This window comes from Marmota flaviventris, chromosome 2 (genome assembly GCF_047511675.1).
Source record: "Marmota flaviventris isolate mMarFla1 chromosome 2, mMarFla1.hap1, whole genome shotgun sequence".
NCBI lineage: Eukaryota > Metazoa > Chordata > Mammalia > Rodentia > Sciuridae > Marmota > Marmota flaviventris.
In genome coordinates, this window is record NC_092499.1 from 114,552,038 (window position 1) to 114,696,216 (window position 144,179).

At 43.1% G+C, this 144,179-nt stretch overlaps 2 protein-coding genes and 1 pseudogene across 2 annotated transcripts; all 3 read left to right on the forward strand.

Moving 5' to 3' along the window:
* The first annotated feature begins 621 nt into the window (after positions 1–621).
* On the forward strand, positions 622–17,013 carry Spesp1 (sperm equatorial segment protein 1). Its single transcript, XM_071608426.1, has 2 exons — positions 622–814; positions 13,997–17,013. The coding sequence occupies exons 1-2, from the start codon at positions 751–753 to the stop codon at positions 15,058–15,060; spliced, it is 1,128 nt and encodes a 375-aa protein (XP_071464527.1). The 5' UTR covers positions 622–750; the 3' UTR covers positions 15,061–17,013.
* Positions 17,014–61,174: 44,161 nt separating this feature from the next.
* Nox5 (NADPH oxidase 5) lies at positions 61,175–112,439 on the forward strand. Its single transcript, XM_027926147.3, has 16 exons — positions 61,175–61,224; positions 64,338–64,458; positions 65,701–65,851; positions 70,424–70,634; positions 71,543–71,777; positions 72,994–73,147; positions 73,384–73,562; positions 74,729–74,911; positions 76,502–76,634; positions 87,575–87,717; positions 91,863–91,907; positions 92,452–92,576; positions 92,860–92,944; positions 93,574–93,673; positions 110,940–111,106; positions 112,308–112,439. Exons 1-16 carry the CDS (start codon positions 61,175–61,177, stop codon positions 112,437–112,439), a joined length of 2,214 nt encoding a protein of 737 aa, XP_027781948.2.
* Positions 107,328–107,959, forward strand: LOC114081678 (histone H1.0-like; annotated as a pseudogene).
* Positions 112,440–144,179: the final 31,740 nt, after the last annotated feature.

Here is a 144,179-nt window from a genome sequence, read left to right on the forward strand (position 1 = left end):
ACAGTAAGATGTATTTTTTGGTGTACAGTTCTAAAAATTTTAACACAAGTATAGATTCTTATGGCCACCGCCATTGCCTGTAACTCTCCAAAGCTATCTCATGACCCCTTTTGTAGTCACACCCTCCCCATCATCAAAGAAACAATCTTAGAAACCAACAAAACTACCTAAGCCCCTTAAGGTGTCTTTAATGCACTTGCCTACCTCCCCCCATGCAATTAGCCTGAACTGTTTTCATTTTTTAAAGATGCTTTATGGTTACTGTCTTCAGTTCTTGGGGTGCTCCTCCATTTGGAGCCCTAGGGACAGCAGGACATCTGCCTCTGCGCTGAGGAGCGCGGGGTGCTTCCCTCTATTATAGCCAGTTCACGCTATTTTTTTTTTTTTTTAATTGCCAGGTTGTCTCAGACACCACACAGCTCCTCCTGCGCAGGGCCGGGGTTTTGGCCAGGGCTGTGACCCCACGTGAGAACTCGCAGCAGCGCGGCCAGCGTCACGACCCCTCGATCCGCGCCCGCTCCAGAGGCCGCGCGCACATGCGCACTGGCGGGCGCGCAGGGCCGACCTCGGCGCCACCCCTCCCCCACGCCGCCGCTACGTAGCGGTGGCGACGACCCGACCGTTGCGGGGCGCCCCGGGCCCTGAGGTGGGACGGTCGGTCTCTGACACCCTTCCCTTTCGGCCCCGAGCTACCCGGCCTGGTAGCCCAGGACGTTCCCGTCGCATGGCGGAGTGCTGCGGACGACGCCCATGAAGCCCATGGTCCTTCTAGTCGCGCTTTTGCTATGGCCTTCGTCAACGCCGGCGTTTCCGAGTGAGTGACCGGCCTAGGCGGCGGCGACCCGAGGGTCCTCAGGCAGCCTCCAGGTCTCGGCCATCGGAAGTGCGGCTTTTGCTTTTCCCGGGTCCGGCACTCCTCCTGCCCCAATGTCCAGGGTGCTGGCCCGGCGCCGAGATGTGTCGCTCTGCTCGCGTCCGCGTCGCCACCGGGCGGACCCGGGACCGCAAGCGTGCGGGAGGCGCTGTCGGGCAGGCGGAGCCCTTGGAGTGTGGCCTCCTCCGCGGGGAGACTCGCCCTGTGCCACCCTGGGCCTCTTCCAGACGCCTGGGTGAGACAGCAGGGGAGGAGGACGCGTTCCCTGCGATGCCAGCCTGTTTTTGTCTGTCTGATCTGCCCAGAATGGCCTTGACATTTCAAAACATAAATGTGACATGTGAAAAAGTAAAAAGTTCAGATTTCACTGCTCATAAATATTAAGTTTCAATGAGACACCGCAGCAGTTATTCTGCTTTCCTGCATTGGAAGGGCGGTGAAGGGATTGTAGCACACACACACAGTGTGGCTTGCAGAGACGGAAATCATTACAACCCCGCCTTTTAACAAGAAAAGGTTGTCTGACCCCAATGGTCAAAGGATGACCAAAGTTAGCATGCAGATTGGGGGCTACCGTCTAGAATACTCACTAACTCATTCCCACAAAGTGCGTCATGGCGTGCAAGGGGTGAGAAGCCTTAGCTAAGCAGAATTCTAACTTAGATCTTCCAGAGGAGCTCTTTTGTTCCTCCCCAAGAGCTGAATACCAGTAAGGTCAAATTCAGCAGTGCTGAGACTTCTCTACATTACCAACATCTTGGGGACATCTGGAGGTGTTTAAGTGTGGTCTCTGATAATGATATTCCAGATAATAACTGTGAGGCCTGCTCATCTAGTCGAACTGTAATTCATTGCAGTATTTAATAACGTTAGTTTGGTTTAACCAAATTAATAAATAAAATTCACTCAACGGGGTATGTGTGAAAAAGTCTTATAGTGCATGTTAAGTATGCAGACCTATATTTCAGACTTGTTAAAAGATTGTAGTTGAAAATTAGATTTAAAAATTAAAATGTAACACAACCTAAATTATCATGAATAGTAGTGGGAAAAGTTCTTGAGGAAGTGTCTTAGTAGTTAAAATTAGCCCTTTAAAACTAGCACTTATGCCTGGTGGCATGGGCCTGTAATCCAGCTCTGGAGGCTGTGGCAGGAGGATCCCAAGTTCAAAGCCAGCCTCAGCAAAAGGGAGGTGCTAAGCAAATAAGTGAGACCCTGCCCCTAAATAAAATACAAAATAGGTGTGGGGATGTGGCTCAGTGGTCAAGTCCCCCTAAATTCAATCTCCAGTATCGCCATCCCCCCCAAAATCAAGTAACACTTATGATTTTTAGCTGTTTTTAATAAAAATCTTTGTAAAATTTTTCTTCTTTGCCATAAATGAGCAAAACACAAGATAATTATCTTTTCTGGATAATTGGTGATTGTTATTACTAATACTATTATTGCATTTTGGTAGTAGTAGAGCAGTAGGTCATAGCTGACTAAAATATATGGAAATTTTTAACTAAAGTGACATTAACTGTCACACAGTACAGCCTGGCACTGCTATTCAGCAGTCCTGGATACTCACTTTATGCAGTGCAATCTCCTGCCTAACTACACAATTTTGTGGCCTGTTCTTTTTCTTTGCACCCCTCTAGCTAAGATTTTTTAAGGCTGTTAAGGAAATGAAGACATTTCTCAGAAAAAGGAATGATTTTGTGTTGAATATGTAAGTAGTATAGGACAAATAAATAACTAACCAGATTGTAGATCATAGAAGATATCTTGGAAAATGTGATTTACCTCTTTTCTACAGAAATAGATTAAGAGTTATGTAGGGTAGGGGCTGGGGTTATGGCTCAGCTGTAGAACACTCGCCTCGAATGTGCAAGGCCCTGGGTTTGATCCTCAGCACCAAATATCAATAAATAAAATAAAGTTATAAAAAAAAAAGTTATGTAGGGTAATATTACATGACTACTTTCTCCTTTCTTATTCTTTCTCTCTCCCTCTTTTTAATTAAAAAAATAAGTATACCAGTGAAACTAGGCTTATGTTATTAGGTTTGATTTAAATCAATTAAGCCTTCTTTTATATGGCCACTATTGGAACAACTATTGATGAAAAAGTCAAATAAAATAATGCTCTTTCATGCCAATGATAAGATAGGTTTTTATAATGAAAATTGCAGTTCAAAGATCATAGGCATATTAAATATATATGTTGAAAAAAACTTCAGTTCTGGTTTAATCTAAATTCATCCTGACATGAATGAGGCTTGGGTATATGCTTTCCTACATATACACACATCCTGATGGTGCTGGGTAAATATCCTGTATACTTAATTTTTATACATTAAATTAATTTCTTATATCTGATTTTTCAGTTTTAGTTTGAAATATTTTCTAATTTAAAAATCATTCCTCTTTAATGTGTTTTCACTGTGATTTGCTTTACTACCTAATATTAACTATTACTAAAATTATATAATTTGCTTTTTAAAATTTCAAGTCACTAAATTAAGGGCCTGAAGCTACACATACAAGACTGTGAAATAGTAGTTTGGGGGAGATATTTTTTTAATTTTCATGAGTAAATTGTTTTTTCTAGGCATCTCTTCATATAGATCAGCAAAAATAGAGTTAATGGTAGGTGTCAGTTTAGAGTGGCAAAACCTCTTAACTTGCTTCTTTAGATTGATATTAAAAGGAAGTGCAGTATGTGAGTCTTTGACCTTCATCCTTGTCCTTTGCCCTAATGAGCCAAACAAGGCAAGGGAAATATTAAGGAGGCAACTAGCAATAATTGTTAAAATCTATCACTAAATACACTGAGAGAAAACATTTATTTTAAGTACACTCTAAAGGTAAAATTCACTTGGTTTTTAATGCTGGAGGTTCACTTTACATCTTTTCAGTGCTCAAGGCTAAGACACTCAGGAAGGTCTCCCAAACCTATGAATGGAATGTACTGACACACTTCCTAATGTTTGAGATAATGAGCTTGTCCTCTAATTGGTGAATGTCCAGAAAGGCCTTAGGGGAGAAGGAGGAAGTTTCATTAGCCTATCCATTAATGTTTTAATGGGGGAAAATGTTCTGTCTTTTTGTTCTTTTGATCATTTTAGCCCTTAAATGGAGATACTTTAATCTCCTTATAATGTATGTAAAATTTAAAATTAAGCAACAATTTCACTATATGAATAAAAGAGGTATAATACAAGTTGTTTGAAAAGAAAATATTTTCTTTTTTAGGATCATTATGTATTTGTGACTTTTTAAAACAAGTTATTTTATTTAATTTTTTTTTCTGAGGCTAAATATTCATGCCTTGATATGGTGGAGCTGCTGCAATCTGCTTTCTCTATTCCTTTGGTAGGATCCCATATATTTTATTTTATTTATTTTTATTTGTTCCTTTTTTAGTTATGCATGATAGTAGAATCTATTTTGATATATTTATATAAGCATGGAAATATATCTTATTAGCTGCCCAGTATTGTGGATGTACACAAGGTCCCATATATTTTTAAAGATTTCTTATTTTGTGACATTAACTGATTGTCCCACTTTGTATCTCCCCTGCTCTGAATGGAATTAGTCATGCTTCCAAGGAAATATAGTACAATGTGATATTAAAGACCAAAGCACCTAGGACACAACAGGCTTGTGTGGTGAAATGATATTGTTATTTGGGTCATTGTAGTTAAATAGAACTAAAAGAGATAAAATTTAAGGTCAGGAATTTATGTTGTTTCCCATTATATTTTAACATTACACATAGGATAAAGTTTTTCATTTTTAACTCTTCACCCAAACCAAACTTTAATTCCTTTTTAAAAAACAAATTTAATAAAACTATTTTGGTTACCTATGGTAACATGAAAGACTTCCCCCACATTTATCATTTTTCATGATTGTATGAGTTGACTAGGCTCAGATGGGCAATTCTGCTTCATTTGGTATAGCTGCGGTCACTCATATGGCTCCATTCAGTTGAACACTCAGTTGGGTTGAGAGACCCAAGATGGCTTTTTGTCTTTCAAGGTCTTTCTCTCCATGACTTCTTGTCTTTCACTATCTAGCCTAGGTTTCACATTAGCTGGCTTCCAAGAGGAATCTTTGTAAGCCACAATATGAAAACATTTTATCAAGCCCATTGGTGTTGGACTTGGTAGTGTCCTATAGGCCAAGACAAGTCACATAGGGCAAGCCCATATTTAGTGTGAACCCAATAACATAAATACCAGGAAGTGCAAAACCGTGAAGTTACATTTCTTTAAATGGAACACTTGAGTAATCTGAACATAATTCCTTGTTCAGCTGTCTCCTTGTTTTTTGTCTATCAGCACAAAACTAAATAATTTACAGGGAAAATGCTGGATGAATAACATATATAATGTATATTATGTTTCCTTTTGTGACCATTCTCTGTGTGGTGCTTGTGTGTGTGAGCTTACAGGCTAGAAATTGAACTGTAGTCTCACACACGCTAGGTAAACACTTTACCACTGAGCTACAACCCAGCTCTTTTGACCATTCTTTTTGAGTACATCCTCCTAATGAATTGAGTACATCCTCCTAATGAAGCAGTTATTCCTACTTTGATTAGTATTGGAAATATTTAAGTTATTTAAGTTTATTTTAATTTGATGGATGTTCATGTTTTAACTGGAATTCTTACATGGTGACAGTTTTCAGGTATTAGTTTTTACTTGCAGCATTTAATTGCTGTAAAATAAAGGAATTCTATTCTTTGTGAGTCCATTTATATGACCTGGATGGAAAATATAAGCAATTTTTTCTCCAGAGTTAAGGACATAACTCTGCATAGCCAGAATCTGTACCATCTATGCTTGGGTTTATATTTTAAGTTTTATATACTTAAGTTCTTTATGGATAAAGACATTGTTTTTCCTTTCTTGTGGAAATAGAAATCTTGTTTATATTTGAATCTTTAACAAATGAGCATCAAGAATTCCTGGTTAAATTTTGGGTGTAATCACCAGTTGCCATGTTAAAGTTATAGCCCAAGGACAAAATGAAAAATAAAGAGTTCTTAAAGCACAAAGACCAGACGTATTCCATGGAACTTTAACGTTTTTGTCTTTATTTGAATGTTTTAAAATTCATCTTTTCCTCTTTACTGAACTACCAAGTTTCCTCCTATTATATGCTACATTTTGCTCCTACCTTTAACTTACCAGATATTTATTCCTATATCAATCCATTTTTAAATTAACAATATTATTTGGCTTTAAACCTTAGTTTTTAAAACATAAATTGTATTAAAGCACATTATCAGTATCCATTTTATATTAAGGGATATCTTTTTTTTTTTTTTTTAATTCCATTTGACAGAACCACATCGGAGTGGTACATACTACTTGCTTCAGCTGTCAGACATCATTTGGAAAATTCAAGAGGCAAAGGGAGTATTTACCCATATTTTTCCTCTTTCTGTTACTCTTTCTTCCTTTCTAGTCTTCCAGGATTTCTTCTTTTACCATTTGCTTGGCAAACTTCATTTAGCTAGTCTTTTAAGGTATGTCTTCTGGTAACGACTTCTCTTAATTTCTCCTTGTCTGACAGTGAATGATCCTTTCATTCTTGAAGGATGTTTTTCCTTAATATGGAATTCTGCATTGCTGGGCCTTTTTTGGTCAGCACTTGAAAAATACATTATTTCCTTCCTATCCTCAGGATTTCTGATAAGAATTGTCAAATCATTTTTCCCCATCTCTCTTGCTGCTTTTAAGATTTTTTTTTCTTTGTGTTTGGTTTTCAGCTTCTTGAATCTATAAGTTCCTATATTGGCCAAATTTGGGAAATGTTTAGCCATTGTTTCTTTGAATGTATTTTGAGGCCCACCCTTTTTTCCTCCTTTCCTCTAAGACTCCAATCACACCAATGTTAGTTTTTTTTTGGTTATACTTTCACAAGTTCTTGAGGCTGTGTTCATCACCCCCACCCCTCTTTTTCTCTGTTCTTTCTATCCCGTAATTGCCATCATTCTGTCTTCCACTCCACTCTTTCATCTGAGGAGCCTACCCACTGAGATTTTTTCCATTTCAGTTACTGTGTTTTTCTATTCTAAATTATCAGTGTGGTTCTTCTTTATTTCTTCTTTTTCTTCTGCTGAGATTTTTTATTTTTCATTTGTTTCAAGCATGTATGTATTGCTTGTTGATGCTTTTTTTTTCCTTTTTGTTTAGAGGATTGAACTCAGGGGCAATTAACCACTGCCACATCCCCAGCCCTTTTTTGTATTTTATTTAGAGACAGGGTCTTACTGAGTTGCTTAGGGCCTCACTAAGTTGCTGAGGCTGGCTTTGAACTATTGATTCTCCTGCCTCAGCTTCCAAAGCTGCTGTGATTACAGGCTATGACACTGCGCCCAGCCTTTGTTGAGGCATTTTTATGATGGTTGCTTTAAAATCCAAGATGGATAATTCTAACTTCTGTGTTGCTTCAGTATTGGCATCTGTTTTTTTTTTTTTTTTTTTTTTTAATTCAAAATTAGATTTTCTTGGTTTTTGGTGTGAAAACTGATTTTTTAAAAATTTAAGCCTGTATGTTTAGTTATTATATTGTGTTGACTCTAGATTGTATTTAAATCTTTGGGTTTGATTTAAATAGGCCTCTTGCCCGCTTTGGCAGGGGAAGAATGGTTTTGCCTTGTTTTCATAGGGTGAAGATGAAAGTCTGAGCTCCTCATTTGGCCTTCTCTATTGGGAGAGAAGGTATTAACTTCTACTTGGCAGCAGTACTTATGGGATAAGGGAAGTGGGTTGGAGCATCTTGTAACAGCCCCATGAGGGTGGAACCCCACCATTTACTAGCCTTTGCTGATGGGAGTAATGCTGCAGTTTTCTCTGTTACTTGACTGGAGCATTGCAGTTATGATCTAAAAGATGTTCTGTCTTGCTAGTCTGCCCCTTCCTGGACATTTAGTTACAGAGATAGCAGGATTATCTTGAACCACCTTCTTTCTCTTTTATGTCTTTAACATCTGTGCACATTGCTATTTCTTGGTTGCTAAACTCTCTAGGCCCCAGTGTGGGACATATGTGGCAAACAGAAAACCCAGAGAAAAATGTGTCATTTTGGTTGTCCTGAAGACCCCAGTGATTTGTTTTTCTCTTAGCAACTTTCATATGGTTGCTTTATGTTTAATAACCAGCATTTTTAACTATGTCAGCAGAAGCAGAGGGGAACAACTACATGTTCTCTATCCTCATGGACGCAGAAACCCAAATATGTTCTTTTTAAACCGTTTCATTAGGGGCTTTTGGAAGAGGCAATGTGTTTTGAAAATGAACAAAATAATTAATTAGAGCATATAAGAGAATTATATGATGACCTGTTTTAATTTTGGTCAAGATATATTGGAATTTGATTTTTAATGCTTTGGTCTATATTATTTTGCAGTTTTGATATAAAGTATATAAAGCCAGCCCTATTTTGTATTTTATTTAGAGATAGGAGTCTCACTGAGTTACTTAGCACCTTGCCTTTGCTGAGGCTGGCTTTGAACTTGCAATTCTCCTGTGTCAGCCTTCTGAGTTGCGGGCAAAACTAAGTTTTTGTAAACTTTAGTTCGTTAAAAAACAGGTGTCTTTGTTTTTAACTACAATGATGTAACTATAATGGAAAACAGAGTTACTGTAATGCAAACAAAATTATAGCATAACATATTAAGTATGCAAGACACACAAAACTCAAGGTATAGCTTAATGAAACAATAGTTCACCCCTGTGTAACCAGTGTAACCAAAGAAAATATTACTAGCCTCAATTAGTTTACAAGCATGATATTTTAATGTGTACAAATGTTTGAAATCTAGCACAGAAATATGAAGGACAACAATTTTCTAAATTTATGATACTTACAAAACTGAGTTTATCTAAAAAAGAACTTATGTTCTTAGTTTCCTCAGAATAAATTCAAAAGTAATTAACTTGCCTTTTACCTTTGTATGAAGTGGATTTATTCTTTTTAAGTCATTGACTGTCCATTCTCACTCATATTTTGTAGTAAGAAAACATTATATTTGGATTATCTTCAATATTTCTAGATATATCTTGATGTATATAAAGAATGCATTTTTGACAATAGGGCAAAATTTTGAATTATTGATCTTAATATTCACATGTATTTTAAAATAGAGATGTATTCCTGAAGGATGGTTTTTATTACCATAATCTTACTGCTTTCTAGCATTCTTGTGGCATTTCTTTATGACAACATTGTCCAGATATTATGTGTACCTGCTTTGGAGTGAGACAGCTTATATTGAAATCCCATCCTTACTGCTTACTTGTTGAATATAATCTTAGGCACATTATTTATCCTAAGTATCTTCCTTTTCCTCTTTATCAAAACACTCCTCACACTCAAAGTCCTTAATGTAGTGCCTGCACATACTAATTACTCAGTGAGAGCTATTATGATCTTTTTAATCACTGTCTTCCAATTTCCCCTTCAGATTTCCTGCTACATTTGTTTCTACAATTGTTAGTACAGTTTTGTTTACTGTCCTGTTATTTCGGTTATGTGGCTAATTCTCCTTGTACTATTTGAAGAAGAGAAGTGCAGGCAACTTAAGCTCAGGTTAGCCCCACAAATGAAATTCTGGCAAAACCTTGAGTCTGCTTAGCAGTTAGCCATCTTGCTACAGAAGGCATTGGAGAGAGACATCCTGATGTCTGAAGCTGGAAGAGATTCTTACTTTAGCCACATTATGGGACATTGCTATTTGCTTAGCTCCCTAACTGGTAAAAATAGAGAAGGTATTATACCATTGTAGACTACAAATATTTGAGGTAAAATAATCCAACTTTTATCAGGGTAGTCTGTTTTTTGTAAGAATTTGAATTTTGTTTAGCTTCCTAGCACTTCCTGACATATGGAGAAAAGCAGGTTTTCACTGTGACCAGGTCTGTCTGTAAGGATATTTGAGGCTATCTTTTACACCCTTATCTGCAGAAATTTTTATAAATATCAGATTGATTTCCAAGAACAGTTATGATTAGTATAACTGAGAAAGTCAATGTGACATATGTAGATGTTTTAGGGGGGACAAAAACAGGAGGTGGGAAGTGTGTGGAGATAAGTATGAGAATAGATCAATGCGGAGACAAAGGCATTACAAAGGGAAGAAAACCAAGGTAGGAGGAAGGGTTCTCTGTTGCTAGGTAGCCATGAACAGGCTTTTGGGTGTTGCCTGAGTAACAGTAGAAGGAGCTAATGAGTATGTCAAGTTGTTTTTTTTTTTTTTTTTTTTTAGGAATGAGCTAGTATTTCCTGTCTTTTGACACCCTAACTTGTCTAATGACTACCTGGGTATATTATTTACACTAAGAAATGAAAAGTTAAAATTATTTGGAAATCTAGCTTTTAGTAGACTTATAATGGCAGTGTCTCCTTAATGGCAACTAAACCTCTGCTGGTTGTACATTTTAAATTTGCTTATGATTTGCTATTTGCTTTGGTTTTTCATAATTGAAATATTTCCCAAAAAGATTTTAAAAACCACTGTAGTATAAAAAATTTAAATATACCCACAAATAGATGGAACAGTACAAAATCTCTATACATCTATAAACAGCTTCAACTATTGTTAAGTCATGATTAATCTTATATCAATAGTATCTCCATCCACATTGTTTTCCTCTTTCCTTCCTTATTCTCTTTCCTAATTCCCCTTATAACACTTAACAAAACATAGAAACAATGCAATTTTGTATCTAAAAAGATACTGATTCCTTAATATCAAATATCTGGTCAGAACTTTTCTCATTATCTTTCTCTTTATTTCCAGTTGATTTGACTGGAATGGTATTGGTATAAGAATCATGCATTTAATTTATTGATATCCTTGTTAATAATCCTCCACCTCCTTTCCTTTTGCAATTTAGTTGTTGAAAAAACTGGATCAAATGCTTTATAGTTTCCCACAATCTAGATTTTGCAGATTATATCCCCATGGAGAGTTTCATATCTTATTTTGTTGTCGTGTATATTTTTCATATATTGGTTAGATCTAGCGAGGTCCATTGGAATCAGGTTTGACTTTGCCTTTTTCTTTTGAAAAAATACCTCATAGATGATATTGTGTTCTTTCAGGAAGCACATAGTGTTTTGATTGTGTATCTTTGTAATAATAGCAGTCATAGAAAATAACTACAAAGTGATCATGTTATAAATGATTTCTTCATTTACTAACTGGAATAATTTATAAACTGAAACCTTCCCTGACCTTGAGTTATTTTTACATATGCATTTGGGTCTACTTCTGTATTTTCTTTTTTGTTCCATTTATTAATCTGTTCATGTGCCAATGCTAATACTGTTTTTATAATAAAAGCTTTGTAATATTTTAATATCAGATTTTAATATCTGGCAAGGCCTGTTTTCCTGGTTATTATTTATTCTTCAAAATGAACTTTAAAATTAATTTGTGTAACTCTAGAAAAAAATTCCCGTGATTTTTAAAATTAGAAGCATATAAAATATATAAATTATCAGATTATGTCATGTCTAAGCATCTTTATGATGTTGAGCCTTCTTACTAAAGGCATGATATATCTTTCATTTGTTGATGTTTATATTATGTATTTCATAAGTTTAATATTTTCCTATATTATATATATTGCTATGGCTAATGTAATAAATTACCACAAACTTGTTGCTTCCAAACAACAGAAATTTATTCTCTCATTCTGGAGGCCAGTAATCTGAAATGAGTCACTAAACCCAAAGCAAAGTATGTAGGTAGGGTCATCCTCCCTGGGGAAGCTCTAGGGAATATAATTCTTTTTTTTTTTTTTAATATTTTTGTAGTTGTTGATAGACCTTTATTTTATTTATTCATACATGATGCTGAGAATCGAACCCAGTGCCTCACACATGCTAGGCAAGTGTGCTACCGCTGAGCCCCAGCCCCAGCCCAGGAATATAATTCTTGTCTCTTCCAATTTCTGGTGGCTGCCAGCATTCTTTGACTTGTGGCCACATCACTTTTATTTCTACCTATTCCTCCACGTTCCCATATATTTTTCTCTCTCAAATCTGTGTGTCTCTCAGAAAGACATTTCTGATTGGATTTAAAGTCTATCCAGATAATCCAGGATAATCACTTCTGGAAAGACTCTTCTTTCAGATTCTAGGTATCAGTTCCTATTATCTTTAGATGTTCATGAATTTAGCTTCTTGCAATGCCACACTAGGTTTTGGGCATGTCTTTTACAATTTAATGATTAGATGTTTTGTTTCTTTTTTTGTTATGTAAATGGAAACTTCTCTCTCATTTTATCTTCTAACTGGTTAACATTTGTATATTGGTTTTTATAACTTGCTACTTTACTGAATTATCTTTATTATAGTAATTTTTAATTGATTTTTATACTGTTAGATTTATGTCATCTGTGTATAAAGATAGTTTTACCTCTTTCTTCTGAATTCTTATGCCTCCAGACATTTTCCTTTGTCGAATTGCATTGACTAGTACCTCCAAATGATGTTAAATAGTAATGGGATATTAGGTATCCTTACTGTGTACCTGTCTTTAACAGGAAAACTTCATGTTTCCTATTAAATAAGATCCAAAGTATACTTTAGAATATCTTACTAGGGAACATTATATTTTCTAGGAACTTTGAAATTTTTTAAAATAAGGAATATAAGCAGTTACCTTTGTAAAAATAATATCTTCTATAGTACTCTATAGCTTTTGAAGTGTTTTCAAAAATCCAACTCATTTTTATCTGTGAGATAAAAACACATGTATCTTTATTTTATATTTAAATAAATATTCAGAGAAATTAAGTAATTGCCTAAAGTCATGCTGCTATAACATGGTAGAACCAAGATAACAATCAAGGATTTTAATTTCACTGCACTAATCTACATATTCGGGGGGTGGGGGGAGTTGGGGTTATGGCTCAGTGGTAGAACACTCACCTCACATATGCAAGGCCCTGGGTTCGATCCTTAGCACCACATAAAAATTAAATTTTTTTTTTAAAAACTACATATTCATTTTACTCAGTATTTTCCTTTATGAACACTCTACACTCAGGACATTATATTTTATAAACATGAGCATATATAAATAAGTTGTTTTCCTTTGTAAAATATGACTTTTATATATTTTTGTCAATTAAAAATAAAGGAGGTAAAAGAAACTACTTGACCTGTAATCCCAGCAACTTAGGAGGCTGAGGAAGGAGGCTTGCAAGTTCAAGACCAACCTCAGAAACTTAGTAAGGCCTTAAGCAACTTAGACCAGTCTCAAAATTAAAAAAATAAAATAAAATGGGGCTGATGATGTGGCTCAGTAGTTAAGTGCCCCTGGGTTCAATCCTGGGCACCAATAACTACTTGAAACTTAAAACATAAAAAAAAAATGTGACTTTTAATGGTTTATTATATTAAGTGATAGGTGCTTACTGAATTCATTATATTGCATGTACATCTTACTGATACCCTAGATGTAAATAATCCTAAGAGCATATATAATAGTAAAATGAAATAAAGAAATTAAGAAGTGATGAGTTTTTAATATTATTACCTTTGTTTTTAATATAATTTAATTTTTAATTATGCCTATGTTTTACATATGGTTCACAAAAATTCCTAAAAATCTAATATTTGGCTGTAGTAAGTCAATATTGAGCCCATTGGAACATACTACTTGGTTGAAGGATATAACCAAAATTTTTATTTAGTAAGTTGCCTATTGAATCATAAGTTACATGAAAGAATAAATGTAAAAAGATATAAAGAATTTGGGCTGGGTTATGGCCCAGGGTACAGCACTTGCCTAGCATATGTGAGGTACTGGGTTCGATTCTCAGCACCTCATATAGATAAATGAATAAAACAAAGGTTAATCGACATTGAAAAAATATGCAAAAAAATATAAAGAATACTGTTAATGTGATTTTTGCACTAATCTTGCCCATTCATTTTAATAAGAACCTGATAAAAATAATTTTAAGTTAGAGTAAGATGCTTTGTTTATTGGTTCTTTATTTCAAATTTAAGTGACAGCATAGGAGATAAACTGAGTTCAGTAGATTCTGTCATTGTATCATTTATAATAAATTTTATTATTAATTTTTTTTTCTTCAAGGCATTACTGTGTCTCGTGATGAAGAACAAAACTTGAATCATTACGTACAAGTTTTAGAGAACCTAATACTAAGTGTTCCCACTAGGGAACCAGGCCCTGAGGAAAAATCAAAGTCTCCAAAAAATCTTTATTCTATAGGATCAAAGAGGTCAAAATCTGAGGAGACAGTTACACCGTCAACTGAGAATAATGTTTTAATCAAGGATGTTAGTGCAGGAAGTACTCCTTTCTCTACTAGAGACTTCACATCACCGGGAGTAGGGAAGAAACTAATGACTGAAAATACACCATTCTGGTCAATCAGACCAAACAATGTTTCTGTTGTTTTACGTGCGGAAGAACCTTATATTGAAAAAGAAGAACCAGAGCCAGAGCCAGAGCCAGAGCCAGAGACAGTGACAGTTACAAAACACAGCCGGGCCTCAACGTTGTCACCAAGTATTACACAATTATCTACTGCCACATCATCTACTGCCAAACTATCTCCATTTACAACTCTCAGTTCTACCAGCAGATCTCAAATGTACCTGTGGACAGATTCAGAAGATGTTCCTCAGCTCTCAGATGACTCTGCATCAAGCAGATTTAAATTCCCAATATATGAACAACACTCAGACAATATGCGTAATGATATCATTTTGAGAAAAATTTCAGAAATATATGCACAAATGCAACAGGCACCTCCTGGTGACAGCAATAATCCAGAATATAAAGAGTATATTAAAGCCTCTAAAGAGCTCCTGAAACGAAGCCTTGCTCTAGCAGAAGCAGCAGAATATAGATTAGAAAAAATGTATACATCCGAGGCATTGGCACAAGGACGAACCAGTAATCAAATTGTTGACATTGAAACTGTTATTAATACGCTGTATAATTCTAGATCTAAATTACCGGAATATTTAGATATTAAATATGTTCCAGCTGAGATGAGAGAAAGGGCTAATACAGTATTCAGTACATTGAAAAATATATTATGTGCAGGTCAAGTAGAAACTCAAAATCTTATTAAGAAGTTATTAAGCAATAATATAAAAATGTTAAACCTACTTGATATTCCACGATAAAGTTGGTTTAAGCAAACTGTATTCTTTCACAGGAAAATAAGCATATTAGTGATTTCAAAAGTTGTTTTAAAATATTTTTATTATAATTTAATGCACTAACATCTTTATATGACATGTTCTAAAATTTTTCATATGCATAGAAATCTAATAATTTAAAATAAAAATTTGGTTCAGGAGTTTGTAGTTTTTTTCTCATTAATTAAAAAAGCTAAGAAGATCTAATTTTTAAAACATTGAAGTTGGGGATGTAGCTCAGTGGTGCAGCACTGCCTATCATATGTCTGAGGCCCTGGGTTTAATCCCCCAGCACTGCTGTAAAAAAAAAGAATCATTGATTTTACTTGAATAGATTAGCTAAATTCACCCATTTTATGAGTTGTGACTACACTCCATATGTAGCTAGTTTGAAATAATTTTATGTATATGGTTTTTATTGCTCTTTCAGGGAGTAATTCAGAGAATCTCAGTTTTCTTTCTGGATAGCACAGTTGGGACACATATCAGAATTACTTTTATTTGGACATATATGTGCCTCCTTTGAAAAATGGTATAAGACCCATCCCTGTTTTTTTGTCATCAAGTGCTTTTGGAGTATCAATGAGGGACCTGAAATTTGTAATGAAGTAATTTTGACTTATTTTCTGTATTGGCTTATTTGTGTACAAACACATCAAAGCTTTGCAAATGTTTTGTCAGGAAGTATGATTGACATCGTTGAGGTCAACTGTTGAGGTCATAGTATTATTATGGTGCAGGTAATTGTTTCATTATTTGACCAGTATTAATTCAAATTCATATACTTATTCCTTCATCTAGCTAGTCATTTGTGGTTTAATCAAAATTTATTGATTTTCTAATAGGGTAAATTGCTAGACTTTGGAGATATAATAATGAAGACCTATTTCCTTCTCTCTTTGAGATTACATTATAGCAGGAAATATAAATATTAAGCAAATAATTTCAACAACTTGAAAATTTCAGTTGTGGCAAGTTATTATGAAGGTAAGATATTTGACCTCATCTAAACCAAGAATAATTGTAAAGTTACTCTGGGAAAAGAGGTATTTAAGGTAAAGTCGAAAGTAGAGGGTGTGTTTACCCGTTAGGTTAAGGGAGCATTCCAAGGCGTGGGATGAGTGCAGGTGAAAGCTCCGGCCTGAGAATGAGTGTGGCAGGTTCAAAAAGTACTTGGAGTATGGGGATGCATCTTGGGAGAGCATCCTGAAATGGAGTGGGATATACACAGGGTCAGAGTAGACCCTGCAGGGCCTTGTATGCATGTTAGATATTTTAGCCTTTCTCCTATGATCAATGAGAATCTATTAGTGGATTTTAAGTGAAGAACTAGTATGATCAAATACTTTTGTTTATTTTTTAAAAACTGGCTAATTTTAGAAGTAGTCAAAAATAGTCATGCTTTGTGCACAGGCCAAATTTAGCTGGAGTAGATGGAAAGAAGCAGCAATTAAAAGAAGAATCAAGGGGCTGGGGATATAGCTCAGTTGGTAGAGTGCTTGTGTCACATGCACAAGGCACTGAGTTCTATCCCCAGAACCACAAAAAAAAAAAAAAAAAATCAGTAGAATTTGGTGATTAAATGGACATGTGTGACTGAGGGAGTAGTGGGGTTCAAAAATAATTGCCACTAGCTGTATTATAAAAAGGAATATGTAGGTTTTATTTCATAAAACACTATTTACTGTTGTTTATTTTAAACATGATTTTACTATTAAAAATTTCAAACATTTGCAAAAGTAAATAATGATATAATGGACCCATATACCCATCATTCTGTTTCAATAATATGTACTATTGGCCAGTTTTCTGTCATCTATACCTCTGCTGCTTTGCTCTCTTCCTGTATGCTGAATTAAATCCCAAATACTTTAATCATTTCATCTCTAAATATAATGATATGAATCTCTATAAGCTTTTTAGAATACATATAACAGTATAATCACATATAAAAATTATTTTTATTATCAACTATCTAGTCAGTGTTTAAATTTTAAAAGTTAAATTGGAAATTTGGAGTTTCTTTGTATGACTCAAGAACAAATAAATTTCACACATTGAGATTTGTTGATTTGACTTGTAAATCTCTTTTAATCTACAAATATCCTTTCCCACTTCTTCCCCCGCCTTTGAAGTTTATTGGGGGGGGGGGGGGCTACATTTGTCCTGTTTCCTGGAGGATGGATTGTGCTGATTGCATAGTACTGTAGCAGATTCTCTAGTCCTCTCTATTTTCTGTAAATGGGTAGTTTGATCTAGAGAGCCTTCATCAGACTGAGAGAGGGTAGAATAATAGGGAAGGAGGAAGAAAAGATTCAGATAAGAATGGGCTTATAGGTTTGGTAAAAACAAGTGAGAAAATTCCAGATTGTAGCTACTATCATTTTTCCAATGATGTAGAAAAGGAGGATATCAGTTGAGAATGAGCTAAAAGGTTTGAAAGGGATAACATATGAAGGGTCTAATACACAATTAAACACTTAAGTAGTAGCTTTATGTTACTTGCAGTTTTAGAGACTTTGTCTGATTACATAATACTAGTGCAATATGAAGTAATTAGAGAACATTCAAAGTATCTTTGGTCTGCTAGAGTGTTTAAAACTCTTTGAGAAAATGTTTACAATGTATTAAAGCATTGTAAAATACTCTTTTATATGTTCATGTTTTGGTGGGTTACAGTGTTTTGAGTTAAAGCCAACTTTTAATTGATTTCATGCAATAAGAAAAACTACTAGTTATTTTAAATCTCATAATATTTAAAAATTGCTCATAATGAAACCTCTAATCCTTTACTTAGAGAAAGTTATTTTTGAATAAAAATCTTGCCTTCATCTGTATTAAAATATCTGACTCATGAAATCTAAGTTCTTTTTAAGTAACCTTCTAATATCTACTAAATAAAGACATATATTTTTTAAAAAGTATCTTTCTATGTTACTCAGGCTGGCCCTAAACTCTTGAGTTCAAGTGATCCTTCCATCTCAGCCTCCTATCTATCTATCTGGGATTACATGTACCAGCCACTGTGCCCAGCCTAAATGAAGATCTTTGAAAAACTGAACATGTTGATTAATTTTTTAATAGACTACGTATATGCCAATTTTCAACTTTATTTTTAAAGAAGAACTGGAAGAATTAAAACATGTAGTTTTTGTCTAGTAGTCCTCTGACTACATATTATAGCATTCCTAGTTCTACATTGAGGTGAACAAGATTGAACATATAGGAAGGAACAAATACTAGATTCAACTCACAAAAATATAATGATGTAATCACAGATACAGTAATTCACATTGAAAATGCCAACATTTTCTATTTCTTCCTGGTCAGTTTTGATAGCTTTTCTCTTTCTAGAAATTTGTCCTAGATTTCATGATATCCAATTTGTTGACATACGATGGTTCATATAATATTCTCATAATACTTTGTATTGCTGTAATGTATCCCATTTTTTAAATCTGATTTTAATTTCTTGAATCCTCTCTCAATTTTTGGTTTAATTCTACTTTTTTCTATTTTTTTTTACCTTTAATCTTTATTATTTTCTTCTATTAAGTTTGGGTTTCATTTGCTCATCTTTTTCTAGTTTCCTAAGGTATAAAGTTAGGTTATTTAAAGTCTTTCTTTTTTATTGTTTGCATTTTCTGCTTATATATTTCCCTCTGAGAACTGCCTTTGCTACATCCCATGTAGTTGGTATATTGTCATTTTATTTTTATTTATGTTTAAGTATTTCTAATTTCTGCTATGATTGCTTTTTTGACCTATTGGTAGTTTAAAAATTTGTTGCTTAATTTCCACGTATTTGTGAATTTTCCAGTTTTGTTATTGATTTCTGTTTTATTTCTATTGTATTCAAAGAGAATATTTTAATTTCAGTCTTCTTAAATTTGTGAGATTTTTTTTGTGACCTACATATGATCTATTTTTTGGAGAATGTTCGTATGCACTTCAAAATAATATGTATTTTGCTGTTGTTGAGTAAAATTTCCTGTGAGTCTTTTAGGTCTAGATTGTTTATCGTGTTGTCTGCTTTCTTCTATTTCCTTATTGATCTTTTATTTAGTTTCTCAATCCATTATTTAAACTGGGGTATTGAAGTCTCCAACTAATTTGTAGTATTGTCTTTCTCTCCCTAATATTTGTCAATATTTGCTTCATATATGATGTGTATATGTTTATAATTATTATATCTTCTTGATGAATTGACCCTTTATAAATACAGTGTTTGTATCTTTGATAACAGTTTTTGACTTGAAGTCTATTGTCTGATGTTAGCATAGCTACCAGCTTTCTTTTGGTTACTCTTTGCACAGAATATCTTTATATAGTCTTTATCCTTCAACATATTTGTGTCTTTGAATCTAAGTGAATCTCTTATAGATAGCATATCATTGGATCATTTTTGTCATTCTACAAATCTCTGCCTTTGGTTGGAAAATTTAATCCATTTACATATATAGTATTTACTGATAAGAAAGAATTTAACTTCTGTCGTGTTTGTCTTATACCCACCCCACACCCCCACTTTCTCTATTATTCTTTCCTTTGTGTTTACTTGACTTTTTGGTAGTGTACCATAGTAATTTCTATCTCATTTTCTTTTTTCTCCTTCATCCTGCCTTCCTTCTTTCTTCTCCCCCTTCTCCCTCCCTCCCTCCCTCCCTCCCTTCCTTCCTTCCTTCCTTTCCTTCTTTATTTTTTTCTTCATAGTACTGGGGATTGAACCCATGGGTACTCTATCACTGAGCTACATCGTGAGCCCTTTTTAAAATTTTTTGTTTTGAGATAGGGTCTTGCTAAGTTGCCCAGGCTGGTGTCAAATTTTCAATCCTCCTGCCTCAGTCTCCTGAGTATTTGGAACTACAGGTGTTGGTAAAGATGGCGCCCGAGAGCGCTTCTCTTCCAGGAGCTCAAGTCCATGAGGCACTGAATGGCTCGAAAACCATCTTCCAATCCCTGTGAATGGCGCGAACTTTGAATGGCGCATCTCCAATCCCTGAAGTGGCGTGAACTCTCCGCCAGTGAAGAAGTAACAGCCCACTCGCCCTACTCCTCCTCATCCCGCCTTGAGCCCATAAATATCAACACCCTGTTCGTGCTCTCTCTCTTACTCTTACTCTCCCTCTCTCTCTTACTCTTCCCTTCTTACTCTCCCTCTCCTTTCTCTCTCTCCCCCCTCTCCTCTCTCTCTCTCCCCCCTCTCCTCTCTCTCTCTCCCCCCTCTCCTCTCTCTCTCTTCCCCCTCTTCCTCTCTCTTTTCCCTCTCTTCCTCTCCCTCCCCTTCCCTTCCCTCCCCTCCCCTCCCCTCCCCTTCCCTTCCCTCCCCTCCCCTCCCCTTCCCTTCCCTTCCTTTCCCTCTCTCCACCCCCTTCTCTTCTAATAAAATCTCAGACAGGTAAATGGTTGTTTTGGCTTGTTGAGTTTACGCAGCTTTCCCACCGTTCCTTACAACAGGCATGTGCCACATTGCCTGGCTTATATTCTTTTATGTAACTTTTAAGATATTTTCTTAATGGTTACAAGAAAAATTACATTTAATATCTTAAATTTATAGCAGCCTAGTTTGAACTGATATTAATTTCAAAAGCATACAAAATTTCTGCTCTTATACATCTGTGTCACTGCTGCCCCTTTATGTTGTTGTTGCCATCACAAATGACGTCTTTATATCACATGGGCAGTAACGGATTTATATTTTTTAAATGTATTTGTTTTTTATCATGTAAAAAGTAGAGTTAGAAACTAAAACTACAATAATGCTGGTGATCTGTATTTCTCCTATATTTCTTTATACAGCCTTGAGTTATTGATTAGTGTCCTTCCATTTCAAGTTGCAGAAACATCCTTTAGCATTTCTTGTAGGTCAAGTCTACTAGAAACAAACTCCTTCAAGTTTTGTGTTTTTCTGGGAATGTTTTACTTTCTCCCTTATTTTTAAACTACAGTTTGCTGCATTGGAATTCTTGTTTGGGGAAGGAAGGAAAGAAGGAAGGAGATAAATAGGCTGATAGATAGGTGGTAGGCAGATAGGTCACAGATCTTTGTTAAAATGTCAGCTACAGATGGGCCATGGTTCTCTTTTCAGAAAACAAAACTTGAATAAGATATAACTAGCTAACTAAAGCTAATAGGCTTCAACAGTAGGGGAGTTGCCTAAAGGAAAAGGATAAAAACTAAAATATGTTTTAACTTAATGAAGAGCAAGAATTTTGACAAATGTAAGACATGTTTCTTTACCTCTGGGTAATATTTTAGATGGAATAACTAATTAATTAACCTACAATATGATTATGAAATAATAGCAGAACTTATCCAGAATAGAGTTAAAAGAATGTTGTTAAATTGCTTCTTATATTCTTATATTTTAAATATAAAAATTTTGGTTAGAGTAGTAATTCCAAAATTGGAATAGTAAGAGAATTCAAAACAATATAAATAGTAGAATATGTTAATTCATCTAAGCATATCTTGCTAAATTTATTTGGACATTCATGGTAAAACTAAAAAGTTATGCCTTATATGATAGGATGTTTTTAATTGTTTCCATAAAAATTTAATTTTCCAGATAACCATTTTATAATTTAAGTACATTTAATGTGTTTTTCTTTTATTTTGGTATTTTAAAGACATTCAGCCCAAAGTATATTGAACACTCCTATACTTTAGTAAAAGTATTCTGAACAGAAGTTGATTTTTCCTTGACTTGGGCTCATTGAACAAGGGATTATGTGGGCTTATAGAACTAAGAGTATCTGGAGCTCGTCAGGTGTGACAGCTGTTCACTGGGTGGTTCCAGTATGCTTTCCTTTTGAGGGTGAATATTAGTGAATATTTTCATGTTTTCACCCTCCATGTCATGTAATCCAACCACCACTCTGTTGGCTGCTTCAAAAATGGGTTGGGCAGGGTAAACCAGGTAACAAAATAGGAATTGCATGTGAAATTAGAGCAGTGGGTTTGGTTGTGTTCTATTAAAACACTTAAAAAAATCCCTATCCACGAGTCACTGCCCATGGTCAGGTATTAATCCACACCTCAGGCCATCTCTCTTCCTGCACAAAGTGCTCTCTGAGAGGACTTCTCAACACTGATTTTCAGGATCATCCTGGATATTTGTATAAGTCTGCTGGGGCTGCCATATAAAATACCACAAAATAGGTGGCTTACACAACAGAAATTCCTAATCTCACAGTTCTAGAGGATCCAAGTCCAAAACTAAGGTTTGGAAGGTTTGGTTCTTTGTTAGGGCTGAGAGTAAATAAAGCATATGCTCCAGGCCTTTCTCCTAGCTTCTTGTGTTGGCTGGCAATCCTTTGGAGCTCCTTGGCCTATAGAAACCTCACCCTGATCACTGCCTTCATCTTCACATGGGCTTCCCCTTGAGCATAGATCTGTGTCCAAATTTCCCTTCTGATAAGGACACCCACCTTTAGATCTAATTTTAATTGGATTAGCATCCACCTTAATGACCTCATTACCTTTGAAGATCCTACCTCCAAATAAGGTCTCATCCTATGGTACTGGGGTTTAGAAATCTACAGTATCTATTTTGTGGGGCACAATTCAACCACAACAGGTTTGTGGCTGCCTACTTCTGACTGATGCCAGCACCTGTGGAACAGACCTGTTTTTATTCTTGCATTAGTGATGTTAGGGAACTCCCCACCATAGGCAGTTTGTTCATGTCAGGAGGTAGTCTGATATGGTCACACTTAACCTGTAATTTCAGCTCTATGGGAGGCTGAAGCAGGAGGATCACAAGTTCAAGGCTAGTTTTGACAATTTAGCAAGATCCTGTTTAAAAGTATTTTTTTGTAACAGGCAGGTGGGGTCTGAGGATGTAGCTCAATAGTAGAACACTTGCCTGGTATATGTGACGACCTGGGTTTCATTCCCAGCACTTGGGGGGAAAAAAAGCAGGTACATAGGGGATTCTGGTGGAGTTTACTTGGGCATTTCAGACCTTGGACTGGGTCTAATGTAAACCATTATTATGTTATTGTGCTAACTATTATGCTTGTCTGATTTTATGACTTTAGGTCATGAACAGTTCATGATAGGGGTTCAGGTCTCACGTTCATTTGTTGTCCCATAGTTAGGCTTCTAGTTACCCCCAGGGCCTAGTGACAAGTCAGGTTCTGCTCTTCTCTATTGGCAGTGAAGGGTGTGGCTTCACTCCAAAACTTTTAAGATTTGCTCTGTGCTTAATGGTTTTGCCAAAGTCTGTATATAGCATCTCTGCCACCATAGACATGTCCAGTATCATTGGGTCTGCTGGGTTATAGATCCAAGAGCTAGGGGAACTTGTACTGCACCCTGGTCCTGTTACAGAATCCTTGTTTTGTTTAGACCCCATTTGAAATGGGCAAGTTGAAAGGAAATGTACAAAGAAGGTCTGTGCACCTTTAATCCAGACTCACCCAATATCAACATCTTGCATAACAGTAGAAAAAGAATGTAAGAAATTGACATTGGTACAATTTATAGAGCTCATTCACATTTAAGTGCGCGCACGTGTGTGTGTGTGTGTGTGTGTGTGTGTGTGTGTGTGAAAAGCTCTGTAGTTCTATTACATGTAGCTTTGTGTAACACACAACCACAATCAACATGCTTAACTTCATCATTACCACAAGATTCCCTTATAATACCCCTTCATAACCATATCTGCCTCCTTACCCTGCCCCTTCCTTTTCCCCTGGCAACCACATACTGTTCTCCATCTCTATAATTCTATTATTTCATAGATGCTATATGAAAGGAAGCATTCAGCATGTATTCTTTTGAGGTTGATTGTTATGGTTTGGATGTGAAGTGTCCCCCAAAAGCATTGTCTCCAATGCAAGGAAATTCAGAGGAGAAATGATTGGTTTGTGAGAGTCTTAAACTCAGTGAATTGATTCCCTGGGTGGTAACTGAAGTGGTAGGGTATGGCTGGAGGAGATGCGAATTGGGGGTGTGGCTATGGGGTATTATATCTTCAGAATGGAGTCTTTCTGCTTTCTGATCATCATGTGAGCTGCTTCTCTCTGCCACACTCTTCCACCATGATATCCTCCCTCACCTCGAGATCCAAGGAATGGAGACTTCTGTCTATGGACTGAGGCCTCTGAAACTGTGAGCCCCAAATAAACTTTTCCTCCCCTAAGATTTTTCTGGTTGGGTCCTTTTAGTCACAGCAGCAATAAAGCTGACTAAAACAATTTGCTGATAATTCTTTTGAGATTTATTCAAAGGAGTTTTCTCCTTTTTATTGTTGAGTAATATTCCATGGGATGAATTTACTAGTTTGTTTAAACATTGACTATTGAAGAGAACTTTAGTTTACAGTTTTGAGCTGCTATTTAAGTAAAGCTGCTCTGAACATCTTTATTTTTACGTGGTGCTGAGAATTGAACCCAGTGCCTCCGTATGCCAGGCAAGTGCACTACCACTTGAGCCACATCTCCAGCCCATGTACAGGATTTTGTGTGAACATAAATGTGTTTTTATTTCTCAGAGATAAACACCTTATGCCGCAGTCTGGCTGGGCACAAAATCACGAGCCACTCACAGCCTTGTAGATTCAAACAGCAATTCTTTATTCCCGAACTCTCACCAGCACTCTACACGCACGTTCTGGGGAAAATACACTGCCTCCACCGGGCTCTGCGTACCAAAATACCTTCTGAATCCCGCGAGAACTCAATGGGAACTCAAGGAGCGGGCGCCTGAGGCAGCAGGATACGCCCTATTCCCAGCAGGATCCACCTTAAACCCTGATCCACCCTAAACCCGGATCGCCCTAAACCCGGATCCGCCCTAATCCCTGAGCAAGGTCACCTTTCATGCAATGTCACTGCAAATGACCTGGGTCCAAGGCAATCCCATTTCCACAATGGAGAGTCCTCCCTCTAAGCAACATTGGGTAGACTGACAAGGAAATTGCCATGCGTCATTCCTACTTGGCTATGGCTCTCAGCATCTCCCCCCTTCTGATTAATTAAACAACAAGCAATGTGGCTTAGGGACCGTGCCTGTTAGGTTGTCCAATTCAACATATGTTTCTTACCTGTCATCGGATGAACTGACCTCTAGGCGTTAGCCTCCTGTCTTAGGTTGATACCACTGCAATTGGATCATACCCGTCACAGACTACCGGTCCAGCATACAGCCATACTTGTGGATAGGCCTATGCACCAGTGGGGGGGTGAGGTTCTTTGCCTCACCTCTGTTGGCCCCCAAATTTGGCCTTTGCACCAGTGCGGGGGTGAGGTTCTTTGCCTCACCTCTGTTGGCCCCCAAATTTGGCCTTGGTGCCAGTGGGGGGGTGAGGTTCTTTGCCTCACCTCTGTTGGCCCCCAAATTTTATCACTAGCAGAAGGGAGGAGGATATAGAAATGCCACGACACCAAGCCAATTGACGGCTCTTTTGGAAAAATTGCATCACTGGTGACACCATCAGCAAAGATATGCCAGCACTACCACAATTTGCTGCACCAAACGATAGTTCACAATGCATACAAGTGATACATAGTCCAGGCAAGTTCTGCAAGCAGTTCAAAGCGGAGGAATCCATCAATATGTCCATTTCCTCCCAAAGTAAATCGACTCCTTGATTGAGCATTACTTGTTGAGTTATTATTCATTGATGCATCAGTTTATACAGTTTACTGTGATAGCTATCATAGAGTTTGGTTTTATCTTTGTCTTCACTGGCACTGGGATGAAGATGGGAATTCTGGCAATGATGCTAAAAAGAAATTATGTAACATTCCAACAGGTACTAAGAAAACAATTTTTTGAACAATTTACATTATCCTGAACAGAATTATTAAATATAATGAAAAGGAAAGGTGAAAGTAAACAAACAGATCTGTTAACCTCCTTTAAAAACAATCCTCAACAGCTGTTTACCTAATTTAAATTAAACCATTTAAATCACGTGAATGAAAAAAAAAATTCGGATCCATTTTTTCATGAGCGCTCCTCATATATGATATATGGACATACGCACATACAGACATACAACACAAAACAGAAGTGTGCACACATAACATACAACACATAAGACAATAGTAAAGGCCTTGTAGCTTTACCTCGGTGAAATCTCCATTGCAATGTTTAAAAACTCCACAGTCAAAAAATAAAACTGATCAGAAAAACATTAACCTAGGTTTGTATGAGCTCAAAAAATAAAACAGAGCTTTATGATGTGGGAAAAGGCAATAATAAAATAGATATTGAAAAAAGCACCCTGGTTAATCACTGTCACAGATGTAAGAATAGCCAAGCTGGAGCTCTGGATATCAGCTGTTATGGATTTGAGTCAAATCATCTTCTTTTTGGTCTGTAGAAATTGCTTTGGTTAGTCTCTCTGGAATCCAAATCGGCTGCTGTTCTCCCTGTGGAAACACACAAACAGAACCCCGACTCCAGACAATCACTGGGTCAGGACCTTTCCATTGTCCTGTTAGAATATCTTTCCAAAGTACCTTAGGCTTATGTACATTTTTTGGATACATATGTCTTTCCGCAGCACTAAGTCCTGATGAATCCAAATTTTAAAAGTTTAGAGTAAAAAGGGTTATTTTAAGTTTATCTTTGGGGGATATATACCCCTTTCCAATTCCCTCTTTTTGCTTTAATAAGTACATTTTAATAGTTTGATGAGCTCTTTCAACTATGCCTTGTCCCTGTGGATTGTATGGGATTCCTGTTATATGAGTAATACCAAATGATGAGTAAAATTGTTTAAAAGAGGTAGAGGTATAGCCAGGACCATTATCTGTTTTTAACTGTTTTGGAACGCCCACAGTGGCAAAATTTTGTAAGCAGTGAGCTATAACATCTTTAGTTTTTTCTCCGGCATGAAGGGAGCCCATCAAAAATCCGGAAGAAGTATCAACTATAACATGCAAATATTTTAATTTTCCAAATTCTGGCAAGTGTGTGACGTCCATCTGCCAAATATGGCTAGGTATCAGCCCTCTAGGATTGACTCCAAGATTAACTTGTGGTAAAAAGGTCACACAATTTTGACATTGTTTTATTATATGTCTGGCTTGTTCCTTAGTTATTTTAAAATGCTTTTGTAAAGTATTAGCATTGACATGAAACCTTTTATGAAAATTTGTAGCTTCTTCTAGTGTAGAGAAAATATGTATGTCATGTGTAGTTTTATCTGCTAAATCATTGCCCAAACTAAGGGCTCCAGGCAATCCCGTATGTGCCCTGATATGTCCTATAAAGAATGGATCTTTTCTGTCCCAGATTAGGCTTTGTATAGTGGAAAACAAAGAGAAAACAGTAGAGGAAGGAGAAATCCTACCAGCATCTTCAAGGGATACTATAGCATTAACTATATACTGACTATCAGAAAATAAATTAAATACAGAATCTATAAACATTACAAAAGCTTATAATACTGCATTAAGCTCTACCTTTTGAGCTGATTGTTTGGGTACTAAAAATGTAAAAGTTTGATCAGGGGTAACTACTGCTGCTGTACCATTATTTGACCCATCAGTGAATATATTTGGAGCATTCATGATAGGGGTTTTTCTTGTCATTTTTGGAAAAACTACAGGATGCTTAGACCAAAAAGACAACAAAGGATTAGATGGTAAGTGATTATCAAATGAAACATTAGATTTACACATGATTATTGCCCAAGTATTTAACTCATTAGCTAACTCATCAATTTGATCCATAGTATATGGAGTAATAATTTTATTGGGAGAAATTCCAAACACTCCCTTTGCTGCTTTTATTCCTTTGAGTATTAATTGTCCTACAGCCTCAGGATACCTAGTAAGAATAGTGTTAGGAGAATAAGATAAATGTATCCACAATAATGGACCTTCTTGCCAAAATACTCCTGTAGGAATATTTTTTGTTGGTAGTACAATAAATAATAAAGGCAAACTTATATCAATTCTATCCAAATGCATATTTTCCATATATGTTTCAATAATTTTTAATGCCTTTCTTGCTTTAGGAGTTAACATGCGGGGTGAATTTGGATCTGATGGACCTTTTAGGATATCAAATAAAGGTCCCAGCTCTCCTGTTGGTATGCCTAGATAAGGCCTTATCCAATTTATGTCTCCCAATAACTTTTGAAAGTCGTTAAGTGATTTGAGTTGATCTACTCGTATTTGAATTTTTGGTGGATGGACCATGGTTGAGGATAATAAAACTCCTAAATAATTAATTGGAAGATTTAATTGTACTTTATCTATTGCTATCTCTAGATTATAATTTTTTAATAAATTTGTAAGTGTGGCATAACATTCTAGCAATGTGTTTTTATCTTTATGTGCCAATAATACATCATCCATATAGTGAAATATTTGTAGTTCAGGATTTTGATTTCTAAGTGGCTGGATTGCTTTGTTAACATAAATTTGACACATAGTTGGACTGTTAGCTATCCCTTGAGGGAGTACTTTCCATTCATATCTCTGATCAGGACCTTCATGATTTAGTGCAGGGATAGTAAATGCAAAACGTGGTCTATCCTCGGGATGAATTGGAATTGAAAAAAAAACAATCTTTAATATCTATAGCTAAAACATACCAGGTTTTTGGCAAAGCAGACAATTGGGGAATCCCTGATTGAGCAGGTCCCATAATAACCATCTCATTATTAATGGCTCTTAAATCTTGCAATAATCTCCATTTACCAGATTTCTTTTTTTTTTTTTTCAATATTTATTTTTATTTATTGGCGGACACAACATCTTTGTTTGTATGTGGTATTGGGGATCGAACCCGGGCCACATGCATGCCAGGTGAGCGCGCTACTGCTTGAGCCACATCCCCAGCCCTTTTTTATTTTTTTTCAATATTTATTTTACCAGATTTCTTTTTAATGACAAAAATGGGAGTATTATGGGGAGATACGGAAGGTTGTATATGTCCCTCCGCTAATTGTTGTTTGACCAGGTCATGGGCTACTTGTATGTTTTCTTTATTCAGGGGCCACTGAGGAACCCATACTGGTCTTTCTGATTTCCAAGTAATTTTGATTGTCTTAGTGGCCCCTTCTGAAAACCCAATCCATGTCTATTTATTCCTTGATCTATTTGAATTGGTGCTGCTATACCTTGTTCTTGTTCTCCTAATCTCTTTTCTTTCCTAAAACCTTGTCTAGCCCTAGTAGTGGGCGCATTAGGATTGATGTTATTTGTTAACATCAAACCTAATTGATCTAGGACATGTCGTCCCCATAAATTTATAGGAAGATGATCCAATACATACGGCTGTATAGTTCCTTCACATCCTTCAGGATCCTTCTAATCTAATACCATTGCACTTCTATGGGGATTAGTCGCCACTCCTAGGCCTCGAAGCATTTGAGTGGCTTGTTGCAATGGCCAATGTTTTGGCCATTCTTGACGAGATATGATGCTAAGGTCAGCACCTGTGTCCAGTAGTCCATTAAATTCATGTCCTTGAATATTTAGTTTTAGCATTGGGCGAGAATCTAAATTTAAAGACAGCATAGCCCAATCTACACCTGTGGAGCCTAATCCCCTGGAACCTCTTTCTACACTATGACTAGAAAATTTATCATGTAGGCTGGGTATTACAGAACAAGCAATGCCATTAATAAAACAACTGGCTTATGACCAAGCAAATCGTTGCTGCAGAGAGGTTATTAGACCATGGAGACATAAAGATTTAAACACATATATTAAATTATGTAGAGATATTAATGAACAAGGGCAAGTCTTAGCAGCTGCAGTACAACAGGCTTTAGATGCCAGGCCAAAAACATGCTATGATTGTGAACAAACAGGACATTTTAAAAGGAATTGCCCCATAGGAGGAGGGTTTAACAAAAGTAGGTATCAAAGGAATAGAATACCGGGTATTTGCCCACGATGCCGTAGAGGGAGACATTGGGCTAATGAATGCCGTTCTCAAACCACCATAGAGGGTACTCCCTTATCAAAAAATGGACAAAGACCAGGTATTTATCCACGATATCGTGGAGAAAGGCATCAGGCTCCATTGCCAAAAAACGGACAGGGGGGCCCAATGCTCCGGGGCCCACAACCACAAATCTACGGGGCAGTGGAGGAACCCAGCAACACCATCAGGGTAGTGCCCAGGACACATTGTCCATTAAATCCCTCATCAGACAAACCCGAGGGAGCGCAGGGTTGGACATCTGCGCCTCTGCCAGAGCAGTATTAACTCCAGAGATGGAAGTTCAAATCATTCCCACAGGAGTAAAAGGACCTCTTCCCCAAGGAACAGTAGGCTTATTATTGGGACGTAGTTCATCTACATTAAAAGGACTTATGATAAGTCCAATGCCGCAGTCTGGCTGGGCACAATCAGGAGCCACTTGTCAAAAGAAACTAACTTTATTTTTAGAACCAAACACGCCAAACAAACAGCATCTCAGGAAAAACACCTCAGAGCCTCAACTGCCACCACCGGCTTTCCACACGCCTGTCTCTCCCCCCCACAAGCTTCTCTCCACCTCCCACAATCCTCCTGCTCTTGAGGCCGATTGGCTGGGTCACGTGGGCAGAGCCAAAAAGTCCCCCAATGAGCAGCTCCGTGGTCTGAAAGGGCAGGGAAACAGTCCAATGAGCATCACCGCAGAGGAGCCAATCAGCTAGATATTGCTGGGGCCGAGGAGCCAATCAGCTAGATGTTGCTGGGGCCGCTGTGAGCCAATCATCAGCCGGCAGCTGGATTGCTGGCAGCTGGAAGTTTGCTGGGGCCCCTTCGGCTGTGGCTCTCAACATCTCCCCCTCTCTGTTTAAACAACAAGCATGTGGCTTAGGGACCGTGCCTGTTAGGCAGTCCAATTCAACATATGGTCCTTACCCGTCATCGGATGAACTGACCTCTAGGCGTCAGCCTCCTGTCTTAGGTTGGTACCACTGCAATTGGATCATACCCGTCACTGACTACCGGTCCAGCATACAGCCATACTTGTGGATAGGCCTTTGCACCAGTGGGGGGGTGAGGTTCTTTGCCTCACCTCTGTTGGCCCCCAAATTTTAGACCATCACTAGTAGAGGAGGATGCAAAATGTCATGACATTAAGCCAATTGAGGGCTCCTTTGAAAAATTGTACCACCGGTGACATCATCAGCAAAAATACCCCAACACTACCACAAGTCGCTGCACCAACAGATAGTTCAAAATGCATACAGGTGAGCTCACAATGTGTCCAGGCAAGTTCTGCAAGCAGTTCAGTGATGGCTATTGTAGAAGGTGTAGATTGGTTTTATCTTTGACTTCACCAGCACTGGGATGAAGATAGGAATTCTGGCAATAATGGCTAAAGAAAAAATTATGTAACATTACAGAAGGCACTAAAAGAAAACAATTTTCTTAACAATTTACATTGTCTTCACCGGCACTGGGATGAAGATAGGAATTCTGGCAATAATGGCTAAAGAAAAAATTATGTAACATTACAGAAGGCACTAAAAGAAAACAATTTTCTTAACAATTTACATTATCTTTAAGAGAATTATTAAATATAATGAAAAGGAAAGGTGAAAGTAAACAAACAGATCTGTTAACCTTCTTTTTTGTTTACATATTAAAACAATCCTCAACAGTTGTTTACCCAATATAAATTAAACCATATAAATCACGTGAAAAAAAAATATTTGGATCCATATTATCATGAGCGCTCATCATATATGATATATGGACATTCAAACATATAACACAAAACACAAGTGTGCACACATAACATAATACATACAACACATAACATTATAGTAAAGGCCTTATAACTTTTTACAGGTGAAATCTCCATTGCAATGTTTAAAAACTCTATAGTCAAAAAATAGAACTGATCAGCAAAACATTAACCTAGGTCTGTATGAGCTCAAAAAACAAAATAGAACTTCATGATATGGCAAAGGGCAATAATAAAATAGATATTGAAAAAAGCATCCTGGTTCTGTTGCAGATGTAAGAATAGCCAAACTGGAGTTTTGGATATCAGTTGTTATGGATTTGAGCCAAATCATCTTCTTTTTGGTCTGTAGAAATCGCTTTAGTTAATCTTTCTGGAATCCAAATCGGCTGCTGTTCTCCCTGTGGAAACACATAAACAGACCCCCGACTCCAGACAATCACTGGGTCAGGACTTTGGTTAATCTCTCTGGAATCCAAATCGGCTGCTGTTCTCCCTGTGGAAACACACAAACAGACCCCCGACTCCAGACAATTACTGGGTCAGGACCTTTCCATTGTCCTGTTAGAATATCCTTCCAAAGTACCTTGGGCTTATGTACATTTTTTGGACACATATGCCTTTCCGCAGCACTAAGTCCTGATGAATCCAAATTTAAAAAGTTTAGAGTAAAAAGGGTTATTTTAAGTTTATCTTTGGGGAATATATACCCCTTCCCAATTCCTTCTTTTTGCTTTAATAAGTACATTTTAATAGTTTGATGAGCTCTTTCAACTATGCCTTGTCCCTGTGGATTGTATGGGATTCCTGTTATATGAGTAATGCCAAATGTTGAGCAAAATTGTTTAAAAGAGGTAGAAGTATAACCAGGGGCATTATCTGTTTTTAACTGTTTTGGAACACCCACAGTGGCAAAATTTTGTAAGCAGTGAGCTATAACATCTTTAGTTTTTTCTCCGGCATGAAGGGAGCCCATCAAAAATCCAGAAGAAGTATCAACTGTAACATGCAAATATTTTAATTTTCCAAATTCTGGCAAGTGTGTGACGTCCATCTGCCAAATATGGTTAGGTATCAATCCTCTAGGATTGACTCCAAGATTAACTTGTGGTAAAAAGGTCACACAATTTTGACATTGTTTTATTATTTGTCTAGCTTGTTCCTTAGTTATTTTAAAACGCTTTTGTAAAGTATTAGCATTGACATGGAACTTTTTATGAAAATTTATAGCTTCTTCTAGTGTAGAGAAAATATGTATGTCATGTGTAGTTTTATCTGCTAAATCATTGCCCAAACTAAGGGCTCCAGGCAATCCTGTATGTGCCCTGATATGTCCTATAAAGAATGGATCTTTTCTGTCCCAGATTAGACTTTGTATAGTGGAAAGCAAAGAGAAAACAGTAGAAGAAGGGGAAATCCTACCAGCATCTTCAAGAGATACTATAGCATTAACTACATACTGACTATCAGAAAATAAATTAAATACAGAATCTTTAAACATCACAAAAGCTTGTAAAACTGCATTAAGCTCTACCTTTTGAGCTGATTGTTTGGGTACTAAAAATGTAAAAGTTTGATCAGGGGTAACTACTGCTGCTGTACCATTATTTGACCCATCAGTGAATATATTTGGAGCATTCATGATAGGTGTTTTTCTTGTCATTTTTGGAAAAATTACAGGATGCAATGACCAAAAAGACAATAAAGGATTAGATGGTAAGTGGTTATCAAATGAAACATTAGATTTGCACATGATTATTGCCCAAGTATTTAACTCATTAGCTAACTCGTCAATTTGATTCATAGTATATGGAGTAATAATTTTATTGGGAGAAATTCCAAACACTCCCTTTGCTGCTTTTATTCCTTTGAGTATTAATTGTCCTACAGCCTCAGGATACCTAGTAAGAATAGTGTTAGGAGAATAAGATAAATGTATCCATAATAATGGACCTTCTTGCCAAAATACTCCTGTAGGAATATTTTTTGTTGGTAGTACAATAAATAATAAAGGCAAACTTATATCAATTCTATCCAAATGCATATTTTCCATATATGTTTCAATGATTTTTAATGCCTTTCTTGCTTCAGGCGTTAACATTCGGGGTGAATTTGGATCTGATGGACCTTTTAGGATATCAAATAAAGGTCCCAACTCTCCTGTTGGTATACCTAAATAAGGCCTTATCCAATTTATGTCTCCTAATAACTTTTGAAAGTCATTAAGTGATTTGAGTTGATCTACTCGTATTTGAATTTTTGGTGGACGGACCATGGTTGAGGATAATAGAACTCCTAAATAATTAATTGGAAAATTTAATTGTACTTTATCTATTGCTATCTCTAGATTATAATTTTTTAATAAGTTTGTAAGTGTGGCATAACATTCTAGCAATGTGTTTTTATCTTTGTGTGCTAATAATACATCATCCATATAGTGAAATATTTGTAGTTCAGGATTTTGATTTCTAAGTGGCTGGATTGCTTTGTTAACATAAATTTGACACATAGTTGGGCTGTTAGCCATCCCTTGAGGGAGTACTTTCCATTCATATCTCTGATCAGGACCTTCATGATTCAGTGCAGGGATAGTAAATGCAAAACGTGGACTATCCTCAGGATGAATTGGAATTGAAAAAAAACAATCTTTAATATCTATAACTAAAACATACCAGGTTTTTGGCAAAGCAGACAACTGAGGAATCCCTGATTGAGCAGGTCCCATAATAACCATCTCATTATTAATGGCTCTTAAATCTTGCAATAATCTCCATTTACCAGATTTCTTTTTGATGACAAAAATGGGAGTATTTTGGGGAGATACAGAAGGTTGTATATGTCCTTCTGCTAATTGTTGTTTGACCAGGTCATGGGCTGCTTGTATCTTTTCTTTAGTCAGGGGCCACTGAGGAACCCATACTGGTCTTTCTGATTTCCAAGTAATTTTTATTGTCTCAGTGGCCCTTTCTGAAAATCCAACCCATGTCTGTCTGTTCCTTGATCTATTTGTATTGGTGCTGCTATACCTTGTTTTTGTTTTTCTAATCTTTTTCCTTTCCTAAAACCTTGTCTAGTCATAATAGTGGGTGCATTTTGGTTGATGTTATTTGTTAATGTCAAACCTAATTGATCTAGGACATCTCGTCCCCATAAATTTACGGGAAGATGATCCAATACATATGGCTGTATAGTTCCTTCACATCCTTCAGGATCCTTCCAATCTAATACCATTGCACTTCTATGGGGATTAGTCGCCACTCCTAGGCCTCGAAGCGTTTGAGTGGCTTGTTGTAATGGCCAATGTTTTGGCCATTCTTGACGAGAGATGATGCTAAGGTCTGCACCTGTATCCAGTAGCCCATTAAATTCATGTCCTTGAATATTTAGTTTTAGCATGGGGCGAGAATCTAAATTTAAAGAAAGCATAGCCCAATCTACACCTGTGGAACCTAATCCCTTGGAACCTCTTTCTACAGTACGACTGGAAAATTTATCATGTAGGCTGGGTATTATTAGTAACTGTGCTATTCTATCTCCTGGTGAAATTACTGATATACCCTTTGGAGAACTGGCTATAATTTTTATTTCACCTTCATAATCGGGATCAATTACCCCAGGACTTATCATAAGTCCTTTTAGAGTAGAAGAGCTGCGTCCCAATAATAAGCCTACTGTTCCTTTGGGAAGAGGTCCTTTCACCCCTGTGGGAATGATTTGAACTCCCATCTCTGGAGTTAGTACTGCTCTGGCGGAGGCGCAGATGTCCAACCCTGCGCTCCCTCTGGTTTGTCTGATGAGGGATCTGATGGACAATGTGTCCTGGGCACTACCCTGATGGGGTTGCTGGGTTCCTCCAGTGCTCCGTATATTTGTGGTTTTGGGCCCCGGAGCATTGGGCCCCCTTGTCCATTTTTTGGCAATGGAGCCTGATGCCTTTCTCCACGATATCGTGGATAAACACCTGGTCCTTGTTCATTTTTTGATAATGGAGTACCCTCTATGGTGGTTTGAGAACGGCATTCATTAGCCCAATGTCTCCCTCTACGGCATCGTGGGCAAATACCTGGTATTCTACTCCTTGGATACCTAGTTTTGTTAAACCCTCCTCCAATGGGGCAATTCCTTTTAAAATGTCCTGTTTGTTCACAATTGTAGCATGTTCTTGGCCTGGCATCTAAAGCCTGTTTTACTGCAGCTGCCACAATTTGCCCTTGTTCATTAATGTCTCTGGCATCTAAAGCCTGTTTTACTGCAGCTGCCACGACTTGCTCTTGTTCATTAATGTCTCTACATAATTTAATATATGTGTTTAAATCTTCATGTTTCCATGGTCTAATGATATCTCTGCACCAACGATTCGCTTGCTCATAAGCCAGGTGTTTTAGTAATGGCATTGCTTGTTCTGTATTCCCAAAAACTCTGGTAGCTGTTTGAATAAGCCTATCTACAAATTCAGCATAAGGTTCATTAGCTCCTTGTATTACCTTAGATAATTGACCTTGTAAACCTCCATGTCCTTGTAAAGTCTTCCATGCCTTAATTGCATCTGCAGCAATTTGTGCGTATACGCCAGGATCATATGCAATTTGTTGCTGCTGATCCTCATAAGGTCCCTTTCCTAACAACATATCTAGATTTCTCTGAGGATAACCAGCTGCTGCATTTCGCCTAGCCGTCTCCTTGCAAAATTCCTCATTGGCAACCTTCCATAACAGGTATTGTCCTCCATTTAGCACAGCTTTACACATATTAGCCCAATCTGCTGGCGTCATGTTCAAGTTGTTAATGGATTCGACCATGCTTACAGTGAAGGGTGCTTGAGGACCATAGGTTGTTACAGCCTCTTTTAGCTGCTTCACTGTTTTGAAATTTAAAACTTGGTAAAATCGCTGCCCTCCTGCCTCAAATACAGGGCATGCTAATATTTGAGATCTTGTCTCAGGATCCCAACTATCAACTGCGGGGGTTGGGGACCTCCCAGCATATGGAGGTGGCCTTGTTAGTTGGACACTTACGTCCTCTGGTGATAGAAAGGTGTTAGTAGCAGTCTCCTGTTGTAACTTTCCCCTTGATGGCTTTTTCTGTTTTACACTTTCTTTCTCTGTCTGACTAGCTTGAGAGGCCTTCTCTTTTACTTGAATCTTTTCCTCTGTCTGACTAACTTGAGAGACCTTCTCTTTTACTTGAATCAATATGTCTTCTCCTTCCTCTACCTTTGTCTGAACTGAAGGCTTTGGACTAAGCAAACAAGACACCAACGTCCACAATGTCAATGTGCCAACTGGCAGAGTCCCTGGGCTTTTCTTTTCTATTCTTTTTAAATCTTCACCATGATGGTTCCATTGTGATATATTTAACAACTCCTCCTTAAAAAGCCATGGGCTACATTTTTGTATTGTATCAACATATGCCCTGATTGTTCTTGATTTTACTGGGATGCCTCCTTCCTCTAACAATTTACTTAACACTCTTTCAGTTTGTTTTTTACTAATTTCTGATCCCGTATTTCTACTATAATACAACCCAACAAGATGACGCCTAACAAAACTGAAACAGAGTGAAACAAAATTGAAACAACACAAAATCATTATAATAGCCTCCTGAAATGTCCATCCGTCCTTTCTCCCTATCTGTTCCTCAGATGTGAGCGGTTTTTCTTCCATCTTACACATCTCCAGGGACAGGCAACTTAAAACAAAAGTGAAACAAAGTAACAAAAGAAGAATCTTAAAATGGCTACCCATCCTCTCGCCCTGCCCTCAGGGGCGAGCAGTTTCACTTACCCTCAGTCGCTCCCCGTGCGAGCCACCAAATGCCGCAGTCTGGCTGGGCACAATCAGGAGCCACTTGTCAAAAGAAACTAACTTTATTTTTAGAACCAAACACGCCAAACAAACAGCATCTCAGGAAAAACCCCTCAGAGCCTCAACTGCCACCACCGGCTTTCCACACGCCTGTCTCTCCCCCCCACAAGCTTCTCTCCACCTCCCACAATCCTCCTGCTCTTGAGGCGGATTGGCTGGGTCACGTGGGCAGAGCCAAAAAGTCCCCCAATGAGCAGCTCCGTGGTCTGAAAGGGCAGGGAAACAGTCCAATGAGCATCACCGCAGAGGAGCCAATCAGCTAGATGTTGCTGGGGCCGCTGTGAGCCAATCATCAGCCGGCAGCTGGATTGCTGGCAGCTGGAAGTTTGCTGGGGCCCCTTCGGCTGTGGCTCTCAACAGGACGTAGTTCATCTACATTAAAAGGACTTATGATAAGTCCTGGGGTAATTGATCCTGATTATGTAGGTGAAATAAAAATTATAGCTAGTTCTCCAAGAGGTATATCAGTAATTTCACCTGGAGATAGAATAGCACAGTTGTTAATAATACCCAGCCTACATAATAAATTTCCTAGTCATAGTGTAGAAAGAGGTTCCAGGGGATTAGGCTCCACAAGTGTAGATTGGGCTATGTTGTCTTTATTTTGATATGCGTTGGACCATTGAACTTCTAGAAACTTCACTCATTTGACAGGCTACTGAACTATGAGGTTTATGTCCACCTGCTGGCACACATGTGTCACATATACTAAGGCACGCAGGATGCTTCCTACTTTCTACTCACAGGTCCACTTAGTATTGTGACACCAGAGTACTGGGCCAACATCCTGTCCTCTGGATGTCCAGATCCTTCTGGGCCATGGTATTACGATGTGCTATAGTTCCTACTATATGAAGGCAAACTGTTTCTAAGTTTTTGTTTAACTGAGAGAAAATAGGGGAAAATCCATTTTCTAGGAAGTGAGGGATTATGTTGATTTATTCCAACATTGTATAACTAGGATTTCAGCTACCAGTGACACTGCCATCTTATGAAGTCTATGATAATCTTCATCCATCTTCCACATCCCATCTGGCTTTTTGCACTCATCAAATGAGGATGCATTAGGAACTACCAGCCCTGTGTGTCTCATGTCTTTGAGGATGGCATTGATCTCTGCAATTCCAGGGACATGGCATTGCTGTTGGTTTACTATCTCAGTGGGGTTGCAATTATAGGGGTTTTGCTTTGCTTTCCTAGCTGTACTCAAGGCCCCCCCTGGCAGGCATGCTAGGTGTCAGGATTAGCCTCACTCAGGTTCTGTCTCTAACAACCTTTTGAAGTTGTGGGTATTCTCTTTTTCATAGTACTCAGCTACCCTGTTAAATTACTACAGGTATCTCTGGAGAAGATGTGGAGGAGATTGAGAGAATACATCTATGACCACATTATAAGTCCTTCCTCTAAACCCTGTATTTTAGCCAGGGATTTGTGGACTAGCTTAAGTATGGGACATGAATAAGAGGCTATAAATCCCCAAACAGTGGCTCAAGACAGACTTTTGTTCCCCAAATCTAGGGTTTTCCTCCATGGACATATCCAACAGCCTTTTAGTAGAATGTACAGTCTAGTTCACATTTTGGGATCCAGTGATTACCTAGCCATTGGCAGAGATCCACGAGGCCCCAACCCTTTGTGTGCCACTCCATTCCTGTGCAGTAACTGTGCCCACCTCATCTCTGCTATTTCCCAATCCCACTGGCCCGCTATAAACAGAGGACCTAATCTCATGATCTGCCTCTGCTGTCATCACCCTTGGGAGTACGACCAAGGATGCTGGTCCCTCCCACCTCAAGGTGAAGGAATATCTTCCAGGCTGTCCTGGGGAATATGATTGGATACTAAGCAGGTTGCACATACTAGATCCATTCTGACCTTCAGACCCTTTATGTATGCCAGGGGTTTTCCCATATCCCTGAATCTTTACATATTCCAGGAGACTTGTCATTAAACCATGCTTGTGCATTCTCCTAATATTTGTGGAAACCAGGAAAAATGTACAAATGGAGGGCTGTAACCATTAATTCCAAATACTTGAAATATAAAATGTTTATATCAAGATAAAAGCCAGTTAAAATGAGTTCTGTCCTCCTACCTTAAAAATATGACACTCTTGGGCTGGGGCTATAGCTCAGTTGGTAGAGTGCTAGTCTAGGGTTCAATTCCTAGCACCCTCCTCCCCCGCCCCCCCCCCAAAAATATAGATAGATAGATAGATCTAGAAGGTTCATATTATTTAGGATTCTCTGGAATTCCATTCTGGGGCATGGTGGCACTACTTATGAGGAGAGGACTGGGAAAAGAACAAGTCTAAGAACAGCATGGTTGTGACTGAGATAGTCTTCATTTAGACAACCTAGCAGACTGTCCAAGCCACCCTCCAGTGCTGAGGCCACTGCATTAGGTTCTGAAAAAAGCCAAAGAATTGAGTCACTTTGAAAGGTATGTTAGTCCCAAAAGATCCCAACACTGCGCGCCCATTGTTGTAACTCCTGTACCAGAGAATAATTAACTTAGTCCAAAGTGATGTTACACAGGATCCCATGTTTGTAAAGCAGACATTCTGATGGTAATGTTGGCAGAAGTACTGTGGGCAGGAGACAAAAGCCCAGATCCTGAAAAGGTGCCAATCCCAGGAAGGATGAATCACTGTCCCCTGCAGATGAGGGAATTTGATTTAATTATCTGCCTGTTCTGTTCAAGAGATGGTATCCTGTTGACGGCGAAGATTCAGTCTGGGTTGTTCTATCATCAGACAGTTGACAGCAATAACTAGATCGGCTTTGGTGAAAGGGAACTTGTAGTATTGAGCCTGCACACGGCCTCACCCCTGATACTATGTCTACTTCATTGATGAAACCATTTTCTAAGAACTGAGGTGACCAACGACAGAAACTAGTGACTGTCCTCTTCATTGTTTTGTTTAGTATCTCCTCTGAAGTGGACACTCTCAGGTAGATATTGATGGAGAAACAAATTTCCTCACACTTATACCCACCCTTATAGAACAACTACACTTATTTTCCCAAGATCTCCTAGTTTCATTTGTACCTTTGAGGTCACTTTTCACTAATGTTTCCAGCTGGTAAGGATCTAATCTGAGCTGTGGAGATTGATCCATACGAAATGGTAATTAAATGTCCTTCTCAAAACTCTCCCAGCTGAGAGGGTCCACTGCTACCCCCAGCATCCAACCTTGTACTTTAGGCTCACGCCCCCTGGAGTTAGCTGGTGCAGCAGTCCTTATCGGCTCAGACCAATGTCCATGCTGACCCAGCCCCAGATTAGACCCAGGTGCTTTCATTCTCTTTTATATGGTTGTAAGGGAACTTCTATACGGTTTGAGCTGAAGCACTGATTAACAGCAGATGATGGAGTCTTGGAAGTTTTGATCACTGTTTATATAGTTTATTTGTGTTTTCTGTGCTTGCTTAGAACCAATCCCAAATGTGCCATTTCCACTATATGATGGGTTCCTGCTGTACCATCCAATCTTTTAACATGGTGAATTTGACAACATCCACCTCGCAATGGGTTGTTCGTTTCATGGTCACTTAATGTTCCATGACTAGGTGTTTAGGTTAAAGCTGTCCTTATGTCTCTGCTGCACAGGCAGGACTTTGCCCCAGAACCCTGGGGTTCTGAATTATCAGCTTCTTATTAGGGTTTGCCAGAGACTCTTTATAGAGTACTTATCTCCCGTGGGTTTATCTCTAGCACTGGGGATGGGCTGAGTCATCTGGTCTAATTCCAGCACTGCTCACAGCCTGGACCTGTTGTAGAGTCCTCCCTTCCCCTGGGCCTCACCCACACCATCCTCACCATCGTGGTGCAGAACAACCATGCCGCCTGTGTTTGTGCTTTCACCAAAAAGAGTTGGGCAGATTTTGAAATTAGCAAGGGTGAACTTGATTTATGCTGTGGCCCCTGTCATTCTCAGGGCTCTCTTCTTCACCTCTGTCTCTGACTGGTGTCATGTAAACTTTGAGGTACTTCTTGTTCATGCTGATACTAAGCCCAGTGCTTACTGTGCTTTCAGTACCTTCTCCCTCTGTCCCTTCAATGGAGGCACTGCTACCAATGAGCAAGTCATCAAATATTGGCCTCTGTTCTACTACCATCTTCCTCTTTTTCTCCTGGTCTGCAGTCTCCCAGATCTTGTAAACATGGCAGAATATTCTGGTAGACAGTCATGATGTACTAGAAGGAGATGTCAACCATACTAACTAACAGGAGCCCGGAGCTCAGAAGAGTGGCACTCTGGGGCAGGTAGGAGTCGGTGGAAAAGCTTAGCTGAGGTTTTAACTTCCATCCTTCCCACAGAAACCAGAGTCTTCCTTGTATTCCAGATATTACTCTGACAGTGCCCTATATCCTCTGGTACATTTTACTTGGCAATCCTGAGGCAGGGATCATCACCAGAGCATGGAGGCTGTGTAAGAATCTTATCAGTCATCTGGGAATGGGAGTCTATTCTTGTCTTCCTTATTAAAAACATACATGGTAGTTGGGCAGGCAGTGCAAACCTAAATAAAATTCCAGTGATTGAAGAGGCTGAGACAGGAGCTGAGGCTAGCCTGGGCAATTTAGCAGACTCTGTCTCAAAAACTGAATGAATGAATGAATGAATGAATAAATAAATAAATAAATAAATAAATAAATAAATAAGGCTGGGGATGTAGCTCAGTGGTAGAGCACCCTGGGTTCAATCCCCAGTCTCTCTCTCTCTCTCTCTCTCTCTCTCTCTCTCTCTCTCTCTCTCTCTCTCACGCACACACACACACACATACACAAACAAGTATGCCTGACCTCCTGGGGCTTCTGTCACACTTCTTTTTTCAGCCAAGATCCTGTCCTTCAAAAGAAGTTCGTGATTTCCTTTCTGACCTCATATCATTCCATAAGCATGATTTTCTGGTCCCTTGGTGACTTTCTGAATGTTTCCAGCTGGTAAGGATCTAATCTGAGCTGTGGAGATTGACCCAGCTGTTGGTACTAAATTCTACTACTCAGGAAGCCACGTGTGGCACATGTGCCTGGGACCACCCTGGTAAGACCACTGATAAATCCTGCACTAGACCTCTGGTCCCTGCCATGTCACTCTCAGCAGCCCTCAGAAGGGGCTTGTGGCAGTGTCCAAATTGGGGGAACAACCACTGGTTTGCCTGAGACCAGGGGTCTCTCAAGATGGGATTTTTAGTGCCGAATGGGGAAAGGCCCAGGCAAATCTGGATGAGTTGTTTACCCTACATCCAAAACAGATCATCTTCAAGGATGAAAGAGTCCTTCACTTCTTATTTGTCTTCAAGGGCCCTCACACAGACTTTGTTCAATGAATGCAGTATGAACAGTGGTGTTGCCTGAGCCCAGTGCTGTGTCCTGTCCCAGGTGAATGATGGCTGCCCTGTGATGAGAGGGAAAACAGAAAAGCAGCCATTTCTGTTTCAGCTAAGTTTCCATCAGGATAAGCACTAGGGAGTGACCATGCAGCCTGTCATTAGATGACGATCATTATGGGGTCCTAGAGATGCTCCAAAGTGATCTTTCTTCTGGAGGACACAGTGAGGGGAATACTTAGAATTGTGTTCCAGACACTTTAATGCATCCACTGCAGGGTCTGGCTGCCCATTCGCTACCAGCTTTAATGCACACACACGTGTTTACACCCACCCACCCACACACACACACAGTGAACCCAGTCCTTCTGCCCGTCTCTCCTGCACATCCTCTTGGTTCCTTGAGTCTTGCTGCTCTGCATCCTGGACCACAAGCCCCTTGCAGATGGACAAATTAGAACTGAGACTCTTTGGTGAAAAGTTCTCAGTGCTAAGAGTCTCCCTGGGGTCACAGATCTGTTGATATGGGCCTTCAACCACTAAAGGGTTGCCACATCTTTGCCTAAAGGGCGTGGACTGAGGCGAGGTACAGTCCTTGGTGGGTGGAGGCCAGGTCAGATGAAAGTGAAGAAAACCACTTTAAATAGTGAAGGCTGTTTTGATCATCCCTTTCACAGAAGAAGAGGTCAAGGTTCAGGGACATCAGCAAAAGCCACAATAAGAGCTCCCATCCTCACACTTTCTCCTCTTTGCCCCTTGATCATTCTGGTGCTGCCCCATGGGGCCCCACATGGCATGCCATGTGTATAGCAAATCTTCACAACAGTTACTTCTGTGTCCTTCTGAATGATTAAGACCAGGACAAATGATAATTACTAGCAGGGGGTCCTGCCCTCAGAGGCCTCTGTGGGACAATGAGCTATTAAGCAAGTGTTTCCAGTGGACCCACGATAGGATGGAGACCTGCGAGTGAGTGAGAAGAACTGGCCTCGAACCAATCTGTACCCCGCCCTGACAGGTCACTGAGACTCTCTGAGCCTGAGTTCCTGTAGCCCATGCTACACACCTGGCCTGGCCTTCGAACCACGTGGTTATGAGGATTAAGTGAAATAACACACAAGGAAGCACCTGGTCCACAACACACCGTTCATTTTTGCTCATTCAGAAGGTTATTTTGGTTGCCCTCAACCACCTTCTTTCCCTCAAATTCCTGTGAAAAAATTCTAATTATTCTTCCTGAAGCAGAAATAGCCAAGTGCATGTGACCCCAGCTGATACCAGGGTCATTGTCCTGGTGTTCCTGCTCACACCACCTCCCACAGAATTGGCCCTTTGGGCCTTTTCCTTAATGCCTGAAGCCCACCTCTTTCCTTTCCCTGTTCCTCATTTTTCTTTCCTCTAAAAGGGGCTGCTTCTGGGCATGATGGCGCATAGCTATAATCTCAGGGGCTCAGGAAGCTGAGGCAGAGGATGGAGAGTTCAAAACCAGCCTCAGCAACTTAATGAGGCTCTAGGCAACTTAGCAAGACCCTGTCTCAAAACAACAACAACAAAATAATAATTAAAGAGGGCTGGGGATTAAGTGGTTAAGCACCCTTGGATTTAGTCCCTGGTACCGAAATTTAAAAAATAAAAAGGAGCTGCTAAACCTGCCCCTGTGAGTTCACTGGGTTCCCCTGAGACACCACAAGTCCAGCCCCTCTCAGGCTGCACTGGTGTGTGGTTGTTCCTCTTCCTTCTCCTTCCTTCCTGAGGGGTCCCGTGGGACAGTGTTCTCCTGAGAGCATGGGGCACAGCTCCAAGGCTGGGCAGAGCCTCTCCTCCTCGGCCACCTCCACACCATGCTCCGCTCGTCCCTCTTCCCTGGCATCCTAGCTTGAGTTCCACTGTTAACACCTGCAGTGAGGGCCAGTTGCCACGACAACCACCATGCTGTGTGGTGCCCAGGTGACATGTATATGACATGATGGGAACTGGTGGATGGCTATGGGCACCCAGCTACAGAAAGAAGCCTCCATGCCCACCTTTGAGCTTAGAAGAGATGCCTTAGACATTCCTTATTCCAATGACTTGCAAACACTTAAAAAGTCATTTTCACTCATGTAGGTAAATTTGAACTGACCTCTCAAATTTGTGTATGCAGATTTTTTCCTATGAAAGATCTAGTGGTGCTTTTCATTTCTAGATGGGAAAGCTGAGGCCCAGAGGGTAGAGGTAGTTTCCTTGAGGTGACCCAGGAGTGGGAGCTGGCACCAGAACCCTAAGTCCCCCACTGCCCAAGACAAGGCCCTTTCCACCACCCTCCACTTGAGGAGGTGGCTAGAGAGTGGAGACTCTGCAGAAGAGGAGGAGGAGGGGGTGGGTGTGGTGCCTCTTGGCTTAAATAGGGAAGAAATCTCAGGTTGATCCAAAACTCTGTAAATTTATGTCTGAATCCAACTTCCTAGGAATTGGTTCTTGGAATAAGATCAGTAACTACAAATATAGGCATTTGGTTGGAAGAAATAAAAATATTATTCTTGCTTTCTGTTTTTTAAGAGGTGCCAAGATCTTGAAAATCCCAGAGGAAGGAAATATTAGACCCTGAAGACTACCCCTCTCTGGTGTCAGGGTGGTGACCTGAAACTGTCCCCAAAGCAGACTTGAAGCGCTCTCCTTGCCTTTCCCCACCTTGCCTTCTTTTGTTTCCTCTCCCCCAACCCTTTCCCTTCCCTTTTCTTCCTCTTTCTCACACAGAGGGACCACAGTCTGAGCAAGGGGACTTCCTGGGGACAATAGTCCCTACCATTCCTGGATCACTGGGCATAGGGCCAGAGTAGTGAGGCATCTGGTGGCTCGGGCACATGCGCACATCACAGGCTCCTCACTGAGCGAATGTGTCCTGGCTGGGGCACCACCTCACTCCAGGCTCTGCGTTCACCTGAACCTGCTCTTTAAATCCTGGAGAGGCAGAGGGGTTGGGACCACGGCCACGTGGAAATCTCTGGACCACAGTTTTAGAGCCAAGTTTTTAATAGCTCTCCTCATTTCTTCACCTTGTGAAGAACTGCTCAACCTTCAGGGGCCACCAAGTGTTCCCTTTTCCAGCCCACTCCTCCCCGAAAGCTGATTTACCGCTCTCCTTTACTTCTCACCATAGTTTCCTTTTACTCTATCAGAACATACCTGAATTAAAGGAGAAGAATTTATTGAAAGTTTAATGTAGCACATCAATTCACCAAGAAATTAATTTGTATCATTTATTGCTGCTTTTGATCTACCAGGAAAGAACAAAAGCTGTCAGAGCCCACCCCTCCCCCTCCCTGGAGGGGTAGCCTTTTGCTTCCTACAGTCAAATGAAGGTTCTCCAGTCCCCTAAGGAGCAGTGAACAAATTCTTCCTTTTGGGCGGGACTGGGGAAGGAGAGACTTTTTCTTGCTTACTCTCTTGTACTGTCTCAGTTTTCACTATGTGCATGTCTTGCTCTTATTAAAAGAAAATTAAAGTCTTCTAGGGCCTTCCTTCAGCAAGACTGAGCAGAAGTCTGGTGTCGTCATGTCCTTAAACTCTCTTTTCTTCCTGGACTTCTCTTTTCCCCCAAGGACTTGGCAGTCTGGACAGAGGGTCTTGTACCTTCTAGTCGCCATGGCATCCATTGCTCCTGAGGACCCCAGGGCTCAGGCCTGGCCTCCCAGGCCTCCTGTGTGCAGTGTCCGCACACCAGCTTGTGGCCTGAAGGTTTGGAAGGTGTCTCTAGCATGCCGTTGTGTGGGTGACTCCGTGTTGTGTTCTTTCAGCACTGTAATGTGTTCAGCACTGTGCGGCGATCACTGCAGTCACTAAACACATGTCCTTTATTTAAATACATCTGAGCCCCCGTTAGCCCTCCTTTCTAAATAATCTAGCTTACCTGCCCCCACAGTTTCTCAAGGGCCCCCAGCCCACTCAACTTCCTTGGAAATTGTGCTTTAGTGAGGTACTGGGAAAAGAACACAGTGCTGGGAGTCCAGTTCCAGCCCAGCCCCAAACCTCTGTGTACCTCAGTTCCCCATCTGTGCTACCAACATTCTTTTGGTGAGCATTAAGGCCACTCGAGGACTTAAGGACTTGTGACCCTTTCATGTGTGGGGCTCCCAATGGGTCCTAGGAGCAGGCCCAGTGGAATTCCTTTCTGGGTTTGCCATTCAGAATCCACCTCACACAGAAGTCTCTGCGGTCTTTCTTGCTTTTCTTTTTTTTTTATATATTTATTTTTTAGTTGTAGTTGGATACAATACCTTTATTTATTTATTTTTATGTGGTGCTGGGGATCCAACCCAGGGCCTCGCCCATGCTAGGCGAGCGCGCTCTACCGTTGAGCCACAACCTCAGCCCTTTTTCTTGCTTTTCTATGTAAAAAAGTCCCTGCTGGACTTTGCCCAGATCAAAGAGACAGGCTAGAACTTGCTGGCCAGAGACTGTCACTATTAGGTCTTGTCCGCTGGGTTCAGGGAGGTTATACCTGCTGCTGTGGGGATATAAAGAATAAGCAAGGATTAGAAGCTCTGTGAGGGCAGGAAGCCCGTTCCTCATGATTGTTGATGTAGCTCTGGGATGGCATGAAGTAATTCTTCAATGAATGCTCAAGTGAAGTAGTGAATGAGTGGAGGTGGACCTTCCTCCCTGGAGCTGACAGGCTAGTTGAGAAGACAAGAGATATACACAAAGTTAAGTGACAGCCCATGGCCCAATTACCTTAAAAAGCAACAGTACGAGATACTGCAAGACGGCACGTCATGCCAAATTTGTGAGCCAGTTAGTAAAGGCTGCAGGAACACAGGGTAACTCTGGGGCGGAGGCAATGCCAAAGATGTCCAGGAGGCGGACTTTGAGGGTTGACAGCTCCCAGAAGCATCCTAGCAGAAGAAGCAGCCCCTGCGAGGGTTCAGTGTGGGAAATGAGTGGGCACCTTATACAGAGGAGGTGTCTCTGCGGCAGACAGAGGGGAGGGGCTGGGTGCTGAGCATTCTGGCTCAGGCTCTGAGCTAACTCACACACAGCATCTCTGCCCCGCAGCTTGTCTGACAACCTTCCTGACCTGCAGAAGTCCATCCCCTGCAGGTCTGGTTGGGATTTCATGAGATGACGTTTGCACAAGGATTTTGCAACTGAGAGACATCCCACACTTGCCTGTGCTCACCGTGAGCCCAAGGCTGCTTGTGGGACAGGTCTACTAAGTTTGCCTTTAAGTTGAAGGACAGCACCCCGGGCCCAGGAAACCAACAAGCGTCAAAGCAACAACTCCTGGTGGAGCTGCCACTGCTGGCCACACCCTCGAGGGATGCGAGAGGAGGAAGATGCGTCCAGGCCTGCTAGGGCTCAAGTAGAAAGTAAGAAAAAAATGGGTGGATGTGGGAGACCATCCTCGCTCGTGACTGAGTTTCCTCCCCGGTTGGGTGATGAGGCGTCCAGTCGCAGAGATGTGGCAGGACTTTCCTCACCCTTCTTGGGTTCGAGAACATGTCTGTGTGGATGTGTGTCTCACCACTATCCTAAAGATCCAGTCACCTCACCTGACCTTGCAACACTGCCCCCTTGACCTTCATTGGACAGGATTTTCCCCAGAATGCTTAGTTCCCCAATAAAAGCCCTCTCCCTTGCTTGCTCTCTCTTGCTAGCCTCTTCTGTAAAACCTCGCTGCCCCCTGGGGAGCTTGAGGCAGAGAGCATGAGGAGCCGTCCAGGAGCTTGGTTTAAAGGTAAAACTGTGTGTCTGTGTCTTTATTTCAAACTCCCTGAGAATTTTCCTGCGTGACTGAACCGTTTACCGTCTGCGCTGGCCGCAGACTAAAAGGTGGAAATGCAGTATTCTCTGAAAGTTTTTTGTATCAGTTCAAAATAATAATAAAACTCACCTAGAATGATGTTGGAGGAACTTACCTGCCCTATTTTCCATAAGAAGTTGATTTCAACCCCAGCAGGGTGGGGTTGGGGAGGGGATAGGCCACATTTCATCTCATTAGAATAAACCTTACTTATATCTGCAGAAAACCAGAAAATAGAACCTCTGCATTTTTTTTTAACCCCAGGAGGGCCAAACTGAGTGTCAGAAGCCCATGGGGTGGGGGTGGGGTGTATCTTCAGAGCTCACAAGTACACAGCTCCTACTGCACCTCTGTCTCAGACATGGATTGCATAATGTGCAGGAAAACAACCCTTTGGGCTTTACACACACACACACACACACACACACACCCCGTGTCTGTTCTCACACTGTGTCCTTAGGCAGAGAGCACAGGAAAGCTATCTCCATGGAGCAAATGGGCCCTGTAGAGGGGAGGGGGCGACTGGCCTAAGTCTCACAGCAAGGCTGCAGGCCAGGAGCAGAACTGGCCTCTGCTGATTTGTGCCTGTCCTTCAGGCAGCTGGCCTGGGGTGTGGGGCCGTTGACTGGAGACAAGAGATGCCCCATAGGACACTGCTGCAGCCAGCTCACTTGGTTCACATAATATTGTGTGACTCCAACAACTGTCCAGCAACTGTTCTTGTCTCTCCAGATTCATTTGAGAATAAAACAGATTCAGGACCATATCTTCATGGAGCTTCATAGAATGAACTAGTGGTGGGAGGCAGGCAAACCCAATAAACCCACTAAATAAGCACCTTCTAGAGCATGTTAGAAGATGATATGTGCTGTGGGAAAAACAGTGGAGCAGGGGGACAGGGACAGTAGTTTGGGGTGAGTGAGATCTAATTTTAAGCCAGGGTCTCCGGGTAGAATTCATTGAGAAGGTGTGATATAAACAAAGCTTGAAGGCAGTGAGGAAGTAAGCCTTGTGGATCTCTGGGATAAGACTGTTCTAAGCAAAGGAATAATCAGTGCAAAGGCCCTGGGGTAGAAATGTGACCTGTGTGTTGGAGAAATACTGACAGCACTATAGCTGGGACCATGTGACCAAGGGAATAAGCAAGAGATGAGAGCAGACAGGCTATGAAGCTATGTCATGGAGGGGCTTTGGGAGTTCTGGGGATAATTCTAAGTGAGAAGCTGCCTGAAGGTTTGAAGAAGGGAAGTGACCTCATCCGACTTAATATTTAAACAGGATCTCCACAGCAGTTGAAGAAAGAAGAGACTTTCAGCAGTGAGGTTGGAATGAGGAGGCAGGTTAGGAGGCTTAGAGTAGTCTGGGTGTGGGTGGTGGTAGCTTTGTCAGAAAGGGTGAGAAGTGGGGAATGCTGGATGCATTTCCAATGTAGAAGCAACAGTATTTGCCTGTGAGCAGGTGCCAGGTCCATAAGAAAGAGGTAAATACAAGTGTTCTAGACAAATCAGGAGGGTGTCATCTGCTGAGAACCCTGGGATGACTGAGAGTTAGGGACACCACAGGTCCAGTTCAAGACATGTGAAGATGCACATGGAGGGGGAGGGGGCTGGGGCTGGGGCTCAGTGCTGGAGCGCTTCCCAGCACTTGTGAGGCACTGGGTGCTCTCCTCAGCACCGTGTGTAAATAAATAAATAAAGGTATTGGGCTGGGGATGTGGCTCAAGCAGTAGCGTGCTCGCCTGCCATGCGTGCGGCCTGGGTTCGATCCTCAGCACCACATACAAATAAAGATGTTGTGTCTGCCGAAAATTAAAAAATAAATATTTAAAAAAAAGGATTTAAAAAATAAATAAATAAATAAAGGTATCATGTCCATCTACAACAACAAAATAATTTTTAAAAAGATGCATATTGACACCCAAATGGGAATGTTAGGTAAGCAGCGGGACCACGAGCCCAAGCTCTGGGCCAAGACTGGGGCTGGAGCTGGAATTGCAGGCGTTCTCCTGCGGATGATCTTGAAAACCATGAAGTTAGATGCGCTCTCCAGGGAAGTCAGGTAACACGGAAAAGAGGTGCGAAGGCTGGGCCCAGCTTTTGAAGGTCAGGTGAGAACACAGCTTCCATCAGTAGTGAGGACTCTGAGAAGGAGATGGGGGCTGGGAGGGGACCTGCAGAGGATGGGTCCCAGGAGTCAAGGGAAGGAGCTGGTTCAAGAAGGAAAGAACACACACCTCTGTGGAAGGCTGTGAGGGCCGAGAGCACCTCCGACTGGGTTTGGCCAGGAGAGGTTATGTTGAACCCGCGACACAGAGAAAAGACCTCCGACTCCAATTTTAAACCAAATTAAAGCAAGCTTATATGGTATACACAAGAGGGCTGACCAGCGGCCACCCCACCCAGAGGACAGCAGCTGACACAAAAAGTTACAAAGCGGGGTGTCTTGGGAACTTAGAGCTGACAGGGCTCAGGCAAGCTTAGTACAAGGGCAGATGGCAGGTTAATGATCTACGTGGCTCGACCTCTCAAGGTAGGGAGCAGACTCCGATTCCAACATCAGAGTTAATGAGGAGCAGCTGGGATTTCAGGGAGGGTGGTTTTCTGGTCAAGGAGAGCCAGGCATGGGTGAGTTCAGAGCTCGGGCAGGAATCCCAGGCAAGTTTTTAAAACATCAAAGTATGATCAGGCCAAATAGAAATATTAGTATTTTCCAGTAAAACAGAAATGAACTCTTCATGACTTTGTGACGAGATGGTTCCTAGTCTTAAGATGGAATTAGGCTGGGTTCAACAGTTACTGGTGATCTCATTAAGAGAGATTTCTTTGGGGGACAGAAGTCTTACTGGAGTGGATTCAAGACAACAGGAAAGAAAGAAAGAATAAGAAGTGGAGAATGAGTATAGGAAACTTTTCAAGAAGTTTTTCTCCTTCCTTCCTTCCTTTCCCAGTACTCAAGACAACCCAGGGCTCTGGGCTTGCTAAGCACTCTGAGCTATACTGAGCTCCAGCTCCAGCCCTGAAGTCTTGCTATTAAGAAGAGAGAGAAATCTGGCAATGTCTAGAGAGAGAATGACCCAGCAGAGAAAGGAAAAGAGAGACGGAGGGCCAGGAGGGGTAACGGAGATCCTGGAGAGCTGAGGGTAGGCAGGCTCCAGGCGGGTCACTCCTGTGGCATCCTGGCAGATGGAAGTGGCCGAAGCTGTACCTCGCCCCCATACCAAGCAAGGAAACCCCTCAGGCTGCAGGCTCAGGACTGAAATTAGGCCTAAGATGACGATCTACTGTAGGGGTAGGGGGAAAACATAACTTTTGGGGAAAATGTAGGGGGAAAAAAAAAGTACCTTATTACAGAAACCAAAACAACAGACCACAAACAAATTGTGAGCGTGGCAGGATTTTTAAGTCATTTTCCCTTACAGTGGAAGATGACTCACTTTACCTAAGAAATAAGGAAATGAGGACTTCACTATTTTTCCTCCTACAAAGATGTTTTACTTCCTTAATACTGACTAAAAGCAATAAAACAGTTTTTTGATTCGTTTATTTGTTGTCTAACAGGACAAATATTTTAAAAAGTCATCCCTAATATTACCAAGTATTGGCAAAACAGACTTGGGTGGGAATAAAAATTCGTTCAAGGTTTTTGGGAAGCTATTTTAGCTATATCAAGACTTTGGCCAGTTTAGCAATTCCCCTTTGGGAAATCCATTCTGGAGAAATCTTTGGGAACTCGGACAAAGATTTCATCTCAAGATTTCTCACAAACATGTTCATGGTTGTGGTGTGGCATAAGAAAATCAATGCACCAACATAGAGTACTAGTGTATCACATTTTGACACATTCATATTTAATAGTATGGACAAATATTTAACATATGTTGGTGAGTGGAAAAAGTTACAAAATTATTCCTGGTAAATTCCTCAGTGCTGCCTCAGGAGTCCTACTTCCTCTCTTCCACTGTACTTCACCTAAAAATAAACTACTTATTAAATTCCTTTAAAATATTGAATGATGTTGGGCACACTGGCACATGCCTATAATTCCAGCAGCTCAGGAAGCTGAGGCAGGAGGATCATGAGTTCAAAGCCAGCCTCAGCAAAAGTGAGGTGCTAAGCAACTCAGTGAGACCCTGTCTCTAAATAAAATACAAAATAGGGCTGGGGATGTGGCTCAGTGGTCCAGTGCCCCTGAGTTCAATCCCCGGTACCAAATAAATAAATATATAAATATTGAATTATTATATTTATCAAAGTCTTTTTAAATTTTTTCTCCATATTTTTAGTTGTAAGAAGACACAATACCTTTATTTTATGTATTTATTTACTTTTGGTATCAGAAATTGAATCCAGGGGTGCTCAACCACTGAGCCACATCCTCAGCCCTTTTTTATATATTATGTTGAGACAGGGTCTCTCTGGGTTGCTTAGGGCCTCGCCTTTGCTGAGGCTGGCTTTGAACTCATGATCCTCCTCCTGCCTCAGCTCCTGAACTGCTGGGATCACAGGTACCCAGTGCGAAATTCTACTATTTTCATTTATTAAAATATAAATTCTTCTCCCTATGGTTGTTTTGATTGGCTGTCTTTCTTAGCATTCTCCCCTCCCCCAACTTTGGTCTTTCTGGAATCCCAGTTTGCTGGGTGGTTTGGAATGGTAATGGGGGGTGTGTGTGTGCGCGCGCACGTGTGTATGTGTGCACATGCTCAGTCTTCATTTAGAGGTACAGTGGTGGCTTCCACCCTGCTTACTGAGCCCACAGTTATGTTGCCCTTTCCTTGGTGGCTTGAGGCTTCTGTCCAGGGAGATCCTGAGGGTATCATGGTCTCGTTCATCAGGCAGCAACTGGCCTTGTCCAGCACCTGGCTAGGCGAGGGCATCTCTCCTTTCTTCCTGAGTACAAAATAGAAACCATCATCCCAGGCAACGGCCAGTCCAGATTTTGTGAGCTCTTTGCCCTGATCCCTTCCCAGCGGTGGCTCCCAGCAGCCTTCACCTGCTCTGCCCCCAGAGCTGAGGAGGACCGAGGAAAGCTTCTGTCTCCCTTGTCATTGCCTCTTTCTTCCAATCTCGGGACAACAGAAACATTTATCTTATTTTGGAGAGCAGCTGGTCTTCTAAATTTTTGAAAACAGCTTTCTCTGCTGTGGCCTTGTGCAAAGCACCGCTGAGGAGGCCTCAGTGCGCTCAGTGCGTCTTGACCACGAGTCCCCAGTTGCTGCTCCTTACTTTTCTGACTCCAGCTTGAGGGTGTGAAGGAAGTGACATCAGCATTTGTGCCCACCTTTTACTGACTGTAGGATCCCGATCTCCCTCAGTTCACTCCCAATTTACCCTAGTTGTTTATGGGGTGGCCAACGGGGTGTCCTACGTGTGCTCAGAAGCCAGCCTGCTCACATCCTGCCCTCGTGTTCCTGGGCTATCTACTTCCTGGCAGCTGTTTGAGGTCATCTCTTTCTTCTTGTCCTGTAGCTGATCTCCTTTTGGAAAGCAACTCCCAGTGCAACGGTGACCTCCTGGGCCTTCAAAAGTCCAGACCCTTAAGGGTCCAAAAAGAACCAGTGACCATCCTGAGTTCCCTGAGTATCAGGGAGAGCATCCCCTTCTTTCTTCAGAGAGCAGAGCTGGGGAACAGACCCATGCTCTCCTCCCCTCTTCCCAGGTGAACCCCAAGCCCTCCATGCCAGCTCTCCTCAAATGGCCCCTTTCCCATAAAACAGCCCAGCTCATGCAAATGAGCTCATCAGCCACAGCACCACCCTAAACTCCAGGCTGAGCTGCCTCTGCACGTGTCTGGGAAGAAACACTCAACTTCAGGAATGAGTTTATCTGGGTGAGTGGATTATAGTGCTTAAAACTCTCTCTCTCTCTCTCTCTCTCTCTCTCTCTCTCTCTCTCTCTCTCTCTCTTTGTACTTCTAGGTATTTTTCTGATTTTCTGTAATTACTATTTTTAACTTTTGTTATCATATAAAAAAAAGTTATGGGAAGGGTGTCTGCCCTTCCAATAGGATTTTTAGAAAGAAGATATTTGACCCAGCTATCTCACTCCTCAGCATATACCCAAAGGACTTAAAATCAGCTTTCTACAGTGACAGAGACACATCAATGTTTATAGCAGCACAATTCACAGTAGCTAAACTGTGGAACCAAACTAGGTTCCTTTCAACAGATGAATGGGTAAAGAAAATGTGGTTTATATACACAGTAGAATATTACTCAACCTTAAAGAAGAATGAAATTATGGCATTTGCTGGCAAATGGATGGAACTGGAAAATATCATGCTAAGTGAAATAACCAATCCCCCAAACCAAAGGCCCAATGTTCTCTCTGATCTGTGGATGCTAACCCACAACAAGGGAGGGTAGGGAGGGGAAGAATAGAAGTTCATTTGATTAGACAAAGGGGAATGAAGGGAAGGGAATAGGAAGGACAGTAGAATTAATCGGGCACAACTTTCCTACACTCATTTATGAACACACGAACAGGGTAACTTCACATCACATACAACCATAAGGCTAGGGTCCTAATTATAATTAGTTATACTCCATGTATGTATAACATTCCAGAATACATTCTACTGCCGTGTATAACTAAAAAGAGCAAATAAAAAAGGAAGATATGAGAAATACATTTTCCCAGTGTTCATTGTTTTCCTTTTAAAAGCTTTTACCCAGATGTAGGATATGAATTGGACTTCTGTTAGAACTGTGGCAAGCATCTGCTTGACCTTTTTCCCTGGCTTCCTGGCTCTCAGGGCAGCCCTAACTTTTAGCTTTCCTCATAACAGAGCCTATCTGCTCTGACTCCTGTCCCTGCTCCAGCTCTGCTTTCAAACTTGTCCCTCACCTTGTCATCGAGTAGCTACATGGGAGCTGTGTCTGGCTGTATGAACTCATCTTCCACCTTTGCTTATGATCTTCCTGCTGTCAGGACTGTTTCCTTTCCTACCTGGCAAACTTATTCATGCGCCTCCACCCACCTCAAATCGAGTCCTCCTGATGTTCCCTTCTTGATGCTCCCTGTTGACCCATTCCTATACCTGCATGTATACTGCGGGTTTATTTTACTCACCCCTGGATACCCAGATAGCGCCTGGCACATAGTAAGTATTTTGTTACTATTTGTTGAATGGAGTCATGTGTCTTCATTCCACAGAGGTGCACAATGACAGTGGGGACCCAGGCAGCTGTTTCTCACCTTTTCTCCTTCTTGATTCGTCCCCCTTAACTGATGATAGCTTGAAAACGTACTTCAGATTTACTGCTTGCCTTACTTCCTCAAAAGAATCATTTCCTACCCACTGTTTCTGAAATAATTTAATGGAATGATTTTCTACTTCTCTCTCCATCCCAGTATGAGAAGGACTATTTGAATAGTCCAAGTAGCCCCATAAACTGCTGTTTCCCAAGCAAGTGTGCATCCCATGACCAGAAGTGTATAAGTCACAGCTGGTGACCACCAGGTGCTCTGGGGACAGCCGAGAAGGGACTGAAGCTAGAGAAGGCTGGCTGAACTGGATGACCTTGAAGGTTTTTTCTACTCTGACTCTAAGAAAAATAAATCAAGCCTCAAGATCACAAAACTGGGACTTCTGAGATGCTGTTATCACAGCCCAAAGCCTGGAACAGTGCCCCGTTAAAGGGGGAATTTTCTGGAAACCCTGCTGATATTCTGTCTTAAACCATTTGGGCCCAGTGGATTTGCTCTCTGGCAAAGTCCAGAGAGCATTTCCAGAAGCATGTCCCTGATTTGCAGACCTTGTCTTGTACTGGGACTGGTGCAAATGAGAACCTGCTGAGCCTGTGCACACAGAAATATGAGAGGCAAATAGGGGCTTTGAGTGAGCACTCATGGCTCAGAGGTCCTGGTGTGGCAACTACCCCAGGAGCTCTTTAATATGGAGGTGTTAGAGTCTGTAAACAAGTCAGGATGGCGCCTGGCAAATGTTAGAGTCTGTAAACAAGTCTGGATGGCGCCTGGCATTTTGCCAGAGGGAGTGGTTTGTGAAGTAAAGCCAGCGAGCCATTAAGTGTGGAGATTCCTTATTGGTTGACTGCTGTATCTAGTTTATGCTAATTAAGATAAGCTGTGTAAAATGTATAAATACCTCTGTTGTCCTACAATAAAGGGCTCCTACTCCTGCTGTATCAATCTACACAAGTTGTTTGTCACCCCCGGTTATTTTGCTGCAGCCGGACTGTGGCAGATGGTAGCCCGTATGGGGAGCCCCGGGACACTCGGGGGTAAGTGACGAAAAAAAAAGCTGCCCGTCCATAGATAGGACGGGAGCAAATCTGCTCGTCCCTAGGCAGATAGGGCGAGAGGAAAAATGGCCATTTCGAGAAAATGGAGAAGATTGATACAGTATGTTTGTGTCTTGTTTTGTCTTGAAATGTTGTATTGTCTTTGTGATGAAAATATGGAAGGGGTGAGAAGTAAATCACTAAGGGAAGAAGGCACCCCAGTGGAACCAAGAGCAGTTAGGACATGTGTTGATAGAAGCCCAGGAACTCTAGTCAGAAAGAAAAAGAAAGTTCAGAGGAGGAAGGATTATCAGGAAAAAAGTTGCAGCAAAAGGCTATTACTGAATACTTTTCGTTACCGGAGGGTGCGTGAATTGGCATGGCGGCTGCCACGTGCTCAAGCCAGTTATGGCGCAGCAAGGACTTTTCAAGCGGCTGGCTGCAACCGGCTCTTCCCTGCCCCCCACCGGGGAGTGGGATGCCATTGCGAGAGCCCAAATCCAAATCTGTGCCCGGAAGCAGTTTGAGTCCGAACACTCCCCTGACTCTCCCCGGGGCCGTCTGGGGCTGCCTGGGACGCTGCAGGCGGAAGACCGGCCAGCGTCCCTGAAGTTTGATCATTTCCAAGGCCAGTAACTACAATGGTTCTCCCACACCCGGAAGCTAATGAGTAATGAGCACTATATTAAGGCCTATTTCAAATGTAAAAAACCTTGAGATAATGTACTAAATTTTCCAGAAGGTTGTTTTCTTAGTGCCTGCTGGAATACTACAGGATTTTCTTTAACATCATTGCTGGAGTTCCTGCCTTCGTCCCAGTGCCGGTGAGGACGAGGGTGGAAGAATTTCCAGTGTTGCTGAGAACCGGACGAGACTTCGGATCAAGCTAGCTGCCTGCAGAACTTACCTGGACTGTGATTTACCTGGACTGTGAGTTAATCTATTGAGACACTGCTTTACCTGGACTGAGACAAACTGTAATCTACAACAAATTGTAACTTGGTATCTTGGCTAACGGTGTCATTGCTGGTATAATTTTTCCAAGGGCTTCTTGCATGGAGCCATCAATTGGCTTGGTATTGTGACATGTTGTATCCTCCCCTTCTGCTTGTAGCAGATTATTTATGGTGTTTGTGTAAAAACCACTATGGTCGTTATTTAAATTAAACAAAAGGGGGAAATGTTAGAGTCTGTAAACAAGTCTGGATGGCGCCTGGCATTTTGCCAGAGGGAGTGGTTTGTGAAGTAAAGCCAGCGAGCCATTAAGTGTGGAGATTCCTTATTGGTTGACTGATGTATCTAGTTTATGCTAATTAAGATAAGCTGTGTGGAATGTATATATACCTCTGTTGTCCTACAATAAAGGGCTCCTACTCCTGCTGTATCAATCTACACAAGTTGTTCGTCACCCCCCGGTTATTTTGCTGCAGCCGGACTGTGGCATGGAGGAATTTGTGTTTACCACTCTTTAAAATGAAACAAAGCAGGGTACGGTGGTGCACACCTGTAAACCCAGTGGCTCCGGAGGCTGAAGCGGGAGAATCGCGAGTTCAAAGCCAGCCTCAGCAAAAAAGCAAGGCACTAAACAACTCAGTGAGGCCCTGTCTCTAAATAAAATACAAAATAGGGCTGGGGATGTGGCTCAGTGGTTGAGCACCCCTGAGTTCAATCCCTGGCAACCTCCCAAAATAAGAAACAAAGAAAAGCAGTAATTATTCCCTAATTTTAGAAGTTAACCATTGAGTAGAAAAAGCAAACTTCAGCTTAGTTTCTCCTATGCTACACTCACAATTCAGATCACTTCTGCAATCCCAAAATGTGTGACGACTTCTCCCCAGTAGTAATCAACAAGTAATTCTTCAGTGTCTTCTGATTTAATTCTGCTCTGACACCGTCTACCTGGAGACAGGATCAGATCTCACAGATCTAGGGCCCAGCTCCCAAGACTGGCTCCCAACTTCTGATGCCAGTCTCAAGTTCCAGGGTGTTTTGCCTGTGCTTCTGTCAGGCTGGCTGTAAATTAGGGTTCCCACAACCCCCTCCTTGGGTTCAATTAATTTTCTAAAGTTGCTCACAGAACTCAGGGGGAACCCATTGTTAAGGTTTGGGTATGAGATGTCCCTCAAAAGCTCCCGCGTTAATGCAGGAGGTGGATTGATCAGATCATGAGAGCTTGTAACCGAATTCATGGATTAATTAATTTGATGGATCAATAGTTGGAAAAGACTTCTGTATGGGAGATCAGCAGGTGGGCCATGGCTGGAGGAGCTGGGTCACTGGGAGTGTGCCTTTGGGGTTTATATTTACCTGGCACCTTGCTTGCTCTCTCTCTCTGATTCCTGGCTGCCATGATGCGAGAGCGCTCCTCCACCATGCCCCTCTGCCACGGTGCTCTGGCTCACTCAGGCAAAGAGTAATGGAGCTGGCTGATCATGGACTGAACCTCTGAAACCATGAGCCCCAAATAAACTTTCCCTCCTCTAAGTTGTTCTTGTTAGGTTATTTTGGTCAGAGTGATGAAAAGGTGGCTGACACACACGTGTACTGGTTTATTATAAAGGACATTACAAAATTACAGATGAAGAGATGCACAGGGAAAGGCATAAGCAAAGGGCAGGATGGCTTCAAGTAACTACCACGTGTCCAGATAGCTGGAAGCTCTCTGAACACTGGCCTTCGGGGCTTTCATGGAAGTTTTGTTGTGTCGGCACCATTGAAGCTTGAACAGTCATGTAAAAGTGTGCTGGGCATGATCTGGTTATGGTCTGGTTTGGGAGTATAGTTCAGTGGTTAGAGCATGTGTTTAGAATGTGTGAAGCTCTAGGTTCAACCCCCAGCACAGAAAGAGAGAGAGAGAGAGAGAGAGAGAGAGAGAGAGAGAAAGAAAGTTATGATTTACACGTACTAGACTGGGAAACCCTGTGAGGCCCGTCTGTCCAGATTCGACTCAGCCTCCCTATGTAGCACTCTTTCTTGCTGGGTATGAGCAGGACTCCTTCTGAGATATGGGGGTCTGATGATCTGACAAAGTAGGTCAGAGAATTTCTTTATGATCTGCTCCATGACAGAAAGTTGAGGGAATAATAGTTTCTACAGCTTCCCTTGGGGAAGAGAAATTTTAGTTTCTCTGGCCCACTTTGAAAATAGAGTTATGAGCCAGGAATTGTGGGTGAAAATATGTATCATCATAATATCACAATCAGAGACATCTAAAATCTCCACTAGGTGGTCCTAATCTGCACCAGATGGTCAGAGTTATCATTTGGAGCTCATCTCTTGCAAGGCAAGAGGAAAAGTAAAAAGCACTTTGAATTCTAGTTGCACGGTGACCATATCTGGGGACGTAGGCAATTTCTCTGGCTGCTTTTTTTAAAAGAGCTTTTAGCACACAGGCTGCTATCTGGACAGCAGCCTTTCTGGGACCTGTGGTCTGGAACACAGAGAAAGGATGAGGCTTTCTAGAGAACCAGCTGTGCCAGACCCTGAAGACTGCAGAGGGTGGGTGGCTCATTTTTCCAGCTTTCCATGACAGGGACAGGGGAAAGGTGGGGTTCTTTTCCTGTGGGAGATCTTTACTCCAGGCTCTTTGAGCTGGGAACCTCTGCACCTGATTATTCCAATATATCTTTATACATACGCTGGGGCAGAATTTAGCTCCATGCATAGGCATAGCAGTCTCCAGAATAAGCCCAGCACAGATTGAACTCATGCTGAGCCACCTGGACATGCTGCTTTGCCTCTCCGCGCTTCCCTTTAGAATGATGCTAGAGATGCCCTCCAAGCCAGGCTGTATGATGTATTAAAGTGAACAATACGTGGAAAGTTCTTAGCACAGTACACAGCTCAGACTAAGTGCCCAAACATTTTTGTTGAGAATTGATACTATGGTTACAAAGTGGCACTAAGTAGAGCCGGACATAGGGTGTTGGTAAGTTTTCCATGACCCCCGACCCCTTCACTGCACAGCAGTCTCTTTGAGGAAGGAAAAGTGAAAGACCCTGGATTGGATGGAAGACAGCCAACATCCTTCCCTATAAAACCCTTGCTCCACCCCTGCTCCAGGCCTTCTGGTTGAAATTTCTCTGGACCAAGCAAGGCATCAGCCAGCACGGGGCTTGCTGAGGGGCTGTGGCTGTGAGCAGGTCTTCAGAAAAGTCAGGGAGGAGGAGCTGGAGTGTGGCTGCAGCCTGTGGTCTGGAAGACAGGGAAAGAATGAGGCTGACTGAAGAACCAGCTGGGCCAGACCCTGAAGGCTGCAGAGGGTGAGTGGCTCATTTGTCCAGCTTTCCATGACAGGGGCAGGGAAAAGGTGGGGTTCTTTTCCTTGTGGGAAACATAGAAAGGATGGCTGGTCTGCTTTGGGCAAAAGTTAGGAGATCTGAGTTCTGCTCTTACCTTGTCACTCCCTGTCCCAGTCTCCTCTCACCTCTTCCCAGAGTTATCTGTTCATTCACATTCTGCTGGCTGGACACACTGATCTCATCTCTGAGAAGTGAGAGGTGCAATCCAGTCCCTGCCTCCCTGGGCCAGCATTTACGCCCAGCCTGTGTTCCAGAGTTCTCGCAGCTCTGTGGAGTGACTCACTGAGGGGTCCTGAGAGGCGAAGTTCTGCTCGACTCTCAAGGCAGTACTTTTCCAATTATGGGCCTCGACTACCCTGAATTGGTCACAAGCATCCAGAGTGCTGGTTAAATGTGCAGGTGCCCAGTTCACACTGGAGTTGGTGCGTCACACTGTTTATTTTCACAAGCTCCCCTGCTTCCAGCAGGCAGGTTATGCAATGTGGGAGCCACTGCTCTTCAGGAGGATGGTGTTTGGGGCTGTGGAGGGCTGTCTTGAAACTGCTGGAAGGTGACTGGATGTCAGAGGGAGATGTGATGGTCGTGGGACACATCACATGTGGGAAGTCATCACTTGTGAAACTCAAGGGCACAGGGGCACCTATGCTGACCTGGTGGCTACAGAAGTAGTGAGCTCCTATCAGGGAAAGTTTAGGCTGATTTTTTGCTCAGGAGGGGGAGCCGGTGGAGCTGGGGCTGACATAGTGGTTCTCTGCGGCTGGCGTGGAACTATCTAGGAAGCTCAGAGAAGCCAAATCTTAAAATAGACTTATGTTGAGGCCCTGGGAGATGAGAAGCTCTGATTGGAAGTTCCCTTCTATTTTTACAAATTTGTTTCTGTGATGGCCCAACAGATTTAATAATAACAATACCTACTGCATTTGGGTACCCCAAAGCTTAAAGGGACAACGGGCTAGGGACCGATATGTGGAGGAATGAAGTGCCTGGCAATCTGGAGACCTGTGTTCCTGCCTTGGAGGATGCAGAAGCTTCCCTGTCTTTGTGGGAGGCTGGCGTGGGCATTGACACAGCCCCTGCCACTTCTAGCTGCACTTTTCTGAAGTCCCCACCTCTCTTCCTGCTCCAGAGTGAGGTGGGCCCTAGGGGTTTTGAACTGGCCTTTGGAAGAGGCTGCCTGGAGAACCCTCTTCTTGGTGCACAGTCCCAGTGGCTCACTAGAACCATGTGTTTACAGATGAGGAGGCAGCAAGCACCTGGTTAGGTGGTCTGTACAGAGAACTTGAGGGGCCCAGAGCTTGGGACCTAGTCACAGCTCCACCCTGAATCACTTCAGGGTCCCTGGGAGGAAATCTCTCTGTGTCCATTCTGGGAAATAGGAATCTATACTAGACTTGCTGATTTGGAAGGTGGAGTTAGGCATACATTATTTATATACACCCACATACATGCATACACACACACAATAAAATATACATTTATTGTATATACACACAAATATACACATGCATATATAAACACACACATATATACACACACATAAACATACACAATAGACTAAAGCATATGTATGTGTGCACATATATATGCTTTAGTGTACTGTGTATGTATATGTGTGTATATACGTGTGTTTATATATAAACATATACTCATATACATACCACACATATATAACATATAATGCATTGTTTCAAATTTTTTTTGGTTGTCAATGGACATTTATTTTATTTATTTATAAGTGGTGCTGAGAATCAAACCCATTGCCTTACACATTCTAGGCAAGTGCTCTAACACTGAGCCACAATCCCAGCCCTCCAACACATGTTTATAAAGAGATCAAATCGAGAGAAACAGAAAAGTCAGATAACTTGCACAGTTGCCGAGCAAGCAAGGGTAGCTCACAAGCCCTCTCTGAAGGTTTGGGAGTTCTCTCTGAGGGTTAAACCAGCAGCTCTGGTGTTATCATTGGAATGCACCCTTCTGAGCCCCAGCGCTCAGCACCTCTCAGGGTCTGCTGCTCAGGGGCTTGCCCTTCAGCTCCTGGGGGTTGGGCCTGACCTGGACACCTGCTCTTGGAGGTGCCTGAGTGCTCAGGAGTAGGAATGTCAGGGAAAGAGTGGTAAACAGAAGATAGGGGCAGAGGAAGCCAAGAAGGAGTGAAGCCCCAGGATGCTGAGGGTCACACGGAATGGGTAGGCAGCAGGGCTCGAAGGCAGGCTGGGGACCCTGGCACCACTTGGCAGGCAGCAGAGGAAGCTGGTAAGGGTGGAGTGAGCTGGAGAGTGTCGCTCCATTGGGGATTACAGTTATGCTGGGACACAAGCTAGGCAGAGGCTATTACTCTTCCCCTCCCCCTCCTAGCAATCCCCCCACCAGAACCCCACGGGACCTCTTGTATTGCCAAGAGCCCTGTGACTGTGTCACGGAAAGGGGTGTCCTAATTTCCTCACTAAACTCTGATCAGAGGGCATGGGGGGAGATGGTCAATGCTGTGTGGCTGCATAGACTGCACCCTGGGCCTGCAGTCCTGGCTGAGCCAGGCTCATTCTAGAAGTGTTGGAGCAGGACCAGAGGCTCTGGGGCATACCAGGATGAAAGAACAGACTTGAATTTGAGCTCTGTCTCTGTGTCTAACCTGCTGAATACATTTAACTAAGAAACTTAATTGCTCTGAGTCCATTTCCTCTCTGCAAAGTGCCATGGCCCACCAGAGATCCAATGAAGCAGGAGTGGTAGGAAGGATGGGAAAGCAGAGAAGAGCTGTGTGAAGGTGAGGTGGAAAAGCCATCATCATCTGGAGTGATCCCTATCATGGGGTCCGTCCCACGGGAGCCCTGTCTTTTCACAGCCTATAGAGATGCAAGCCTTGGCCAGCCCCCATAGTGGGGAGGCAGGGCTGGAGGCTTGGGGAGGAAAAGGCCTGGCTGCGGAGGTTCCGACCCGCAGTCAAAGCTGAACGTACTGCAGGCGAGGCCCAGAGCCTGAGTTAGAGCGCAGCAGAGGTCCTGGCACCACCATGAGGCCTCTGGAGCCCAGGGCCACCCCAAACCCATAAGTTTGTCTCCTTTGTCTCCCAGCACAAGTGCAGAGGAGGATGCCAAGTGGCTTCAGTGGGTGACACAGCAGTTCAAGAACATTGCCGGAAAAGACAGGGAGATCAACCTACAAGAATTCAAAAGAGCACTGAATGTGAAAGAGGCAAGTGACCACCCGAAGCAGGGGCCCTGCATTTATATTTTATAGAGGAAGAGCAGCTGGTTCTCAAGACAGAGGCCTTACAGGAGAGCCAGGGAGTTCCCCAGGCCCCACAGCTAAGAAGGGCTGGCAAGGGGTTGCTGGTGCCCTCCCATCCCTCTGAGTAGCCATGGCCTTCTGGGGTTTTCCAACAACACAGGAGCTGGGTGCGGTGGTTCATGCCAATAATCTCAGTGACTCAGGACGCTGAGGCAGGAGGATCAGCAATTTAGTGAGACCCTGTCTCAAAATAAAAACAAAAAAGAATTGGGGATGTGCCCCAGGATTCAATCCCCAGTACAAAAAACAAAGAAATCAAAGGAGGAAGAAGAAAAGAAATCCCACAAAGTAGGAAGTCAGCAGAAATATTGAGAGATAGTACAGCCTCTCAGTTCCCTCTAGCCTTGAGGGTAAAGCTGATGCTCTCACTTCAGCCTCTTTCCAGGGAAAAGTTTTTGAACCGCAGCAGGCCTCCCTGCCAAGAAAACAGTGCACTTATCAGCAGAAAAGAGAGCCAACTATCCTCTGAGCTGACATGGGATGGTGGCCCTGTCCTTGGCAGGGGTTGGCCAGTGAGCATTTGAGTGCCCCAGGTGGATCAGAAAGCACTGCTTGGAAAACTAAAGTCGCAAGTCCTAACACAGAAAACACAGGGAAGGAACAATTGGCCCACTCAGTCTAATGATTCAGTTCCTTCAAAACAGGAGGCCGTGAACACCTCAAGGTAAAGGTCACTCGTGGTGATAGAAAGATAAAGGCACTACCCTAGGAACCCAGGAGAAAAGGAAGGAAGCCCAGGCAGACAAGCTCCTCCCTCCCCCAGGGAGGCCTCTCAGGACTCCAAGCCCCACCCACCTTAATTCCTGTGTGTGTCTCCAGCATCTTCTGCCAGGCCTGGAAAGCAGGGGCTGCACAGTACGCGACTGTTGATAACTGAGTCAGCTCTTAAGAACAAGCCATAAGTGTAGGCTGCAGAGAGCCTTAAGAACCAGAAAAGCACAATGTCGATTGGATCTACTGTATAAGTCCCTGTCAAGTTCATTTACCCCTTGGACACCCAAAAGGGGAGGAGACAAATTCTGGAAGGAACCCGCCCTTTTCCCAGGTTGGGTAAGGGGCCACCCAGAGATCTAGACTGCAAGGCCGATAGGGGCTCTGGCATGCAGGTCTGCAGCCACACGGGTCTCCCACCCTTCCCCCCCACAGTCCTTCTTTGCAGAGCGGTTCTTTACCCTGTTTGACTCGGACGGAAATGGCACCATCACCCTGGAGGAGCTGCAGGAGGCGCTCACCCTGCTCACCCGCGGCAACCCCATGGACAAACTCAAATTCCTCTTCCAGGTGTACGACGTGGATGGTGAGGGCTCTTCCTGGGCACGGGCTGGGTGGGGAGGACGGGGCCCTTGGAAGAAGCCAGCCGTCTCAATGCTAAGTTCCATGAGGCTCTACAGACCCAGCCTGGGCCTGAGCCTGGGTCCTCAGAAGAGGCTGGCTTCCTTGTCCCTCCTGAAGTCCCCCATCTCTGCCCCTCTGGGGCAGGAAACACATGCCTTTGATTCAACTTACCCAGAAGCTGGTGGTTTCCTTCTGTTCTTTTCTTTGGTTGAAAAAAGAAATCACTTTGTTGCTTTTTTCTTATCATCACAATGATAGAAGCTCACCATGAACATGTCTGATAACTCAAAATGGTGTAAAGAAAGCTAACACTTCCCATAACATTTTACCAAACTTCTTTCTATGGTCACACACACCCCACACACCTTTTTTAAAAATGGGACCATGCTAGTTTATTTTTCATTAAACAATATCAATATTTTTCATGTAAGAATACATTGCTTTACAACATCATTTTTATCATAGTGAAATATACATAACATAAAATTTACCATTATAACCATTTTAAGGGTAAAGTTCACTGGCATTAAGTGCATTCAGAACTTTCCATCTTCCCAAATTGAAACTCTGTACTGTTAAACACTAATTCCCCATTCCTCTCCCCGCCTCCTTCTACTTTCTGTCTCTGAGAATTTGACGGATCTAGATATCTCATGTAAGTGGGATTATACAATATTTGTCCTTTTGTGTCTTGCTTGTTTCATTTAATATGATGTCTTCAAGTTTCACCAATGTTGTATTATGTGACAGGATTTCATTCCTTTTTAAGTCTGAATAATATTACACACACATACACACACACTAACACACAAACACACCACATTTTTTGTTTATTCATACATCTGTCAACAGACCCTTATATTGTTTCTGTCATTTGGTAACTGTGAATAATGCTGCTATGGACATTAATATACAAATACGTTTGTGTCCCTCTTTTCAATTCTTTTGGGTACATACTCAGAAGTGGAATTGATAGATCACATCATAATCCTGCGTCTAATTTTTCAAGGAACTGCCTTGTTTTCTACAAAGGGTGCAGAGTTTTATGTTCCTTCAGCAATGGACAATTGTTCCAAGTTCTCTACTTCCTTTCTAATACTGTTACTTGTTACTTGTGGGAACTCACAGGGGTTCTTGCACTGTTTTTGAGTGCGGCTTCATGGTTCCCACATATGCTGTGTAGCCTAGCTTAGTGGTTAAGGGCTCAGACTCTGAAGCTGGGCTACCTAGGTTCCAATATCAGTTTCATCTCTGAATTTTAGCATGTTACTTATTGAGGTATTTTGTTTATCTCATTTTTTTAAACTATTAAATGGGGATAATGATAATGATAATAGTATATACCCAGGTTGAGAGGAGGAATAAATTAGTTAATTTATGTAAACTCAGAACAGTGTTTAAACACAGGATAATTAAAGGGATCAGCTATTAAACTGTTACTATCAGTTTAAGTTCTGTTTACTTAAACCCCTTTACCTAAATGGAGAATTACAGCCTACCGCCCTTCCTCTTTGGCATTATAAACAAAATTTCAACGAACATCCTGATTTGTACATCTTTGGCGATTTATTCGATTATTTCCTTAGTATAAATTCCTAGGAAGGCTTATATTACGTGTTCAGGCAGGAGATTTCAAAATTATTTTTAAATATTAAGAACAACGAAAGATAAATACAGCGACCTAGGAAGCCCAGCCCAGCAGCTTCCTGGTAGGGGCATGGCCTCCGCTCACCCCGCCCAGGCTCGACTGCTAGGGAGGGAGACCAATCTTCTCAGCACAGGGGACAGCCAAAGCCCCTTCTTCGGTCGCTGGCACCCCTGTAAATAAATAAGCTCCCTGCTCTGCAACATGAACCTTCCCCAGCTTACACATCTAAACTTTCGGGGCCAGAGCCAGCCACTTGGAGTGCTAGCTTTTTCTGCAGAAGAGTGTGGACGCTGATTTATTCTGCTTTGATTTCTATGGCGGGTGGGCTGGGGGAGCAGTACTACCATTTGCTAATGTGAAGAATGAAAGGAGGAGCTGGAAGACAGGAGGGGCTCTGGTAGAGGCTGAGAGAAGAGTGTTCTATTCAGTGCCTCTTCCCATTTTTGCCTTTAATAAGTGCAAAGGCCATGGTTTGGAGTCTCAGTTCAATGAGCAATGGGGAGCCATCAAAAAGTGTTGAGCAGGGGAATGACAGGACTGGATTTGCATTCCAAAAATTTAAATGTCAATTCCGACACACTCAGGAAGCAGGCATGGTCAACAGCCCATACAACTGGGGAGCAGGTTCCAGGAATGAGGTCTAGCTAGATGGGGTCAGGTGGGAATGGGAATAGAGAAACCCCCAGAGTTGCTGACCATGCCTACTTCCTGAGCATCTTCCCCAGCCCCCTTCCCAGTCTCCCAGGGCCCCTCATCACTAGCTGTTCCTAAATACCAAATTTTGCTCACACCTGGGGGGTCATCAATGACCTGATAAGGAGGGGTCGGTCTGTAACTGGAGGAAGAAGAAATGTATACCTTGCCTTGGGGGACTGTTACAGGGACAAAGGAGGCAAGGCAACGAAGATAGCAGGAAACAGTTTTATTTGGCTGCAGCCAGGTTCAGAGGGCACAGCTTTTGCTGTAATCAATTAATCCCCTGAACCCCGAGTTCAGGGAGTTTCAGAGTTTTATACCCAGCATGTAAGAGGAGGGGCTCAGAAGTTCACAGTCTGCAGAAGTTCACATAAAAGCAGCTTTTTCTTTCACTGTTTTGGTCAAATTAACCCTTCAAGGACAACACCTGAGAAGGGGAGAGCTTCTTCTCCCCTTTCTATTCTCTCCCTGCCAGCTGTTACCATGGAGCCCAGTTGGTAACTTCTCTTAAAAATGTAGACATCTCTGTGAATCCCAGATCAAGGCCAGAGCCTTGTTTGCACATTTCTTCAAAGTACTATACTGGATATGTTTGTGAAAAACTAGTAAGGTGGTATCCAGCACCTGGAGGGCTGGTATCTTCTTGGCTAGTGGCCAAGAAAACAGGGTTATACAAAAATAGGAAGTTTATCTACATTGAACTCTTCTGCAGAGACTCTTTTGCTGACAGTCCTAAAATCAGTCTGGGTGAAAATTTCTTTTCAGTGGAGAAAGGGGGTGCCACTTCAGGACAAAGGTGGGAGAAAGAAAGCTGGTGGTTTTGTGGTCAGAAAGTGGTATGTTAGACTCTACATTGTAATGTGATTGTGGGCTTTGACTTGGGCCCAAATAATGATCACAATACGAATAAGAATTTCCATGTAAACTGAGCGACCAAGCATGGTGGCACACTCCTATAATCCCAGCAGATTGGGAGGCTGAGTTCAAAGCCGGTCTCAGCAAAAGTGAGGTGAGACCATGTCTCTGAATTACAAAATAGGGTTTGAAATGTGGCTCAGGGGTCAAATGCCCCTGGGTTCAATCCCCGGTAACCCCTCCCCTCTGCAAAAAAAAAAAAAATTCCCATGTATATGCAATTTCTTTCAGACACTGTATTAGATGTTTCACAATTGTCCATTATCCTTGAACCAAATCTGGAGGGAGAAATTATTATCCCCATTTGATAGATGGGCAAAGAGAGAGTCTATACTCTAAAGATTTAGAGCCACCATAACACAGCAAGGGGCAGAAGCAGGATGCTACCGTGGCTGTGTCTACATCTAAAGCAGTGCAAGCAAACATTCATCCCAGTCCTGTCCTGCTGCTTAGGAAGAATGAACATTTTAAAAAAATGGAACATAATTAGAGAAAAAATGTTCCAAATCTTATTTTAGGTGTTTTGACTTCTTTTACCCATTACTATTTATTTATTTAAAGTATTGGGGATTGAACCCAGGGCACTCTACCACTGAGCTATATCTCCAGCCCTTTTACTTTTTATTTGGAGACAGTATCTCACTAAATTGATCAGGCTTTGATCTTTCGAACTTCCTACCTCAGTTTCTAAAGTAACTGGAATTACAGGTGTGTGCCAGTGCACTGGGCTGTCCATCACACTTTTAGCCACCCATGTCTACATAAGGCCACATGGCTGGGCTGGAGTGCCCAGCTGTGGCCTCTCCACAACATGATAAACATTCTGCTGTAAGTTGGCGAGCAACAGGGCCCTTCTCCTCAACACCACCCCATATTCGGTTGGCCTCATGGATAATGAAGTCTGAGTGCACAGCTACTTATAGATTAAGCAAGTACTTTTTCTAGGCAGATCATCATGGAAGTTGAAGGATACTTAGCGAGGATACCACTGATTCTGGAGAAAGCCATCCACTGAGGTCAAAGATTCTCCAGACTTGAGGAGGCCCTCATTTCTGTTGAGCTAGGCAGTAGGGAGCCATGGAAGGTTTCTGAGCTGCACGGAGGTGACATTTGGTCCTTTGCTTTGTCTTTGCGCCTAAAGGGAAATGGTTGGCAGAAAACTGAAGGTGGGTGACGAGAAAACATCCCTTACCCAATACAATGTGAGTGCAGGGCTTCTGCAGGGCTGCCACAGCTCCGCCCTCTCCCCCCTCTCTCCGTCCTCACCCGGGACAGGCAGCGGCTCCATCGACCCCGACGAGCTGCGCACTGTGCTACGGTCGTGCCTGCGCGAGAGCGCCATCTCGCTGCCGGAGGAGAAGCTGGACCAGCTGACGCTGGCGCTCTTCCAATCGGCGGACAAGGACTGCAGCGGTGCCATCACCTTCGACGAGCTCCGTGACGAGCTGCAGCAGTTCCCCGGCGTCATGGAGAACCTGACCATCAGGTACGCTGCGGGGCTCGGGCGCTGCCCGAGTCGGGGCTAGACCCAGGTCCCGAGCGGGGCGGGCGCCTTCCCAGCGTAGTCCCCATGTGTCCTTTTTCCAGGGAATAAAGATCTGGCCCGAGAGCAGCTATTGTTTTGCCTCCGTTTTTTCTGCACGGTCTGTTCAGAATCAATTCACAGTATTAAGCACCTACTACGTGCAGGGGGCACTTTCACATGCAATAATGCATTTTATAACAATGCCTATTTTTTCAAAGGAATTGAAATTACTTCTGAATAACTTGCCTAGGATCACACAAATAATTAGCAACAAATATTGGCTGAACAGCCACCACACATCAAGCTCCATTCAAAATAAGGGCAGTGCTTGGCAGGGACTGAGTTCTCAACTCTGCTGGGAGACATTTTGGAGACATGCAATTCATATCAATATACAAATAAAGTAGAAAAGTACACAATTAGTAAATCCTGTGGAGAAAATAAGAGTGGAGGCTGACCGCAGACCCAAGTTTGTCTGAAAAGTGCCAATCTTGCAATCCATTCTTTTTGTGTCTTAACTTTCTTATGGGTTACTTACCAAAGTGTATCTCAGATTCTTCTCTCCTTTTTGGTTGCCATTTTTTTTAATGGGAGAAGTAAATAGAGATAATAATAATAATAAAAAATAGCTGTGGTTGTGACATCCAACACACCAGAGTTCCATTCCATTTCCACCTAACTGTGTGACAGTGACCAAGTCTCGACCTCTCTGTTTCCTAGCGTGGAAGGAAGCTGGCTTACTTGCACAGCTCCAAAGAGTTGGTGGGCCACAGCAGGTGGGGGTCTCTAGGTGACCCTCACAGCCCACACAGATTCTTCCCCTCTCCTGCCCCACTGCATCCCTCTGAGCAGAGTCCCCTGTCTTGCAGTGCTGCCTGCTGGCTCACACCACCTGCCAACCGTCGTCCTCTGCACAGGCCACGCCCACTGACAGCTGCCTACTGGCACAACCACCGCAACCAGCTGCTCTGCCTGGCCACCTACACTGGCCTCCAAGTGCTGCTCTTTGTGCTGGCGGCCAATGCACACCGGGCCCTTGGTGCCAGCATCATGGTGGCCAAAGGCTGTGGCCAGTGCCTCAACTTCAACTGCAGCTTCATTGCGGTAGGGCTACACTGGCATGTTGCAGGGAAGCAGGTCGGGGGAGAATGTGGGTTCTCACATACAGACACCTAGAAATAGCAGGGCAGGATGGCATCTTAGAAATCACCTGGGCCAGCACCCAGAGATGGAAGCTGAGGCCCAGAGAGGGACAGTGACTTGTCCACAGTTGCACAGCCAGTAAGGAATAACATAACTGGCAATTTAGTGCACTTCCTATGTATCAGGCATGGTGATGAATATATTTCATTTGGTCCTCACAACAACCCTATGGTAAAGCCTCTGCTGGGCTCCATTCAGAGAGAAAAAAACTTCAGGTCACCTCTAATTTAAGTCCCAATGTGATCCTCTGCACCATGGAATTGGTCTCCAAGCATTTTGTATCTCACATGCCTGCAATTAAAACAAAACTAACAAAAACCCCTCATATGCTTTACTATATGCATGAACTAGTCTCTTAGCTAATACAGCTATGGCACAATATCATTGTAAAGCCAGACTTTCCCTCCACCATCAGGGATGCACATCTCTATTCTAAACATGCTTCCTGGAATTATCAGCTTCTTGCCAGAGTGGGCTTTGTTTCAACCCCATAACCAGTTGACAGACTTCATGCCAGGAATGTGCGGCACATGGCTCATTCTCTTGATCTCTCACTCTTGCTTTGTTAATGCTACTTCCACTCTGCAGCTTCCCAGCAGTGAATCCTCCTAAGTTGCCTGCCCTTGGTGGGGGGCGTAGTTAGCTTCATTTAGTTAAAGCAGACACTGTAGTCTGTGGGTCCACATATCTAGGCACACATAAATCCACCAATCGCAATGATCAAGTGAGGAGCCTGCGCCAGCTGCCCTGCATTTTGGAAAGTGGGATCTTCCCCCAGGACACCTTGAGAACTGCACGTGCCAAGTGTCCATCTGACATCTGCACTAAAGAGGCACCTTGTCAATGCAGATGTTCAACGTTAATGAAAGTTTCTACGTTTCTCATTTTGTTTCGATAGAAAACAACACAATCAGACACTCTAGCGTTTTCTTCTCACCCTAATTCTGAAGACTCTCCTTTAGAGACCCCAGCTGTGGACCTCAGAGAGCACCAAAGGCTGGGGAGCAGCGGGGGTCTGTTCAGGAAGTCCAGGCAGCTCAGGGGGATGTAGGCACACCCTGCTGAGGAAAGGACAAGTGGGAGCTGCTGGGCAGGGCTCTTGCCACTCTACCCGCAGGTGCTGATGCTCAGGCGCTGCCTCACGTGGCTACGGGCCACGTGGTTGGCTCAGGTCCTGCCCCTGGACTACGTTATCCAGTTCCACCAGCTCATGGGTTACATGGTGGTGGGACTGTCCCTTGTGCACACTGTGGCCCACGTTGTAAACTTTGGTAAGTGGTCTAGGGGAGGGCTGGGGGGAACCTGGGCCTCACAAACCCCTGGATTACACAGCTCCAGCTCTGAACGTGGGTGCAGCCCCTGTGTGTCCTGCCTGCCTGCAGAGGGGAAGCAGAGGGGCCCAGGGTGGGCCAGCACTCTGAGCCAAAGTCCCTGCCTGGGCCAGTATTTGATGCAGAGGGTCCCAGAGGCAAGGCAGGTGCAAGAGTGGTCTTGTGCTTGTCTGCAGCACTCCTGGCTCAGTCCGGGGCCAGCCCCTTCCAGTTCTGGGAACTGCTGCTCACCACACGGCCTGGCATCGGCTGGGTGCATGGCTCAGCCTCCCCGACGGGCGTTGCACTGCTGCTGCTGCTGCTGCTCATGGTCATCTGCTCCAGCCCCTGCGTCCGCAGGAGCGGCCATTTCCAGGTGCCCCAGCCCTGACCCCTTTGCCTCTCCCCAAGCTGGGTTCCCACTTTCCTTTTTTTTTTTAAATTTAATTGATTTTATTTTTTAAATACACGACAGCGGAATGCATTACACTTCTTATTACACATATAGAGCACAATTTTTCATATCTTTGTATATAACCCACTTTCCTTTTTTGCTGTGTCCCCTCTGACTTGCTGCAGAGCTCAGGAAGCCCCAGGCTGGTCTGCGTGCTATTTGTGTGCCATCTGGGCTCTGCCGTCGGGCCCAGTTCACATGTGCCAGCTGAAGACGGCAGATTCTGCCTTTCTGTGACCTTACCCCTTTGCCCCAGTTGGTATAAGTCAGGCTCAGAGGGCACAGGGGGAAAGAAACTCAGGCTTGCCAGGGTCCAAATCCCCACTCCACCACTTTCTGCTCACTCAGCCTCTCTGAGCCTCAGTTTCCTCATCAATAAAATGAAGGTCTAATCCTTCACCTTTGACATTATTTTAGGAAGTTCGTGAGGTAGTATATGCAAAGCTTCTGGTCCTATACCTGGCACACAGTGCTCTGAAAATGTCCGTTCCTTCTTCACTTCCTGCCTCCAGTCTGCTCAGGATTTAGAAGGTCGTGGCCAGCTTGGTTTGGAGACCGTAACTGTGTCCTGGACTGAACTGGCCACATCAGGAACAGAAGCCATGGATCCCTGCTGTGGCAGCAACAGGCTTTGAAGCAGGAGCCCACATCCTCATTTGACAGATGAGGACTCTGATTCTCAGAAAAGTCAGGAACTCTCCCAAGTCCCCTAGCTGGTGGTAGAGCAGGCACTAAACTGTCTTCCTTCTTTTCCCCTCCCAGGAAACCACTGCTGTCTTTCCCCTCTCCCTGAGTAGGGGCCAGTGGACAGGGACATTGGTGTCATGATCCCTTTGTAGGCACTCTGCTTTGCCCAGAACATTGCCAGGCACATTCAGATGTTTGCCTCTGTATCAGAATCTTCCCTTCCAGACTCCCTCCGTCAAGCCCCAGAACAAAGAACCAATGCGCCTCGGTTACCTCAGCCTCTTACCTATCCCTGTCCCGAGAGAAAGTCAAGGCTCTGGGCTTTGAAGATGGCCCTGAGCCCTGGCTCTGTGCCACCCTCAGGCCTCAAGCTTGGCAGTGACCACCTCATATCCCCACAGGTGTTCTACTGGACCCACCTGTCCTACCTGCCCCTGTGGATCCTTCTCATCCTGCATGGGCCTAACTTCTGGAAGTGGCTTCTGGTCCCCGGCATCTTGTTCCTCCTAGAGAAGGCCATGGGGCTGATCAAATCCCGCATGGCACCCCTGAGTATTGTGGAAGTCAACCTCCTCCCCTCCAAGGTGCAAGGGGGGGGCGCTTTCCTCTAACCCTGAGTGGCGGGTGATAGGGCAGAGTGCTGGGCACCTTGTTAGACCCCAAAGAAATACACATTGGTACAACTGCAGCCCGGGGTAATGGAGGAAACCCACACCATGCGAGACCCGGCCCAGCCTTTCAGGTATGACCCTTTAGGAAGAGGAATGATGGGACAGACAGCAAAAGGCCAGGACAAGGGAGAAAATCCCAATTCAGCTCCATAAGAATATATTAAGTGGCTGCAAGGTTGCAGGCCTGTGATAAGTCACACAGACACCGCCTGCTCTCTAAGGAGTCAACCCTTTGACATAGAGCAGAGCTGTATTGGAGAGAGAAGCAGAGTGTAAGGAAGTACTAAATCCCTGTCTTTGGGAGGTCAGAGAAGCCTTCAATCAATCAATCAATCAATAAAAGAGGTGATGCCACCTCAGTGTTTTGAGGGTTGGATAAGAATTTTCTAGCTATGAAAGTTGGGAAAGGGTATTGGTAAGAGAAAGAATAGCTCAGAAAAGGCCCCGGGGCTGTGAAGGGTCACGCTGTACTTGAGGGACCTCTAGGAATTTGACATGGCTGGAACCAAGGGAGAAGCTGGAGAGGTGGGCAGGGTGTGGCCATGAAAGACCTCTGAGGCTTGGACCCTGCCCTGCAGGCCGCTGGAACCCCTGCACTTGTAGGAGGAGATGGTGGTGAAGTGGGGCAAACATGAACAATTCATACTCTAGCTAGATTTCTTTATTTGCTCTGAGGAAAGTGTCTCGGAGAAGAGCCATTGGGAAGTGCTAGCAAATACGAAGCCCATAGCTTGTGAGGCCTTGACCCTGAGGCAGTAGCCATGGGATGGCGGGGCACCTACCACAGAAAACTCAAGAGTAGCGCTGCATTTTGGGGTGAGTGAGGAAGGAGCCAAGGCCGCCTCCCAGGTGTCAGAGTGGCACCATTGACAGAGAAAAAAGAGGCAGTGCTGGGCGGGTCAGCTCTGGGCAGCTGCAGTTTGAGGACTCAGGATGCGGAACGATGAAGCACCCTGTGTGACCAGGCACTGGAGACAGACAGCCTCTGGTGGAGTTATATCCCACTGCCCCCTGCCTGGTGGCCTTGGGCAAGTTATTTAAACTCTCGGAGCCTCAGCTTCTTGTCCCTAAAGTGGGAAAGACGAGTATTTATATCAGAAGATTGCTGTGGGGCCTCGCACTCTTGCTCACTGTGCTCCTCACAGCTCTGGTACATAGTAAGTGCCCAATAAACTAGAGCTAGTGTCCAGGAGGATGCTGTCGCTCAAGGAGAGAAGCCCATTGCAGTGGGATGCCAGCCAGGTGCTAACAGGAAGTGCTATGGAAGTCTCAAGCCCAGGAGGGAGAAGTGGGGTTAAAAACCCTTTAGCGCAGCGCCACTGTCCTTCCCCTAAGTCTCACCCATCCCTAGGCTAGCAGGCTGGCTTCAAGGTGAGTCCCACTTAAAGGCAGAGACAGTGTCACCATTGGAGGAAGGGGTGGCCCAGGCTCTGCCCTCTCGCTCTGATGCCCCTGGCAGCTCCAGGTTAGAGAGGATGACCTGGCCTCCTTCTTCTTTCTCAGGTCACTCATCTCATCATCCAGCGGCCCCCTCTCTTCCACTATAGGCCTGGGGACTACTTGTACTTGAACATCCCCACCATCGCTCGCTATGAGTGGCACCCCTTCACCATCAGCAGTGCTCCTGAGCAGAAAGGTACGGCAGCGCCCACCACTCACCACACATGCCCAGTGCCTGCCGTGGGCCTGCTGCAGCCGGGGGGCTCGGAACATGGTGCTGACCCACGTTGAGACAGAAAGTTGTCCTGAAAATTGTCCTCAGCTCCCTCGGAAATGGGGAAGACATGAAAACTGCCCGAGTGGGGTGGCAAGGGCTATAGCAGCTGCCCCAGAAGGTTCTGCAGGGGCCAGCTTGGTGGGATAAGTGGGGAGGCTTCTCAGACTTAAAAGATTAATAGGAGTTTAGTAGATAGGAGAGGAGGTGTGGGAAGAGGCAGAGGGGCCAGCACAAGCAAAAAGAGGAAGACCAGGGAACATGGGTCCTGTGATGGGCAGGGAGTAGGGAGGTGATAACCCAGTTATCGGTGAGTCCTGCTCCCCACACGTTGAAGTTTGAACATTAGAGAAGCACACCAAGGCAAGACATAAAGCAGGGCTTATTTTTAAAGGGATTACATAGACTTCTCCCGGGAGGGAGAAGGGGGCCATGGCTGGTATCCTGGTATCCCAAGAAGTGAGGTGTTCTGCCCTGTTTATGTCCCAGGCTTCCTTTGCTCTCCTGCCCTCTTCCCCTTATCTTTCTCCTTCCTGCCTACTGTGGCTAGGCCCTGGAATGCTGGTGGGCTGGCCAAAAGGTGGGAAACAGGTGGGCTGAGCGGGGAAGGCAGGACGGAGCAGCCCAGGACACATTAATTAACCACCTTAAGCTCCCTGTAGGAGGGGCAATTCCTGGGACAGGTTACCCTGGCAACAGGCTGGAGCAGGGGCAGGTTTTGATAAGGGTGGAGGAGGGGCTCTGAAGGAATTAACGTTTCAGTCCCTCAGGGGACAGTCTCCAACTTGCCAGACTCACTCAAAATTGGCCTCCTTGATCAGACCTGACTCGATTTACCTATCTATACTGACTGCCTGTTCAATTCTGGCTTCAGAAGGAGGGATGGGTGGGGAGAGAAAGAGAGGCAATGTGGCCCGCAAAGCAAATTAGAGCCAAGATGGGACCAAGGAAAACGTTGAATGCAGAGTTGGAATTGGGATAGATGATTCAGGCAGTTGAGAGCCGTAGATGGTTCTTAAGCATGGGAATAGCTGGCTCAGAGGAGAACGAGGCATTTTCAAGGGGGGTGGGTTTCCACACTCCCACCTGGACATGAGCATTATAGAGACCTAAGGCAGCTGAAGCCCTTGCATTCTTCTTCCCTAACCCTGAACTTCCATTTCTTTCTGGGTCCCCAGCACCCATAGGACTGCTCAGTTGTCCTCCTTTTACCCAGCTGTCCTCTGTCTCGCACCCATGCACATGCTTCCTTCAGGTCCTAGGCTGTTCTTGGGGCCAGCCCCTGACCCCTTCTCTCCTGGCCAGCCAGCAATTAGCCTTCCCACCACAGGTGGTTCCTCCAGCAGGCAAGGGTAGCTTGCACGGCTCCTCCTGCCAGGGAAGATCTTGGGTGACTCGTCACAGCAGAGCCTTGCTTGGCTAAATGAGGGGTAAAGGGCACCAGGGCTTCTCTCACTCACACCACTAGAAGCTTGAGCTCCTAATGCCTCCCAGGATGCCTCCCACCCCCGCCAGCAGAGCCTCTGGCCCAGTTGCTACAGCTCAGGTGCAGACCCAAGGCCAGGGTTCCCCACGTAGAGCTGCACAGTCTCCACCCTGGAATCACCTGGGTTGTGACTATGGGACAAAGGCAGGCTCGGGGTTGGAGAGGACATGCCATTTTCTTCCCATATTTCTCTTTTTCTGCTTTGTTAAAAATAAATGTGCATACTCTCAGAAAATTCAGACAATAGAGAAATATGTAGAGAGGAAAATTAAAATCCCTCAACTAATTTTTTCCAAAGAAAAATTAGTGCCAGTCCTCTGGTGAACAGGCTTCCAGGTCTCTCTATTCCAACACAGATAATCAGATTCAAGACTGTTTTGCGTACCTAGGGTCACACACCCATGGCTTTGCAGCCCATTTTCACTCAGTGGGCAGGATGTCCTGAAGGTCTTTGCATGTTGGGGAATGTAGAGCTTTTCCCTCTTGTGGCCACATGGTATTCTGGGGTTGGATACCAAGATGTTTATCTTATGAACATGTCAAGTATTTGACCAGTTCTTTTTTAAAAATTTTTTAGGTGTTAATGAACCTTTATTTTATTCGTTTATTTATATGTTTTGCTGAGAATTGAACCCAGTGCCTCACACATACCAGGCAAGTGCTCTACCACCGAGCCACAACCCAGTCCTTTGACCAGCTTTTTTTTATTGCTTTTTTTTTTAAAAAATACATGACAGCAGAATGCATCACAATTCTTATTACACATATAGAACACAATTTTTCATATCTCTGTATATAAGGTATGTTCACACCAATTCGTGTCTTCATACATGTACTTTGGATAATGATGTCCATCACATTCCACCATCATTGCTAACCCCCTCCCACTTCCCTTCCCCTCCCACCCCTCTGCCCTATCTAGAGTTTGTCTATTCCTCTCATGCTCCCTCTCCCTACCCCACTATGAGTCAGTCACCTTATATCAGAGAAAACATTCGCCATTTTTTTTTAATTGGCTAACTTCACTTAGCATTGTCTTCTCCAACTGCATTCAAATGCCATGATTTTATTCTCTTTTGTTGCTGAATAATATTCCATTGTGTACTTATGCCACATTTTTTAATCCATTTTTTAAAGAGAGAGAGAGAGAATTTTTTAATATTTATTTTTTACTTTTTGGTGGACACAACATCTTTATTTTATTTTTTATGTGGTGCTGAGGATCGAACCCAGCGTGCGCGCATGTCAGGTGAGCGCGCTACTGCTTGAGCCACATCCCCAGCCCCAAATCCATTTTTTAAATCCCACATGATGAGGATTAGAGCTTACTTTTTCTTCTATTAGACAGAGTCTCTGATTTAATTCCTAGATCCTTGATCCTCTTTGAGTTGAGTTTTATGCATGCTGAGAGATAGGGGTTTAATTTCATCTACTGAAGGGCATCTAGGTTGGTTCCACAGTTTAGCTATTGTGAATTGTGCTGCTATAAACATTGATGTGGCCGTGTCCCTGTAGTATGCTGTTTTTAAATCCTTTGGGTATAGACTGAGGAGAGGATAGCTGGGTCAAATGGTGGTTCTATTCCAAGTTTTCCAAGGAATCTCCATACGGCTTTCCATATTGGCTGCACCAATTTGCAGTCCTGCCAGCAATGTATGAGTGTACCTTTTTCCCCACATCCTTGCCAACACTTATGGTTGTTTGTCTTCATAATAGCTGCCATTCTGACTGGAGTGAGATGGTATCTTAGAGTAGTTTTGATTTGCATTTCTCTAATTGCTAGAGATGATGAACATTTTTTTTCTTATATTTGTTGATTGATTGAATATCCTCTTCTGAGAAGTGTCTGTTCAGGTCCTTGGCCCATTTACTGATTGGGTTATTTGGTTTTTTTGGTGTTTAGCTTTTTGAGCTCTTTATATACCCTAGAGATTAGAGCTCTATCTGATGTGTGAGGGGTAAAAATTTACTCCCAAGATGTAGGCTCTCTATTCACCTCATAGATTGTTTCTTTTGCTGAGAAGAAACTTTTTAGTTTGAGTCCATCCCATTCATTGATTCTTGGTTTTAATTCTTGTGCTATAGGAGTCTTATCAAGGAGGTTGGAGCCTAATCCCACATGATGAAGATTGGAACCTACTTTTTCTTCTATTAGACGCAGAGTCTCTGGTTTAATTCCTAGGTCCTTGATCCACTTTGAGTTGAGTTTTGTGCATGGTGAGAGATAGGGGTTTAATATCATTTTGTTGCATATGGATTTCCAGTTTTCCCAGCACCATTTGTTGAAGAGACTATCTTTTCTCCAATTCATGTTTTTGGTGCCTTTGTATGATATAAGATAATTGTGATTTTTAGGGTTAATCTCTGTTCTGAAATATTGGTCTACCAGTCTGTTTTGGTGCCAATACCATGCTGTTTTTGGTACTATTGCTCTGTAGTATAGTTTAAAGTCTGGTATAGTGATGCCACCTGCTTCACTCTTCACTAAGGATTGTTTTAGCTATTCTGGTTCTCTTATTTTCCCAGATGAATATCATGACTGCTTTTTCTATTTATATGAGGAATGCCATTGGGATTTTGAATGGAATTGCATTAAATATGTATAGTGCTTTTGGTAATATGGTCATTTTAATAATATTAATTCTGCATATCCAAGAGCAAGGTAGATCTTTCCATCTTCTAAGGTCTTCTTTGATTTCTTTCTTTAGGGTCCTGTAGTTTTCATTATATAGATCTGTCACCTCATTTATTAAGTTGATTCCCAACTATTTTTTTTGAGGCTATTGTAAATGGGGTAGTTTTCCTCATTTTCCTCTCAGAGGATTTGTCACTGATATTCAGAAATGCCTTTGATTTATGGGTGTTGATTTTATAACCTACTACTTTGCTGAATTCATTTACTAGTTCTAGAAGTTTTCTGGTGGAGCTTTTTGGGTCTTCTAGTTTTAGAATCATATCATCAGCAAATAATGCTAATTTAAGTTCTTTTCCTATACATATCCCTTTAATTTCTTTCGTCTAATTACTCTGGCCAGTGTTTCAAGAACTATGTTAAATAGAAGTGGTGAAAGAGGGCATGCCTGTCTTGTTCCAGTTTTTAGAGGGAATGTCTTCAATTTTTCTCCATTTAGAATGATGTTGGCCCCGGGGCTTAGTGTAGATAGCCTTTACGATGTTGAGCTATGTTTCTGTTATCCTTAGTTTTTCTAGTGTTTTGAACATGAAGGGGTCCTGTATTTTGTCAAATGCTTTTTCTTCATTTATTAAGATGATAATATTATTCTTATCTTTGAGTCTATTGATGTGATGAATTATGTTTATTGATTTCCTTATGTTGAACAAACCTTGCATCCCTGGGATGAATCTCACTTAATCATGGCGCACAATCTTTTTTATATGTTTTTGTATTCAATTTGCCAGAATTTTATTGAGAATTTTTGCATCTATGTTCATTACAGATATTGGTCTAAAGTTTTCTTTCTTTGATGTCTTTGCCTGGTTTTGGAATCAGGGTAATATTGGCCTCATAGAATGAGTTTGGAAGTGCTGCCTCTTTTTTCTATTTCCTGAAATAAATTGAAGAGTATTGGTATTAGTTCTTCTTTAAAGGTCTTATAGAACTCAGCTGTGTATCCATCTGGTCCTGGGTTTTTCTTGGTTGGTAGGCTTCTGATGGCGTCTTCTATTTCATCACTTGATATTGGTCTGTTTAAATTGTATATCTCTTCCTGATTCATCTGGGCAAGTTGTATGACTTAAGAAATTTGTTGATGCCTTCAATATCTTCTATTTTATTGGAGTATAAATTTTCATAATAATATCTAATTATCCTCTGTATTTGTGTAGTGTCTGTTGTGATATTACCTTTTTCATCACATATGCTGGTAATTTGATTTTCTCTCTCTCCTTCTCTTCATTAGCGTAGCTAAGGGTCTGTCAATTTTATTTATTTTTTCAAAGAACCAACTTTTTGTTTTGTCAATTTTTTCAATTGTTTCTTTTGTTTTGATTTCATTGATTTCAGCTCTAATTTTAATTATTTCTTGCCTTCTACTGCTTTTGCTGTTGATTTGTTCTTCTTTTTCTAGGGCTTTGAGATGTAAAGTGAGGTCATTTATTTATTGACTTTTTCTTCTTTTAAGGAATGAACTCCATGCAATGAACTTTCCTCTTAGAACTGCTTTTGTAGTGTCCCAGAGATTTTTGATATGTTGTGTCTATGTTCTCATTTCCTCTAAGAATTTTTTAATCTCCTCTTTGATGTCTTTTGTAACCCATTGTTCATTCAGTAGCATATTGTTTAGTCTCCAGGAGTTGGAGTAATTTTAATTTTTTTTGTCGATGATTTCCAATTTCATTCCATTATGATCTGATAAAATACATGGTAGTATCTCTACTTTTTTTGTATTTGCTAAGAGTTGCTTTGTGGAATAGTGTATGGTCTATTTTAGAGAAGGATCCATGTGCTGCTGAGAAGAAAGTGTATCTGCTCGATGCAGGTTGAAATATTCTATATATGTCAGTTAAGTCTAAGTTATTGATTGTATCATTGAGTTTTATAGTTTCTTTATTCAACTTTTGTTTCAAAGATTTATCCAGTGGTGAGAGAGGTGTGTTAAAGTCACCCAAGATTATTGTGTTGTGATCAATTTGACTCTTGAACTTGAGAAGAATTTGTTTGATGAACATAGTTGAACCATTGTTTGGGGCATATATATTTATGATTGTTATGTCTTATTGGTGTATAGTTCCCTTGAGCAGTATGTAATGTCTGTCTTTATCCCTTTTGATTAACTTTGTCTTGAAGTCTACTTTATTTGATACAAGGATAGAAACCCCTGCTTGCTTCTGCAGTCCATGAGGGTGGTATGATTTTTCCCAATCTTTCACCTTCAGTCTGTGTATGTCTTTTCTTTTTTTTTTGTTTCAACATTTATTTATTTATTTATTTATTTTTCGGCGGACACAACATCCTTGTTTGTATGTGGTGCTGAGGATCGAACCCTGGGCCACACGCATGCCAGGCAAGCGCCCTACCGCTTGAGCCACATCCCCAGCCCTGTATGTCTTTTCTTATCAGATGAATCTCCTGGATGCAAAATGTTGTTGGGTCTTTTTTTTTTTTAATTCAATCTGCTAACCTATGTCTTTTGATTGGTGAGTTTAAGCTATTAACATTCAGGGTTACTATTGAGACATGGTTTGTATTCCCAGCCATATTTGTTTATTTTTGTTATTTAACTTGACTTGATTTTCTTCTTTGATTAGTTTTTCCTTTAGGGTACTACCTTCTTCTGCTGATTTTCATTGTTGTTTTTTGTTTCCTCTTCATGGAATATTTTTCCAAGGATGTTTTGTAGTGTCAATTTTCTAGCTATAAATTCTTCTAACTTTTGTTTATCATGGAAGGTTTTTATTTCATCTTCAAATCTAAAGCTTAATTTTGCTGGATACAAGATTTCTTTCAGAACTTGATTTATGTTGTTCCAGGGTCTTCTAGCTTTCAGGGTCTGTGATGAAAAATCTGCCATTATCCTAATTGGTTTTCCCCTATATGTAATCTTATTCCTTTCTCTAGTGGCTTTTAAAATTTTCTCCTTATTCTGTATGTTGGGCATTTTCATTATAATGTGCCTTGGTGTGGATCTGTTGTGATTTTGTACATTTGGCATACAATAGGCTTCTTGAATTTGGATTTCCAATTCATTCTTCATGTTTGGAAAGTTTTCTGATATTATGTCCTTGAATAGATTGTTCATTCCTTTGGTTTGGACCTCTATGCCTTCCTCTATCCCAATAACTCTTAAATTTGGTCTTTTTATGCTCTCCAATATTTCTTGAATGTTCTGTTCATGTGGTCTATGTTCTTTTCAAGATTATATATTTTGTCTTCATTGTCTGATGTCCTGTCTTCCAAGTGGTCTACTCTGTTGGTGACGTTTTCATTTGAGCTTTTAATTTGGTTTATTATTTCTTTCATTTCAAGAATTTCTGTTTTTTTAAAATACATATTTAGTTGTAGTTAGACACAATACCTTTATTTTAGTTATTTATTTTCTTTATGTGGTGCTGAGGATTGAACCCAGTGCCTCGCACATGCTAGGCAAGTGCTCTACCACTGAGCCACAACCCCAACCCTCTGTTTTTTTTTTTTTTTTTGTTGTTGTTGTTGTTTTAAGAACCTCTATCTCCCTGTTGAGGTGATCTTTTGCTTCTTGAATTTGTTTATTTATGTAGCTCCTTGTTGAAATGATTCTTTCACTGCTTGTATTTGCTCTCTTATATCTTCCTTGAGTTTACAGAACATTTTAACCATGTACATCCTAAACTCCTTCTCTGTCCTTTCTCCTGCTGTGGCTACCAATGATTCTAATGATGTGGTGTCTTCATTTGTTTGAGGGTACTTTCTTCCCTTGTCTTTTCATGTTGCTCATTGTCTTCCTTTCCAGCTCTGTGGGTCTTGATTGTTATTGTGTTTTACCCTATAGGTTTGAAGTGCTCTTGTAGGGTTCCAAGACCTCACTTTTGTGGGGAAGGACAATGTTAACAGATCCCAATATCAACAATATACCACCTTTGAACAATTTGTTGTTATTAAGACATTTATAGTTTAGTCTCAATGTACAGAAATGTTGGATTCAATTATTATCTAAAATACAATCAGTAGTTTTGTAAAAAGGTTTACAGTTTCTTACGGTGGACAATAAACTGGGGGTGGGGCGTAGGACGTTATGCTGAGGAGGTAGGATGTGAGGATTTAGAGTTAATATATCTTAGGAAGTGTGAAGGAGAAATCTAGTGAAGAGGGTTAGTAGCAAGAGAATAGACAGGAAGTAATTTAGGGTAGGAAAGTACGTGGGATGACAGTAGAGTACATAAAACAAACACATGTATTTAGAAATACAGATGTCAAAACAGTAAAATTTGGAGGGGGAAAGAAAAATGAAAGAATAAAAAGGAAAAGAAAAAAAAGGGCATATACAACAGCTCTATATTATATTATTCAAATGACTCAGACCTCAAAGACCTAGTTCATGCAAACTTCTTGGTTTCACATATGTTAAGGATGTAAGGGCCGGAGGATGGAGGGATAGAAGAGAAAAAACAAACAAACAAACAAAAAACTCAAAGGAAGAAACCAGGGTTGTAGCTAGCTTTAGAGATCCGTATCTTTCCCTGCTTCTCTCCCCATTCAATAGGTGGGGTCCTCTGTTGTAAGCTGGTGTCTCTGCCATCCAGATGGTGGAGGTAACCAGGGTGGGAAAACTGGTCCTGGCGCAGGGTACCTGGATGTGGGGAGTGGCATCCGCCAGTCCCTGCAGGGAGACTGCACCTCACGGGTCTCTTTTTGGGACCACTCATATGACTTGAGCCCCGGTACTATCTCCTTCTCTTGCCTGGAGATTTCCCAGTTCCTGGTCTGTTAGGCTCCAGACTTTAGCCCTCTCTCCCTCTCCTCTAGCCGTTCCCAATTGAGGAAACTCTCACCCCGGGGATCCCATGGGCAGCTCCCTGGTTGCACCGCACACCTGTGTTGGGCAGCTACTGTGTTAGATTACCGCCGCTAGAGACGGGGAAGGTTGGAAACCTGGTACCTGGCCCCTGGAGATCCGATCTGGAAACTGCCCCCAGCTAATATGGCTGGAATGTTGAGCCAAGGTGGCGTAGGTCTGTTTTCAGTGCCTGGGTGTTGGGAGTCCGGCGATGGTGTTGTGCTGTGGTAGGCAGCAGCTGAGTGACCTGTGTGGGAGCAGAAGTCTTGGCGATCTGCAGATGTGTTGATAGGTGATTCTGCTAAGGTGCTCGAGGAGCCTTGTGTGGGCTAGAACTTCCAACTTTGGGTCCTGCTCCAACCAGGCGTCCTACTGGAACTCTGAGGTCCAGAGCCCTGCAGGGTCACAGCGCTGGTGATTTCTGCGGAGAGCAGCTGGATAGGGGTCCTCTAACACTCTCAGAGACGGAGTATTCTGACTAGGTGAGATCTGCAGGTGCAGAGGCGAGGGGCACAGGGCGGCTCACTCCCTTCCCTCCGCCATATTCCTACCGACCCTGTCCCTTGACCAGTTCTTGCAAGGTTTTTATCAGGGGCTCAGCCTGGAATCTGCCCATCTCTTGAGTCCTGAGATGGGACTTCCTGTCTATTCTCATCCTCCTGCCAGGAGCCCAGTGAGTCTGCTGGAACTGGTACACAGGCCAGCTTTGATGCAGAGCTGGCTGACCTGCCTCAGGGGTGGGACAGTCAGGGAGGAAACAGCAGAGAGGCAAGGGAACAGGGCTATAGGCCCAAAGTTCAGGGACTCCTCACCTCTCTCCGCTTCTATAAAATACAGTCAAACCAGGTTATATTGCTATTCATGAACTCGGACTGGGAACAAAGGAGATGTTTTTATTTTCACTAACCTTGAACTGAAATGGAGCATCTTCTGCAATTACATATGCAGTCACACTAACAATACTTGTATTTTATTTTTTCAAGATAAAAGCCAGATTTTTTTTCTATCATATACAGTTGCTGCTACCTCAGGATGTCATTTATCTCCTCATTACTTCAGTGATCAGTAGTTCCTGGTGGATTACCTGTCATGTTTGATCTAAGAGCACATACATTCTTAAATCACAATTGTTTTAATTTTGATGTCTCGTTATAATTGTTTTCATCTGTAATTTCTTTTTTTTATTTCAAAGTTATCACAAGTGGTACACTTTTTTAAAAATTTTTTATTTATGTATTTAAAAGCCTTATTCTGAGAGGGAGGCTATCCATTACCTTCACAGGACTGTTAAAAGAGTCTATAGTTTAAAAAAGTAAAAAATAAAAAGCAACAGGGCAAGATCAGAGTAGATCTCTCAGGTGGCTGTTGCTCTGAAATGGTAGGTTCATTTTGGCACCCCCAGCAGAGGGTTATGCCACCCTATAACACCTTAGCACCAGTCATTCATAGTCATTCACTGTTTAGTACCTTAATAAGCACCTGCTACCCCTCAGGCCTGGTTGCAGTGAAAGCAGTTGCTCCTACTATGAACTGAGCACCTACCTGTACAGTAACGGTGTGGGGAGATCCCCATATTGGCGAGACCCTGACCGGATGAATGAGGCGGAAGCCCTACCCTTAGGGGGTTGCTGGGGGCACCCTCACCCCTCCCCTGTTAGGGGAGACAGAGCGCCAATTGAGCTTGGTTAATTGCATCAAGAAGGATCAAAGGCTGCACTAGAGAGGTCAAAGATCCAAGTCCAGTGCTGTGGCTGCTAGTTTGGTCCTGAGGAAGGACATTCAAACTGGGACTCAGACCACTGAGGCCCAGTGGCAATGCTTCCAGCGAGACAAGCCCTGCTCCCTTCTGGAGGCCAGCACAGACACCTCCCTCTCTCCCTCAGACACCATCGAGCTCCACATCCGGTCCCAAGGCCAGTGGACAAACAGACTGTATGAGTCTTTCAAGGTGTCAGACCCCGTGGGCTATGATTCCAAGAGGCTGTCAAGGAGCTTGAGGATGAGAAGGAGTCAGAGGAGACCCCAGGTAGGTGGCTGCAAGGGCCCTCTATGGAGGCAGACCCTGGGGACCAAGTCACTTTCTTCCTGGTCAGCGGGAGCAGCTGTTGTGCACACAGTCTGGACGGCAGCATTAGTGGGCTAGGCAATGGCTGACTGTGTGGTCCAAGAGCCTCTTCGAAGCCTGACCACCTCAGATCCTTCCATCCTGATTTCCTGCACTAGAAAAGGTGGGGAGCAGTGGAAGGAGTGGGGTAACTGAGACCAGAAACATTCTGACCTCCAAGTCTCTTGGACAGTACTCTCTAACTTTGTCTTGTCTGTCAACCTAACTGAGCCTGTTATTTTTCTTTGAAATGGAGATAGTTTTCCTCCATGGCTCACCCTTCTCATCTTATCCCATTAAGCACTGACCCAAAGAATGCAGATGGAGTATTGAGGGAAATGGCAGCATGGTCCAGGTGGGCCCCTGGGTCATCATTACCATCAGCAGTAACAACACTGTTACCTCTGGAGCCTTGATGAAGCCCATAAAGCTGCCAGGTGGCTAGTGCCAGGGAGGGTTTGGAGAAACAGAGTCTGTGCACAGTGGCCCACATGCCTGTCATCCCAGGGACTTGGGAGCCTGAGGCGGGAGGATGGCAAGTTCAAGGCCAGCCTGGGCAACATAGTTAGACCCTGTCTCAAAATAAAAAATGAAATGACCTGGGGGATGTTGCTCAACAATTGAGTCTCCTGGATTCAATCCCTAGTACTGGGGGTGGGGGGAGAGAGGAATGGGGACGGATCAGAGCAGCTCCCCAAGAAATAAGGATAGACCAGGAAGCTGAGGGTAGCTGAACACGAGACTCCGCCTCTTGGTCTGGAGACTAGTTAATATGTGAGAACCCTGCTGAAGGTCAAAGGAGGAGGACTCACTGACCCCCGCAAGTCCCAGCGCTGCCTTCAACATGGGTGCTGGGGGAGTGGGGGCACCAGGTAGAATCCTGTCTGGCCAGAGGAGAGGATCATTCCAGAATGGTGCCAAAAGCAAAACTGTGGGATGTGGAGGAAAATGTAGGAAAAAGAAAAGTTCTCTTCCAGTAATCAGAGGAAACTTCCTGAAGGAAGAAGCTGACTTGCAAACCGGATGAGCCATGGCACACTGGGAACCAGCAGGAAGACACACTGCGGGTTGTTTCCGTGGGACCTCAGACCCTGCTGCCACAGAATAAATTGGCACAGTCTTTCTGGCAGGCAGTCTGGCCATATGTGTCAGCATTTTAAATATGCACACCCACTGGCCCAGCAATTCCATTTTTAGAGATTTATGCTAAAAAGCTAATTGGACAGGTGCACAAAAAGCCCTATTCATTTCTTTAGCAAATATTTACTGAGCGCAGCACCTACTGTTCTCCAGGTTCTGTTCTAGATGCTAGAGATATGTCGGTAGGCAAAAGAGACAGCACTGCTGAACTTCTGGTGCAGAGGCATTCGTTGAACAGATGAAATGCACATGTAACACGTCAGGCGACAACAAATGCTATGCAGAGAAGTAAACTAGGGTCTAGGGATAATGACAGGAAATGTGCTATTCCACATCGCATGGTCGCTCATGATAATGAGAAAATGAAGACAGTCAGAAGGCCCAGCAACAGAAGGCAGCCAGAGAAATTACTGATCACCCTCATAATGGAATAGTAAGTTGTCTAAGAAAGATTATGGAAATTTCAACTTGTTAGTATGGAAAGCTAGAAGTGGGAAAAACAGATTGCAAAGCAGGATGCTCCATTGGTATAAAATAAGTGTGTGTGTGCGTGTGTGTGCAGGTGTGTGTCTGTGTGTGTGTGGATATGTGTGCCCATACACATGTGTATGTTAGAAAAAAGTGTCCAGGGTCTAGGGTTGTGGCTCAGCGATAGAGCACTTGCCTAGCACATGCAAGGCCCTGGGTTCGATCCTCAGCACCACATAAAAATAATAAATAAAATAAAGGTATTGTGTCCAACTACAACTAAAAAATATTTTTTTTAAAGAAAAGAGTGTCTAAAGAGCAGAGAAAATGTTTATGGTAGCTGTCATCCTGTACTTTTTCATTTTATTGTTTAATTATTTCTATAATATGTGATGTTTTTACAACTAACAGGAATTGACTCTGTAATATTAAAGCAATTTCTGTTTTGAAACAAAACAGGATTTGCAACCACAGCCCAGCCACTCCTGTACCTCAGCACAGGATGCTGAGTCCTCCAGCAAGAATGTTGCTATGGAACTGATGTCCTACAGGACGGAGGAACCACAGTGCCAGGGGGAAAAAGACCAGGACCCCATAAAGGCTGAGGAAGGGACCCCAGCATGGTGGGGAGCCTCTTCTCAGGGCGGGGACCTGGTAAGGCCGGGGAAGTGGAGGCTGACATGTCTGCCCAGGGGTGCTGGGTCTTGGCCTGGCATCCTTGGCTTCAGTTCAAGCCCACTCTCAGGCAGGACCCACATGGAGTGGGGTTTCTGCAGCCAACCATCTGCCTCCACCCTTGTAACTGTTGCCATATTCACAGCTCATTAGCAATATTTTCTACTTAATATTCTCTTACATCACCACAGTACTCTAAACTGTATTTAAAAAGACTCCTTAGATTGCTATCTTTAATGGAAAATCAGTATTGTGTGCCATAAACATGCTAACTCTAAAGTAAAAACAATGAAAACATGGTATTAAATTCTTCTAGATGTTTCTGCCTGTTGAGGCTCCGCCCACAGGCCTGCTCCCTGCAGGTACACACTCCCTTTCTCACTTTCACTCTCCCTCTCCCCTTCTCACTTTGTTAAAAGAAAACAGAGAGGGGTCGGGGAGAGGTCTATCAGCACTCTCTAAGAAATTAGTCTTAAGGAGCTGTTAAAGATGTGTTAGCCAGAATTGAAGTCTTTCTCTTTGCTATCAGAAGGATTAGAGAAAATTGAAAGGGGAGCAGCCCTCTCCCAGGTACCTCCTAAACCCCCACAAGCAGTTTATGTCCAACACTAAGCAGTCCCCACCCCAAGATGAAGAAGCAGCATGGTGTAATGTGACATAGGATGGGTCACAGGAGACCCAGTCTCTATGTGGAACTCTGGGGAACTGGGCAGTCCTTTCCACACCCTCAGCCTCAACTCCTCTGAGGGAGGTATCACAGGCTCCTGCAGCCTGTTCTGCATTCTGCTTCCTCCCCTTCTAGAAGCAAGGGTGTTGACCTGTATGTGTGTCTGGCCGTCTACCTTTGCTCAGGTCTGGAGTAGTCAGGCACTGCAGGCAGAGCCGGACCCCACCCAGAGGGCCGGCACCAGCCCCAGGGCAGAGCCCCAGGCCCTCGGTACCTTTCTTTCTTGAAGCACCTGGGCAAAGCCTCAAAGAGGAGATGTGACTTCAAATGAGCTGGACATGGACCAAGGCACAGGGATTTGACAGCAAGGGAAGAGCAAAGGGGCTCTAGGCAGAGGGAAAAAAACATTCCATCCCAGACCTGAGAACATGCAGCTAAAGGTGTGATTGAGTCTTCCCCAGCCTTGCTCTGGAGCTGACTCACACTGAATCCTACAAGTTGATGGTTAAATTTCCCATTTCGTGAGCTAGCTATTAAACACGGTCATATGTTGGGAGCTATGATGGCAGTGCAGTTGTCCCTCAGTGTCCAAGGGGGATTGGTTCCAGGACCCTCCTGGGTACTAAAATCTGCTGAAGCCCATAAATAAAATCATGTGGACTTTGCAACCTATGTATATCTTCCCATATACTTTAAATGGACATTTACATATGTTAATAGTTGTTATACTATATTGTTTAGGGAATAATAACAAGAAAAAATTCTATACATGCTTACTACAGGCACAATTTCCCCCTAAATATTATCAATCTACAGTGGGCTGAATCTGTGTCTGTAGAACCTGTGGATACGGAGGGCCAATGGTATTTAGGCCACAGAAATGGACATATGCTAATCTCTTGGTGATTGAGATCCCCCCTGCCCCCCACCAGGAGCCAGTTTACCAGCACACTGCTGATATTCCTCCTTAAAAAGGATCCAGGATCCTGAAATGGTTTGGACAGTAAAAGCAATTCCCTTTCAATACAGTTGCTCAGACTGGCAAGGGCTTGCAAGCTTCTAAGAAATGCCCAGCGCTGTCCTTCCCAGACTCAGCTTTCTGCTCTACTCCCTGCAGGCTTCTGAGATGTCCTCTGAGAACCATCGATTCTGCAACATCAAGGTAAGAGGCTCCAGGAAATGGCTGTGGTGGAGACCTCCTTCCCCCTCTGAGGAAATGCCTCTTTGCCTTTGTGAGGAGGTTACTTTGGCTCTTGATCCTTCTATTCCTCTAATCCCCGGGGCTGACTTCCAGGTATCCAGACTATTTAACCAAACCCTCCTCCTGTCCTTAAACCCACGGGTGCCCTGCCTTGCCTGTTTCTTCTCCAGGATCAGGGATGGTGTGTGGCGGGGAGGGCCCTGTGCACTCTCTCCCTGCCTCCCTGGCACCCACAACACACACCCTGGAAGTGACGGAGGCTCAGCAGGGATGCTGGTTGGTCACCAGCTCTGCATCCTAACATTCTAGGGCTTTCTCCAGAAGTGTGCTGAGAGCTCAGCCTGTGGAAAGAGGGCTGGAGTAGGAGCCGCTTAGACCTGGCCTCGAGCCTAGGAGATGATTGACTGCCTGTGTATAAAAGGGTGCCGAGGCCCTGGGGACCTTCCTCCACTCGGGGGAGTGCAGCTCTCCCCACAGTCCTCATTCCTCTCACCCCCTGTGACAGTGCTACATCGATGGCCCTTATGGAACCTCCACCCGCAGGATCTTTGCCTCGGAGCACGCCGTGCTCATTGGGGCAGGTATCGGCATCACCCCCTTTGCCTCCATCCTGCAGAGCATCATGCACAGGTGAGTGCACAGAGCATGGCCCCACCCACATCCTGGGCCTGTCCTGACAGCGGCCCCCCTCGATGCTCCCACTTTCTAACCCCTCCTTTCACCTCTCCCCCTCCCCTCTTCTCTTCCCTCTCCTCCTTGTCCTCTGCCTTATTTTGTGTCTCATCTCCTCTTCCTCATAGGGTGGGCTCTGCCACCCCATCCTTACTTCCTACCTTCTACACTATTCTCTGGGGTCCTGAAAAGTCTCAATTACCCCCCAAATTAAAAACCCCCTCCTCCTGCTTCCCCTCAGGCACCAAAAGAGAAAGCACGTTTGCCCCAGCTGCCAGCACTCCTGGATGGAGGGCCTCCAGGACCACGACATGAAGCTGCACAAGGTGGGTGCCACCTCCCGCAGGCAGACCTCCGGACCTTCTCCCCAACACCTCCCGGAGCAGGAGCCAGTGCTCCCGTGCAGAGACAGGAAGGGATACCCTACCTCTCCTCTGCTGGGACCCCCTTGTTCCTTCCAAGTTGTTCTTTCTCTTTCTTTTCCTCCAAAATGCCAGCTCTCCTGGTCCCTCCTAAATGTCTAGGCCTCTGCCATCAACATTCTTGTCACTTCTGAGAGCCCGCTGGGCCCTGAAAAGAAGCACCTTCAGGGACCCAGCTCCAAGCCTCATGCTTACCATCCATGACCCAATGGTGGTTTCAGAGATGAAAACATGTTTGCCTTTTGGAAAGTCATTATTGTGCACAGGGAACTAAACAGTAATTTTGCATAGCTGTCTTTCCCGAGCTGATATCTCAGAACACTGCTTACAAAGACAAATTCTAGCTTTGGAGTCAGGAACCTGGGTCCTGGTCATGCTGTTCTGGAAACTGGGCGAGTCTCTTTACTTCTGTGTGTCTGTCTTCCCCTCTGACCATGTGTAGACACTGGGGGTCCTCAGGGCCCAGGGACCACAAATGTGAGCACGCTGTCAATGAGGGAGACCCTCCTCTGAGCCGAAGCCCCTCTCTCTAGGTGGATTTCATCTGGATCAACCGAGACCAGAGGTCTTTTGAGTGGTTTGTGAGCCTGCTGACCAAACTGGAGATGGACCAGGCCCAGGAGACACAAGATGGTAGGAGAGGGACAGGTCCTGCAGCCTGTGGGGAGGGACTGGGGAGTCAAGGTCTCTTTTTAAAAAATAATCTATTGAGGTAAAGTTCACATACCATAAAATGAACCATTTTAATATGAACTCAGTGTCTTTTAAAAAAGTGTTTGTTCCATTTCTATGAAAGATGGGGAAGGTCCACTATAATTTAATATTTTGTAAAGTTTTTTTTTTAAAGCAAAAAAAAAAAAAGAAAATGAGCCAGGCACAGTGGTGCACACCTGTAATCCCAATGGCTCAGGAGGCTGAAGCAGGAGAATCACAAGTTCAAAGCGACTTAGCTAAGCCCTAAACAACTCAGTGAGACCCTGTCTCTAAATAAAATACAAAAAAGGGCTGGGGATGTGGCCCAGTGGTTAAGCACCCCTGAGTTCAATCCCTGTACCAAAAAAAAGAAAAAAAAAGGGAGGGGAATCACTCATAATTCCATCCATGGTCCAGATTACTCTAAACATATTAAAGAATTTTTTCCAAGTTCTTCTTTTCTTCTTCACATTTTATAAAAATGTATATTCTTTATTTTCATAACTGCTCTTTTTTATGGTATCTTTTAGATCTCCAGGCCCCACCTTGACCTTCTAGTTCAGCTCTCCTGAAGGCAGAGCTCAGCAGGGATGCACATTCCATCATGCTTCTAAGAAGAAGCATGATGGAATTGTTTTTTAGATTGTTTTTTGAGGCATCATTTACATACAACAAAATTAGAAAAATCTTTTGTACAATAAATACAATGACATTTTAACATATGCATGCAGTGTGTTACCACCACTACAACCAAATTATGGAACATTTTCATTACCCAAAAGGTTTCCCCATCTCCATCCCATGTTGGCAGTCAACATCTTCCCCTGACCGTTAGCCCTGGCAATAACCGATTTGCTTTCTATCACGACAATCTGGCCTTTTCTAGATTTCATATGCATGGAATCATATGAATGTCCACTTCTTCTACTTATCATAGCACCTTGGGAATTATCCTCATTGTTGCAGGTATCCATAAACAGTTGAATTCATTTTTATTGCTGAATAGTATTCCATTTTACAAATATGCTACAATTTGTCTTTCCTTTCACTAGTTGATGGACAGTAGAGTTATTTCCATTTTTTTATTGACACAAGTTTTTGTATGGACCTTTATCCATATGTCTGTCAGGTAAATATTTAGGAGCGGGTTTGTTGAGTATTGTGGTAAATATTAAGTTCAATAGTGTAAATATCGCTGAACTACTTTTCCAAAGCAATTATTCCATTCTACATTTTCGTCAGAAGTGAACGAGAGTTCCTGGTGCTCCATACCTTCATCAGCCTTTTTTGTTTCAGCCATTCTAGTGGATGTGAGTGATCTCCTAATGTGCTCTGAACTGCATTTTCCTAGTGACTAGTGATGCTGAATATCTTCTTGTGGGCTTGTTATTACATGTTCTTTGTGTTTTTTTTTATTGGTGTGTAATAATTGCACATAAAAGAGGGATTCTTTGTGACATATTTGTACACATACAGAAGTTTTTGGCTTATTTCATTTCCCAGTACTCTCCTTTTTCTTTCCCTTCTTACTCCCCTCAATTCCCTTCTATTTGACCGGTCTCCTTTCTATTTTTGTGAAATCCCTTTTTTTTAATCCCTCTTTTTTCTCTAGCTGTTACATGTTCTTTGCGAGGTGTCTGTTCAAGTATTTTGCCCAGTTTTAAATCCAGATGTTTGTCTTCTTTTTACTTAGTTGTCAGCACTCTTTATATATTCTGGAAACAAATCCATTATTAGCTGGCTATTTTACAAAACGTTGTCTTTTCATTGTCTTAAACTGTCTTTTGAAGAACAAAGGTTTTACTTTTTTTAATATCTTTATTTTATTTATTTATTTTTAATGTGGTGCTGAGGATCGAACCCAGGGCCTCACACATGCTAGGCGAGCTCTCTACCTCTGAACCACAACCCCAGCCCCTTGTTTTACTTTTTAATGATGTCCAATTTATCAGTCTTTTCTTTTATTTCTCTTCTTTTTGTGTTATATTTAAAATCTTTATGTCACTCAAAGTCATGAGAATTTTCTCCAGTGTTTTCTGCTATATATTTTGTAGTTCAGCTCTTCATTTAAATTAGAATTTCTTAGTTTTGTCACTATTGACATTTTGGGCCAAATCATTTCTTATTATATGCATAATTCCTATGCATCTTAGGATTTTAGCTACTTTTCAACCTCTGTTCACCAGAAAATAGTAGTACCCTATCCCTGTCATGAAAATATAAAATACCTCCAGATATTGTCAAATGTCTGTGGGAACAAAATTGCCTTCTTTTTAGAAGCACTTATTTAAATAACTATCCATTCAAAATCAATTTTGTATAGATGAGAGTTAAAGGTAGAAGTTAATTTTTACATATGAATACCCAGTTAATTTTTTTCCAAGGATTTCTAGTCTCACTCCAAGAACCAGAGACAGAGGCCAAAGTCTTCATTGCACAACAGAGGTGGATACATATTAAGGATCTTTATGACTTCTTGATGAATCGACCACCTTCTCATTATATAATATCCTTCATCTCTGATAATATACCTTGTTCTGAAGTCTATTTTTTTTCTGAAATCAATGGAGCCATTCTAGTTTTTTTTAAAAAATTAGTTATGCTATAATATTTCTTTTTCCATTCTTTTTACCAGTCTCATTGTTACATTAAAAGTGAGTTCCTTCTATACAACCTATAACTCTTTCTTTTTAAAAATGCAATTTGATAATATTTGATAATATTTGCCTTTTAATTGGAGTTTCTAGCCCATTTATATTTTACATAATTATTGATATAATTGTGTTCAAATCTACTATCCTGGTTTTGTTTTCTGTTTGTCCCTCTCTTTTTTTTTCCTTTCCCCCTCTTTTTCTGTGTAGTTTAGGATTAATTGTATGTTTTTATAATATCATTTATCTCTGTTATTTAATTACTAACCATATTGCTTGATTTTATTATTCCTGTGGTTGCTATTGGGCTTAAAATATACATCTTTAACATTACAGTCTATCTTTAAATACTATTACACTACTTATTGCACAGCATTATCCTTACCATAATTTCTCCTTTATTGTCATTTTACTACTACATGTTATAAGTCCTACAGTACCTTGTTATTTATTTTGCTTTAAATAGTCAATTATCTTTCAAAAAGAAATTTAAGGGGCTGGGGTTGTGGCTCAGTGGTAGAGCACTCACCTAGCATGTGCAAGGTGCTGGGTTCGATCCTCAGCACCACATAAAAATAAATAAATAAAATAAAGGTATTATCTAAGGTCATCTTTAAAAAAATTTTTTTAAATTAAAATAAACCTCTTTTACATTTATACACATACTTACCATTTCTGGTTCATTTCATTTTTGTGCGTATTTCCAGATTTCCATCTGGGATAATTTTCCTTCTGCTTGAAAAACTCCCTATATCATTTCCTGTATTGCGTATCTAAAATAATGCAGATGATAATTCCTTTAGCTTTTGATTTTCCACCAGAAGTCTTTTTCCCACCTTAGCTTTTTTTTTAGTTGTTGTTTGTTTTGGTACTGGAGGATTGCACCCAGGGGTGCTTTACCACTGAGCCACATTCCTAGCCCTTTTTATGTTTTATTTTGTGATAGAGTCTCACTATGCTGCTGAGGGTCTTGCTAAATTTCTGAGGGTGGCTTCGAACTCTGGATATTCTTGCCTCAGCCTCCCAAGCTGCTGGGATAACAGGTATACACCACTGTGCTCGACCTCACCTTGATTTTTTAACAATATTGTTATCAGTTAATTTTTTTCCTTTGCTTCTTTAAAGATTCCCTCCATTGTCTTCTGGCTTGCATAGTTTCTGACAAGATAACTCTTGTACTTATCTTAATTTTTCCTCTTTTTACCACTTAAGATTCCCCCCCCCCCTTATTATGATGACTCTTTGTGTGTTTTTGTTTATATTTCTTGTTCTCAGAGGTCATTGAACTTGTAGAGCCTAGAGTTTTTATCAAATTTGGAAGTTTGTCAGCCATTTTTTCTTTACATTTTTTTTCTTTTTTCCATTCTTGTCATTTTGATTACTCATATGTTAGACCATTTGATATTATCCTACAGGTCACTGAGAGAGTGTATTTCTTTCCCTGACCCCCACCCCACTTTCTTTTCATTTTGGATAGTTTTTATTGCTATGTCTTTATTTGCTAAGCCTCTAAGTTCATAGGTCTTTTCTTCTTCAGAGACTTTTCTGTTATTTCCATCCTAATCAAAATTTGAGCAGGTTTTAAAAAATTAGATGTTGACAAGCTGCTTCTAAAATTTATGTGGTAAATCAGAGGATTTAGAATAGCTGTTAATTCTATTCAATGTATTTTTCATTTCTGTTCTTGTATTTTTCTTCAGTAGAAGTTCCATTTTATGTCTCCCATTTCTCTCCTTGTCGTATTTGTTTTGTTTATTTTGCTTTGATGTTATTAAGCACATTTATAATATGGTTTCAACATCTTTGTGTACTAATTCCATCATCTCTGTTATCTCTGGATGTTTCTAATTATTAATTTTCTCCCAGATAAATTTTTTTTTCCTTCTTCTTCTTTGTATGTATGATTATTTTTTTGTTGGATACCAAGCAATTTGAATTTTAAATTGTTTTGTTTTTTAGATTTTGTGACATTTTATTTTAATAGTACTGTACTTTGTTCTGGTGCACAGCTGAGTAATGTAGGACTCTGTGGATCCTTTTAAGACTCTCTTTTAGCTTTTGCTAGAGGGTGTCCAGAGCAGAATTTCACATATTTAGCCCTAGAACTAAGATGACACACTTCTGAGGAGTCTGCCTAGTGTCCATATATCCCACCATCTCTCCACTCTTTCTTGGTAGGAATACAAATTCCCAGCTCTGCTGGAACGCTAGGTATTATTCTTCTTAGTGTTTTCTGGTAATTTTCTTTCACACGTGTACAGACTATCACTCAGCCAAAGACTAAGAGGAAACTTTATGCAGAATTCCAGAGCTAGTGAGTGTGCTGCTTCCTGCCTTCCTTTCTTCCAGAGTCCCTTCTCCTTCCCTTGTCTCCTCCTCCCCCATCTCATCCTCCCTTCCAAAGTCTCTCCTTTCTTCCCTTCCCCTCTTCCTCTCTACCGTTCCCTTTTCCAGTATGGTCTCTAGCAAATTCTAGCTGACTTGGCCTCCCTGCACTCCAGCTGTCTCCTCGCTTCCATGAGACTGGTGCCAGGCAATGTAGGGCCTGTTTCATTTGTTTCCTTGGCAGTGACAGACCTCTGTCACCTGCTGGGAACCATTGCCTCATATATTTGTACACATCTCCAGCCATTTAAATTTGTAGGGTAAATATGGATCTTTTTACTCCAACACAAATTTTCATTATACATGATTCATTAGTTGAGGTCAACTTAAAGAAACATGTATGTTTCTCGGGGATGAGGGCTTAGCATCTTTCCTGGTGAGGTGGCAGTCAGAGTGTAGAGAGTGTCTAAGGTAATGGTTGCACCCTTTATCACACAGGGAATCTCTAACAGTTTGGTCCCTTCTTTTATATTTTTATCAGAAATGAATGTTGGAATGTCCTCCCCTGTCCTCACCTTCCCCAGCCCCCAAGTGTTGTAGCCTACATTTTTTTTTTTACTAAGTGTTTACTATCATCATTTCTAGCTATGAAAAAATGTTTCTCTGGGTCACATCCCTGTCTCCATGGTGTTTCTTTGAGAAACACAGAGGTTTTGCACTGCGTTCTAAAATGAATCTTTTAAGATTCATTATTTGTGTTTTGTTTTACTTATGCAATAACATACAAAGAGGAATGTCTTTAGATATGTTTCTAACTTCAAGAGAATTGGTATAGGCTTTTAGACTGTTTGAGTTCCTGGGAACTAGATCTTATGTGGCTTTTTAATTATCACAAGTTGTCAGGAGTGAATGCATATTCCTTTGATAAACACAGTTTAAAAGTTCATGTAAACAAACACAGTTTTCTACAAGGAACAGTCAAACAGATGTAGTTTATTATGACAAACAGTCAAACCCTTGATGTTCACGTCAGCAGTCTCTGGGAGATAACTGTTAAACCGTGGAATATTTCAGGAAAGCTCTTTGCCCTTTTTGTAAATAACAATTATAGCAAATATTTATAGAGCATTGACTTCATCCTCAATGTTTTTACATACATTAATTCATTAGAAACTCAATTTTGTGATGACAAGCTAGAAGAAAGGTTTGGATTTAATATAAATCTTCTAGTTACTGGTACATAAATATTTTGCTATTTGCTTCTTCCTGATCTGTGTAAACAAAGGATAACAGCTAAACTGGAGTTTTGCATCCTCAGAACCACTTGAGTCAATGATTTTATTACATCAAATTTCTTTCAAGATTTCTCATTAATTGCAGCTGAAACTTATGGCTTCTAATTTTTAGTTATATGTCAAAGTTTAAATGAATGAAATCATAGTTTATAATTTTGAACTTCTATAGCTTAAGCTTTATTCACTCAGTTTGAATGTTTTTCCTTAATGGTTTTAGAACCTTGGGCATATACCTAACTGCTTTGCCTCAGTTTCCTCATCTGGAAATTAAGGATACTACTAGTACCCAACTCATAGGATTGTTATGAGGATCAAATGACATGTTCCATATAGAGCCCTTAGAACAGTAACTGGAGCTTAATAGATACTCAGTAAATTTAGTAATAGTAGAAGCATTAATAATGTCTCTGAACAGGGATCTGAGGAGGTCTCTCCAAGGTAGCAGTGGGATCCCAGCTTGGCCTGAGTAGGTTCTTGACTTAAAATATTGAAAAGAATTTCAGAATACATTCAAAGCAAGGGACAGCAATGATTTATTAAAAGACACACAAAAAAGCAAAGTATGCGTATCCCAAAGGCAGAGGGTGAACACCTCTCGCCTCTCAGAAAAGATAGTGCTGCACCCAGGGCCGAGTTTCTCTCTATAGGACTTTCCCATAGCACAGCAGAAAAGAGCAGATTCACAGGCAAGCTTTTGTGAAAATCAAACCCCATGCTCATCATTTGCTATTGTGGTTCAGGATGTTTCTTCTTGGCTCAGCAGTCTGGCCATCGATCATTATAGGTCTTTGAATCTGATGGAATTTAAATTGATTATGTTTTCATTCTAGTTGATCAGGTCTAAGCATATGCTTGAGGTTTTCTTCATCTAGCTAAAAGACAAGCATGGCTGGTTATGCTCATTGATCCGGGGCTCCTTCTAGTAAGGGTTTCTTTCTTCCCCTGAGAATTCTTCTATCATATTCCCCATCTCCAACTTGGATCCCTTGATCCCTTGGGTCCCTTCCAGAAGGGGGAAGATCCATCTTCTATAGCTTCTTTAAGCTGGAGGAGGCCTTTGTTTTCTACCTAATCGGGGATCAAAGGTCTCTGCCTGTCTGATGTAGTGGGGACAAGGAGAGAGACCATAGTTTAGCAGAGGAGACAGACTGGAATCCACCAGAGTGTGCATCATCTTTAAGTGAAGTTGAGCCATCCTATAAGAAGTGAAATTTACAAGTAGGTTAAAAACACAAGGACCAAATAGAATATAATACGATGCCTTTCACTAACAAGAGAGCTATGAGGCTAGGAAGCTAGACATATTATATACAAGAGACTTATCTTGAGCAGCTCTTTTTCCACTTGAATAAGATTCAGAGATCTTCTAGTGGCTCACAAGTTAAGGAGACATCTTCTGAACGGGTCTGAAGAGCTATTTTCAGATAAAGGCAAATCCTGTGGAGTCTCAAGAGGACCGGGTTTAATTCTGAAAAGTAAATCCATTAAGTGTGTCCTTGTAATTTAACTGCTATAAGGGTGCTTAAAAGAACCCAAAAAGGGTCCTTTCATTTAGGAAGGAGATGATCCAGTGAGGAATCTGTTTTAGAATCAGAAAATCTTGAGTGAAAATTAAGCTTTTGAATTTTTAAGTTAAGCATTTTGTAAAATCATTTGACCTTTGGGGTTTCATCAACATCAGCCACAACACAAGTTTGATGAGAAAGAAGTCCAGAAGGTTTGAGAAAAGCAGATAATTGAGCCCTTATATCCAAAAGGGAGTTAAAATCTTTATCTGCCACATCAAGAGTCATCCAAGGCTCTTCTGAAATGATTACCAGCTAATCAAAGGCGGCTTTGAGAGACCTCAGGCATCCTCAGTCCCCCACAGCAGCCATAATGGGAACAGATGGCCTCCCCTCCCTTCAGTGGTGAGGGCAATTTCCCTCTTTATAGAGGGGACATAACTCAGGTATGGTGGACCTCACTTGGGGAAGTTCTGGCTAAAATGCCTAGGCTCTTTTGCAGCTGCTAGGTCTTGAGCTATTTCTCTTTCTTTTACATGGAGTTTTTGGGCATGTAGGGGGCAGCCTGTTGCCCAGTGCTAAGGCCAGTAATTGGGTTTGTTCTCTTTCCTGTCCCTTTCAAGACTTCATGGTCTCTTTTATTCTTTCCCCTGTTATTGAAAACCCCAAAGGCCAAATTTAGAAGTTGGTTGATAGGGTTCTGAGGGTCCTTAGTGTGTGTTTGAAATTTTTTCCCATCATCTGGAGCAGATTGACTAATAAAGTAAGTCCTCAGGAGAACCTGTTCCTTGTGAGAATTTGGGTCAATATTGGTGTACTTCTTGAAAGTCTTAGCAAGCCTATTTAAGAGCAAGGCAGGATTCTTACCCTTTTCCAGGGTAACTTCCTGGATTTTATCATAATTTATTGGTTTACTCATAAGCTTTCTCGTGCCTTCTATTAAACAAGGGATCATATGGTGGTGTCTTTTAAGATCTGTGCTTTGGATCTGATAATGCTGATTATTAATATGTAACCCAAAGCTAAATTTACAGGGACAGATGTTGAATTGCCCATATCTTAACAAGATGGAGTATTTTTTTAATACTTAAAATCTGCTGGTATAAATATAAAGGAAAAGAGAAACAAATAAAGAAAAGGCTCCAGTATACTTAAAACACTTTGGAGTCCCTACCCCGAGATTAGGCCATGTTAGTGTGTCTTCTGTTTCCACCTGCTTGGGTAGAGGGCACTCTGCTCCTGGAGGGAATCCTAAAGACCCATGAGCACACAGGAAATGCTGTTTCCTTATCAAGAGCACGCAGGGAGAGCTGCCTTGCTTTATAATAACTGTGAAAGGCAAAGATAGATAACACAGCAATTGAGTCTTTAGAGTTTTAATAAAGGTAACTAATTTCCCTAAAAATAGAAATGAGTGGGCTGGGGATGTGGCTCTGTGGTGGAGCACTTGCCTAGCATGAGTGGAGCTCTGGGTTCAACCCCCGCCCCCAACAGTACCACCAAAAAAAAAAAAAAAAGGAGAGAAAAAAGGAATAGAAATGAAACAAAATCCTTGTAAATAATTTTTTTCAGAGAATGTGGGTGTGATGAACAAAACAAAATATATCTTAGAAGAGCCATTGCTGATTTAAGAGGAAGAACAGTGACTCAGTCAATTAAATGATGCTACTAAGAATACTTTTTCCCAGAAATAATCCGACACTAGGTCAAGGGGCCTTTCCCCTTTAGGGCTTTATCTGTAAGGACTGGAAGTCTTCACAGCTTCATATCCCAGGTGCTGTTCTAAGAGAAAAGTGCGGAGACGGATCTGGGTGTGTGAGGAAAGTGAAAAGCTGAGGAGGAGTCTCTGTGAAGAAAGTAAGATTCATTGCAGAGACGAGGGGTCAATATGAGTTCACCCTGCAAACAGAAGGAAGGGGAGGAAGGAAAAGGCAACAGGTCAGAAACAACTCTTCCATGTTACAGGGGAAAGAATGTCAAAGAAAATGAGCCGGAGGAGAAGCCATTGTGTGCTTGGACTGCAAAATGTGCAGCTTTATAGAGTCAGCTTTTCTGGCAAGTTGGGCCAGAATCTGCTCTGACAGGGCCTCGGGGATATTATTCTGTCTATGGAGACAAGGAAAATGGCTTAGAATGTCAGTGGATCAGGCCTTGTATTGCTGCCCTTCCTGTCCCCCACAGCTTCCTTAGTCCCCTCTGACCCGGGGATGGGACATGTTGTCCTGAATAGTTCCCTGTATGGCTGATGCATACCCTTGGGGCATTCCCCTGACACCTTTGTCCAATTTGGTTTTGTCCCATCTTTTTATTGGTGCATCACAGCTGTTCTTAATGGTGGGAATCCTTGCTACACACTCCTGTGTGCACACAATATAACAATATGATTTGGCCAACATCACTCCCTAGTATTTCCCTGAGGCCTCCCCTCCTCCTCCTCTTGGTCCCTTTCCTCTACTGATCTCCCTTTGATTTTCATGCAATTCTACCCCATCTCTGTTTCCCTTTTTCTTCTTAGATCCCTTGTGAGAGGAAACATACAACCCTTGACTTTCTAAATTTGGCTTATTTTGCTTAACTAAATGTTTTCGAATTTCATTCATTTTTCTGCAAGTAACATAACTTGATTCTTTATTTCTGAATAAAACTCCATTGTGTATATATCTCACACTTTCTTTATCCATTTATCCATTGATGGACACCTAGACTGCTTCCACAGTTTGGCTATTGTAAATTGTGCTGCTATAAACATGAATTGCAGATGTCATTATAGTATATTGACTTCAAAGTTGTAGAATAATTACCAAGGAGTGATAGAGCTGAGTCATATGGTGGTTCTAGGCCTAATCTTTTGAGGAATCTCTGTATTGAATTTCATAGTGGGGTTGCACTAATTTAAAATCCAACATCAGTGTATAGGTGTTCCTTTCTCCCCATATCCTCTCCAGCATTTATTATTGTTTTTATTCTCCATTGCTGCCATTCTGGAGTGAGATGAAATCTCAGTGTAGTTGTGATTTGCATTTCCCTAATTACTAAAGATGTTGATTTTTATTCACATATTTGTTAGCTGTTTGTGTTTCTTCTTTTGAGAAGTGTCTTGTTTGTTCGTTTGTACATTATTAACTGGGGCATTTCTCTTTTTCTGGGTTATAAGTTTTTTGAGTTCTTTATATATGCTGGATATTGATCCTGTGTCAGAAGAGTGGCTAGAAAAGATTTTCTCCAGTATTCAGGTTCTCTCTTCATATTCTTGTTTCTTTTACTGTGCAGAAGTTTTTAATTTGATACCATCTCATATATTAACTCTTGGCATATTTACTGAACTGCAAAGGGCCTTTTGAGACAATCACTTTCTGAACCTATATGGTGGAATATTAACCTTATATTTTCTTCTAAGAGTTGAATAGTTTCTGGTTTAATTCTAGGTCTTCTTTGATCCGTGTTGCGTTTACTTTGTGCAGGGTGAGATATAAGGATCTAGTCTTATTCTTCTGCATATGGATAACCAATTTTCTCAGCACCATTTGTCAAAAAACTGTAGAATAAATTTATGTTTCTGGAAACATATGCTCTGCAAAAACTGAATCAAGAGACATAGAAAATCTAAACAGACCAATAACTATCCCTGAGATAAAATCAGTAATAAAAAGCCTTCCAACAAAGAAAAGCCTAAGACCAGACAGATTCTCAGCTGAATTCTACCAGACCTTTAAATAAGAACTAATGCCAATGCTCCTCAGATTATTCCATGAAATAGAAAGGAACACTTCCACATTCGTTTTATGAAGCTATATCACCCTCATACCAAAACCAGGCTAGAGCAAGGAAAATAACTACAGACCAATATCCCTGATGAACTTTGATTTAAAAATCCTTAATACATATTAGAAAATCATGTTCAACCACATAGTAGAAGATCCAGTGTGTTTTTTGGCACCTTTGTCAAATAAGGCCATTTTAACAATATTAATTCTGCCTATCCTTGAACATGGGAAAATTTTTTTCCATCATCTTGTGCCTTCTTCAATTTCTTTTTAAAATGTTCTATTGTTTTCATTGTAGAGGATTTTCACCTCCTTGATTAGATTTATTCCTAGGGTTTTTTGTTTTGTTTTGTTTTAAGGCTACAGTGAATGGAATTTGTTTTCCTGATTTCTTTCTCAATAGATTTGTTGTTGATACATAGGAAGGCTATTGATTTTTATATATTGATTCTGTAACCTGCTACTTTGCTGAATTTGCTTATTAGCTCTATCAGTCCTTTGGTGGAGTTTTTTGTGTCTTTTAAGTATGAAATTGTATCATTTGCAAATGATGATAATTTGATTTTTTTTCCTATTTTTATCCTTTTTATTTCCTTCTCTTGACTAATGGATCTGGTTAGAAATTCTAGTACTACATTGAATAGGAGGGGTGAATTTTAAAGGTAATGTTTTCAGTTTTTCTCCATTCACTGTAGTGTTGGCTTTGGGTCTGTTTTATATAGCTTTTATTACGTTGAAGTAGGTTCCTTCTATTTCTAGTTTCTTTAGTACTTTTATAATGAATTTGTGCTGAATTTTGTCAAAGACCTTCTCTACATCTATTGAGATGACTATGTGATTTTTATCCTTAATTATATTTATGTGATGAATTTAATTTATTGATTTGTATATGATAAACCATCCTTGCACCCCTGAGATAAAACCAATTTGGCTATGATGTGTGATCTACTATGTGGTCGAGGTTTTCAGAGAATGCCATGCAATCAAAAGGCAAAAGCTAAAAGGAAAGGAAAGCCAGTCTCTTCATGTCACTAAAGGAATGACACCAGACAGGGATCCAAAGAAGTCCCTTCTAGGGAGCAGTGGAATCTCAGCTTGGGCTGAGTGGGTTATTGACCTCCACCATTGTCAAAAACAAGGCACAAGCAAATATTTATTAAAAGACAGCGAAACAAAGGTATACATGCCCCCAAGATAGGTTGCAGATACCCCTTGCTTCTCAGAAAAGAGAAGACAGTGATGCGCTTTCTTCCTTATATAGGACTTTCCCTATATAAAGGAAGAAAAGTGCAGGTTCACAGGCAAACTTTTGTTGTGAAAGTCAAATCCCATGTTCATCATTTGATATTTGCGGTTCAGAATGTTTCTTCCTGGTTAAGTAGAGTAGCCATAAATCAGTATCGGTCTTTGAAGCTGGTCACATTTAAATCGATTATGTTTTCTTTCTGATTGATCTGGTACAAGCATATGCTGGAGGCTTTCTTCATCTAAAGAGACAAGCAGGGCTGATCATGCTCATAGATTGGGTCTTCTTCTACTAAGGACCACTTTCTCTCTCTGCCTGGGAGTCCACCTATCTCAGTAATTATAAATGCTCAATAATAGTAGTAGAATTAGCCAACCATGGTGGCATGCATTTGTAATCCCAGCAACTTGGGCTGAGGCAAGAGGAATGCAAATTTGAGGCCGGCTTCAGCAACCTACAAGACCCTGTCTCAAAATAAAGAATAAAAGAAGGGCTGGGGAGACACAGAGCTGGGAAAAGGAAGGCAGAAAAGAGTGTGAGCAGAGCCAGAGCTAGAGCCAGAGCCAGGCGAAAAGGCTGAGCACAGAGCCACGGGGTGAGCCATGCAGGGTGGGCCCAGCAAGCCCTCTCATGACCCATGCCAGTGGGGACAGGCAGTGAGTGACTCCTCCCCTGCAGCCCTGGCAAACTCTAATCTGACCTGCTAGTCAGGGGCCTGAGAGCAGATCCCAAATCAGGCTTTGCTCAGCTTCTGACAAGGACTGGACCTTTGGAAGGCGCCTTCAACAGCAGGACCAGGTGGGCCATAATGCCTGAAAACTCCACAACCATCCTGCAGCCAAACCCAAGTGGGCCAAGGCCTCTGAGAAGTGCACAGACCACCCCAAGTGTTCAGATATAACTGTGGCTGCTGTTCAGGCCAAGAAGACCCACTCTGGCTCCTGGCACCAATCTACTCATACAGAGGTATATCAAGAGCCACTACCAGGTGGGTGAGAATGCCAACTCCCAGATCAAGTTGTGCATCAAGCACCTGGTGCCTCCAGTGTCCTTAAGCAAACCAAAGGGATGGGTGCCTCAAGGTCCTTCCATCTGGCCAAGAGCAAAGACCCTGGGATGTCAATAGCCTTCAGAAAGACCAAGAAAGTGGTCACACCAAAGAAGGCATTCAGGCCCAAGAAAGCTATGTCCTAAACTCCAAGGAAGAAGCCCAAAGCCACCTCAGACATGAAGGCCAAGAGGAAGCAGCTGCCACACCAAGAAACTCAAAACCCCAAGATTGTCAAAGCCATGCCAGTCAGGGCATCCAAGCCCAAGAAGGCCAAACCAATGAAGCCCAAAGCCAAGTCTGGTGCCACAAGGTCCAGCCAAGACAAGAGTGCCAAGAGGAGGCAATGTGGCCTTTTATTGTGGACACCCCTTCCTCCTCATTTTCTATAAACACTTTGCTCCTTTCTTTTCTCTCCATCCACCTGCGGCCCTTTGCCCCATTCTATCCTAACATTTCATGCGACAGAATTTGGACTCCTCAGGGATTGTGGAATAATTCCTTTTTCCTTAACCAGCTGTGCAAGGACAGCAACAACAAATCTCATCTGTGTGATAATGAGGATGTGATTATATTTCGTTTTGTTGATTTACTGGTAATCTTCCCATGGGGCTAGGGATTTGGGGGCTTTGTGTGTGTTGTTGGGTGATTTGTTTGCTATGAGCGTAGACACGGGGGAGGAGAGAACAGGTGAGGCAGTTTGTTCTGGCTAGAGGAGAGGCAGCCCAGGAACTATAAGGGTTGTAGGAGTGTCCTTAAGTCAGGGGCCCCTTTTAGAGTTTCAGGACCTTTGCTGGTGGGGAAGGGGAGGCAGCTGCTAGCAGCAAAAGAAGGAGGTAGGAAAACTCTTCCTGGGCTGACCTCCCAAAGGGAGTAGTGGTGGCAGCCAGCAGGTGAAGGCCCAGTTTCCTTCTCACTTCCGTCAGTCTTCCCTGTGGCCTCTGTATTGTCTTACGGAAGGCGAGGAGGGCTTCCACATGACAGCTGGATGGGAGAAATTAAAGCTTCTCCTAGTTAGCTAGGAACTAGCTGTCACGGGGTGTCTTTGTGACAGAGTCTCCTGTTACATGCGGGAAGGATGAGGAGTTGGTCAGCCAGGTGCCTCGGTGTGCCCTGTGGAAACTTGAGTTTTTCTACATTAATTGTATCCTGTAAGGACTTTTTGTTGCTGTTCGCTCTGTACAAGATGTGGCTTTGCTTGGTCTGTGGGGCTCTATCCCCACCACGAGCCACATAAAACCCCCTGACCTCTCTTTACTTCTTTTTATGAGTAGTGGTAGATGGGGAGGGGGAAGGGCAGGGAGAAGACAGTAAGACATACTGCAGCAAATTTTGAATTTGCTAAGTAGTTGGGAGCGCTAGGTCTGTGTGCTTCTCTGTATACAGACATATGCCTGTCTAGGGCCAGTGCTTAATGTTTCACACTGAGAGCTGGGAGAAAAACACAGTACAGATTTTCTCTTATTTTTAATGAAATAGGAACATCACACATTTGCACATCCCTCTGCTTTTTAAAAAACAAGCATTATTTGTGCCAGGAAAATATTCACTGTTGTTATAATTTTAAAACTTTAAAATAAAATTGGAGAAGGGGGCAGGGGAGGCTGGGGATGCAGCTCCGTGGTAAATGCCCTAAGTTTAATCACTACCTCAAAAAAATTGGAGGTCTTTCATGGTTACATAATGAAAGACAGAGTGAGTGGTGCCATAAATAATGGGACCAAGCTCCTGCTACTAAACATTTTATTTATTCCTAATTCTCTCCTATCTCAGATATATCTAAAATTAATATATTAGTATACATGTTTTTTTTTTCTTCCTTCTTTTAGATGATTTCTTAGGAAATGGGAAGCCAGTCTTAAACATAGCTGCTTGGAGGGGGTGAGACACACTCCACCCCCCACCCCCCACCCCCCCCCCCCCCCCCCCGCCCAGGGACGCTCCCTTATGCTTCCCCCCACGGAAGCTCTTTTTTCCGGTATGCCACCAAGTCTCCTCTCTCCTCTCCCCCTCTGACTCTGAGGCGGGCGTAAGAAGGGTCAGGGTCCTCTCAGCAGGCCACCCCTGAGAATGCATCTCCCCCCTTGCAGGCCACCTAGCACTACAAAGAGTTAAGTGACATGTGAAACAAATGTGCTGTGTCTCGTAGGCCCGTTTCCATCTGGACAGTGGCAGAGACCTTAAGCAGATGGAAACCAGGCTAATGGTGGCACAGGAAACAACAGAGAGCAAGCTGGGATCGCACAAATTCTTTCATGGAGGCATGGGGTGGGTGAGGGGAAGGACAGGGTGACTATCAGCTCATGAATGCTTCTTCCAGTATCCTCTTAGGGCCCTGTCATCTCTGGCTTGAATGAGCCCTAGAGCTGTGCTCACCATCTTTTTCTCATGGTGGCACACACAGAAAACTGTAACATTTGTGTCACAACCCAGGAAACAGGAAGCAGCTTGAACACAGGTGCCCACCTGGGAGCTCCAATTGCCCTGAGGCCTGAATGAACAATATCTCAGTGCCCTGGACTCTTTCAGCTCCAAAGTGTGGCTGTGCTGGTCTAATGGGTCTCCCTGATGCTGGTCAACTTCCCGTCCATTCAGCCGTCTGACACCACTTCCCAAAGAGCTGTTTTCACCATGTGGCACTCCGCCCAGATACCCTTGACCTTCCCACGTTTCCCAGCTGAACATTCAAGACCTTCAGATTCTGGCATCTGCGTTTCTAGTCCCATCTCCTCTGCTCCAGCCAGCCACTCACATGTGTCCTCCAGTTTCACGTTCGCTCCAGCCCCTTGTCCTTGCTCATGCTGTTCCCCCTTTTGAATATGCCTTCCTTTGACCTTCCTTCTGAACCTTGCCCCTCTCCCAAGACCTGACCCAGTCTGTGCCCCTTCCTGGAAGCAGCTCTCTCAGCCACAGTCCTTCCCTGTACATCAATAGTACTTTCCATGTGAGCCATCACTCAAGCCAAGTCACCTTTTCATGTGTGCATGACTTGTGTCCCCAGGCAGACTGAGGGTAGACAGTGAGAAATGCACTGGAGCTCTGGAGCCCAAAGACTGTTCTGGGATTTATTTCCCCTTCTGTCAAAGTAGGGTCTAGTTCCTGGAATGGTTGTGAGGCTCACATGAGGCCAAGGGTGTACATTAACTTGTGTTCACCATGCACATAGAGGCCCAGCTCAAGCCATGGGCCATTTTTTCTCTCTACAGCATCAATCACGAGGTAGGTCCTGGGCAAACATGGTTGACTGAAGGTGTGAGTTCCTATACCTCTTGGTGTCCCGCCAAGCCCCAGGGTGCAGTAGTGCCCAGCATCCTGCCCTGTCCCCAACACAGGTGCTAGCCATTTGGTACCACTCTCTTCTGTCATCTGCAGACCACTTCCTGGAGCTGCACATGTACATGACTTCTGCACTAGGCAAGAATGACATGAAGGCCATTGGCCTGCAGATGGCCCTCGACCTCCTGGCCAAGAAGGAGAAGAAGGACTCTATTACGGGTCTCCAGACACGTACCCAGCCTGGGCGGCCCGACTGGAGCAAGGTAAAGGCTAGCTGGAACCCCACAGTGGGCAGGGGCCAATGAGGCTGAGAGTCTGAGGCAGCAGCAGGGAGATCAGGGTCAAGCAGCCAGGGGTGAAGTATGAAGTTCACATCCAAAGTTCAGAGGAGGTGTCCAGGCAGGAGTGGTAGTCAGGGAACCCTGTTCTGCTCCGTCACTCGCTCACTTTGTGCCTCCCTGTTTCCCCATCTGGTTAAGAGGAAGTTGGTCTACCTGCCCTCAATGGCCTCTCCAGCCTTGAGTCCCTATGAACCAAAGCCAGAAAGCCCAGGTGGTCAGGGTCCTGGGGAAACATTAAGTCTTATTTTATCTCCTATTGCAAATGGGGAAACTGAGGCCCATGGGCAAGAAGTAGTTTGTGATCTTTCCATTTTCCTTCTCAGATTGGTTTTATTATTATTACTATTATATGTTATGTATTATTATGTTTATTAATTATTATTATTTTCTTCTCTGAAAAATTGGGACACAGTCTTTGTAGATGCTCTGAGCCAGGGTCATGAGGGCTAAGGGACAGTACGTGGGAGTGGTACATGGATGTCAAAGGGACCCTTCTTCAAAAGGCAATTTATAAACACAATTTGGGGTTAAAAAAAAGGGTCCTTACCAGGGGGAAAATAAAAGATGGTGGAATGAGAGGGACATCATCACCCTAGGTACATGTATGACTGCTCATAGGGTGTGACACTACATCGTGTACAACCAGAGAAATGAAGAATTCTACTGCAATTGTGTACAATCAACTAAAATGCATTCTGCTGTCATATATACCTAATTAAAATAAATAAATTAACTCATTAATAATAATAATAAAGAAAGAGGCATCTAGATCATAGTACATGGCCCAGGGGCTCCCGAGCAGCTGCACACAGCCTCTTGTTGCCAAAGCTGCATCAATTTGAGTGTGTTTTTCCCACAGAAGGGGGTTCTCAAGTGGAAGGCCTTGGTTTTACTTATTTCTAGCCCTAACTCCCTTCTGGGCCATGTTACAAGTTGAGCAAGTGGCTCCTGATTGAGTGGCCGGGTGGTGGACTCCACTGTGAGCCCAGCAGCTGTGCCACCGATGTTCCTCAAGCTCCTGGGTCAAATGGGGCTGCTCCTTGCTGCCTCCAGGTGGTGGCAGCACTGGTCTCTGATCCCAGCCCCACCTCTCCTTCTGCTCTCTCCAACCCTCTGACTCCAGGTGTTCCAGAAAGTGGCTGCTGCAAAGAAGGGCAAGGTGCAGGTCTTCTTCTGTGGCTCCCCAGCTCTGGCCAAGGTGCTGAAGGGCCACTGTGAGCAGTTTGGCTTCAGGTTCTTCCAAGAGAACTTCTAGTTCCCGCTTTTTGTGCTGTGCCCCAAATCCACTCCATCACTGGCTTTGTCATAGGGGTATAAGTGCCCCTGTGTGGACCAGCCTCAGACCACCCACCCAGCAGGACAAAGCCCTGGGACCACTGAATCCCAATTAACACAAAGCAGGGGGGGCCCAAGGGGCAGACCCCAGAACCCATCTGCTGTGCATTCTGGGATTGCATGAGGCTGAGGAGATGAGGCTGGAGGCTGGGGCCATGGGGAGGCAGGAGGAGACTTCAGGACAGCTGCTCCTCCAAAAGTCCTCTGAGGGAGACTTCTGCCTCCCATAGTGATCCCCAGCCTACCTACTCAGCCACAACATCTCGTTATGCAATTTTCAAACATACAGAAAGTTGAAAGGATTGTGCAGTGCACTGTGCGACCCACCTTCTGACTCCTTAGTTACCATTTTGCTGTGTTTGCTTTATCAAGTATGACCTGTCAGTCCCTCCCTCTACCCATCCACCAATTTATCTCCTTCTTTTGATGTATTTCACAGTAAGGTACAGATATTGACATACTTTGCCACTCAGAGAAACTTAAAATGCAGATTCCTTGGTCCCACACCCAGAAGTTCTAATCTCAAAGGTCTGGGAATGAAACCTGGGACATGTATCTTCCTAGAATCCAGTCCCATGGGGAGAGTGGGACGGCATATTTCCCTACCTCTCTGAATCTTTGCCTTCCCCCCTCAATCCCTCCCCCTTCCTCTCTCTCCTGGCATGTGGCTCAGTGTCCCTCCTTGCTGCACACTCTGGCCCCTCTCTTCTCTCTGACCACTGACCATTAGAGAGGGAAGATGGAGACACCCTCCTGGGTGCCTCTGTGGGATCATGAAGCAGATGGAGACACAGAGCGCTCAGCTCAGCCACCCCAGCTGGGTGGCCCTGACAACCTCTCCATGTCTGTTTCTTCCTCCATGAAATAAGCTGATGACATGGGCAGGTCACAGCTGTGACGGTGAAGGTGGGCTGGGAGTGAGCCTGGCTGGAGACCTTTGCTGGCGCCTTTCCATCAGGTCATGCTGAGTTACCTGCAAGCCTGGGCGGGCACCTGACTGATGGACCAATCTCAGATCTCGGCTTTGCCATCCTGAGGCCACACACGGTTTGAACCCATTTCCTTCTGTGAAGTCTGCTCCAGCCCTCTGCACCAGGCCTGGGAAGGCTGGAAGGAAACTCTGTCACTATCTGGGACTCAGAAGTATTTGAAAGAGAGTGGCCCAACTTGAGACTGGAGAGTGTAGAGGATGTACCAAAGTCATTTGAAGTCTTGGCAGCAACACTTTAACACAGAATTACACACACACACACACACACACACACACACGCACACTCACACACCTCTGTTTTATATTTTGTCCTGTCTCAGAACACACTTGAGCTGCAGAACTCAGTCATTTTCTCTCTTAGAGCAGATTTCCACTTGGCACAAACACACATATGCACACAGCCAGCTGTTTGAGTACCTTTTTTTTTTGGCAGTGGTGGGAGCAGGTGGAAGAACCTTAAACAAGATTGTAAATTCCCTTGGCCGAGTGACGATGTGCCTGTGTTCTGTATTCTTTCCAGCCAGACTCCAGTTGCCCACGAGGGGGCGCTGCAGAATCAGAGATCTCAGGAGGGTCTGTTGTGCAGGAAAGGGAGACTGGTTCCTGTGAGGAAATCAAAGGAAAGAGCAGGAAGGACCCCACCCCACTGCAAAGCTCCCCTGTCAGGACAACGCCTCTAGGCTCAGTCTCAGGCAGCACCGTGAAGTCAGTAGAGAGAGTTCATTTTCAAGATCAGTTTCTGCCGCTGCTGGCACCTCACTCTGCCCCTGCCTCCCCCACCACCCTCACCACCCCGCTCCGCCTGCTGCTGCTGTTCAGTTCTGTGCTTTCCTCTTTTCTCCTCCCAACAAAGTGTCCACCTGCAAGGTTGAGTGGAGTTGAACAGGTCTGGCTTGGGGACAACTCATACATAGGTCCAGGCTCTGCCCTCGGTGAACATATGAACTTAGGTGGCAAGTTCAAATATACCAGTGGCCAGCATGCTGAGCGTGTCCACCTGGATGTTTCCCAGGTGACCAGATGGGTACCATCCCGGTGTCAACCAGAAACAAATGCATCCTTAGAGCCGACTGACTTTTCTTCTTTCAGCCAGATGTCGGCAATGCTGAGACACATCTGGGCCCAAGATAGATAAGGCTGACACAAGAGAGGAGGGAGGGAGCACCAGCTAACTGCAGGTAAAGGGAGGCGTATGGAAGGGCACACCTGACCTCCTCCATCAGGCTGGGTGCTCCCGGAGGTCAGGCCTGTGGCCCCCAAATCAAGCACAAGGGAGAATGAATGGGCCTGAAGTGGGTGTCAGTTCCCACCAGGGCAAGGGAGGGCTGAGATGGAATTGTCTTCTGCATCTAATTGTCATTTGTAATTTGGGGGCACACACAAGCTGCCTGAATGTCTTTGCCAGCTGTTCTGCTGTGACCACACTCTGACAGCCACGAAGGTTTTAGAGAAACAAATGATTAGCTGGACCTGCCCTGCCCGCCCAGCACAAGTGCAGTCTATTAATACACTGAGAGCCTGGGGCATTTGTGGGAGGGGAGGGGGACATGGGCCATATTGCAAAGTGTCACCAGCTTTGTAGACAAGGTCCAGAGCAGGGAGAGATTAGAGGCACCAGCTGAGGCTGGCTCTGGGCAAAACCTTACATGTGCGCAGTGGAAAAGCCACTGCTTGTGGGAAGTCGGAGCATGGCTTCTACTTTTGCTAGTGCCACAGGCTGCTGCGCGACCTTGGATATATCATTTGGCCTCTCTGAACTCTCGCTTTTTTGTCTATGAAGTAAACACTTTAAGGACACATGTGTTTAAATGCTTGTACATGCATAGGCATCTCTAAAAGAACACAAAAATACTTCTCTTTGCTCTGTGGGGTGGGAGTGGATAGACAGGAAGGAAAGGATTTTGACTTTTGATTTTTGTTTTGTTTTACTTTTTACCCTTCTAAGAAGTTTGACGTTTTTATGATGAGGGTATGTTGTTTTAATTTTGAAAAGAAACCCCAAATAGAATGTCATGTAAAAGCAAAACAAAGTACCAAGAATTTGATCTGATCCTGTACATATAATGAAAAATAAATAATGTATATGTATCATGTGGGAATAAAAGAAATGCACGGAAAGAGGGGTGGAAGGATGGAGTAGTCACTGTGGGAACTTTGGGGGAGTTTGTGAAGTCCCCCTTACCTTGCTCATGTACTGGTGTATTACCTGTATAATGTTCCCAATGTATAAATTTTACACCAGGCACTTCATGTACCACTCATGTGTTATTATACTTTTTTACTTATGTACTTATGAATGGGTTATGTCATTTTTTAGAAGAATCAAACAAAAGGCAGAGCTTGCCTGCAATGTCATCTATGACCCTTAGCATTAAATCTCAAGTGGAAGCATTTCAGTTATTTGCCAAGGGGAGGCCCCTCTGGTGGAGGGTCAGTCCCTTGGACACATTGCCCCTATTCAATATGCAAAGCTGCCTGCTTTAAATGGTCTAAGTATTAAAACAAAAGACCCCATGAAGGCCTGAGGCTGCTTCAGAAGGACAGAAGAGGCCAGGGGCATTGAGGGGTAACTGTGCCAACCAGCCTCCCCGGGTCCAGACTCCTGGCGCTCTGCCTGCACTAAACAAGTACCAACGCCGAACAGCCTCCCTGACCCATGGATTCTGCTTTTTATGATCTGTCTTCACAATATGACGACTCTCTCCTTTTAAAAATAAGATTGATTCAGACAATACACTTATTTTATGAGGAAATCCATCCAAGGGGGACAAATACTTGAGATGAAGAGTAGAGATGACAGGAAGGAAACGTGATCTCAGGAAGTTCCCAGCCTCCCAACCTCCAGCCAGCAGGGACCCATCTGGGCTGCCCCATCCTACCCAGGGACAAAGAGCACCATCCTTAAACATCCTAGTTGGTGAGCATAGCCTGCTAGACAAAGGAGAAGGAAGACTGAGAAGGAAGGAAGAAAGGAAGGAAAGAAGGAGGGAAGGAATGAAGGAAGAAAGGGATAAATATACCAGGGATAAATGGTACACTTCTGGGGGGGGAAATCTCAGAATCACCCAACTGTGGCTGGATGATACAAATTAAACTTGTCTTTAAATATAACCCTGAAGAACATTCAAGAGAAGTGAATGTCTTTGTCCCAGGGATTGGAACTGCAGCTCCACCCGGTAGGTGTCATGAATGTCTCCACTGGGAGGATCCCCTGTTCAGCTGGTGGCCCCAGGTGGTGCCCTTGACTCCTGTCTTCTCCTGTATCCTCCTTCTCCATCCAGTCATCAAGCCCCATCAACATGACATGCTAAGTGCTTCTCAGACCTAGTCACTTCCCCATTGGTCCTACCTTGCCTTGCTCCTACCGTGGTTTGGTCCTTAACTGGTTTTGGCTTGGAATGTGGCTACAGCCTACTAGCTGGGCCCCCTGTCTCCAGCCCCTTGCAGCTCTAATCTGTCCTACACTGTTGTGGGTCTGATCACACATCTTCCTGTTGGTGGCTCATCTCCTATAATCATCCAATTCCTGTGTCTGCCACACAAACCCTCCCCACTAAGCATTTGATCAAGATCTACTATTTTAATAACCTGTGTTATTACCTGGCCTTTGCCTGCCTCTCATGTCTTGCCAAAGCCCATCTTGCTCTTCCTGTTCTAAGAACCATCCCCAAGGGTCTCCCTCATTTCACACCTTCAAGCCTCTGTCTCTGCAGAACCTGACATCTGGAGCATCCTTACCCACAACCAGATGGAGATTTCACAACATCATTATCTGTAATGACTTGCTTGCAGCCAGGTGCAGTGACTCACGCCTGTAATCCCAACAGCCCAGGTTGGGGTGTGGTACTGAGATAGGAGGATCACTAGTTCAAAGTCAGCCTCAGCAACGGTGAGGTGGGTGCAAAGAATTTAGTGAGACCCTGTCTCTAAATAAAATACAAAATAGGGCTGGGGATGTAGCTCAGTGGCCGAGTTCCCCTGAGTTCAATCCCGATACCCTCCCTCAAAAAAAAAAAAAAAAAAGACTGCTTGCCATCTCTCCCATTGTCCAATAACCCACCTGCTCCCACAGTCCTGTGGTGGGAGTGGTACCATGCTGACCTCTTAACTTGCCCGTGAACTCCCTGGGGCAGGCGTGTTATTCATCTTTGTCTCCCCAGTGCCTGGTGATCAACAAAAGTGTTGATGAGCTGATGTGATTGCCTTGAACCTCCATCCCTTTCTGCCCCCACCTTCTCTGTGGCTCCACTTTTAGGGTGAGAGAGATTCCACCATCCCTGCGCCAGGCAGGCCCAGTGTTACAGGGTAGAGGAGGCAGCTGCCTTACCTACCCCCCACCTCCCCGATGGCCCACACTTGCTTTCTTTACCCAAGATGAGGTTTCATTTGCAAATCTGCCTAGCACTCCACCTTAAAGTCCCCAGACAAGGAAGGCTGGTGATAGCTCTCTCCAGCTCCCACCCTGAAAAACAAGGGAGTGAGGCTGATGGTCCCCCACTTCCTCTGTGTCACCTCCTCCTCCTCTTCCTTGTTCTGCTTTTTCTTCTTCTAACTCAAAGGAGCCGGATGACTTAGAAAGAGCAAATGAATAGGGAATAGGGAAAGCAAAAAGAGAGAGAAAAAAGACAGAGAGAGTAATTGTGCCAAGTTATTATTCAAAGGAGCTCTCTGGGACCAGGAGCAAGAGCAGTCCCATCAATCACCCAGCAGAGCTCTGAGGCAGGTGAGGGCTGTGGCGTGTGGGATCTGTGGATAGCCATGCATGTGAGCAACCTGTCCAGGAGCCTGGGGCCCTCTGCCAACCACCACAGAGGAGGGAGGCCAGAGAGACTCCATAAGAGGACAGGTAGCCCAAAGGCTGGAGATAAGGCTCACTGACCTGCCTTTTTCACCAGCTGGAGCCAAATGTAAGAAAGAGAGAGATGTGGTCTGAAGGGACTCCTAGGGTTTGTTAGTCCCAAGGCTTTGTTAGTCCCAAGGCTTTGTTGCCTGGACTACCTCATCTGACCAGATGGTGGCCCAAGATGCACTCAGGCCTGCATCCCAGGCCTCGGCCCAGAAAGTGCTTTTAAAACGATGAATGACAAAATTATTACAGCACATTGCTTTCTTTCTGTTTTTGTTTTTATTATGTACTTTAAACCTTAGTTTATTGTAATTTTATGTGTAGACATGTCCCTGCTCATTAAATTGTAATTACAGTCATCTTGGGGTGAGAACTAGATCTAATTTCTTTTGATTCACAAGTCCTTTGCAGAAGAGGCCCTTGCAAAATAAGCATGGACCAAGCAGGCCAGACAGAGGGGCAGAGTTTCTTCAGTGGCTTTGAGTGCCACATTTCATTTCCCCATGTGGGGGACTGTGAACTGGGGTGTGTGTTCCTCCGTGTGAGTGCCCGTGTTTGGGGTGCAGGTGGGGACCTGGATGAGTGCAAACTACCTAGAATTGGGCACAGGGAAGGGTCAATAAATCCTGATCATCCTCTTGGCACTGGGATGGGGGTAGGGGAGGTGGGGTCAAAGCCATGCCTATCACAATCCTTGATCAATATTAATTCAAGGATAATGGTGATTAAAGAATTTCCCAGGTGTTAGGACTTTTCTACCTCACCCCTTTTCAGCAGGGAGCTCACAGTGGATCCCCCACATTGCATGCCTGCCTCCACAGCCCCATGGTGACCAAAGCATATTTTGGGGTTTCATCAATGCCCTCCCCTCCAGGAAGACCACCTCACTCTGCAAAGGCAGCCTCCAGGAGCAGGGAGGGCCCCAGGGCACAGCGACAGCCCCCTCCCCGTGTCCAAGCACTGCTGATCCTGGCTGCCAGAGGCAGGAGGGGATCAGAGCAGCCCTCCAGCTGGTCAGCGTGGCACTGTGAATTGGGGGGATAATGTGTATTCTTCTCTCCTGACTGCTGCTGAAACCTCCTGCCTGTTTATCAAATCTGAGCCATGTTTCCAGGCCCTCTGCTCACTGGCTCTCCTCCTCTTCTTCAGAAGAGAACAAGGAAAAGTACCTGAGGGATTTCAGCTCTGCTGATGAGGACAAGATAGTGATATGAGCAGGAAATGACTTGGCTTTCGGGGCAGAAAGGAGAAGGCCTCAAAATCACCGGCTCCCCAGAGCCCACTGAGGCTGTAGAGGAAAACCCCCTCTCCATGCTGCCCTCCCCTTCCCCCCACAAACCTCTCTCAAATCAGGTGGGTTCGCCATGAGAGAGCCACTCACTCATCCAGGCTCCCCACAAACATTGGTGACAAGGGAGAAACACGGGGGCCTGTTATGGTTTAGATGTGAGCGTCCTTCAAAAGCTCACCTGTGAGACAATGCAAAGTTTGGAGGAACAATGATTGGGTCACCCTAATCAGTTAATTAATTGAGTGGTGAGTGGGGCACGTGGGGTGTGGCTGGAGGAAGTGGCTCATTGGGGCCATGGCTATGGGATATATATTTTGTGTCTGGAAAGTGGAGTGTCTCTCTCTCTCTAGGCATTCTGATCACCATGTGAATGGCTTCCTTCCACCACACTCCCCCATGATGTTCTGCCTCACCTTGAGCCCCAAGGAATGGAGCTGGCCTTCTATGGACTAAGACCTTGAAGCTGTGAGCCCCTGAATAAACTGTTCCTCCTCTACAGTTGTTCTGGTCGGGTCTTTCAATCACAGCATGGGAGAAGCTGACTAAAACAGGCCCATGGTGCCAATACCTGATGCAGATGCCAGCGCAGTGCCTCATGGGAAGGAAGCAGGAGTCAAGGGTGGGGCGGGGTCAGAGAATTGGGACTTTCCAACAGGGAAGCAGAGTGGGGGAGGCCAGGTTGTGCACACAGGCCCTGGCTTGTTCAAGGCACTGAGGCACATTGGGGCAGGGGCTGAAGCCAGGGGAGGAGACAGCTGGGAAGGGAATATGGCGTGGGCAGTTCTGACTCTAACCTGAAGCAATGGAGAAGCCACTTAGAGCTTTTCAAACAAGGGCATGTCTGGTCCCATCAGCTGTGGCAGGGAGGGAGATGCGCCTGGCTGTGCAAGTTCCCCAGGAGGCCTGTGGGCAGGAAAGGCAGGGAATGTGCCTGTTAGGACTGTCTGGATGGTGCCTTTATTTGATACCTGTTCCCGCCAAATCCCTCTCCGCAGTCTCCTGGGCACAGATTGTCTCAGGTCTACGTGTCGCCTCTTGTCAGTCTTCATTAACTTCCAGATATCTATCCCCTGAGGCTGGATCCTGTCTATGTCCTTCACAGGTCCTTACAGAGCACTGGAAGAGACCTTAGCAAACAGGAAGCACTTGCTAGGGAATTGTTTTTTTTTTTTTTTTTTTTTTTTAATTTTTTATTGTGGGTTGTTCAAAACATTACATAGTTCTTGATATATCATATTTCACACTTTGATTCAAGTGGGTTATGAACTCCCATTTTTACCCCGTATACAGATTGCAGAATCACATCAGTTACACATCCATTGATTTACATGTTGCCATACTAGTGTCTGTTAGTGCTCATTTTCTACTTCTAAAGAAGTAGAATCCAGTCTTGCTCTTGATGTTACAAACTCCGTATTTTCAGCCACAGCACAATTCACAATAGCTAGACTGTGGAACCAACCTAGATGCCCTTCAATGGATGAATGGATAAAAAAAATGTGGCATTTATACACAATGGAGTATTACTCTGCATTAAAAAATGACAAAATCATAGAATTTACAGGGAATTGTTTTTGATACTGGGGATTTAACCCAGGGGCATCTTACCACTGAGCCACATCCCCAGCCATTTTCTTCTCATTTTTTTTTTAAACTTATTATTTTGAGACCGGGTCTAAGTTGCTTAGTGCCTCACTAAGTTGCCAGGGCTGGCTTTCCACTTGAGATCTTCCTGCCTCAGCCTCCTGAGTCACTGGGATCACAGGCGTGCGTCACTGTACCCTGCTTCACTAAGCACTTTTTGTCTCATCTGGGACTGTATCTAATGCTTTTTTTTTTTTTAACAATTGATTTAATATTCCCAATGGAATATTTTCCATGGAACATTTCCTCTTGCCAGTGTCTCACCCCATAATCAGAGGCAGCCAGTCCACCTGACCACCTGCCCAATCTCCACCCCCTTCTCCCTTGCAAACTGACCTCTGATTGGTCTGGGTAGCCCCAGGTGATAATAGTGACCAGATAAACTAATCACAAACATGCTAATACAGCCATGTGCCCAGTTCTCCCTAGCAATGACAAATAAAGGAGTATGTGCTGGGGACGTGGGAAGGCTTTGACTTTCTTTGTGCAGGGAACTGATGAGGCTAGGGGCCGCCTCCTTCTGCTTCCTGTCTTGACTGAGACCTCTAGCCATCCTGAGACATCTTATCACCAGGACACAGAAGCCCTGGGCATTCAGGGACCTGCCCTAACCGGTGCAGTCTTCTTGCTCTCTGAGGGCAGGAAGTTTGCTTTTCTCCCTGTTGTGTCCATAGCTCCTAAAATAGTCCCTAGCATGAGGTCACTGTTGGGAAAACATGTAACGGCAGCAGCACCCCAGAGAAAAACCCCAGCATGGCGTCTAACGACCCTCTTTCTCCTCTTTGTTTCTTTCACTGGCACCAATGTTCAAACCCTGCTGGTGGGAAGCCTTAGCCCCAATTAGAATTAACTTCTTGCGCTCCAGAACTGACATATGGAAGAGCTTGCGACCTGTTTTCTACCTCAGCCCTGCGACCTCTCCTTAGACCTATATAAACACACAGCCTTTTGTAATAAAGCGGAAACCTCTTTGGCGATCTGTGTCGTGTGGTGCGGCGTCTTCCAGTCTTACAGTCACCACCCAATAGTTCTTTAGGGACTAAGGGAATGTCAATCTACATTGCTTAGGTCCCTGTTACAATAAAACATGTTCCTAACTCACCAACTCTAAAAAACTCAACAGTGTTTGCTGAGATGATAGATGCAATGAGCTGAGTGGAACCATGAATTAAGGCACTGCTCTAAAATGTGACAGCCATGCTGTCTTGAGCCACCTGGCTCTCTGCTTAGACTTTCTCTGCCTAGAGCTGGGACCCTTGTCCCATTCCACTCCAACTTGCCCTTTACCCTGCTCCTCAGGGGATGCCAGCTGCTCCTTTTCTTCTAAGTTCATGTTCCTTAGTTCTGGCCTCACCTTCTGGCCTTGCCTTGACTCCTAGGGTCAAGGAGCTCAGCAGAACCCAGGTCTTCTCAGACAGGAGAGCTTCAAAGCCCCACCAAACACCAGGAGGGGAGAGAAGCACAGAGGAGGAAACTTGAAAGTCACTCCCTGCCATATGGCTGCCATATCCCTGATGTGAGCCATTAACCTGCTAATTGCCAACCAATTAGCTCTGATTTCAGCTGCTGCTTCCACATCCTTTTATGTCTCTGCTCCTCATCAGCCACAAGGAGGGGCCCTGACACCCTCCTCATCCCCCAGCTGTCCTTGGAGGAGGCAAACAAGGGCGTTCTATAAACAGGTTGTGTACATCTTCCTGAGCTCGCCAGTGGGTGCCAAAGAGGAGTCCTCAAAGACTCTACAATCCTGGGCATCTAGAACTTGGCTGTGAAGGGACTGTCTGCCATTAGCAAGTTATATTTCCACCAGATGGGATCATGAACTAACTGACTTTCCTAAAGTCCCCACTGCAGACCTAGAACCTAGCATGGCAAGCTCCCCTTTGAGCCCCACTATTTTTATATCCAACTAATATCCCACTTGAAATGTCTCATCTCCTCTCCACATGCTCCTCATTTTCTTGCTATGATGCTATAATACTTCCCCATTCTCTGAAATGTCACGTGCCCTTTGCTTCAAAATCTTCCCTCCCTCCTTCCTCCCTCCCTCCCTCCCTCCCTCCCTCCCTCCCTCCCTCCCTCCCTTCCTTCCTTCCTTCCTTCCTTCCTTCCTTCCTTCCTTCCTTCCTTCCTTCCTTCCTTCCCTTCTTTCTACCAGGGATTAAACCCAAGGGTACTTAACCACTGAGCCACATCCCTAGCCCTTTTTATATGTTCTTTAGAGACAGGGTCTCACTGATTTGCTTAGGGTCTCACTAAGTGGCTGAAGCCGGCTTTGAACTCGTGATCCTCTCTGCCTCAGCTTCTGGAGTTATGGGATTATAGGCATGCACCACCATACCAGCCTCGGTGTCCCTCTTAATGAGAGTCCATGATCTGATGCATAATGAAAGCTCAAACAGATGCTATCCAATGATCTACTGCTATGTGATACACAACTCCAAATGAGAATGGCTTTAGGCAACCTTTCTTTTTGGTACCAGGGATGGAACTCAGGAGCACTCAACCACTGAGCCACATCCCCAGCCCTATTTTGTATTTTATTTAGAGACAGGGTCTCACTGAGTTGTTTAGGCTTGCCTTTGCTGAGGCTGGCTTTGAACTCATGATCTTTCTGTCTCAGCCTCCCAAGCAGCTGGGATTACAGGCATGTGCCACCATACCTGGCTCTAGGCAACCTTTTTGTTTTGTTTTGTTTGGAGATGGGGTCTCCCTCTGTTGCCCAGACTGGCCTCCAACTCATGAGATTCAAGTCATCCTCTGGCCTCAGCCTCCCAGGTAGCTGGGATTCTAGGCACACACCATGACTCTGGGCTGACACAATCATTGCATCATCTCACACAAGTGCATAGATTGATTGGGATCTGCTGGAAAGTTCTTCTATTACAGGAGTGTTAGGCTGGGACTGAGGTCACCTGGGGGCAGGAGTGGGCAAGAGCATCCAGGATGGTGCCTCACCTGGCTGGTGCCTTAGAGGGGGGCTAAAAGGCTGTCTGTCAGGAGGCTGGGAGCGTCCCTCTCCCTCTTTCTGTATGATCTCAAGGTCTTTCTTTCCACAGGTCCTTTCTATATGGTCTCTCCAGCACAGAGAGACTGAGATTCTCACATATTGGCCCAAACACACAAGGCTTCTTAAGGCTTAAGCTCAGAACTGTCCCTTTGTCACTCCACCACATTTTACTGGTTAAAGCAGAGTTCTGGTTTACCACCGGACATCTTGGGACCTTTGTAACCTCTTGACTGAATCCTAGGAGAAGTGTGTGGAGGTTGGAGTCTGGTTTTTTATAATGCTAAGATTTCTCCAAAGTCTAAACTGTCTCTCCCTCAGACTATTTTCATCAAGAACAAGAAGAAAATAGACACACACACACACACACACACACACACACCCCTCCCTCCTAGAACAGTGATACCACACCTGAAAAAATTTTAAAAAACCTAAGAGGATGGAGGTGTTTGTATATTATGAAAGAGGCTTAAACACCATCCTATCTAACTGCCATATTATTAACAGTGATATTATTATTATTAATTTATTTTTTAAATTTTTTTGCAGTCTAAGTTGCCCAGACTGGCCTTGAATTTGGATTCTCCCTCCTTAGCCTCCCAAGTGGCTGGGATTAAAGGTGTGCACCTCCATGACCAGATCTTGGCTGCCTATTTTAAAAAGGTCTCTTAAATATATAATCTCATTTGATCTTGATTTCTACCCCCATTTTAAGGATAAAGAAACTGAGGCTCAGCAATGTTAAGTAATTGGCCTAAAGTAGTAAAGCTAGATTTTTCTAACTCCAAGACTTTTCTTTCATACCCAAAGAATGATTAGGAACTGATTTAATGTTATTTAGTCTAAACAAACTGAGGTCCTGAAAGATGATATTGCCCAGAGTTTCTCAGCTAGGATCCCAAGTTCTCCTTAGAAGAAAGATGCAAAAGGAAGCACAGGGCCCAGCACGTAGTAAGTGTTAACTGAACCCAAGTCCCGGCTCCCCTCCAAACCAGCTTCCTCTCAGCTCACCGTCCTTGGTCCAAAGCATGCAGCCAGGACTCTGCTACTGGCATGGTTGTGTGCATGACTGGCTCCCTCCTTGAGTGCATAAGCCTGCAGGGTGGGCTTGGAAGGGCTTTCCCTCCATCTCACTCCTCTCCTTGCTCGCATTTCACCCAACAGTCGTTTGGGTTTTGAGCAATCTGTTCCTGGAAAGCAGAGGGAAGTAACAGATTGATGTATCGACTGTGTGTGGCCAAGTGATTTATTTTTAATGTGACTAAACAAGACACACACCTGCCTATGGTAACGTAATCAAATTGAATCATCAGGGACTCAGATGGCTGTTTGGGCAAGGAAAAGACAGAGGAAAGAGAGGAGAGGGGAGAGGAGAGGGAAAGGGGAACAAAGAGAGAAGAGCAAATGGAAGGGGGAGAAGTGAAGGAGACTCGGGCAGCTCCCTCAAAATTATGACTTCAATAGCATCCGTGAAGCACCCCCAACTGGCCTGCATGCTTTCCATTTGGCTTTGCTGATGCCTGGAATTTCAAAATTAGATTTTTGTTCCTCTCGTTTAATCCAACACAGCGCGGCCCCACTCAGGTACCAGTGCACCAGGAAAACGAGGGCATCCAACTGCCCTCCCACCTCAGTAAGAAGGAGTTTATACGATCTTTTACCAAAGCAGGATGCTTTCTGGACATGGGGTGGGCATTAAAACAAGTTTGTGAGAGTTACCAATGAGGGGACAGAGGGCCCAGGAAGGAAGTGGGGTTGGGAGATGGTCTCCTGTCTACAGCTTTCTTGAATAAGACAGCTGCCTTTACAGAGGATCAGGTGACCCAGGCACCAGGCACCAGGCAGGCTTCACTTCCTCTGTCCTCACAATGGCCTGCACTCCTGCCCCTGGAGTCACTCTCGAGGTGAGGGGACCGAAGCCAGCATCGTCATGTACCATACAGTTCTTCAGGATCCCAGCCCCACAGACAGTGCCTGGGCTCACACAGGACATTCTGTGCAAAAGTCAACACAGAAGGTGGCAGGAAGGGGATCAATGGAGCAATCCCATTCTCAGCCATTTGCCATCCCTTCTGGATATTTCCATCCCTTCTCCCTGCTTCTCACCAGAGCAGCTTAAGGAATCTGTGAACCCCTGACTTTGAGAGGCTAACTGTCCCCCCCCATCCTACTCCCTCCTCCAGGTCCCTGAGTCAGCACCACCCACTGGGCAGCCAGACCACTTCACCTGAGTGACTGTGTCCTTCCACATCCTGGGCAGGCTGGGAGGCCTTTGCACGCAAGCCCGCATCTCTGTGGAGCCTTTCAGCGGTGCTGTGCACCATCTTAGCTAGAGGAGTCTCTTTCCCCAAAGCAACAGTCTAAATAGACTGCTGTGCTTTCTACTAACACAGATTATGGTTGGTTTCTTTTTAAAAAATTTCATCAGACTGTCCTTCAGCCTGCCCCTAGCATTGGGTAGAACAGCACATGAAGGAGATTATAAAGTCATAAGTGGCCAGGTACAGTGGCACAGGCCTGTAATCCCAGTGGCTCAGGAGGCTGGGGCAGGAGGGTCACAAGTTCCAAGCCAGCCTCAGCAACTTAGCAAGACCCAGTCTCACAATAAGAAAGAAAAAAAGTGCATGTTTGTTGGGGGAGACTGGAGATGTGGCTTAGTGGTTAAGTGCCCCTGGATTCAATCTTGGTCTCCCACCCTCCCGAAAAAAATCATAAGTGAAGAGGGAGCCCAGCAGATTAGTAAATTTATAAAAACTGGTGAGATACAGCGTGGGCAAGGAGGGAAAATGGATACTCATACATTGTTGGTAAGGCCTTTCTAGAGGGAAAGTCATCTGTAAATAACACTGGCTTAAACAAAATAGATTGGGGAGGTGTTTGTTTTTAACACTAAATTCTAAGCCCGTAGAAAGTTCTGGGAAGAAGGATGGCTCTGTCCCACAAGGTTATCCAGGAATAAAAGTATTTTTGTAAGTGCTGCAACACTATCATCAAGGGTGTTTCTAGCACCCCCTGGAATTAGCTGGCTCCCACCACCACATCTGTTCACAACTTCTTACCCCATGGGGAAAGGGGAAGGATAGCAAAAGCTTCAGGGCTGCTTCACACTAGCTAGGCAAGCACCTGCAGAGGACTGTTCTGGATCTTGAAGATCCAAATCAGAGGATACCAGGGATGTTATATACTCCCTCATATAAAATGGTATAATATTTGCATATAATCTATATCCTTTGAATCTTCTCTAGATTGTCTATAACACCTAATACAATATAAATGCTAAGTAAATGGTTGTAATGCTGTATTGTTTAGGAAATAATGTCAAGGAATACAATCCACACTTTACTCAGAACAGATACAGTTTTCCCCCTGAATATTTTCTGTCTGCTCTTGGTTGAGTTCATGGATGCAGGACTCCAGGGGTACTGAGCACCCATTGTACTTCCCATTGGCCAGAACTTAGTTTCATTCCCCCACCTAGCAGCTAGAGAGGCTAGAAAACACATTTTTTACCTTGCCCAGCTAAAACTCAGGAGATTCATTATTTTAAAAAGAGAGTGAATGGATAGGGGATAGGAGGAATGAATAATTTCTGACATAGACACTTTTAATTTTCATAATTTTTGTCTATGTCACCTAACTCAGCAATTCCACTTCTAGAAAACTATCCTGAGGAAATAGTCACACAAGCACACAAAGATTCTGTAGAAGGATTATACTGGACATGTTCAAAAATTCTTTGACCTTCTTCCCTCAAAAGGACTGGACTTAGTGACTCGCTTCTAATGATTAGAGGAGTTGGAGGTGACAAGGTAGAGTTCTGTGGCTGGGTCAGAGAGACACTACCATTTCTACTTTGCTCTCTCTTGAATGGCCCTGAGGGAAGCCAGCCACCATGTTGTGGAGATACTCCATCAGCTTTATGGAAAGACCCGAGGGTGGGGGGATGAGGCCTCCCACCAACAGCAAACACCCAACACCCACTGGCCAGCCCTGTGAGGAAGTGGATCCTCTGCCCTAGGCAAACTCAGTGACTGCAGACCCACCTGCATCAGCTGCAACCTCATAAAAATGCTGAGCCACAACCCACCCAGCCAAGCAGATCTCAAATTCCTGGCTGGCAAAATTTGTGATCCAGGACTGGGGATGTGGCTCACTGGCAGAGTGCTTGCCTAGCATGCATAGGCCCCGGGTTCAATCCCCACTACTGAAAAAAATAATCGCGAGCAATAATAAATATTTATTATAGTGTTAAACCTCTAAGTTTGAGGGTAATGAGTTGGGCAACAAGATATAACTACAATAGTCACCACTTCCTTGTAATAGCAAAAAAAAAAAAAAAAAAAAAATTAGAAACACCAAAAATGTCAATAACAGGACATTATAAACCACAATAAATCCACAGTTATGGATGTGCTATAGTGCAAAGAACATGTATGTTGTGTTATAGGCAGTACATGTTAGTACATGAAAATAGAGACACTTGTGGTACCATCCCAACTAAATAAAAACACAAACAAGTTATATGTACTTGTGCATATATACATATATGTGGTACGCCCATATTGTATATCCCCAGATGTATATATTCATATGAGTGCGAATGTGAGGAACATGTATGCCAAACTGCTAGGTGGTTTTGCCTCTGAGGAGGGAAGTGGAATTGTGAGTGAGGAGTGGCAATATGATTTTCAGTTTGCTTTGCAATCTCATGTATTGTTTCAATGTCTTACAATGAAAAGGGATTTGTGCATTCTCTGTGATAAACCAGGGAAAATCATAAAAAGAGAAAGAGGGGCAGGCAGGCCAACGAGGTGGAAGGAAGAAGGATGGTAGACAGGATTGTACAACTTACCAAGTCATGGTGACTGCAGGCACCTTACTTTAAGGAGAAGGAGAAGGAGCCATCTCTTTGGGGCATAGGTGCCAGGGGTGGTCTATTGAGGAGGATGGGAAAAGACTGATTTGACATGGGGGTGTGAGAGCCAGCAGGGGTGGGGGAGTGTCTACAACCTAAGAGCTGGGGTGCTGTGCAGAGCGGTGGTGGGCTGGGGGTCACCAGGCAAGTGAAGGGAAAATAATGGTGAGCCTGGAGTAGGGTGGGTGTCACGGCACAGGCAATGCCCGCTCAGCCAGGACAGCAGCACCCCACCAGGAATCTCCAGGCTCCGTAGGGCCAGGCAGGTTTTACATAAAAAGCCTAGGGAAGAATCAAGCCCTGGGCACAGATGAGACTGGAGGGGACGGCACCGAGAGGATCAGGCTAGCTTGCACCCCTAAAAGGTCCTAGCAGTGGGGAAGTGGCTGCCAGCAGTGGGGAAGAGGGACCCCTACCCTGAGATCCAGCTTCAGGGCCACAACCCTGCCTGAACCTCCCTGGAGAAGGAGAGTGGGGTGAGGGGAGAAGCCTGGACTCAGGCCAGACATGACAGACCCTAGATCTCTGGCTCTCAGGCACAAGCTCCCAGACAGAACCAAGTACCCAACTCTTTCCCGGTCCTCCCAGGAGACTGGTGGAAAAGTGGAAAGAGGTCGAACCACAGGTCCATCTCCGCAGCCATCGGCATTAGCGAACCAGCTTCCCCTTGAACCAGATGAGACAGAGACAGCGAAAGCCATGCTGGATATTTTGTTTGTTTTATTTGTTTGCCACCTACTTGCTTCAGTAGCTCTGGTTGCTTTTAAGGAGCTACTGGTGGAGACTGATGGAGAACTTCACCAGCCCTGAACACATAGACCCATTATCTCTGTGGGTGTAGTTTAAAATTAAAGCCATACTCTTTACTAAAGAGCTGATTTTCTCACTAAGTATTTTAAAAGCAATAGCAGAACATTTTTGCTTGTGCCTTGGGGTGCACTAGCCTGCCTGTCTACCACCAGGCAAGGCTGGCAAAGCTGGTGGGGGTCTCCCCCCTCTCTCTTGCCCCCCACCTTTCCCAGCACCAGCTCTACTAGCCTGTTTCCAGTTCCTTTGAGGGCTGGCAGCTCTCCCATCCTCCTTCCTGCTAACTTCTAGAGCAACCTGCCTTCCCACTGCCGACGCATCTTCCTACTTCTCCATTCCAGTGGCCCGCCAGGCTGGTGAGGCCTCCAGGGCTTTCATTGTCATGGGACTTGTCACACTATATCCCTGTTTCCACCCTGTCCCCCTCTCTGCACTGAGGTCTCAGAAGGCTTCTGAGAACAGACCTTGTCTGTTTTGCTTAGTTATGTCCCCAGAACTAGCATGGGACCTGACATACCACTGTGCTCAAAGACATTGATATTTGAAATTAGCCAATTAGCCACAGCAAACAATTAGTATGGAAGAACAATACAGTCCACTCTGGCCTATGCAGTAAATTCATTCTTTCACAGTATTCAGTTTGTCAGCACTTATTGAGCACCTCCTATGTACAGGAGACAGGTAACGCTCAATACACATTTGTTTCCTCCATGCTCAAAGGGATTTGGTGTCCACCTGATTTTGCTGGAACCCTAAAGGAAACCAATTATCCTGCCCTTTCCCTGAGGGTCTGATTGAACTGGTGTGTCCATTAAAGCCATAGAAATATCACTAACAGGCGATGCCAGCAGGATTAGATCTGCAGTGTTTAAAGTTTAGCTAGAAAGCTTTCTGCAAATGTCAACACCACTACTCTGTTTCCTGCAAACCAGCATTCTAATCAGCAGGGCTGCCTTTTCTAGCTCATTGAGCAATGACATTAAAAAAAAATCCAGTATAAGCATTTCTCTGGAAGAGAAATACCAAAAGGCAGAGGGGAGGTAATAGCAATCATAGCCACCTACTACGTGCACCGTGCCCTACTTATTGCTTTAGTTAGATCACCTCCAGTCCTCACCCCAATACTGACAGAGAGACAAAGGCTCACAGAAGTCACACAGTTTCAACTGGGGTGTGGAGCTTGGATACTTTCCACGGCACCCCATGACCTTGGGAAGAAGCTCCTATTGTGTCCCATTAAGGTACGATGTCTCAGAGTACCAGGGACTTCAGGGACTGGTCATAGGAAAAAAATGATGGCACTGTTCATGCCAGGTGTTCTACAGCTCCAATCTTCTCATCTCCTTCAATGTTCCTCAGAGACCAAGTGAAGTGATTTTAGAAAAATTTGAGCTGGAGGAGGAGGAAAACACTTGCTTTCTTTAAGGTGTGTGCATACAGAGGCATGCATATAGCACCTGGTAGGCTTGATGGAATTTCAAAATGAAGTCACTAATGGAAATGATACCCTGGGGACTTTAAAAGTATTTGCTAATGGAGAATGGCTTGTGGTAGGTGATGGGAAGTATTGCTCCAGGTTGTCACAGCTGCACATAAGCAGTTTTGAGACCAGATCTAGCTGGAATGTTACAGTGGGGGTTGCCTCTCAGACTTGATTCTGCACTGGAAGCCCATCCTAGCAGGAGCCAAGGTGAATGCATAAACCAGATGCAGAAGGCACCATAAGTAGGTGAGTTACTGGATTTGAAGACATTTCATCTTGAACATGAGTAGGCAGCTGTACATAGGAGCCTGATGCCTGATTCCTGGATATAAGAGGCAATCTCCAACCATCCCAGAGGTTGTGGGGCCCTGGGTTCTCAGCCTGACTGCCCACTACCATTATCCAGTGAACTTTAAATGAAGACAGATGCTTAGGACGCATGTGGATGTATGCAATCAGAATTTATAGGGGAGGAGGCTCGGTAATAAATGTTTTCAAAACTCTCTATGTGGTTCTACCATGCAGCCAAAATTCCAAACCTCTGCTATAGCCTAGGCATCCAAGATCATGGGAATCAACTAGAGCACTCCTTAAAATAACTTTTACCTAGGCCTCTCCCCTAAAGCAGATATACATACATATACAAAATACTTGTATTTTATTTCCCTGTATAGATCTAAAGTCCTAGTGTTAGAAACCTAAATATTCATTCTATATGGAACTTGATTTCTTTCAGTCATCAAGTTTGGACATTTGGAGATCTGAAGGCCCTTAGAAAACTAGACCTGCCTAGGAGAAAACAATGTTCAGAAATATCCAGGAGAAGTTCCCCTACCCCTAGATGACATTTTTTCCCCTAACATTTTATGCTTCATTTAAGTCTTGTAGAGTTAGTTAAGCTCTAGGACTTTGAAAGAAAACTGCAATGTTTTCAGTGAAGTTAGTAAAGCTATATGCTTTATTTGTACACATTCAGAAAACATTCATTGTGTAACTACTGGTTTCCAGCAAGTGCCACTGGGAATTTTGTAAAAAAAAAAAAAAATAACACAGTCTTGCCCTTGGAGATACCCCAGTAGGTGAAAAGTCATGGAACTGGCTTTAGGGTACAGTGTGATAACACAGGTCATTGAATCTGCCTTCTGTTGGACGATGTCCCATTCATTTATGAATCATTAAGACAACTGCTGCTGATTGAATGGTGACACACCATGGAGCGTAAGACCTATTCCAATATCAGAGTTGTAAAAAAATACAGGGGGAGGTGCATTTTAGAGTTCATGAACTATGTAAACATTGGGAGAGAAATTGGGACCCAAAGGATATGAAGAATAAGCCAAAGTTTAGGTGTCAGAGGGACTTGGGGGCAGAAGAGTGCTGTCCTGAAGAAGCAGCTTGCGGGGAGAGTCTGGAAGGATCAGGGCAGCTGCCTGGAGTCAGGATGGCTAGGTGGGAGCTGAGGGCTGGAAGGTGGGGTGAGGCTGGTGAGGGAAGCCAGGGCCAAATCACAGTGGGCCTTATCATAGGTCACCTTAGTCCTGGTTTCCTTCTGTAGCTCCTTCTTTCAACCTCAGGTGTCCTGTTGGGCAATAAATTCTATGATCACCCTACTGATGAGCCATTTTGAGATATGCACTGTCTATCCAAAGAGCAATGAGAGCAATGAAAGTGTTTTGAACAAAGTGCAATGGAGGGGAGTGGGAGTGCTTCATTTGATTTTTTTTTTTTTTTTTTTTTTTTTGATGAGCTAATATATTCATACAGGTCACAATTGAAAAAAAAAAAAAAGTGGAAGTGAAACATTTTCCTTCCACCCCTGCCCTCCTCCCACTCTTCCACCCTACCCTGAAAGCAATTTTCCTCCCTAGAACAGCCAACATTCCCAATTTCTTGTGTGCCCTTTCAGAGACACTTAATGCTCACACAAACAAATCTTTTTGCCTTTCATACACACCTGTCACTTTCTCTAATCTGTCCTTCATTTCATTTAATGTGCTTGCTTTCCTTATTGCTCTTGCTAGCTCTCTCTGTGGTTTTGACAGTGTTTATTCTCCATTTTACTCTTTCCGAGATGGTAGGCTTCATTGTCAAAATGCAAGTGGGATGGTTTTCTTTTTCTTCCACCACTTCCCTGACCTCTGCCAGCTCAGGATTCACTTCCTCCTGTTGCTTTATTACCTCTTCTCAGATCTCTAAAGTGTGTGTTTTCTTTAGGGGTGGGGATTATTTTGCTAAATTCTCTTAATTTTCTGGTTAGAAATTTCTTCTCCAGGAAATATGTGTTACTGGATCTTTTTCTACCTGCAGTTTTGTTTTTTTTTCTTATTTTGCCACCCCACCCCACCCCCTTTATTTTCCTTGCCAAAATCCTCATATAAATTACTCATCACTGAAGCAAGGGATTTTTATTTTTTATTTTTGGTACTGGGGATTAAACCCAGGGGTGCTTAACCACTGAGCCACATCCACAAACCTTTATATATATATATATATATATATATATATCGAGACAGGGTCTTGCTAAGTTGCTGAGGCTGGCTATGAACTCACAGTCCTCCTGCCTCAGCCTTCCCAGCCACAGGGATTACAGTGCGCCAAGGTGCCCCTCACAAGGGATTTTTTAAAATTTTATTTTCCCCATGGACCTCATGTGTGAGAGAGGCCAACGTTGTCTTCTAGAATGACTCTTGTTTTCTTTTGACCCAGGGTTGATGAAAGTTCACTTATCTCTGAATTCTCTCCTGCCAGTGGTAAGGCTTTGCCCAATGCCACAGCTCAGCTCTCCTCCCGTTGTCACGGAGACGACCACTTCCTGCAAAAACAGCTTGTCTGGGTGATGCCCTCTTTAGTCCCAATCCAGCAGAGCTCATGCCATCAGTAACTGACCCCCTCCAAATGAGGAGGTCTGCGTTCCACGTCCATGCATGCCCCTCCCTTTCCGGGTGAGTGTATTGCAGCCACCAGACACTTGACCACAGGCGTCCATGCTCCACTTCCTCCTGGGATATCTCTGCTGAGGCTCTGTTGATTTGGGCGACTCTTTCACCCCTTTTGTGCTTTGGGTATCTGATATTTTCACTAAAAATGGAACTTGTGATTTTATTTCTCAACTGCTTTTTACTTTTGGATTATTTCCAGAAAAGGAAGGAGATGTTGCTATCTTTATACCATCTCCATATCAGTTCCCAGATTAGACAGATTGGGTTGGCCATGGTGTGGAAATGAGGAGGCAGAAAGACCAGGGGCTGGTAAACCGGTTAAGAGGTTGCTCTTGCACTGAAAAGTTGGTGCTGGGGAGGGACAGGACAAAGGTAGAGGTGGTACCTATGTACCTTGGGTCTAGGGCTGATCAGAGGTATGCTGGGGTGGGGATCCATCACGAGGAAGACATATCTTTCCAGGCTGGCTGTGGCTGCTGCTTGTGCTGTCACAAGGGAGTTGTTTCATTCTTTCTTTCTGCCAATTTCCAAGTCACATCTGTTTGGCTGCACCCTCTAGGAGAGTCATAGGGAGTCCTAGTGAGGCAATAAGCTGCTTACCCCTCCTTTGAAGGTCCCCTGCAGATAACTGACAACTTTTAAGAAGATCTGTGACAGGCAGAAATTGAGTTCCTTGTCCTTTCAAAATTTCTGTCCTATTAACCAACTCCCCTTGATGAAACCTGAAGATAAGATTTGTTCAACAAAACAAAATGAAACAAAACCAAAGAAACTGGTGATATAAAATGCTCTGTAGAATTGTCAATATGCCAGTGTTTCCTGCAAAGTCCTGACCAAGGAACATAGATTCCTAACTTCCAGGGGCAGGGGCTGGGGAACCTAAGACAGTCCACCTCCTGCCTCCAGAAAGGTTTTTGGGGGGTCCCTAAGCTACAGAAGTTGAGTAGAGGGCTTTTTCTCTCTGAGGCTATCCTGAGTGAAGAAAAACAGAAAAAGTAAAATCTTATTCTTTAATCAGTTGCAATAAATCTTTGCCATTTGCTTTTTTTTTCCTTTTTTTAATGTGTAGTCAGGGCTATACAACTACACAATCTCACTGACTGTCAAGAGTTCAACATTAGAAATCTGCTACTTCAATCCTGTCTGCTTATGTCTAGTAAAACAGCTGCCTGTGAGTGTCCCAGATAAAATGTCTCCGGTTCCACTCCATTGAGTAGTCTGACAGCTGCAGGCACAATAACCCAGATACTGTAGCCTTTCCCTCTGCTGGTACTGGAGATCACACCCAGGGCCTCACACTAAGCAAATACTATGCCACTGAGCTATATCCCCCAGCCAGATAGATGCTGTATCTTTTGTATCTGGCTTTAGACTTTACCTTAACTCCTTCTACGATGTCATTTGACTCTATGTGGTTACAGGCAGGGCTGGCCTCAATGCCTTCTTTTTTTTTTAATTTTTTTATTCTTGGTTGTTCAAAACATTACATAGTTCTTGATATATCATATTTCACACTTTGATTCAAGTGGGTTATGAACTCCCATTTTTACCCCGTATACAAATTGCAGAATCACGTCAGTTACACATCCATTGATTTACATATTGCCATACTAGTGTCTGTTGTATTCTGCTGCCTTTCCTATCCTCTACTATCCCCCCTCCCCTCCCCTCCCCTCTTCTCTCTCTACCCCCTCTACTGTCATTCATTTCTCCCCCTTGTGTTATTTTCCCCTTTCCCCTCACTTCCTCTTGTATGAAATTTTGTATAACCCTGAGGGTCTCCTTCCATTTCCATGCAATTTCCCTTCTCTCTCCCTTTCCCTCCCACCTCTCATCCCAGTTTAATGTTAATCTTCTTCTCATGCTCTTCGTCCCTACTCTGTTCTTAGTTACTCTCCTTATATCAAAGAAGACATTTGGCATTTGTTTTTTAGGGATTGGCTAGCTTCACTTAGCATAATCTGCTCTAATGCCATCCATTTCCCTGCAAATTCTATGATTTTGTCATTTTTTAATGCAGAGTAATACTCCATTGTGTATAAATGCCACATTTTTTTTATCCATTCGTCTATTGAAGGGCATCTAGGTTGGTTCCACAGTCTTGCTATTGTGAATTGTGCTGCTATGAACATCCATGTAGCAGTGTCCCTGTAGCATGCTCTTTTTAGGTCTTTAGGGAATAGACCGAGAAGGGGAATAGCTGGGTCCAATGGTGGTTCCATTCCCAGCTTTCCAAGAAATCTCCATACTGCTTTCCAAATTGGCTGCACCAATTTGCAGTCCCACCAGCAATGTACAAGTGTACCCTTTTCCCCACATCCTCACCAGCACTTGTTGTTGTTTGACTTCATAATGGCTGCCAATCTTACTGGAGTGAGATGGTATCTTAGGGTGGTTTTGATTTGCATTTCTCTGACTGCTAGAGATGGTGAGCATTTTTTCATGTACTTGTTGATTGATTGTAGGTCCTCCTCTGAGAAGTGTCTGTTCAGGTCCTTGGCCCATTTGTTGATTGGGTTATTTGTTATCTTATTGTCTAATTTTTTGAGTTCTTTTTATACTCTAGATATTAGGGCTCTATCTGAAGTGTGAGGAGTAAAGATTTGTTCCCAGGATGTAGGCTCCCTATTTACCTCTCTTATTGTTGCTTTTGCTGAGAAAAAAACTTTTTAGTTTGAGTAAGTCCCATTTGTTGATTCTAGTTATTAACTTTTGTGCTATGGGTGTCCTATTGAGGAATTTGGAGCCCGACCCCACAGTATGTAGATCGTAGCCAACTTTTTCTTCTATCAGACGGCGTGTCTCTGATTTGATATCAAGCTCCTTGATCCATTTTGAATTAACATTTGTGCATGGCGAGAGAAAGGGATTCAGTTTCATTTTGTTGCATATGGATTTCCAGTTTTCCCAGCACCATTTGTTGAAGATGCTATCCTTCCTCCATTGCATGCTTTTAGCCCCTTTATCAAATATAAGATAGTTGTAGTTTTGTGGATTGGTTTCTGTGTCCTCTATTCTGTACCATTGGTCCACCCGCCTGTTTTGGTACCAGTACCATGCAGTTTTTGTTACTATTGCTCTGTAGTATAGTTTGAAGTCTGGTATCGCTATACCTCCTGATTCACACTTCCTGCTTAGCATTGTTTTTGCTATTCTGGGTCTTTTATTTTTCCATATGAATTTCATGATTGCTTTTTCTATTTCTACAAGAAATGCCGTTGGGATTTTGATTGGGATTGCATTAAACCTATAGAGAACTTTTGGTAATATCGCCATTTTGATGATGTTAGTTCTGCCTATCCATGAACAGGGTATATTTTTCCATCTTCTAAGATCTTCTTCTATTTCTCTCTTTAGGGTTCTGTAGTTTTCATTGTATAAGTCTTTCACCTCTTTTGTTAGGTTGATTCCCAAGTATTTTACTTTTTTTGAGGATATTGTGAATGGAGTGGTTGTCCTCATTTCCATTTCAGAGGATTTGTTGCTGATATACAGGAATGCCTTTGATTTATGCGTGTTGATTTTATAGCCTGCCACTTTGCTGAATTCATTTATTAGCTCTAATAGTTTCTTTGTAGACCGTTTTGGGTCTGCTAGGTATAGAATCATGTCATCAGCAAATAGTGATAATTTAAGTTCTTCTTTTCCTATTTTTATGCCTTTAATTTCTTTCGTCTAATTGCTCTGGCCAGTGTTTCGAGAACGATGTTGAACAGAAGTGATGAAAGAGGGCATCCCTGTCTTGTTCCAGATTTTAGAGGGAATGCCTTCAGTTTTTCTCCATTCAGAATGATGCTAGCCTGAGGCTTAGCATAGATTGCTTTTACAATATTGAGGTATGTTCCTGTTATCCCTAGTTTTTCTAGAGTTTTGAACATAAAGGGATGCTGTACTTTGTCGAATGCTTTTTCCGCATCTATCGAGATGATCATATGGTTCTTATTTTTAAGTCTATTGATGTGGTGAATAACATTTATTGATTTCCGTATATTGAACCAGCCTTGCATCCCAGGGATGACTCCTACTTGATCATGGTGCACAATTTTTTTGATATGTTTTTGTATCCGATTTGCCAGAATTTTATTGAGAATTTTTGCATCTAGGTTCATTAGAGATATTGGTCTGTAGTTTTCTTTCTTTGAAGTGTCTTTGTCTGGTTTAGGAATCAGGGTGATGTTGGCCTCGTAGAATGAATTTGGAAGTTCTCCCTCTTTTTCTATTTCCTGAAGTAGCTTGAAAAGTATTGGTATTAGTTCCTCTTTAAAGGTTTTGTAAAATTCTGCTGTATACCCATCTGGTCCTGGGCTTTTCTTAGTTGGTAGTCTTTTGATGGTTTCTTCTATTTCCTCAATTGATATTGGTCTGTTTAGGTTGTCTATATCCTCCTGACTCAATCTGGGCAGATCATATGACTTAAGAAATTTATCAATGCCTTCACTATCTTCTAATTTATTGGAGTATAAGGATTCAAAATAATTTCTAATTATCTTCTGTATTTCTGAAGTGTCTGTTGTGATATTGCCTTTTTCATCCTGTATGCTAGTAATTTGAGTTCTCTCTCTTCTTCTCTTCGCTAGCATGGCTAAGGGTCTGTTGATTTTATTTATTTTTTCAAAGAACCAACTTTTAGTTTTGTCAATTTTTTCAATTGTTTCTTTTGTTTCGATTTCATTAATTTCAGCTCTGATTTTAATTATTTCTTGCCTTCTACTTCTTTTGCTGTTGTTTTGCTCTTCTTTTTCTAGGATTTTGAGATGAAGTATGAGATCATTTATTTGTTGGTTTTTTCTTTTTTAAGGAATGAACTCCAAGCAATGAATTTTCCTCTTAGAACTGCTTTCAATGTGTCCCATAGATTCCGATATGTTGTGTCTCTGTTTTCATTTATCTCTAAGAATTTTTTAATTTCCTCCTTGATGTCTTCTATAACCTATTGATCATTCAGTAACCTATTGTTCATTCTCCAAGTGATGCATGATTTTTCCTTCCTTCTTTTATCATTGATTTTCAGTTTCATTCCATTATGATCAGATAAGATGCATGGTATTATCTCTACTCCTTTATATTGTCTAAGAGTTGCCCTGTGACATAATATATGATCTATTTTTGAGAAGGATCCATGTGCTGCTGAGAAAAAAGTGTAACTGCTTGATGTTGGGTGGTATATTCTATATATGTCAATTAAGTCTAGGTTATTCATTGTGTTATTGAGTTCTATAGTTTCCTTATTCAACTTTTGTTTGGAAGATTTGTCCAGTGGCGAGAGAGGTGTGTTGAAGTCTCCCATGATTATTGTATGGTGGTCTATTAGACTCTTGAACTTGAGAAGAGTTTGTTTGATGAACATAGCTGCACCATTGTTTGGGGCATATATATTTATGATTGTTATGTCTTGTTGGTGTTTGGTTCCCTTGAGCAGTATGTAGTGTCCCTCTTTATCCCTTTTGATTAACTTTGGCTTGAAATCTATTTTATTTGATATGAGTATGGACACTCCTGCTTGTTTCCAAAGTCCATATGAGTGATATGATTTTTCCCAACCTTTCACCTTCAGCCTATGTATGTCTTTTCCTATCAAATGCGTCTCCTGTAGGCAGCATATTGTTGGGTCTTGTTTTGTGATCCATTCTACTAGCCTGTGTCTCTTAATTGGTGAGTTTAAGCCATTAACATTTAGGGTTATTATTGAGATATGGGTTGTTCTTCCAGCCATATTTGTTTATTTCTGTTACTAAACATGGTTTGTTTTCCTCTTTTATTATTCCCCCCCCCCTTTACTGTCCTACCTCCCACTGTTGGTTTTCATTGTTATTTTCCATTTCCTCTTCCTGTAATGTTTTGCCGAGGATGTTTTGAAGGGATGGTTTTCTAGCTGCAAATTCTTTAAACTTTTGTTTATCTTGGAAGGTTTTAATTTCATCTTCCATCCTGAAGCTTAATTTCGCTGGATACACAATTCTTGGTTGGAACCCATTTTCTTTCAGTGTTTGAAATATGTTATTCCAGGATCTTCTAGCTTTCAGAGTCTGTGTTGAAAGATCAGCTGTTATCCTGATTGGCTTACCCCTAAATGTAATCTGCTTCCTTTCTCTTGTAGCTTTTAAAATTCTCTCCTTATTCTGTATGTTGGGCATCTTCATTATAATGTGTCTAGGTGTGGATCTCTTATGATTTTGCACATTCGGCGTCCTGTAGGCTTCTAGGATGTGGGATTCTGTCTCATTCTTCAAGTCTGGGAAGTTTTCTCATATTATTTCATTGAATAGATTGCTCATTCCTTTGGTTTGAACCTCTATCCCTTCCTGTATCCCAATGACTCTTAAGTTTGGTCTCTTTATGTTATCCCATATTTCTTGGATGTTCTGCTCATGGTTTCTTAACAGTCTTGCTGAGCTGTCTATGTTCTTTTCACGTTGAAATACTTTGTCTTCATTGTCTGATGTTCTATCTTCTAAGTGTTCTACTCTGCTGGTAGTATTCTCAATTGAGTTTTTAAGTTGGTTTATTGCTTCCTGCATTTCTAGGATTTCTGTTTGTTTGTTTTTTATAACCTCTATCTCCCTGTATAGTTGATCTTTTGCTTCTTGGATTTGTTTATGTAATTCATTGTTGAAGTGATCTTTCATTGTCTGATTTTGCTGTCTGATGTCTTCCTTGAGACTCCAGATCATCTGAAGCATGTATATCCTGAATTCTTTATCTGACATTCCATCTGCTGCAGATATTACCTCTTCTAACGTTGAGTTGACCTGCATTGCTTGTGGTCCTTTCTTTCCTTGTCTCTTCATACTGTTCCCGTTTCTTTCTGCTTGGTGAAACTGTTGTGCTATTGAATTTTCCCCCTATATATTTATATTGCTCTTGTATAGTTTCAAAGTCTCCCTCGCAGGCGCGGGTGGCGGCTCTGCCCCTCCTCCAATTGGGGCAATGTGCCTACCATGCCGGCAGGCCGCTGGGCCTGTTTTCCCGGTCGGTAGCAGGTCCGCCTACCTTGCAGGCTCGGGGGGGGGGGGTGTCGGCTCTTCCCTTCTGCAGGCCGCTGGGCCTGTTCTGTCTGTTGGTTGCAGGTCTGGCCTGTTCTCTTAGTGGTCGCAGGTCCACCTACCTTGCAGGTGTGGGGGCGGCTCTGCCCCTCCGCAGGCCGCTGGGCCTGTTCTGTCTGTGGTCACAGTTCCACCTACCTTGCAGGCACGGGGGGAGGGGGCCTCAATGCCTTCTGCACACAGCTTTGACAATCTACAGTGATATTTCCAATCATCTGACGTAAGTGGTTTCCTATTAGCGATTTATTTGGAAAGTCCCCAGCCCTTACTAAGCTGGCTCTTGGGTCTCTTAAGGTTTTTGCTTTGCAGAAATATATTGGATCTTCCGGTCTTTAGGACTGTCTCTTCCTAAAAATGACTCTAGAACCATGGCTGTGCTTTCCAATGGAATGTTTTACATTCATTTAAAACAGTGCTTATATAAGACAGGGTGTGGAGTCTTCAAAAACTTCAGGAAATGCTGATGATATTATGGAAAAAAAACAGGATACAAAATTGTGAAATTTCAAGCATGTTAAAAATAAGTGTGATTGAGTGAAATGAGACTTCTCACCCTGCCCTCTCTGCTATCCCTCACCCACTCCTATTTCGATTAAAAGGTTTGGCAACTTGAGTGCAATATGCTTTTTTGTCAAGTTAATGAAGGATGTCTTGTCATCCAGCCTTGGACAGAGAGAGGAAGTAAATGTTCTCTTGGGCTAATAAGGTCAGAGTATTTGCTCATAGGAAATAGAATTATGCGTATAGTTAATAGGAGGAATATTAATGTCTTATGTGGGTCACATAGTTTTGTTTTTTTTCCTGGGAGACATTAGTCTTTGGATAGTGAGCTATATCTTATTTTAGATGCACTCTTTAGAGTTTAAGGGGAAGACTTTCCAGCCCTGCTCCCAAGAACCCCCTCTTCCCCTTGCCCCTCTTCTGTAGCAACTGGCAGTGATGGAGGAAAGATGAGACCATTGAAACCCGTAGACTAGGAGATGTGGGAGACCCACGGGGGATTCAAGAGTCTCTCCATAGTTTCAGGAACAGAGGTGGTTCCCAGAAGGGGGCAGACTGGACATCTGGGGAAGAAAAAGGTAAAAATCCAGAGGTGGCACAGGAAGAGGGAAGAGAAGGCAAAGAGACCAATACAGGAGACCTGTGAAGATCCACGACACTCAAGAGCCACCTCCTCTGCCTGCCGCCCACCAGATGGGACTCCAATTCTAAAACACCTGGAGAAGGTCTGACACCTTCGTTCAGGTCCAGGTAACTGCAGGCTGTCCCTGGTTGCAGGGAGAGGCAGTACCGAAGCAGCCCCCCTCACAAAGAGCCACTCTCGGAGGGTGGGAAGCAGTCATGCCCCAGGGGACAAAGCACCTGGAGGTAGTGGGAGAGCCCAGAAAGAACCCTGTCCCAGAATTTACAAATACATGCATAGAAAAAAGACTAGAAGAGCCGACCAGATGGCAAACAGCTAAAACCCTAGCTGTTCAGAAGGCCAAGACAGGTAGATGGCAAGCTAGAAGCCATCTGGGCAGCTTAGCAAGAGCTTATCTTAAAATTAAAAATAAATAAAAAGGGCTAGGGCTGTATCTCAGTAATAAGTACTTGCCTAGCAAGGCCCTGGGTTCTAGCCCCAGTACTGCAAGATAAATAAACAAATAGATAAATAAAATGACTAGAAGGAAATAGGCTAATATATTAACCATGGTTCTCTCTAGGCATCTGGATCGTGGGCTTTAAATACATATATGTATTTTGGTACCAGGGATTAAACCCAGGGGTACTTAATCATTGAGCCACATCCAGAGTCCTTTTTATTTTTTATTTAGAGACAAGGTCTCACTAAGTTGCTTAGGGCCTTGCTAAATTGCTGAGGCTGGCCTTGACTATAATCCTCCTACCTCAGCTTCCTGAGCCACTGGAATTACAGGTGTGCGCTGCCACACCGCTGGGTATCATATTTTCCTGCTGATTTATGCTTTTCTGAATGGTTTTTTTTTTTGTTTGTTTGTTTTTTTAGTAATAAGAAGTATGTGCTGTTTTTATAATCAAAATCCATGGCCAACTACTCTGGGAGGCTTTAAGGCTGAAGGATTCAAAGAAACTGGAGATTTACAAGGTTGGGGACAGCGTGGTAATGAACAGAGATGGTAGGGATCTTGAGAGTCATCCAGGCCATCCCCCTGCCTTCTGAATAAGACCCAGTAGCTGAGCCCCTCACCACTCTATATGAGCTGCCCTCACCTCCATCACTTTCCCCTCCCAGCAGAATTCCAAGAGGCTGGACTTTACCCCTCTCCTGGTTCCAGGTTCTACTAAATAGAAAATAGGGCACTGGTGGCTCAGTGGCAACCAGGGCATGATTGTCCCACAGACTTTGCTTGAACACCTGCCTGTGGGCAGTGTCTCATCACCTAGGGGAAGGAGGTCACCTGAGCTGGGGGAGGGGCAGGGCTGGGGCCTGAGGGGGAAGGGGGATCTCCTACAGGCCTGTGCCAGGGCTGGGGCTGGGGGAGCAGCGCCTCCCTCCTCTTTGCCTCCTCCCTTTTCTCTCTCCTCACTTATAAAATGCTGTGCCAGGCATGTTGTGTGATGTAACAACCACAACCACAACCAAGCTTGGCCACTGGCTTGCAGGAGCTCTATCCTAGCCAGCCGGTGAGACCCAGCTGGGAGTGGGAATCTCTTGGCACAGGTCCTGGATTC

Excerpts from the sequence above, each read along its gene's own strand:
- Spesp1 (XM_071608426.1), top strand. The coding sequence starts at position 751 with ATGAAGCCCATGGTCCTTCTAGTCGCGCTTTTGCTATGGCCTTCGTCA. Across the intron at positions 815-13,996 it reads GTCAACGCCGGCGTTTCCGA|GCATTACTGTGTCTCGTGAT; the intron begins GTGAGTGACCGG and ends TTTTTCTTCAAG.
- Nox5 (XM_027926147.3), top strand. The coding sequence starts at position 61,175 with ATGAGGCTGACTGAAGAACCAGCTGGGCCAGACCCTGAAGGCTGCAGA. Across the intron at positions 74,912-76,501 it reads TCAACCTCCTCCCCTCCAAG|GTCACTCATCTCATCATCCA; the intron begins GTGCAAGGGGGG and ends CTTCTTTCTCAG. Across the intron at positions 92,945-93,573 it reads ACGACATGAAGCTGCACAAG|GTGGATTTCATCTGGATCAA; the intron begins GTGGGTGCCACC and ends CCCTCTCTCTAG.